The sequence below is a fragment of the Anguilla anguilla genome, chromosome 6 (genome assembly GCF_013347855.1).
Source record: "Anguilla anguilla isolate fAngAng1 chromosome 6, fAngAng1.pri, whole genome shotgun sequence".
NCBI classification, from domain to species: Eukaryota; Metazoa; Chordata; class Actinopteri; order Anguilliformes; family Anguillidae; genus Anguilla; species Anguilla anguilla.
In genome coordinates, this window is record NC_049206.1 from 11,266,827 (window position 1) to 11,376,660 (window position 109,834).

The window sequence follows — 109,834 nt, forward strand, 5'->3', positions numbered from 1 at the left end:
CAAACGAGGCCTCATTAAAACCCGAGACTAATTTAGAGCAGCTGCCGTCACACGGGTGCATCCGTTCCCATAATTGATTGAAGCAATAAATGAGGGCTGTTGGAAGATTAAAAAAAAAAATTTAAAAGGGGGACAATTACTGTCAGAATAATGAAACCGCTTGTGGTGCTAAGAAAAAAAAAACGGAAGTTCATATTGCGTCAAGGTTGACGGCAATTCTACCCCAATCCTAAGGCAGAAAAGAGGTCTGGGTCGAACCCCAGCTTTCACGCACCCTGTTTTTTCGGGTCTCTCCTGGAGTAGGCCCCTCTGTTTCCGGGTGAGAATGACCTTCTGCTGGAATCTATACCAGCAGCACAGCTGGACACTGCTTTGCTGTACCCTGTAATTCACTGACATCCCTTGAGCGGTTCTTTCCCCCCTCTGTGCCTGACCTCCCTTAAAAAATTAATATGATGCACAGGAGGAGGATAGAGCACCGCAGTGCTGGAGAGCGGAGGGTGGTAACATCTTAGCTGCATCTAGATGACTGATATGCCAGACACAGTATACAGCTGCTCATTTATTTAAAGAAAATTTCCCTGAAAATAAAGTCTGCTATTTACTTTAGCTGATCCGAACAAGATCCTAGACGCAATGCCTTAGGGACTCCTGTTATTTAGATTTTGGCAAATTTCTCATACGTTTATTCAGTATCATGTCGAGCTTTAAATATACAGTTTGCATCAAAAGAAGCATTACTTAATTCATGTACATTTTTTTTAAGTACAAGGGATTTTTTTTGCATTTGTGACTAAGAATTCCTCTTTTGTCTTGTCGCTGCTTAAGTGTGACATCATCTCAGAAGCCTGAGAGCTGGGTGGGCACAGAAGATTGAACCTGTTGAATGTTCAGCCTGGTGAAAATACACATGAAAAGAAACAACCTATAAAGGTAGAGAACAAATATATTTATGCCACGAATACAACTGAGGCCAATCATCATACACGCTCCATTTTTTTCCGACCAGCTGTGCTCACGGAAGAGGGGTGTGTGAGACCTGTGGGATTAAAATCTCCCGGAGGAGATCAGCAGCCTGGGTGGGCATTGCGTTCTGCTCAGCTTGGTCCCGCGGGTATTTGGCTGTACTCTGCAAAATGGCACACCCTTATTCCAGCACACATCTCCGCTTTGTGCCTGTCCTGATTCCCACTTCCTGTGTCCTTGCCCATGGAACACCGCTGTGCTCTGAAGAGGCACTGAATTGAGCGAGCTGTGAGACACATATCAGTGAGCAGTCATTCCAGAAATATCTCTTACATTTATTACATTACATTACAGGCATTCTTATCCAGACCGACTTAGACAACTTTTTACATAACATTTACATTGTATCCATTTATACAGCTGGAAACTGAAGAAATGCAGGTTAAGTACCTTGCTCAAGGGTACAATGGCAGTGTCCTACCGGGGAATCGAACCTGTGACCTTCAGCTCACAAGACCAACTCCTTACCCAAAATAACAACATGAAAACGATAATGGCTACACTTGCAATTTAACATTTTCACTTTTGGAAAATAAATAAAACAATAAATGAATAAATAAAAATAAGTAATTCAATGAAGTCAATACTGCTGAGTCACACTTTTCAGGGTGAGATTAAGGCTTTCTTTCCTCTTGTGTATAAATCACCACTGCTGCCTCTGGTTAGCTGCTATTGGACTAGCCCCACTGAGCTATGTCATTTGCTGCCATCAATGTATATTGAATGGGGCAGTCATTCAAATGCTGATGACAGCTGTCTCCGTGGCCTTATAGTTAGATGAATGGTTTATTGATATAGATCTCATTGAGCAAGCAAAAGCACACATTACAATTTTCATTTCAAACTCAGCCTTGACACATTCATATATGGTTAGGATGTGAGACTGCACCTACATATAGAGTGTATGGGTTGTATTTACCTTGGGAGGGACATGGACTGGCTCCACAGAAGTTTTTTTTGACCCACTTAATACAGCCAAAATGATTTCTTTAGTGTAGTGTGGACAGAGCTACATTTCACCTTGGGTTAAATGGCAGAAGCAAATTTATTTAAATTGCAAAAAAAAAAAAAAATGCATATACTGTAGTACCACACAACAGTCTTGACTTGGAATACGTAACATTGTCTGTGCTCTCAGGCCACTTGGAGTAACGGTGATGTCCAGTAAAATCATTGTGCTTCTAGCCCAGATCCTTTCCCCTCAACAGTAGTCTATGGTTCTTAAACATCATAGTTGAGGGGTCTGAGTCTACAGTACCATTGCTGTGGGATGAAGCTAGCTGTCTGCTAAGTTATTTAGCAATGCAATGCACCTCTTTTAGTCTTTTAGTAAACAAACTGTGTCGCTTGGGGAGTGTGATTCCGGGTGAAGTTTCAGCAAAGGAATTGACTATTTTTGGTTTTAGCCAGGTTTAGCTAGGTTAAGTTCATCACTTTAGATTCATGAAATCACGAAAAGGCGGGTAGGTAGGTCATTATTTTAAAAAAAACTGAACAATGTAAGTTCATGAAAACTCATTGTGAACGTTCCTCCCCTGAGATCAAGTTGAAAAAATTGAAATTACAGATATGGGTGATTTTACAGCTTGAATTAATTTGATTTTGTTATGTAGGACTGCTGCTCAGACACGTGAGCAGCATTTTATGTGCCATTTGCAATGCAGGCCTAATGATAGGCTTATTCATTTAGAGGCTGTGTTCCGCCCCACCAACTAGTAACTTAGTTACCGACCCCCGGTATTTACTGTACAAGTGTGTTCACAGTTATAAAACAGAGTTGTTCTCTGACCCCATTTGTAGTGGAAAAGTCTGATTTGCTAATGGGCTTGATTGCTCTGACTCGTTAATGAACGGAAGGAGGCCCTGTGATTGCCAGTGCAAGGGAGAGAATTTCAGCCTTTAACAGGGACCTGGCAGCTGGCCACTATTCTGCAATCACTTGACCTCCCTCCAACCTCTTTGACGTGTTCCTGGAAGAGACTCCAGAAAGGGAGCCATCGGTCTCATATGGGTGTCATATTGCTGAATTACAATGAGTGACCAGTGCTCACTCCCCACGTCCTCTGCTGTAACTGTGGGGAAAACAAAATGCACCCGATTCCATTACAAGCAGAAGGTCACTGTGAGATGACCAGTTCTTTGGCGTCTACTGCCTTTTCCTATCCGCTGGTCAAAGCATGAATTGTGAGGGAACTAGAAAGACTAATTTAATATTATAATATTATTTAACCCCAACTACATTTCTCAAAAAAAAGAAAAAAAATTGTATAATTACATCATCAACTGAGATTTCAGTTGCGTAGTTGTGCGGTGCTTTCAAACTGGAAGAAAGAGACACCACATGAGAGATCATTTAAAATTCTCCCCTCAGTGATAATACTCCATTCTGCGCTGTACCTTTTAAGCCATTTGGTTTTCTGTTCACAGAGACTTCAAACCCGCAACATCAATAACCCTCCCTTAACGCAGATGTCCCAGAGGCCTTTGCTCTTTCAGCACACAATGGCCCGCTCGGCAATACTCTCTCCTTTTCCTGCAGCTCGCAGTACATTGAGAAATATCCTGTCCGGCGTAATGTACGCCTGACGCTCCTCGGTCGATGTGGAGAGACATTGTCAGCTTGAATTACCTTCCCTCAGGCGCTCACATATTCCAGCGCTGCTTCTGAAAGCTTCCCTCGGCTGGCTTTCTTCTCCTGATTATTGCCGAAGCAGGCTATTGAAGGTCCTGAAAGGTGCACAGCCTCATATTTGCTTGAGACTCTAGGTCCCAATTAAACCGTAAAATCCAAATGAATAATATTCCAGGCTGGAATTATGGTATTGTCATCCCTACGGTTAGATGTCAGCCTATTTACGCAAAAGGAGTGAGTCCATGTTGCTTTCTCCACTTTTCTAAGATGTTCTGACTGGCCACATTCACATAGTGGACAATGTACTGTACAGCCCTTACTTTTAGAGAATGCATGTAACTCTAGCCTGAGGAAATCAGGTCTGTAAGGGTTGACTTTGACACGTTATTTTAAAAATTTAATCACCAGCTCTAATACAAACCTGACCTCATTTCCTTCACGTCGATAGACTGACTATGATCTTTCCATAGCAACAGAGGGGTGAGACCAGGTTGGTGTGCACACACTGTGGGCGCTGTCACTCTCAGGTGAACTCCACAAGGTCCATCCGAGTCTAAATGGTATGGAGTGACAGGTGAGATCTCTGTCTCAAAGAGAAACAGACACGTCCAAGTCCTGGCAGCCCCTGGTGTTCCTGACTCAGTAAAATGTAACAATGGGCCGCTTCTGCCCAGAGAGGGTCAGGCGGCTGACATCGGATGCATTCGCACCCACAGCTGCTCCCCCATTTTCCATCCTAGCTTTTTGCTTCCTGAAAGCATTTCAAAATGGACTCCTACAAGAACTGCAAGACAATTACAAGAAATGGCCTGGATGGAAGATGGGACTGAAACATAAGCAAATGGTGGTGGTTATATGCCTGGTGGTTATATGGTGGTGGTTATACAGCACAAAATAGAGGACAGGTTTGATTCACATTTCTTGGTCTCCTTGAAATGTTCTGCTGGGGAAAATAATTTCACCTTGGAGAGGCACAGCTAATTACAAAAGTGACAGGACGACGTGGTGCCAGGGGGAGCGGATTTGTTTACATGGGGAGATTTGTTTGCTTCTGAGAAATACTGAAAAATGGAGAAATTATTTTTAAACAGATGTGAAAGAAAGACAGCGCTTGAATTCATAAACTGAAATCGCGTTTCTGTTGCCACATTTAATTCTCAAAGGAGCTGATTCTGTGCTGAGCTGAAATGCATTACATACACCTAAATCACAAGCAAAAAAGGCAGTACAATGTTATGCTATAACTTACATAACCAAGGCCATTTTTATTTTACAAAGAACATAAATAATGAGCTGCATAATCTTTCTTTCACTAGGATCAAAGAGGCCCTGGTCTTATTTTAACATGTATATTAAAATAGTTAATCACAGAATGATTATACAATGTACAATTAAAGTGTTTTTGGTTTATAAAGGGGGTAAGCTGTACCAATTTAGATTTTGAAAACACCAAATTCAAAGTTATATAAGATAGCACGACAAATGTTGAAGATTATTTAACTGAACTTTATTTATCTAATATCTTCATATATTTAGTGGCCTTGTATGGGTTATTTACTATCTCTTAACAATTATTTCTTGGTATCTTTCTAATTTCGAATTTAATTTCGAATTTATTTCTATGTAAAGACATACCAGAGAATATTTTTAAAGATTCTAAATTTCTACTATGCTGGAGTACAAAAAGCAGGAAATAAGGAAAGGCTGTAATTATGTTCATTTATTTATTCTATAAACATCACTGTAACAATAGTTAAATATGAATTTACAAAATGTACGTGTTGCCATGTACAAATGTTGCTGCCAAACAGGCAACCTGGAAATTAAAAACATAGTGTAAAGAAAAAAGGCTATGGCAAAAAAATGACAGTCAGCGTAAAGGACACAGTACACAAATATTTCAAGGTTAAAAACATAACTGAGGGCACATTTAAAAAGCAAGGGTTTCACATTAAAACAGCAGGAATGTAAACAATGCAAGAAACATACACAACAAAATGAATTTCTCTAACCTTTTAAAGGCAATATCCACAGTTTGGCAAAACATTTCAACTTTACATTTTTTGTCTTTACAGTACACATGGTATTGGAAAACACCAGGGCTGCTCCACAACAGGTTTTTGACCAACTCTTCTAATTTCTTCCATTTTGGGCCTCAGGAGTCACCACTGTGGATCGCCTGAGGCCGCTAAGTTAAGGAACAGGCTGACTTAATCACCCTCGATCCCTTACAGAAGATAATTTTATCCCGCTGCTATGAAACAAATGACATAACCCAGGCTTAAACCTGGAACTGACTACAGGGCCCACCTTGCACTCATAGTAAGTGCTTTTACCGATCACATTAATAAAGACATTAATTTCGACTGCAAACTCCATTCCACTCGATGAATGCCTATATACAGTATGCTTGAAGCTGGCCACATACCACCAACACTTCAACAAAGTTCAGTTCAGACAGTTTTACCATATCATTTTATAATGCACAATTGTGCATTAGTCTGTACGAACACAAGCTGTCCCAACACACTGCACTGTATAGATTCACGCATGGAGATCCTGTGCGTATTAAAAATCGCAGGGATTTGTAACTTTTTGATTAGTTAAGAATACACACCCAACCAAATACAATGAATAACTGCATTTCAAAATCCAAAATGGAGAAGACAAGTATAGTATCAATAAACCATTTCTCTACTGGAGGGAACACTAGGGTGTAAATAAAATTAATGAATAATGAATAAAGTAGATGCGTATAAGATAATGGGAGAGGCATTTTACAAAATCTCATTTTACCCCCTACTACTGTGAAGTTCATTAGCATGTTAATGAGAAACAAACAAAATTAGCACAATGGCTATCAATCACATAATGTTTTAGATACATTCCATATTGCAGAAAACATATTCACCCAGACTTGGAAGTCGTTTGCTTGAAAAAGTGAGGTTATCGGTTTAATACACTGGTGCTATTGTTCATTTTACAGGCATGCAAAAAAACACAGGGCCAGTCATATTTGTCAGAGTGTGACACACTTACATATGCACTAACTACAAGGCCAAGGTGGACTTTTGTAAAGGTGATACAATGAAATAAATTTTAAAAAATTATAAAAACGGAATTTTCTTCTGACATAAATTATTTTCTGGATTAACATTTTTTCCCCCGATTTGATGACAGAGAACACTTTACTGTTACTGCCACTGCATTTCAAAATGAAAAAGTAAGCAAAAAAGCACTCAAACAACAAGTGGTAGTAATAAATATTAATGGTTCCCACACACTGATATGCCATACATTATTAATTTATTATGTCTGTAGAAAGAGGTTGCTCATAATGCTGGTAATTCTGCCATAGACTCTATCATGCATATACACACCAGGGTTGAGGTCAGTTTCATTTCAATTCATTAATTGAAAAATCGCTATAGGATATGGATATCTTCCTATTTATAACATAAATGGAACTGACCTCCAACCCTGAAAAAAACACTGTGCATTCATACACTTACATGTTCATTGAAGGGTAACTAGCAACCTCCTTGGTTTCATTGCATGACTGATTGGTTTTTGCAAATACTGTACTAGAAAGTGACAGAAGTAATAAAATAATGTATAAAACTAATTATTGATAATTTGTTCGTCATTACACTCGTGGTAAAAACACTGACATGAGATGCAAACCTGACAAATAAAGTGACCAAAAGTGCATTCACTTTAAGTGGAGGGAATGATTAATGATGTGTATTTAACATGCCATGCCCTTGAAAACAAAACATATATATATATATATTTGCACAGCTTTTAATGTTATTTTAGCAAACTCTCACTAATGACGAGTTCAGGAAGTGGCTAATACAGTACAGCAGAGAAAGGAGTGTGGTGTGTTTTCTGTACATAGGCTGGTCCGCAATCTTCAGAAAGCTAGAGAGACATCTTCAAACCTGTAAATGCATATTTATGGTACAAATGTACGCTAGCCCCACGACACGTAACACAGAAGAGAATTCACAATAACCACTCAAGACAGGAAGGCCACGTTATGTGAGAAAGCAATGAAGGCCTACCTCCGTGTATACTCTGAGCATGCGAGCCTACCTCTACATAATGTTTTCTAAGAATTTTGAGAGCACTTCAAAGCATGCGTTTGCTACGAGAAGTCACAATGAGGTAAGACTTCATTATTTCCGCAAGAAACAAAATCACGACAATGAACATCACCACAATTAATATTTTTATGGTAAATTACCAAAAAAAAAAAAAAAGTGACAATGTGACCCCCTACTTCTACGTCTGGCATGGATGCCAAGAGCCATCTCCAGGTGTGGCAGGACAGATTAACCCTTCTCATGCCAGGCCTTGGCCATGTACATAGGAATCCCACAGAAAGAAAAGGATGTGGCCGTGCCACTGGAGTGACTGTCCACGGAGGCAAAATCACGGAGGCAAAGTGATTGGTTGGTTAATGTGACATCGTAGCGCTCCTAATGAAGCCTTTCTTGCAGTTTCACTTTGGAGGTAGCGAAAGTAAGGAAAGGGGGCGGGGACTGTATGTAGGCTTCTGCCATAGGCCCGTGCTACACAGTGGCTCAATCAAAACGCGCCCCACGGAGCTTCCTCTCAGAGGTCCTTTGAGAACGTCAATAAAGCCGCGTCTGCAATTCCAGGTGGGCGGGCCCGATCGCCACTTATTCACTCTTTGTCGACTGCGGAATGACTGATTGTCAAAAATTCTCTCGTGCGCTCACAAACAAAGAGCCAGGCAAAAAAAACCAACGAGACGGAGGGTTCTGGACGGAGCGCACGCACACGCGCACGCACACGCGTGTGGGGGTGAAGCCCCCGCTGCCTCGGCTGTCAGTGCGCAGAAAGCCCGCGGTGATGAGAATGGCCCATCTCCACATCTGGCTGGAGCGGCCTCCAGAACGGGCCAAGCGCACGTACTGTACCCAGCTGCACACTGCTAGCCCAGGTACGCGCCGTTCAGCACAAACCAGGCCTCTGCAACGCACACCTGCCACTCACTGCTACAGGCCACGCCTCAAACTGCACCCTCATCCTCACTCTGTGCGAACGGATTCATTTCAACTTCGAAAGATGAGCTCACGTATTTGCATGGAAGCAAAACTAGCACCCGTGGTACCTCAACTTCTCTTCTTTTTACCAGTGTTATTTTTTTTTTTTTGATTGACAGGTCTACTCTGCTGCTCTGCTGGTGCACATAGATAGAAATCCCTACAGCTGGTTAAGAATAGTTATTTTAAGAAACAGTATAGACATGTATATTACATGAGCATTCAAGTTCAGGTTCTGGGCTGGATGGAGGAGTGTTATTGATGGTAATGCAAAATAATGGAATATTAATGCGAATATAATGCAATATTAATGTTACGGAGTGATTCAAGGGACACCAGAAGGCAACAGTGAAAGGATGAGCTGCAGAGCTGCCAGACAATGTCACAATCACAGGTTCGTTCAAAAGTTACAAAATACACCTATCATGACACATGCAGTATTTATTACATGTAAGTGGTGTACAGGAGACATAGATCTAGGCGTGAAAAAGACATACTGCTGAAAAAAGGAAGTCAGAACGTAAGGTTTGAAACACTGCGAATTTGCGAATACTGTTGGTTTCAAATAGGCTTGTGAAGGCGTAATCATTTCAGCAACTGTCTGTGATCCAACGCAAAAAATGAACATCTAAGGAAGGAAAAAGGGTTTTTTAAAAAAGTTAGGCACAAAAAAATAAAGTTTAAATAAGTGAGGTTATTAGAATGCATTTCACTGTGTTAATGTACAACCTAGCGCAGGCACGACATTTGAAAATTCACTTTCAGATAATTTTATGTCATACATCAGCCTGCCCACAGCAAACGTGAGTGCGTTCTCGCTCCTCTCCACAGCCGAGATGACATTAACAGTACTGCCAGTTTTACAGCTACTCCCCTCTTAGGGGCGTCACGCGAAAAAACACGTTACAGAGTCGTGCTAATAAACTACCGGGAGTGTGTCGGTCTGCTAGGGATAAAACACGACATAGCATACGGACGCTTTCATTTCGTGGTGCTGAAGTAGCCTAACTGTCGAACTTTCACAGTCCAGGACGTGAGGATGATATTTTGAACGCGAATGGGGCTGGGGAAGCGCCAACTTTGATGTTGGACTGCGGTGTGAGTCTGGGTAGCACTGGCAGGAACCCTGGATGTCAGCCCTACTCCCCCCTGGATTACGAGATGTGAGGACGGCAAAAAAAGGCCAATACAGAGTCTCCGCTGTTGAAGCTATGCCCTCCACAGAGGATAGGGGAAGATTGAATTTGGTGTACGAGCACAGACTGGGGAAAATAACTGCAGAGATGTCTATCAGAAGTCAGTTTTGTTAGCCTGGGTGAGACAGGATGGACTTTTTTTGAATCTGAGTCTGGGGCTGGGTAATTTTAAAGATGGCCACAGTTGAGATTCAAGCTTTTGCTCAGCTGCTTGAATGCTCCAGTCAAATCATCTGTTTATTAGAATTAATAAAACAAAATACAACCGCAGCCTATATTAAGTGGTGGGCATGAAGCAGGATTTTCCTAGTTGAGCGAGGAGTTCACAACCCTCCCATTGCATTCACCTGTGTACTAGCAGTGCTATATCGAATGCTATATTTTTTCACCATGATGTTTACAGCAGCAAACACTACAATAAAATCCCACTTAAGATAATTCTAGTTGGTTTGATTAAATACCAGGACCCACTTCCGATGAGTAGCCTTCACTTCAGTTATGTTGTTCATTCAGAGCTCAGAATTCCACAGCTGAAAAAACATTCACAAGGTGCATTTTTCTGTTGACGAGACAAGTTCATCAAAACACTCCCACGCAGTGTCCATTTTATAATTTGCTGTTTCTTGAACAAGTGCAATAATGTCAACCACTGTGCCAAGCAGGTTTCCAATCCCACAACAATAGCACTATTCTCTAGTTCCCTCGAACTGAGAAAACATTTTGGTGGTTTCACACAGGTGGTAGTGGATGGATTTGGGTAGATGCTGTATAGCTGGTGTGTGTGTGTGTCCATGTGCACGTGTGTGTGAGTGTTTGTGTGTGTGAGAGAGACCTCACATAAACTGAAGCTTGTACGTTGCAGGTTTTGAGTTGTTCTGGAGCGTGGTACAGTTGGTCTCAGACGGTCCGGGTCATGATACCAACCAGACCGGGTGGAGGAATTTGATGGCGTGTGTTTTGGCCCACTTGGCGAAGACGGATTTCTCCGTGATGAAGCGGTGGCCTCCGTACGGCGCGCTCTCGTGCAGGAGGTACTCGGCGCATTCGTCTCTGCTTCCTGCCTCGTAGTAGTGGTACGGCACCTTCTTATAGCCTTCCGTCCTGCGACAGAGAGACAGAGAGAGGCAGAGCCCTCTGCAGTTATCAGTTCTGGATCTGTTTTTAAACATAAAATTAAATATTCAATATTACTTAAAATACCATGTACTGAGCCTGCTGTAGAAAATAATATTTTATTTTATTGATATATACAAAAAAAAGACTACATGAAGCATTTGAATGACATTTTAGAGACATAAAGATGTTTTTGCTCTACCTGCACAGTCTGTTTCATTGCATATTTAACTCGAGAAATAGACTGTTAGGTAGCAGTTCAGCCTTAAATGGGTTAAATCGCTAAATTAACGATTTTATTTTCCTTAACCGGTTCCAGGAACTATGACATTGCTCCACCAAAAACAAATCAATTCCATTTCACATTCAGCGCACCACCTGTTGAATTTCAATTATGAGGGGGAGCCGGTGGGGTCAGCTGGCTGTTCAGCTCCATGCATTACATTACGACAGACACTTCCCCGACACGTTTCCGCGTGTCGCTGTGCTCACGGTCACGACCGCGAGTGCCACTTTCTTCAAGCCTAAATTACCTACAAGAAATCCGTCTAGATTAAAATGACCCATTGTTTCAGAAAATAAAAGGGTGAGGTGACAACAGACTCAACTAGAGAGAAGGTAAAACACCCACCTTAAATAACTAATCACGTTGTTTCGTTTGGCATGCAGGCTACTACATTATACACGCAGAGGGACTGATGGTTTTTGCTCTACACTGGACACAATTCAGAGAGCTGATAGCTCTCTTGGCTATGCCATCCGATTTGTGAAAGAACGGCAATCTGCCAACTGTAATTTAAAGACCGCCAGGCACGTGCCACCCACCTGTGAGGTCGCAGTGGACGAAATCTTTACGTGCTTGTTGACAAAATGCACCAGCGTGCACAAGCACATTACAGTCTACAACAAGCTGGGGGTTCACTTCACCAAGAATGCGACGTGCGGGCTGATATCCACGAGATACCTTCACTTTGCCTCCCTCTTTTTCGCGCATTTCACAAAGAAATGCTATTTCGTTCCGCTAACACATCCTGCAATGTGCGTGCATGGTGCTTTGGAGGCCGACTAATCATTTCTATTCCCCTGCCTCAGTCTGTTTCAATGGCAATAAGTAGACAAGAAAGAACTTGATTAATTACTTTAATGGGGAATAGGTGCCAGCAGGTTAATGCAGCTTATTTTATGCTAAAAACAAAACAATGCAGTTGGCAATAATTAAAATCCCTACCCATACAGACTAACACAATATTATGAAATACATATTAATTATATGGCATTTGCAATTGGTAAACAAATACTCTTTTCAAAGAAAAGAAAGGTAGATATTAACTTACCTTAATTTAAGTGCTAACTCAATTAAAAAAGAAAAACAAAAAAAAAAACAAAAAAAAAAAACATTTTGTCCTGGGTGCTGAATTATTCCAGCCTAAACAATGCAAATAAATCATTAATGCAGTTTAACAAAAACAACCTTTTTTTCTTGAGCCATAATGCACTGAACCGTGCGCATCATTACTGACAAAGGATACATATAAAAAACTGTAAAATAACAATTTGCATGAAAGGCTAACAATTCCATCACAAGGCATTTAACTGCTCTTACTTTTCTGTACAAGCAACACAAATAACAGCTGTGAAACAAAGATTAGTTTGAGATAACTGAAGTGGTAGCAAATTTATTTGCAAATAGAGCATGGCAAAATATAATCACACAAGTTCTGGCAAATCTTTGTGGTCTGAGAGACAACATGGTTACATATCGCTTTTGCGAAAATGAGACAACGGTGTCATTCAACACAAATGGTGGCTGCATTGAGCTCAACCAAGCCACAACAGGCTCTATCGAGGCACAGCACGACTGGTGTACGTAGTGTCACAAGGTAGAAATAGGTGTGAGCCCAGGCTTGTCCGGAAGTGTCCCTCTGTGAGAAACAGAGGGTATCCTGCGAAGATGTCACAGCAGTCAGCTGCACCATGGCTAGCATGATTTCAAAAGAGTGATACAGTTCTGTCCTCAGTAAATTTTCACACAGCATTTTCTGCAAGAAAATCCAAATCATCCGCTAATGCTCTCTGTATCCTCAAAAGATTCTAGAGCGCCATAATTGCGAAGGAGCCTGAGAAATCTCTCACATCTGAGATATATTTACACATCAAAAAGCTGACTGCAGCTTACCCGGGCTCTGTGCACCTTAGAAAAAGCGAAAGAAATAATAAAGTTGCTAAGATCTAAAAGCTCTAGGGCATCGCGGTGCCGGCTCACTGCAAACCGAGCACAGGAACGGCGCAAGAAATACTAACAAGAGAGAGAGAGAGCTTTGAAACCGGCAGCACCATCGGCCTCCACACTCCATCACTTTCATCTGAAAACCAACTGGTAATTAGAATTAACCACGGCTATATCCCCTCTTCCCGGAGAATAACTACTCCCCCCCCCTTCTTTCAAGCAGGTGCAAATGTGCAGTCACGGGCTGAGATTTGCACGGCACTTTTCCAGTCTGTGGGGACGGGAAGAACAAGCCGTGTGTTGGACATCAAGAGCTTTCATTCCAGACTCTGCTAACAACTGGCAAGCAGTTATGGAAAACAGCAAATCCAGAGTCACAATCTAGATCACTGGCAGAGTTTCCTGACACTAAATTATGCACAAAACTCATGTACAACAAAATGTACTTACAAGAAGCAGAACGGGGTTAAATAAACAGCCATGCGAAAACCTACTCACTTGTTTTACCAATAAAACCCCTGCACGCTTTGTGATGAAGAGTATGGAAGGTTAATATAGACCAACATGACCTTTGAATTTAGTGGTCATGTTGATCTATATTATTATTATTATTATTATTATTATTATTATTAATATTATTATTATTATTATCAGATAATATCAGATCAGTCTTAGTGCCATTCATTCATTATCACATGTTTTTGTATCTTAATGGAATTTTTAATGCAATTACTTTTATTGGTGCTATGTTCATTGCTGTTTTCTGCCTGTTCCTTATCTCTTAAAATGCACTTCTCTCTAGGGTATGTGCTACCCAGCTTCTGCCTTTCTTTTACACATATAATTGAATTATATCTACATTTAATGCCTTGCAGTAAATTCTCTTTATTGTGGTGTAAATGCCCTGTGACAAATCTAACGTGAAGGGCACTATGCTAAATAGAATTTGATTGATTTTGTGATGGCCTCATTAATAATCCAGCAGCTCAACCTGGACTCCTTAGTGAAATACTCAGATTCAGAAAGAGGTGACACACACACATAAGAATACGATAAAGAACTTACTGAAAGGAAGTATTATGACATGAACAGGAAGTTTAGTTCACTTTAGCCTAGTTTAAGGGTTTCATGTCCTCTTCCACAAATCCTGGCAAATTATTCTATGCGTCTATATCTGTCTGTGCGAAGAAATATTTTCCTGTGTCACTTTGGAAATTTACTTTTAATTAACTTCCACCTGTGCTCCTTGGCTCTGTTAGCAGAAAGTAATTGCTTTTGTGGTCAAAATCTTAAACACATCAATCAAATCCCCCAGCCCCCCTCCCACCCAGTAACAGCTCCTGCTAAGACTACACTTGACTATGTGCAAATGAACAGCTCAATATTTGGATCTTATTTAAACTTTCCTGTATTCCTGTAATTGCTTCTGATAAGAGTGATTCTTGTCTGAGTGTGAAGTCATTGTTGAATTTAACTTTCTCCATTTACATATTTTAACAATTCACATTTTTTCCAATATCCTAGTTTATTTAATTTACAAGAAAAACCAGAGGTCCAAGCATAGGTCCTTGGCTGACTCCTACACGGCAAACAACAACTCGCTCAGATGCTACCACTCTTCTTTTGTTATTTTATGCAAAAGTGTAATCCAGTATTGAATCTGAACTCATATTGGTAAATGGCATGTCCTTGAATGGCTTCCATTTAAAACACAAGCGAATGCAGACAGAGGACGTTTGAGGGTGTGTGTTAGCCTCTGTCAGTGCCATGCGCTGTGGACTGCAAAAGGCTCCAGGCGCATTAGGTACCTGCAGTAGGTGTCGTTGATCATCCCGTAGACCCGGATCTCCTTGCACATGTCCATGGCCAGGATGAGCGTGAACCAGCCGGTGCTGAGGTAGGACCCCGACTGTATCCTGCCAACACACACAGACGGAGGGCAAAAACGGCCCATTCGTTACAAACGGAAGGGACAAACGCACCGGCCTCGTCGCAGGGAAAGCGCACATTATGCCACAGACGGGCAGCGTAGCTCCGGCTGTTAGGCCCGTCAGACCATCACAATTATTCTGAATTATTTATTAGGGATCTGCTGTTCTACAAGCTAGCAGCCTGTAGCCTGGAAAAGGGGGACAGGGTGGTGTTTTCAGCTGCGTGGGACCCAAGCGAATGCGCACTCACCCGAGCCAGTGTTACTCAAAGTCTAAAATGACATCACGGTGACAGGACGTCATTGCAGTGTCGGTAGAGCGTACACCCTCAGAAAAAAGGTACGAAAAGTGCCGACAACGATCCAAACGTTTGACACATAAAATTGTACCCCTAGCCAGCTACACGCAATTCATTTGTAGCGTGTAAAAAGGCAGTTATTCGTACCCAAATAGGAACATTATTGTATTCTCAGGGTACATTTGGCAAATTTGTTTCCAAAAAAGAACAAAAATATACCTCCACTATACCTTTATTTCTCAGAGCATGTGTTAGTGGGGTTTCTGCGGGCAGGGGAAGCTGATTGAATGGATGGGGTGGGGGTGGTGACGAGGGGCGGTAGGTGGCACAAAGGCAGCGGTCGGCAGGGGCTTTTCGTTGGGACAGCGTGATGGAGGGGGCGGCCGGAGCGGGCGATGGCGCGGCTCCCAGAATTACCGCCGCCGAAGGATCCATCATCCCGCCGCCAACACAAAGAGAGCCCGGCCCGGCGCAAAGGCCCCGCGCCTTCCACGGCCGCTAAAAAGCCGCGCGACGCTTTCACACCAGTCAGATGTTTAACGAAGATAAACTTGGGACTTTTACGGGAAGAGAGAAAATGGCTTTCTGATCGTTGTGACAAAGCAATTACGGAATGGCACTGTAATGCACCCCCCCCCCCCCCCCCCCCACCACAGGACTACAGGAATTACGTTTCCAAAGAATGATTTGTAAACGAACAAGTCATTTCACGCGATGAAGGACGAAAGGTCGGCCACGAAACCACATTTCAGCAAACTCTCTAATCGGCCGATCATAGTTATATATGTGCTACGCGAGAATTAAACGTACACCAAGCGTTTCTCCCCGGCCAACCTTCCCTGCACAAAAAAATATGTCCTTGACTCAGGAAAAAAACGAGATTATTCAAAGCTGGAACTGCGCGTGGCTGAAACCCAAGTCCGCAACGGCAGTGAGAATGCAGCCTCTGAAGATGCGGGATGAATGTGCCTATTTCTGTTTCCAAGGAGAAGCGCGGCGGAGCCAGGAAGCACGGCTCCACAGTCAGCGCCCGTCACGCTCCTCTGTGATGCAGAGGTGGCGTGCGAGAGTGATTACGGCCGACGCGGCGGCCGCTTCCACCGCCACAGCCGCCGCCGCCGCCGCCGCCAAGGCAACGGGAGCGAGCTGGAAGCGAGGCGGAGAATGAGCTCGGGTGGAAGGAGGCCCGAGCGGAGAGCCAGCCCGTCGCTCCTCTTCCAGACAGAACGCAGTCCCCGCGCGTCACTGTGCCCGCTCTGCACTGCCCAGCCACGCCACAGCTACGCCGAAACTCGCCGTGTCCTCGTCCTGTCATTTAAGCGCTCCCCCCTCCCCTCTCAGACAAGCTGTACCTTCAAACTCAGTTCCGCACGAAGCGCAGTCCCCTTTCGAGGACATGAAAACAATATTCCTACATCTTCACAGAACACGCAGCCGCTGTTTCCCAATGCCGCCTGAAATGACTGATGCTTCGAGCGAGAGGAGCTGCAGTATTGAGTTTCGCCATGAACAGCTGGGTATCCATCCGGCAATCTACTTCACACGGGCTGAGGTGTGCGGTACGAGATTGAAGTCCCACTGTCAGCGGAGCAGTTCTTGTCGTGACAGTTAGGTTTCCATTCTCTGTCCTGTTTTCATTATTCTTCAAACAGTTCTCAGCAGGGCGTCCCCTTGGCCTCGCTCTTCTCCAGATCCACTCTTATCTTTATTAACTTCATTTTATAAACGATAAGATGCATTACCTCACACCCTAAAACTATTAAAAACTCCCAAAGTTGCCTCCAAAGCAATTGAAATCATTTTAATAATTCTAACAGAACTATTCAACCAGTATTTAAGCATTTTTAAGCATTAAGCATTACATACTGTATTCAGTAGTACATTTGAATAGATAAAAAAGGAGAGGTCATGCACCTAGTTAAGATATAACCGTAAAGCCCAACGTAATTTAGAAGCATGATCCTCATTCCTAGAATCAACTGCTGCTACGCTGCAAAAAATAAAATCTTAATGGGTATTATAAACTTAAATTCAGAAAATAATCCATAATATATTTTTAAGAATAATTTTATTAAATAGCATTTTACCATTATTAGAATTTACCTTCATTTAATATTCCTTATTTTATAAAATAGTGTCAAGTAGATGTTTCCTTAACTCATAGATAACTATGTGCATTTCTTATTATTTATTATTTTGAAAGTTTTTTTAAAATGTGTAGTTATTTATGCATTTAGAACATGATCTATGAAGAACATGCTGGGCATTAGCTTCCATCAGTGATTGTCTTAAACCCATTATTCGATGACCGCAGAAGTAGGCTACTGTCTGTGCTCTGTGCCTTCTCTGCATGAAAAGACATTCTATACTTCAGAACCATTGCAATTAAATCAATGTGTGTTCTTCTGATGAAACTGCCATTGAAGTACACTTCAAGCAGCCACTGCTCAGGGAAAAACTACTGCATTATTAGCCTCAAGGAAGATAATGCTATTTTAATGAAAGCCCTCTGACAGCTCAAGTACTTAAATGGAATGCATCGATTTTAGCAGCATAGAAAACTCACTGCAAAGACTACTATAAAAAAAATCTGTCTCTTAGAGACTTCTGACTCTTAAGACTTTTAGACTTAATGCACATTAGACCTCATTATGAATTAATATGGGATCCATTTGATAGAGGCCACTGTTTGTGCCTGCACTTCGACCAGTGCTAATGGATCCTACATATTTTGGAGGATCAGGCTGACTTACATACAGAATAGCCAGTGAAAAAAATGAACAGAAGATTTAAGATACGTCTGTGCAGCCATGAGAAAATTGTATATTAGACTTTTTTTTTTTTTTTTTGGCAATGATCACATTCAGTAGAGGTCTTGCTGTCAGTCTGGACAGTGAAAGTTAAATGTGTCCCTGTGCCAGCAGAAGATGCCTCATCAACTTAAAAACTCAACCCTGGATTACTTGAGGGCTTGATACTGCAAAAGGTAAATTATGAGTAAGAGTAAATCCCAACCTGGTTATCAGTGCTAGGATTACAGCAGGTTCAACATGTTTTTATTCCAGAGCAGCATAACTTTAGAAAGAAACGAGATATGGTTAATAGGGATGAGTTAAATATCATATCATATTTTGAAACTTTTAAGAATGATTTATTCTTGTTTAATTTCTTTACAGAACGTAAGTTGATTCTTACATTAAGTTGAACTTATAAAGTGGCAATCTTTATTTTGTGTGGCATAGCACCGGCATGCGCAGAGTTAGCACAACTGACGCCATTGATTGATGGGTACACAGCGAAAAGGTCGCCGCAAAATCAACTCTGATAGAGTACTTTTAGCCGTAACGCGTGGTCTCTATCGGGGCCAACGTTGATTTAAAATTGAGAATTTTATTGCGTATGCTACTATAAAAAGGTCTCTATCGATCACATCTCGACCCGAACACAATTCTGAAATGAAACGTGCTTCAGGTTTTCGTGTCAGGTTAACCAACATTTACGAGCACAGCCTAAACTCGAAGAAACAGTTTTCCTTTGTGCCTTCAGCCCTGTACCACCAGCAAAGCAAACTGTGCAGAATAATAAATAAGAACTGCAGTGTTTGCCCCTCCACATCTCCTCAACAGCGCACAATGCATTTCGACAAAAGTCTTCTCGTTGCCTGAGGACTTTCCTTTAATTAGTGCCCATTATTAAGAGAAACAAAACAAAGCGAAACAAAACAAAACAAAACAATACCATTAGTTGTTTCTGCAGTCTGGACCAGACAAAGAAAACGCAATTACTTTATGGTTCCCTTAATGGCACCATAATGACGACACCTGTCGATATCTGCGGTGGCTTTACTTTATGCAAATTAAATTATGTCACTTTCCCATACCGTGCATCAGCCCATCCATTCGAACAGCCCTGAGCAAAAAAGTCTACCGCTAGTCTGCTGCACCTTTTTTTTTTTTTAGTTTAGCCAAATAAGCAAAAAAAATAGCCTCCCCCTGCTCAGGGAATTGTCTAGTCTTCCTCTCAGGTTAATAGGTTTATTGTCCTCCTAAAGTAAATGTCAATACGAGCTGAAGGGTGAGCGGGGGTGGAGGAAATGAAGCTCTTAACTCAGAGAGAGAGAGAGAGAGAGAGAGAGAGAGAGAGACGCACCATCGGACGGTGGGAGTGAGGCCTCAGCTGCGCGGCTAGTGCGCGCTAGCTCTGTAGCGCATGCAGCAGACAGGAAGTAGCCCTCAGGCAAGGGTGGACGCCCACCTCACTGACGACCACATCCACACCACTGAGCTTCTCACCATTCAGCACACGGTCTCTGACAACCTCTGTGTATTATCCTGACTACAAGCTAGAATCCCGTTTAAAAAAAAACAAAACAAAACTTGTCTTCTCTGGGTACATACTATCCAAATATAGTACAGCACATAGTACAGTGCAGTATAGTATAGTACACTAATGTTCACATGTTGCCACTGTGGCATTCTTTCCAGTAACTCAATATATTGCGGGTGCTGTCATTTTGCATGGTACTGTAATGTGCGGTGTGATGCTTCATTGTAGTTCTTTGTAGTTCTATTTAGTTAATTTGTGGGAAAAAAAGTTTGCTCCAATTTTTATGTCAATATTTCTAAACTCTGTTGTGGTAAATATGGTAATGAGCAGATCGTGAAGCAAAAACTTTTTATGCCAATCTGATTTGACAGACTAGAAAGTGTGGTTTAAAAAGTGAATGTCTGTGCCAAAGACACTCAGCCACATTTTAATTGAATGCTCCTGTCAGCTGAAAATATGTCGTCTGACGATTTTACTTACATTTGGCATATAATATTGCAAGTTAAATTACAACAACACCCACCTCCGAAATGTGCTTTATTTTTTAGTGCGATATTCAGCGCATAGAATAATGCTTCCAGTAGGTCATAGTATTCTCATTACAGCATCCTCCCACACTGCAATTCTCCCCAATGTCTGCGTGAAATGCAGTTCGTTTGAAACTATCTCCCTTAAACAGAAAAAAAAAACCACAACATTCTTTGTCAGTTTTAAACTTATAAACAAGCCAAACTGCTGGAACTGCGAGCAAGCATTTGATCTCCTTCCCTCAATCCAATTATAAAAGGTACTGTGAGGATCAACAGTCAGGCAAGGCAGGGTTGCAAAGCCACACTGAACGATTGCTCTGCAATCACGTGCTGCGGATGCGGGGAAAACAAGTCGGTGCTGACCAGTGATGCAAGCTTCATCAATCCCTTGCAAGATCTGACCGAGTCCGAGAAAAAGGCTGCGTGCGCTGGATGCTTCTCTGCTTAATTGCCCGGAAACAAAGTCCAATTCTGAAACATCTTCAAAACAATTTAGCCATTTAAATAAAGTGGCTTAAAATGCCGTAGTTACAGGACTCACAAATGTTCAGTGAGAAATCAACTCAGATACCGCACAGCACTAACACTAATAGACAACATCCAGTCCCTAATGGACTCATATAAAGTGTGTTAAAGTTGATTTAAAGCAGAGAATTGTGCTGCGTATTCACTTACGGCAGACTAACTGATCCCACGGATGCGCCACTGACCATAACCCGCACAGCTTTTGTTGACACAAATTGTTAGATTTGGGGATTCTCTGCTGTTGGCAATGCCGTCTAAGACGCCTCAGACAAAACGTAAATCACGTCAATTGAAAGCGGCGGTGGAACCGAAGTGCACCTCAGCGGACGTCTGTGTTTCTGAGCCTGAACTTGGCAACCCCCCGTCTTCCCGGGCTGTTCACATCACAGCGACTGACGGAGGAGGAACTGGCGTGGTGAGGCGCTATCAAATCTAGAATCGGCCCGTCTCGCGGAAACACGCTTTCCTGTCTGAGCAGCTGCCACATCCCTACTGAATTAGAGGCAAAAAAAAACAAAAAAAAAACTGTCGACAATACAGAGATTATTCTCTGTGCTCTGATTTAGTGAGGAAATATTGTATATTAGTAAACGAGGACAAGTCCCTCCCAGGGCCAGCTATAGGCGACACTCGTTAACGCTGCCACGTATGTGCGAGACGGCAGCGGCTTCCGTTCAGCCGTGAAGGGCCCTAATTTTGTCTTTTTTCGGATGCCGACACATTCTGCTCCGCCGTCTCTCGAACGCCCCCGGCGCAAATGTGCCGTGCGCTGCTGGGAGGGACACCCCACGGCTCATCGCTCTCCCAACCGCACTTTAAATATTTACTCCGGCCCGAGTCTTTGTGGAGACAAAAAACCCAGGGCTGAGCAGCCTGACCAGATGGTGTCAAGTGGACAAAATATTTTTTCCCCCGTCCTTACGCCACCATCTTTCTCCACAGGAAGGTTTAGAGAGCATCTGTTAACCGCCCCTGCATGCCGATGATGCTTATTTATGAAAAAGATTGGTTCAGAGTTGTTTTGCCTTCCTTCCGCACATGAATCCTGCCCCTTGGGCATATATTAGGCTTTGTTTCTTTATCTACACAGCAATAAAACATTGCAAATGCAAATCTAATATCTGCCATCTGTATTTATTTTTTGACATTGTATATCCGGCATCATTTTTTTTTTCATTTCTCTTTCCTAGCAGACTACTTTAAATGCCTCTGCGGAAATCATATATTGGAAATAAAAGACCTTTGAATGATCCACTCTCCTACACATCAAAGGCTTCTAGCAGGCGGAGGAACTATTGATCTACAGTAGAACAGTGAGAGGAGGGGCAAGCCTTGAAAAACCTTGGAAGAAACAACAAACACAAAACAAAACAACAGATTTTCTCTCTTTGCCAGACCTGAGTAACACAGTTGGAACACAAATGGAAATTTATAGGTGAACGGAACATTTATTTAAATCGCTGTTTGTTATTTTAGCCAACACTACGGGACACGGTTTTAGCCGTCCTAATGGTCAGTAAAAATAATACAATTTCACTGATATCCTATTGAATGTAAAAGGGAGCCTTAAACACACAGTCGTCCTTATTATTCCGCTTCAATTGTTAATGTCCTTCTGTGCCTATGCCACAGGAGAAAGCTCTTTAGCACCCAGGCAGGGCAGTATCCCATTACAAGTCTCTGAACTCTTTCTCTAATTAGGATAATTGGATTGCCTCGAAAATATTCCCCTAATAAAGAATGCAGATAACTCATTCTCATTCCCTGTAAATTAAAAATAAATGTGAAATCAATGTAGCAAGATGCTGGAACTAAGACTCGGCATATACCATTAAAATGGAAAAGAAATGGAATATATGAGTGTGAAATACTGTTACAGAGACTCATTTATCTTGAAATACTGTGTTTGGTTTGTAAGTAAAAGTCCCTGAACACTTGGCATAATACAATTTTGTGCACATAATAAAAACTGTAAACATTATATTTTGTGGTTTGTTTGGTTGGTAAAAGTAATCACTGTTGACTTTTAAAATAATGTTTTATTTTTACTGCGCTGTGGAATTCTCCTTTTTGTTATTTTGTTATTTTACTTAACTCTGCTGTGACCAGCATCCCCCTTCATGTGCATTCAAACCCACTGCTGTTAATAAGACCACTGTTCATTAGTTTTAACCAGGCTCGGGAAGCAATGATTGATGATATTTACTCATTGATCACTCGCTTGTAAAAAATAAACGATTGCTTTTCTTCAACTAGAAAAACTGCACAATGGGAATTCTTGCCAAATGATAAAGACCTAACCTTTTTTTTTTACAAAACACATTTTCAAATTGCAGGGGGAAAAAAACAAGTTCCTAAAACATTTAGCAGCTATTCACTTGAATGCAGATGTCATTTTCTAGCAACCCTCAATTAAAACTGTCAGTTCTAACATAGAGAATGCTACTTGTTTTTCTCTTCACCTTAAGGAGACACACTGGCACAATATCCCCAGGCCACACCCATTCCAGACGCGTGTCAATGTCCTCTCACCGCTGACTAAAAACACGCTGCGCAGGACCCGGTCCAAACCTTCAGCGCGTAGGTCACAACACACCATGCAGATGGAGAAATTACCCCTCCTAATTCTGTCTCCTAATGACGAAGGACTCCTTTCTAATTTTTGTAAAATGGAGAGCACCTTTCTGAGTTCATTTATTTCCCATTAGTGTGTTCTTGAGTGCTGTGCTTTAATAAACAGGCACCTTGGCAGAGTCTCTAGATGTTGGTGTTAATGGCAGCGGAGGAAACTAATGGCCGTGCTCCCAGAGATGTGGCCCTGTTTTTTCAGCCTGAGGCACCACATTACTCAATTCTGCTGTTCTGAGAACATGCTAATTTCAGGGAAAAAAAGTCCAGTACAGTAAAGGGCAGGACGAAGTCGAGGCACAAAACCAGTTAGATACAGATGGCTGAGGTGACTACGTGTTACTTCCAGTGTTTAGACCCAAGCCTCATCTCAACCAAAACTGGCTTTATTTTATTATTTTATTTGAGATGGAGATATCCATGCTGCAAATATAGTAGGCAAGGAATTTCAATACCACCATTATGTAATAAACAAATTGTTACTGTGTGTGATGTGCAATGAACAAATCTGACAGGTGAAGCCAAATGTTTCAAAGATGATTGCAATGTCTGTAGCCAGAAGCTAAAATGAGATAGAGTATGTGTTAGAGATACCAACTTTGATATTTACAGCCAATTTGGTGACCATTGCCTCTGCTTTCACATTGACTTGTGAGCAACAGGCAGCAGGCTCAAACATGGCTTGGGACTTGGGGCAGGCCTCCCATTGGTGGGAGAGGGAACAGTTCTATGAAGTGAACTGCAGGATAAAAATATTGGGGCAGGCAAATAGTTTGGTGTTGTCATCATTCCTTCATTCATTTGAACTCACGTGACACTCAAGTCACGTGCCTGTTTGTTTTCTCTTTATTTTTGCAATAAAAGCTCTCGTCGAGTACATGTTGTTTAAATTTTCACACATTTTAAACCCTTTTTAATGCGAGGAGCATTAGCGCTAGCTTCATTAAAATGAGCCTAGCCCACGATAAGCAATGATAAATATGCGGCTGTGTCTCTGCAGACTCCTGCCCCATGGTTAGAGCAAACATAAGATTTCAATAATTTCAACGTGGTCATTAATCACTCTGTAAAACCACCCTGAACTACGAGAGAATCAACAGGAGGGGGAATGAAAGCTCCCGCCGCCGTGCTGCTAAAGTGGAACGTGCAGCAGGGGATGGCCGTTAGAAAAAGATGCATCATCGCTGACTAACAGTGGCAGGGTTGCCAGGTTTGCCCTTCTCAGTGGGGCGAGCTGTGTGGGTTGGGGGAGAAGACTGTCGGCTGGGTCGTTTCGGAGGGGGACGGGGGAGAGGGGCTCTGTGGTTATTACCGAGATGAACCAGCTCACCCTGTCCCCTGGTACCCCCCCCCCCCCACGTCCCCCCCCCACGTTTACCGTGCCGAAATCTGTGTCTCACTGAAGCGTGCAACAAAAACAAGCACATCAACCTTGGTGCGTCAACAAGTGGGAGTAAGGACTATAGGCTATAGCTATGGTACATATAATGCCATACCGCCCATAAAATATTTTATGGAGCGGCACACAATAATGCAATCTGCTGCTGTACAAAAGGGAAAAAGTGCTTGCACAAAGCCTACAAATTCTCCTGTTGGAGAAAATATCCTGAGGAGAAAAAATTAAGCACATAATGAATCTAATCCTGGATAATGATTCTGTGTGGTTCCAGAATTAATTCGATCACTCTTTTTATAGATCAGTCAACATGAAAACACCTAAGAATTATAACCCAACACGACTGTAATTTAGTATATCTGAAACTGAGAAATGGCTCGAAAGGACTCTTAAAATGTGAATTGTTTTCTTTAATAATCACTATTTTCTATCTCCTTACTGTGGTTCTGTGCAGCACCATTAAAATAATTACTCCTGAAGCCCAATGTACCCAAGAATAGATTCTGCTAGCTCTTCCCAATCAATCAATTCCACTCCCAATTCAACCACCCAACATCACTTGGACATACTGTATACAATGGAACTTGCACTGCACTTGCACTGCAGCACATAATACACTGGATTCAAGGCCTGGATTCAATCAACATTTGTCCTTAACTTTGACTTTCCAATAAATGTGTGTTGCTTTTCAAACACAATGTAATTGTGCAGGTTTATAATGGTGATTGCTCAATGTGCCACACAGTAAAAAAAAAACCACCTGCGTTATTTGTAAATCAAACTGAAGGACAAATATTGATTGAGTATAGGACAATGTTAAGAACAAATCCAGGCCTAGAACCATTACTCTCAGCCTGGGGTTAAAAAGCTAATTGTGATAATTTTCTGAGAATGATTATGAAGTAACACTTCTTCAGCCTCAGTATAGCCACTGACCTAATTGTAATACATTACATTATAACTATTTTTAACATAGAATTTGCATTGCATCCATTTATACAGGATATTTATACTGAATCAATGCAGGTTAAGCATCTTGCTCAAGGGTATAACAGCAGTGTCCCACCAAGGAATTGAACCTGTGACCTATAGGTTACAAGACCAGCTCCTTACCGATTATACTACACTGCTACCCACACCACTCTCCACATAATGCCAGTGAAAAACTGGATTGTTTACAAGTTGCAAACATCATAGGAACTCTGGTAATACATGCTTGCTAAGTACAGGAATTCCTCATGTATTCTGGATCATTCACTCCAGGAGACATTTTGGCCATGTCATGAAATCAATGGCATATAAATATACAAAAACATTGTATTTTCCTTTCTACATCAGAACTAAGAGCTATTGACTCATTTGAAAAAATTATTATTCTCAGCTGTGCACAAAATCATCATTGCATAAAATAGCCAAAATCATAACTAAGCTATCAATTTGTCTGAAACAAGACATTAAAATAAAACCTCAAATTACACTGTAGAAAACCACCGAGGTGTCTCTTTTTTTGGCTGATTGTCACTCACATTTTAATAACACGAAGTTAAGGTTCAATATAAACCATAAACACATTTGAAAGGTGCCCGACTGCCGTGTAAAACAGAAGAAAAACCTGTGTTCGCTCAGGGATGATTAGCATTCTTTGCATCGGCTCTCTTGGCATGTGTCTGAGATACAAAGGAATTCAATGGACGATTGTTCACAGGCAGAAGCACAGATCGTGAGATAAGCATGTCATTTTCGTTTCCAGTTTTTAATGTCACTGCCAAATGACAAAATCTTCTCATTTCATTTTGCTTTGCAAACACAATACAATGCCGCAGTCAAATGTGCATTAATCATTTCCACTGAGATTATGTTCAATAGTATCACTCTGTACATTGCAATATGGCCTTTCTGTTTTCTCTCTACTTGATTAACCAGGGAAGAGACTAGGGGCCATATTTACTGGGCATGCCGCAAATTACCGCAAGTACCGCAAGTACCGCAAAATTCTGCATTGACAAATGTTTTCAATTTAGCTGGAAATTTGCTAAGATGGGTTATTTAAATGAGCACAGTTGCAGCAAGTTCATTTAAATGCATTGCTGCAAGTGTTTATGATGTGTCTTGCGCATGGCAAGAAAGCAACCCGTTTCAGGATCCATGGATGCAATGGATAGGCGCTGTCACCTTTAAATGTTGACACCTCTTATTTTTAAGAACTTAAGAACACAGTTTTAATATTTTGAGTTGTTAATTTCCCTAATTAATAGCCAACCATCTCCAGAGTCAACGTCTCTCAACTTCTCTAACAGACAACTGTTCCAAAAGATGGAGTCATGTGTTTCAAAAAGATTTTAAAAGATTCTCTTCCTTTGCAAATGTAGGGGAGTTGCCAGAAATGTAACACTTGTAAATGCAACACGGTCAATAACTTGGCTAGTAGTCATTTCAGGTTTGCACATGTGCAATTCAGTCCTCTACCACCTCCCAAAGGAACGGAGCAATGTGCAGGAAATACCTCAAAAAAACTGTTTTTGGGCGAGCTAAGTAAAAATGTGTAAAAAAGAAGTAGTATCCTGTAGTTCCTGTTCCAATATAGGGCTTTATTTTTATTTGCAATAAATCAAGTCACACATCATTTAAAAAAGTTACCAATCCTTGAAAAGTTTGCATTGTTTTCAGAGTGTATTCTTGCAGGAATTTTATGCTAGGTGACCAAAAAATGGTAATGTCCCCATCTGTATAAATGTAACAGCTGTTACAGCTACACCGCCTCTGAGTTGCTATAGCAAACAATGTGCTTTCTGCAGTTATATGTTCACAAAATGCCATCTAAAGAGAAAAGGAGTGGGCTGCTACCCACGGAGGTCACACTGCGAGAGTGAGTTTTGATTTTCGTTTCATTTAGTTTCGGTTTTGTCTGTCCCAGCACGACAAGGAAGTTAAACCCGCTGCTGAAAAGCTGGTGGAGCTGGTGAGCCGGAAAGCGGACCAGCTATGAACACTGAGCCGAAAGGCTGCTGCTCAGTTTCGCTTTCTTTTGTCTGTTCTGTTTTAGTCTGTTTTAGTTTATTGTTTTCGCCTGGAACTCGTCAGGGGGAAGGGTGCAGAGGTTCATTTATTTGATTATGTGCTGGCGTGGGTGCGCTCTCTCTCCATGCGGCAACCGACGGTCCACTCCCGAAACTGCCACTTCTCCCTCCCAGGGGGGTCAGGCTGGCATGCGACAGTCAGTTTAACAATTATTCTATTATCAATTTTCGCATAATAGCAATTTAACTATTTTAACATTTAGTATTGCATGATATATGTTGTTTAATTTGGAATTTCTTCCCAGTTTTTGGATGACTGAAGACGTTTGTTTTAATCAAATTATTATATGATGCACAATTGTGACAAGGAAAACAGCCTGGTGGTACTGGAGAATAAAGGTGGCTTTGGTTTATATGTGTCTGTATGGATTCGTCTGACTCCCTAAGGTTACAAGCCCTGTAGTAAGTGAATACGGGAGGACAATAAAAATGTCCTGTAGTTGCGGATTTGATGACAAGATGTGCCAATGTTGGCGTATAATAGATTTAATTGCTGAGCTTTGTAAACCAAATGTGGAAGGAAAAATAACTGCAAACTATTTCTTTTCTTCTGAGGACAGATTCTGGTACAGATTGTTCCTGTTCTCTGACACTGAAGGAGAGTTTCAGAAAATGTTTTCCCAATGATCGTTATTAAGGACAGAATTGTAGCTTTGCAGTCAGGTGTGCTTTTATCTGTCAGCTGATGGTAACACAAACATGCATTTTGTCACCTGCAGGCCTACGTTCAGAAATGTTGTGGGGTTAAGTCATGTGTTAAGCGGTGACATGGTCCTTAATTGAGGTCCTCATAAGATTGTATGTAAGGTTTAAGTCCGATGCTGTGAAATTATACGAGTACCAACGCCCATGAGATGTATTAAGTGCATAATTTCTTTTTGACTCCAGGCCCAGAAGATAAATGGGCTGATATGAATTGTGAATGCAGAGTTGTGTGCCCGACTGTGCTGAAGCATGAAAAAATTTTTGTGGTACATCATTCCAGCTTTCCTCCAAGCACACGCACTGCTAGAGATGTGGGGGGTTCTGGGGATTGCAATTTTTTGGCCAAGGAAGATATTTTGAAATGGTGGGATCATATTAAACAGACAACTCATCATTGATACTGTTGACATCTCGATGGCTGATATTCATGCAATGGCTCTTGGAATGTGTTAGATGCATCCGTGACTTAATTCCATATCAGTTACTGCATTCAGTATCACTGACTGTATTCAGTATCACTGACTGTATTCAGTATGGTTAAAATATATATGATGGCACAGAGCAGCAATAGGAGAGGGCACTCAGGAAATCCACGTCTGGTTTGACAGGTCAGAGTGAGTGGTTTCGATGTGAGGTTTGGATGCTGGTGATAACCGGTGTAGAAGACAAAGAGTATAGCATTTTCATTCAGTTAAGGAAGTTATTTCCAAGCAAACATACAGAGAAACAGAAGGCACATTTTATTCAGTCAAAAGCCTTGCTCTGCATCAAACAAAACAAGAAGTGCATGTAGAATTCAGAGAAAGACAGCCGAGAATATTAAGCAGCCGCTTCTCAGTTATACTGTACATTTTCCTGTTTTAATCTGTTATTACTGTTTTATAATAATATAATATAATAATATAATAATATAATAATATAATAATTATAATCTGTTTTGCTAGTTCAGGCCATTTCCCACCATTACTCCCTTATTTTTCCTCCATTTCCTTATGATGGCAGAACTGTGTGTTAATTGGGAGATGACAGCCAGGCTTCGGTTCCTTCTGATAAGACACTACTCAAAACACCTCTGGATTCAATCAACATTTTTTCCTGAAGGTTGACAACTAATAAGTCGAGGTGTTTCTTTTTAACCGCACAAAACCTATTTGTTCATTTAATTTAGTCATCAAGAAACGTGCTGAGTTGTGCTTATGAAGAAAAAAATGTAAACTTGAATTTAATTGATAGTTGATAACAAATGTTACCATTGAGGAGATTAATAAAATCATTTCATTATTGAAGTCACTGTTACAGGAGGTAGTTGTTTATCTAGTGTTTTGTTTCTATATGTTGGCTCTTAGACTTAGTTGTATCAAACATGCTTATGTTCTTACGAACAGCTGTTGTAATTTCGGCCATAAATTCAATGCTTTATCGTATTTTAGCTTTAAATGGTAAAATGTACCATCATTTATGGGAATTAACAATGGATTGACCACATTTTACATCTGGAGTGAGCAAGGTGAAAGGACAGAGTAGCCTCTAGTTCCTATTTCGAACAGCAGCGGCTGACATTTTATGCAGTTACCAATTGATACAGCATTTTTCATTGTCACTGAAAAGCCTATAATTAAATATTACATGCAAAATGACTCTTTTAAAAATTACAGTTGAAATATGTTGGTCAAGTTCATTGTTGATAGTCTACTGACTGAGTCCAAAGCAAATTGAACAGGCCGTGAGCTATTTGTCAGAACGTTAGAAAGGAAAGATGATGTTGCTAAGCAGTTCACACAGTTACTACACAGTGAACCGTATTGATTTCCTTTCAAAAGTTACTTTCTGCTTCAAAGAGACTGTTGGCACTGAACCCTCAACCCACATAGCACAACAGTTTCCTACAACTACAATTGAGTAACAGGAGTGATGTGGTACTGCAGTACTGAAGGCACCTTTAAAACAAACACGCCGTTTGGAATGGTCTCAAACAGCCCTGGGAAACATGCCCAAGTCAGACACCATGAGAACAGTCTTTTAGGCAGGAGAAAAAAAACTTTGATGTTCCACTTGGCTATATTTCTCATTTTCATCGTCCTCATGTCATCTCACACTATAAATAGGCCTGTTACCGATAACACTTGGGAGACAGGAAGAACATTAGAGCAATATAGCAATGCAAAAAAAAAAAAAGATATTAAAGACAAACAAAGCAATCATTCTGGGAAGTAATGAAGACAAATAACATTGCTATTGGCGTAGGGGATGATGGAAGCACAGTGGACAATAACGACACTGAACAGTAACAGTTAAAGTTTGCGGATAAAAACTTTCACAAGCAAATTCTCAAGATATCAAGATCAGCCAAAAATGGGGATCTAGTTTTTCCTAAGTATTTTGGTATTGCCCCAAGGGAAAGAAGCAACTTACACTTATGTATCATTCATTTCAGAGTTGTTTCATTATTTATCTTAGTTTTATTTGCTTATATATTCTGTCCTGCTTCTTGCCATCAGGCAAATGTGATTATGAATGCACAAAGTTAAATATATACAGAACGGGGCTATGATCGCACGTTACTTTTGTGTACTGTATGCTGCATATTTTTCAGGTAATCGGGGGTGAACTCTCACCAAAAAATACATTATATTTGGTTAAAATTCCAAATAAGGAATGAGGTTATTACTGCAGCCGACAGATTCTAATTGATGTGTGATTTCTACAGATTTTTGCATCTCTCAGTCAGGCAGAGAGAGAAAGTACTGGATGCTGTTGCTGGAGGTGTCATGAAAATTCCATATGATAGATTCTTAAAATTATTACTGGAATAGTGTTAGGATATTAGTAGGTAAAACAAGTCCGTTGACAGCTTGTTACAATGAACTGTCTGGAGGTCTTAGCTTGCTACTCATTGCGTTCCACTTGCTATAAAGGCCAGGTTTAGATGGGCAGAATGGCCTGTGCTCAACATTATACTATATATACGCACCCCCCCCCCCCACAGCCAGCCACACATTGTAATTGTGGCCATTGGTTAAAAAAAAAAAAAAAATGAACATGAATAGTATTGTATGAAATTATACCCTTAAACTATGCCAGATTTCAGAATTATTTTGCATTTTTCTGTAGATAAAACTGGGAGGAGAGAAAATGATGAAATTATGGTTTGAGGCAGTGCATTTTGTATTAGAAATGCAGCGATGCCTAGACTTTATGAAGGGCGTATTGTGAAATGTGGGTCCCAGTACATATTTGGCATCTAAAGTCTTCCTTTAATTGCAAACGCTGAAGGAAAGTGGCTGGGCAATTGCCATTCAAGAAATGTACCAGTGTGATCAGCAAGGCCTTTCTATTTCAAAGATAGGAATGAGGGCATTTCTTTATTGCTCATACTGTCAGTATCTGACCACACGGAGCACTGAAAAATAAATTCTGTATCCAGCTGAGAATGTTTTTTTTTGTGTTGGACACAAGTGTCTCAAGTACAGGAAAAATGAAAAGACAGATCCAATACCCCATACTTTAGGAATTTCACACATCAGGCACAATACCTCATTAAACTCCTGCATTTTTACCCCAGGGCAGACTGAAGGAGTAAACCAGACCTTAAAAGTTTGAGCACTGTGTGAACTAGCGAGGAAGAGCCTGAGGTAAACCTTTTTGTAGTGTGTACCCGTGATATATAACGCTCCCATCGGTCCCATCTGTCCCTCTCGTTACCCCAGACTCTGTCCTCCCGAGGGTGCGCTGTCCTCTGTTTCTAAACACATGGGTATTTAAGCAAATTATTCCAACCAAACAGCCAGTGGATCCAATTAGCAGTAATTGGGTTTGGGTCATTGCGCACTTCGCCAGTGCAGGTGTGTGATTTAATACTGTGGCCGATGTCCCTGATGAAACGCGATGGGAAAGAAATAGACCATAAAATGTATTTGTTTCCTCTCGCGGCTGCCTCGCAGCGAAGGCTATCTGCGTCAGTTCAGATGCAGACAAGCGCGGCCAAGGGTAATTGTAGTCTGCTCCTCCGTGCCATTTTGGGAGAAAATTAATTCTGAAATTATCCTTGTAAGTCTTTAAGAAGTGTACACGGCCAAGTAGAGTAGCGTCCTCTACCCCTCTGCTCACAACAAATATGACAAACTGAGCAGGATGTACTAAGATTTAATTGGAATAAGTTAAATCTCTGAAATACAAACACTAATTAACAGCTCAGGTGTTTATATCACAGCAACATCATTAGGTAAAATGTATTATATGGAGGGAGTGATAGGGTACATACTACAGAAAATATATTTAGCACCATGTTCCAAAATAAAACCAGCACAATTGGGATGGCAGATATGCCCCATAACTATATATACCCACAACATGCAACACTTATAAATACATTTCTACGACAGCTTATGAAACCATTAGTATACGTTTACTAGTAACACTGATTGAACTGCATTGTTATATTATATGCCAGCACCAATTTATTTATTTCTACAATGACAACAGTTAATAAATAACAGGTGTCAATAAAGTGTGCCAGATGAATATTTCATATTACTTATTTATCATAATCCATTTTTTTTCTTCACAGTGTCATATAAATTTCAGTTTTTTTCCATGGCTGACAGCTTCCAAATTGATATGTTTTCACAACCAAAGGCAGACTTGTTAACAGGGTCTTTAATACCCTCTCCCACGTAAATGTACAGAATTTCCATACCCACGGTTACAAATGCTGCCATGGGGGAGCACAAGTCGGTCACACAATCCTTTAATGATGGGTGGCAGGTAAGTTTGATCTTACTTTAGAGCGATGATTCCTCCTGTATTCCATGTAGCTAATTTTCAGTGCTATATGTTCTGCCACTGGGGTTTATTCACAGAGATGTTATTTACCCTGGACACACGATCTGAAATTGGATCTAGATATGCTAAAAGCTAGCACTGTAACTGAGACCAGTGCAACACAAACCCCGATACAGTAGAAGACACTGCACCTGCATAGCCATTTCAACTGGTCTCACACCCCACTGTGTACTCTTGAAAACTCCATGATTAATAACAGGCCCAGTTAGGGAACCAAGACCCAAAGAGAACTTTGTTCTCTTGGTCCACAAACTGAGTTTGGCTGGGGGGGGGGGGGGGGGGGGGGTGGTAGCTTCATAACGGCTGCGACAGAAGGTAAGCGATTCCACAGTTATTAATCAACTTCACGCTCAGCGATTAGGAGGTTTCACTGTAGCGTTCACAGCATATGGCTGATGGCTTTATAAACAGCGCTCCTGATTTGCTTGCACTGCCTCCTTGCCCCTGAATAATGGTTTATTTTTCACCCTTGCTCAGATAATCTTAATTACATTTAAAATGCCATGAGGAGGCAGTCGATTCAGTAAGACTGGGAGTCTATGTGAGAAATGTGACACTCCGAGAGAGACTGTGAAGCTTTTTTGTTAGCCGTCACACAAGAAGAGTACACAGAGGCAGTGAATCCTGGAGGACCTGAATTCAGCGAAAATGTCTGAGGGAATGTTTTGAAAACTACATCAGGATCAGTTGAACACCATTGGCTCAGCGGTCCTGATTCTTCTCAGATGATCATTTTCTGTTCATCTCTCCCATTTATGCTGTCTCATTCCCTATATCCTCCCTGTTTTCTCTCCTCGGAACGTTCTTCCGATCTTCTGCCAACACCATCGCTTTCTCCCCACCAGGCTCTTCTGGCCAGCTGGAGTCTTTATGTTTGGGCACTTCTTTAATCGTGATGGGCATCTGCTTCAACCCAGCCCCCCACCCCCCCTTATCCATCTATGGACAGCAGCATCATGGGTGCTAGCAGATCCTCTTGTCTCAATTCAAACCTCAAAATGTTCAAACAGAGGCATGGATCTTATGGAGACAGTCATAAAGATAGATCTCCTTTGCTTGTCCGTTGCCTAAAGTCTTCTTACACTTTATTAAACACATAAATGCTCTCATTCATCATGGCTTAGGTTTGCCACAGCAGATGAGGAGGAGTTGCCCTAATAATATAGATCGAACAGAAAAAAATTGAGTGGATGACCTGACAGTTACGCATGGCAGCATTTAAAACCTTAATAATTGGTTCTTACTTTGGAGTTTTAATTTTCTTCCTCTAAAGACAGCTTCACCACTAATTGTAGTGACTCAGACTATGCAAAGCACTTTTCAAAAACTCCCACTTGATTTTGGCCTATGGCTGGGACCTTTGAAAATTAACTGCTAGTTAACTGCTAACATGCTTCACCGTAACACTAAAATAGAACTACTGACTATAATGGCATGCTTTCACTCTCAACTGTACAAATATGCTTCAATCACAATACACTTTATGGGCCCTATTTTTAAGACATTCAGTCATATCAGTAGAATTTTTAACTGCTTACACATAAGTAGCCAAATCAAACAATAAAACAGGCAAGCCCTAAACTTGCAAGCCCTAAATCTTTAACGCCAACCAATATCCCTTGCATCAAAAAAGAAATTTAAACTCTGGTTGGGATAAGTATCTGTTGGTTTTCTTTTGCTGTCAGAAGGTAAACGAAGGATACTTTAAAAAGTTTGCACAGCAATAAAAAACATGTATATATTTTTAGTTCAGTTGTAATACATCATCGTGATGTACATTAAGCTATGCATTTCCCTTTGAAAAGCTAGCGGAAACACAGTATTCCTGATTAAGAGAGAGAATGTGTGCATCTATGCGTTACAAACCTGTTTGGAGAGGAGTGGAGGAATGATGTAGTGATTTTACTGTCAGAGGAAATCGTTTTCACACACAGTCACTGGCAGGGAGACACTGGGCTGCATTCAGTCGACATTTGTCCTTAACTTTCACAAACAAATGAAAACATGGAATGATGGTCTATGAATGTTGAATGATTTTTTTTTTCTTTCCTAACACAGTTTAGCGAGTTCAGCTATAACCAAAAACTAACTGGCTGCACTACGCTGAGTTTGTGAGGATAAAGTGTAACGCTTGCATTTACTTGTGAGTTAAGGACAAATGTTGGTTGAAAATAGGTCACAGCAAAATCTCCAACATTAGCTCAGCGGTTTTATCCATCTTAAAACACACTTTAACGAGTACATTCTCATAATGAAATTGAAAGAAGTAAAAAAAAAACCTCTCTTTGAAATAAGCTAATTAATCCAGCACCCAGAGAGTAATTGCTAGCCTTTTTATTACCACTAACAGCCATGGGCAGGTGTAAGCATTGTCATTACCCTGCAGTGCAATACATTTCCACAACACATAACCTTGAATTAAATAATCTGGAACAAGGTAGACCCAGAAAACAAAAACAATGGATGATGGATTAGTCGTTAATAGACTGGATGCCTTGAATTAGTTTTTTAAAAGGAATGCGATTTTTTTAATCAATGTTTTTTTTTTTTTTTACCAGCAATGTTAACGCTACATATTGCCTTTTTAAGTAGAAGATGATATAAGTTCTGAAACCAGGTAGAAATCAGTGGCTTACCGTTCATCACAGATGCAATTTACACTCATACACGTAAATTTTGCATGAAAAATGATGAGAGATAAGTTGACACTGTCTCAGTAATCGTTCATGATGTACAGCCATTGGGAATTTGTCCAAAAAAAAAAAAACAATCAGAAGTGATGCTATGACCCAGTCATAATGTCACATCATTGTAATTAATTTTTTGAACAAGGCTATTGTGGTGGATAAGAGAGCAGCTGGATATGGACTTGGCCAAATTGTCCACAACGCTGTCAGTTCCACATTCTGTGGGATCCTAAAAGACGTGTGCAGGGTGACTGTGGACAGCTCGGCGCACAGACACATCAGACTCACATCAAGCCGCCATCTGTCACTGGTCCCATAAGTCCATTCGGGCTGTCAGTGGGACCCAGATTCCCAGCGCAAGCACCAAAAAACCTGAACAAGGCTGACAGTTACAACATAAAAGCCCAGAACACCGCAGTTTTAGAGCGCCTCACTGACCATGACAACTGTTTAACTGTTGGGGGTGTGGGGTGTCCAAACTAAGCATGCGACGCGATGGCTTCTGCAAACCCCTGCCATTTACAAGTTTAATTAAACTCTAATGTCTCTAATTGCAGTGGCTCTGAGTTTTTGCCATGTTTCAGCTGGTTCTACTAGGAAATTATTAGGAATTAAAACACGGCCCAAATATTGTTTCTGACTTAATCTTGCCTTAGGGGGAAAGCAGCAGGAAGGTCATATTTTATGAATATGCACATCATAGAGACTTCCCAATGCAGACTGAATGCACAAGTCTTTCAATTCATCACAACTCACCAAATGAGGCAAACGGCACAGCCTAACATATAATTACTCTCACTATTAAAAAACCCAGAGCCATTCTTTATCCAAATTCAGTCTCAACAATACCAGCCATCAGAATCTAAACTACTGGTAAACTACTGGGATGCAGTTTTGTGTTTAAATTACTTGTATAAGGGTCGGCTGGGGGGCTCGCCCTATTATGACATGGGCCCCATGGTGTGGTATGGAATCTGGACCGTGCCGATGCCGACTGTGGCTGGCAGGCCAGCAGGGCGGTGCACAATTAGCCCTAGCGTCTCCCAGGGACAGGAGGGTCCCAATTAGCCGGGGTGACAGCATCACTGCACACCAGCAACCCCCGCTGAAAGTTAACCTATAGAGCGGCACATTAAGCACCTTGCTCCAACTCATGTCTGTTTGAGGCCGGCTTGCAAAGCGCGATGTGATTAGAAGTGGCGGCTGTGACATTATGTGCTTTGGGGGAGAGGACCCGCTTGTCTTCACACTCCTAAATCAGCAATGAATGTTGCGATGAGCGATACAGTATGAGCATGCTTGGCCTTTCCAAATTGGGGGAAAACTCAGCATTTAAACAAGTGAATTTGCTACTAGTTTATGAAACCAACAAAGTAAGGAGCCCCGGTGACTTCATCAGAAACAGGCGCAGCGATGTGACGGTGCGTTTAATCTCACTGTCGGGTGCCTTCCCTGCACACAGTGTCCAGCTGAATAAAAGCTACCACCTGGCACCTCATGTTCCAGCAGCTCAGTGCCATGAGTGAGCGATGGCCAGGAGAATCTCCAGGACACACTGCGAACGCCTAGGCAACAGGACATTCCGGAAGGCTGTCTTCCTCAGCAAAAACACAGCGAATGCCTAGGCAACAGGACATTCCGGAAGGTTGTCTTCCTCACCTGGCACACAACAAACGCCTAGGCAACAGGACATTCCGGAAGGCTGTCTTCTTCTGCTGCCGTACCACATCATGTATAAAGCAACAGCACATTCACATTAACATAAATAAACTGCATATACACTGATGATTAATATGCCATATTGGCTCTAGGGCAGGTTCATTTCAGCTTGCTGCTGCTGCTGCTGCTGCAAAAAAAAAAATTTTCAATAAGACTTCCTTGTCACAAAGTTCCTTACAAACTGCAGTACATATTGATTTAGAAAATCCAGGACAGTTTACAAAAAGTCAGTTTATATTTTGCAAAGTAGCTGGATGGTTGGTACATATTGTGCATCTGGATGTTTACTGACGCATTTCAGCTTAAACACCTCGCTCAAGGGTAGAACAGCACTGAGCCACTGGGAATTCAGGCTTGCAGCTTGTGGTTACAATCCCAGTTCCCTAAATACTACACCTACCTGCACACTTATTAGCTCTGTCACAGACATAGCATAAAGTATTTTGGAAACAAATAATCATATGGGGCTTAACTTAATGCTACAGCATTAGGTTATGGATAGGCATTATGAATGGACCACACTGGATCTCAGTTGGCCTATGACTACAATACACTGAGAGCTATAATTTTATAACAGACAAATAACACTGAAAGCTTTTTTTTTACCAAGCCAGTCTTATGAATTTTTCAAATTAAACAACAGCTCCAGGACACACAGTGTTTGCATTAAAGGTGTGCAGGCAAACGTAAGTCTTCAATACCCTCAAACCAGTGTTTGATTGGATTAATTAAATCCACAGTTCAATGAATCTTTAATAAGTGTGGTGCAACGGGGGGATTCGTTTAGAAAACAGCTCGTACTGTTTGTTGCAATTAATTTGCCAAGGATTTCTGACACTATGGCTGGAAAAAAAGAGACGAACAGAGAAGCTAGGGGGTATCATTAAAGCCACAAAGACCTCCAGCCTAAAAGCTTCCTCTGAGATTCACAGTTGTGGTGGGATACTGGCAGCAGTATTAAATTCCACTCAGAGAATCTCAAAGGTCACAGTCAGAGCTGTCTGTGCGGAGCTGAAGTGTGGGTGACTGAGACAAAGAGGCCTCGCTCACAACAGCTCAGGCTTCTGGTACTTTTTGTACTCCCAAAACCAGCCGCGACTGCGCAGGCCCGCACCATTTCAGACGGGCCGGGGCGGTGTGCTAGCATGGGACTTGTCTATACAACTGATTTGGGTAATTTGGGCTTCTTGGAGGTGTTAGTTTTTTTGTTTCAGTTCATCCTTTTAAAGTCTGACAACAAAGCCTCATTATAGCAAATTTTCTTCACCGTGCATTCAATCATTCTGCTTTACTGCAGAGAGCTCCTTAATTCATTCAGAGGAAATTTGTCATGCTGGGGGCAGCCCCACCACTGAATTCTAAATGTAGCCTGCTTAACTTGATAAGGTATAATTTAAAAATGCCAGGAATAAGCGCTCTATCAACTCTTCAACACAAAATGAATAATCAGAAACTTTGCACTAAATAAAAGCATTCTAATTAGGATCGTGAAGAGAATGGCTTGGGTGGACATATCTCAATTTTTTTCACTTGCTAAATTGCAAAAATAGTGTGCAACTTAAGTGAGAAATATCCTTGTGTGAAAGCTATAAGATCTACAGTGTGGCAGCAACTAATTAGATGCATGCATTTCCTTATAAATCTTACACTGACATTATGATGTCAGTTTGTTAATGTTCTTCCTATTTGCATGGACATAAATATACATTAAGTTGCATCAGAGTTGATTTGTCAGCAGTTCAGGGTGAACTGCAGATCTAGACAGGTTGTTTGTTCATCTCAAAAAATCATCTAAAAAATCAGCCTGGAATACTTTTGCTTAAGCATGTTTCTGGGGTTGTACACTGCCAGACATTGTGAAAATGGGATGAGGAATGGCATTTACCGTACTTACTTATATAATATGATCATAAAAAGAGTTCCTTGTTAAATTCATACCCATTGCATGTTTCATTTTGGACACAGCAAGCCAGTACTTTATAATAATATCAGCACCAGCATATCTTTCAGACAAAGTTAAATACTTCTACTGCCAATGAGCTGGCCTGGTCTCTGGAATATGCCATCGCTCCATACGATCCCAGGTTAGTAATAATGAATGGATTAACAGGTTAATCTAGCCATTTAGTTAGCATATAGAAATGTCTCTCCTGTGTGTGCAGCAAGGAGGACAGTGCAATAGAAGCACAGCCTCCAAACATCAAGTACCAGTGCACCAGTACTTCAGCTTGAATTAGCTTGAGCTAGTTTAAAATGTATGCACAGCTGAGCACTGCCAATAAACACACCATCAACTAGGAAATCAGTGTTGGGCCAAAAAAAAAAAAAAAAAATCAAAAGAATCAACAATGAGAATGATACTTCTGGATTTTTCCATTATGTCCCAGACACTTCACTCCAGGGAGAGTGCCAGACTCTCATATTAACGCGACCGTGCAGATGCTGCGCTACAGTTCTGAAGACCATTCGTCATGTGCTTGATTAAAGCCCGGCGCTAAAGATCCATAATGCTTCCCCCCTACCAATCAGGAATACGGCGTTTTAAAATTAAGGAATATTTCCAGCGATATTCGCGCCCGCTAATGAGTATGCTGCCAGCCTACTAATGATGACACCAGAAATGACAGGCAGGGACGAGGCCTGTACAGCTCTCCTTTTTTCCCCAAGAGAGAATTAATGCTGTGCGCTAACAAGGAATTGTAATGGTGTATTAAAAACCCATTGGCATTACAGGAACATGTCATTAATACAACCGCTACTGTATGTTCTGAGCGAGACTGAGTGAGTGGCTCATTTTTTAGAGCACTGCTAGTGTTCCGTCCCGGACACAGGGTACACAAAGGAGAGGCTCAGCAGGCACCTCACGCACGGGCTGTATGTTCATCTTAAACGAACTGCGGCTCACACCGACAAACGCGCTAACCGTCACGTCCGTTTTCAGCAAAAATCGTAATCAAAATCATGATCGTCACCAAGGAACACTTACTCCCTTACTGCCCTGGGAGCACTGCGAGTCGGATGAGTGTCTCATCGCGTGATTGGACGGGAACGCGTCTACGTGTACCGGGTCGTACCTGCAGAAACGGGCTCCGTGCTGACGTGATTCACTCGCTCGTTCGCGATCTGCTCACTGCATACAAATGCCACGGTTCCCCTGTAGTCAGGGTCATCTGGCAGAGGACTCATTTCAAGGTACACGATTCTCAAATACTACACCCCATCTGGTTTATGAGCCAGTATGCAAAGGCCTGATTCCTGCACACCTCTGATAATACACTGATAACACAAAGAGGGCAATATGAATAGAGGAGCCATTCTTCTGGTTCAGGCAGCGATATATCAACCCCCTCTAAAATTTAAGCCGAACCTGAAGCCGATCCTCCAGCAAATTGGAGACTATATAAACAGTGAAAACAGTGCTGTAAATTTAGCACATTCATTTTCTTGAACCAGCCTTTAGTGTAATAAGCAGTGCCAGATTTAAAAAGAGAAACTTTTTTTAACGGGTTCTTTTAGCTCCAGGCACTATTTTAAAAAAGTTGTCTCTCTGGCTTTAAGAACCCTGCAGGCGCTTCTCACCAGTACCCGTCAGACTGCTGATGGTTGAAGACTGAAAGGTACAAGGAGCCATCAGACTAATTAAGCCTCGACGAATTTGAGCTTGTTGATTTATACGTGCGTGTAAGTGAAATAGCTCTGACGCAGATAAATCGGTGGGAGGCAATTTCATCTGCTCATCTCCAGCCCCCCTGCGTTCGCAAATTCGTCGGACCGGCAGCACGCAGACACGCCGCGCTGCAGAAGCTCGGATCCTGACAGTCCATTGATCAGAACGGATCCGCATCGACTGTGAAGAAAGCCTGCTCTCTACAAGGAGTGGAAACGATCTAGCGGGGCCATCGAAGCCACCGTCCTGCTATTAGAGATTGCTCTCTTGCACTGTGTACTGAGGAAATGCCTCCCTGACACGCTGCAGCAGAAAGAAAAGGGTGATATGAATCACGGAAATCTGCAATTCCCAGTTGTTTCCCCGAACAACTAATCATGACAATTACCTTTATGCAAATGTGCAGGCATACAGCAGATTACGGTGGCTAGTTAGCAGAGCAAACACACTCGGTGCCAAAACTCACAAATGTTCCCCAGAATATAACACCTTCTGTGCATAGCAGTTTGAATAGCAGCTTTATTCAAACTGCTATTTGTGAGTTGTGATTTCTGCAGTCCAGACAAGTGTATTCACAATAGCATGACTGGTTTATTCTTAAAGGGCACCATCATTTATTTGAGGTGAGAGAAATCTGTAAATCACAGTTTGTTCACAGATGCTTGTACAGGTACGTCCCTTGTGCATTCTCAGTTGTTAACCCCAGGAAAAATACATAAAGATTAAAATGGTAAAAAAATTGCTTACATGAATTCACAAAAATAAGAAACTAAAATGAAATCTTTGAAGCTAAATACTATACTTGCAAGATTGTTTTTAAATTATGGAGCTATTCAGGCCGCAGAGAACCCTATATTTGATATTCTGACAAAACATGGCTTCAATTCTTTATAAACATGAATTTTTTACAATCTCATCATTAAGTCATTGGTCACTTTCTAAACAGTACATGCAGTTCTTCTTGGTGCTTGACCAGTCCAAGTTAATAGGCATTCTCTGACTCATTGTGCTCTCAACGAATGCCTGGCTGAAGCAAAGCAGATGAAGTGGGCAGAGATTCACAGCCAAGTGTTCTCGCTAACAGAGAAGAGCTGTGTCTGAAGACGCATTAAAGAGTGTGGGGCGCATAACTTCGGAGTGAGAATGCTGGAGAATGCCGGCTTCTTGCCCACCTCCCCTAAGGAACAGACCATGGCCTCTAAGTTTCTGTTCTCAACCGAGCCTTTCAATTCCAGGCTTATCTAACTGCCCCTCTCCACAATTCTGCTGAACGTCCACCTCCTGCTGTCGAGAATCATAAACCATTTCATAAACCCAGTCCTAAAAAGTAATGAGTGCCCCCCTAGCTTAACTGGTGAAACATCCTTTAGCAGCAATAACTCAATTAGCTAAATGTTTCCTGTAATTGTTGATCAGCCACTCATATTGCCTGGGAAAAATTCAGGACCAGCCTGAATGAATGCTGAGCAGGCTCACAAATACAGATGCGTGTCTACCACTATGCATGGTCATGTTTCCACCAATGTTTGTGAGCAGCGGGGTTCATCAATGCTAATTCAATGGGAGAATTAGCTTGGAGGAACCCCATTGCTGAAGTACCCCTTTACAATACGAAACATTGTTGCAGGAAGGTGATGGTTTTGGGCTGCCTTGATGGCTCAGGCCCTGGACATTGAGGACATTGAGGAATCTACCATGTATTCCACACTGTACCAATGTATTATGGAGCACAATCTCCTACATGGCTAAAAAACTATTGAGATGGTACTTTAAGTTTATGGACATGTCTATAGAAACCAACTGTGAGCACTATTTCTTCCACAGAAATGTCGCTACTAACTTGTGAAGCTTTCTCTAGATGAGAACATATCCTCCAGGGACCCATACCATATATTCTGCTATGCTGAAACATACACTAGGGTCATTACACAAGGGATATTCAATAAATAGAAAATAACATTTAAAAATATTTTCACGGCAACATATTTTTGTCATCCAATACACTTATATTATGTCAAAGAATTTAAATACTTAAACTTTATTTTCCACTGGGTCTTAGGAGGGTATGAGTTTAATTGAACCAGCCAGATATTACAATGTAATACAACAAACTTCTGCATGTACACCACCCTACATGTAGTATATATAGTATGCATATTATACTGACAACTGATACAGTATGCATTGTGTCCTAACAATAAACACAAATATATCCAAACTGGAATATTGCTGACATTAGCGAGCAGATCATAAAATGTGGATTGCTCTAATCCCATTAGCACACAGCAAAATTTCTGTAAGACATTCCGTACAACCTTTACTCCAGGCTGAGTCACAACAACGCATTTTTTGTGGAAGCAGAGCAGTGCAGACAAATCTGTGCTGGCCGGACACACCAATCGCCGGACCCCGTAGTAGCGAACGCAACTGGAGTTGATCCAAATGAGCACCAGCAATCATCTGACTAAATGTGTACAATTACGAGATAAGCCAAGATTTGTCAATCAAGTCTCCCACATTTCCCTGAATGAGTATTCCCAAATAATGTTGCCAGCAAATTACTGTGGCTTAGTAAATCTAATTTCCCAATACTAACATTTGGCTGCTGCATCGATTGCCATCAGAAAAGATGTGATATGACTAGCAGGTATTTTTGCCAGAGCTTCATCTGTTAATTGCTTGGAAGTAATGGCTTAAGTCACCTCTGCCGGGGGTGAGTATTTATAGCTGAGTGCTCAGCACTTTAAACGGTTAATGAAGTGTAGGTCTGAGAGCTCATGATCCAGTCTCTGCACTGGCTACCGAAAATGTAGCATCAGCAAATAATTTGGGAAATACTTCCCAATACTGATACTTCCCTGATACTCCTTCAGATTTGGTAGGACACACTGTCAGTACACGTTAAACCAATTCCCCTGTTAAAGAAACGTTAAACGTGACCTACTATTGAATCAGGCCCTTTCTGAAAAAAGACTAAGCGGTCTCGGCGGTGCCGTTCAAAATTGTATCCTCAGTTGATAGGTAGTTAACTCAAACCCTCTCTCTGTAGACTCATAACCATTGTCCTGCAAGGACCAATGTGTTCTCAGTTTTCCTCTACTGCTCATTAATAACCTTGATAAATTAATTGCTTGGTGAGACAGGTTTAACCCCGTGCAGACCTTGAAGCCCTTCTAGACAGGAATCCCCGGCCTTGCTACATTAATGCAGGTGGAGGGCACGGGCCTGCAGCTAAATAAAATCTGATAGCAAGGTAGTGCACGAATGAAGAGGTAAGGTGTGCTCTGAGAAACAACGTTAGGTGAACTTTACAGTCATATCATCAGAACGCTAATATGCTTATTATGATTGTGTGCCTGTGATATTTATGAGTGTTAGGGTTCTGGCACACATGCTATGCCTGTAAAACAGTATGTTAGCGTACCGTGCCAGAGACTGGAAAGTTTCTGCACAGAGACCCTTTTTGCTCACACAGAGGGCATTTCAAAAACACCTAATTCATAATCAGGTTCAATGGGTTCAATTAACAATTAACTTTGATTTTTTAACAATGAACTATTTTCACAAATAGTTTGGCTGGTAATCTCAAGTGAGCTCATCCTACTGTGTTTGAAGAAAAAAATTAGAAGTTGCATTCAACTGTGAGTTAAAGTTAGACATAAATGTTTACTGGATCCAGGCCTCCTCCCAATGTCAGTGTCTCCCTCCCATTGTCATTTATCAATGAAGATTGTTGATGGTTTAAGACCAAACCTCCACCTTGTGTAATTTGTAATTAGCTGGCTGGTCATGACTTTTTAAAATTTTGCAAGCAGTAAACAAATTAATCAATCTTTTTTGGCCTTATTTGTCTGGCTCGGAAAAGATCAAGGTCAATGTTACAATGACAGAGTTGCAATTTGAATTTGAACACTGTAATTTCCACTGAGAGCCTAAACTAGACGTAATCATGGGTTCCTGTATACCACCCCATCGGGTGCTTTTGAAGGTCATTTCGGAACATGACCCAAGTGAAAGTCTATTCAACATGCCAAACAGATGATACTACAGCGCAGCAGTCAAAATAAATCTGGCTGACATGATTCTAGGATTAGTTCACCAAACAACCTATATTGTAATACTGTCCAGATGTATTCACTTCTACTGCGCACCTTCAGTGAACTTTTTGTAGAGGCCAGTGAACACTGTGAGGTTCTGTGTCTGTACAGATGATGTAATTTTGGCCGAATCTGATATAGATATGAGACAGACAAATGACACTAGTCAAGATTTTAGGAGTTTCTGGAATGGGACACACTTTGTACATCCCTATTATTTGGATAAAGCACAGCCTGAAGAATACAAAATATCTAAAAGAAATACCAACCATACTCATTGAGGCTCAATTACTTTGGTGATAACAGTCAGCAGGTCAGGCTCACCATTATAAGCGACACTTCAAATTACCTTACATTCTGACTAAAGTTGTACTAAAATGTACCGATCAACATAAAGGGATTATATAGAGCACATAGTAACATGTAGAGTGTAATACATTCTCCATCAGATTTTGCAGGACAAAGTACATAAGCAAGTCTTGTTAGTGGCTTCTCTTCAGGGTAAGTTCTACCACAGCTGGAACAGACCCAATTTAGTTTCTTTGTTACAGGTATTTGTCCCTACCCCTCTGCCTTTGTGACGTGTGACGATTTTTAAACTCCGTTTAAACTGTTATCCTGAAAACGGACTCCGGGCTATAAAAATATGGATACCTTTATGTAATTTCAAACTGGCCAACAAATGAGTAATGTAGAGACCAAGGAAAAGGTGCTGGAAAAATGCCCTACTGGCAAAGTGAAAAAAAAAAAAAAACAGAAGTCCAGGCAAGCAACCAAGAAATGCTTTACCACAGGTACAGAACATTGCCGCAGGGGAATCAGTGACAGAGATTGAAAGCTGATTTATAATAACATATGTAGGGTTCGCTTTGCTAAGGGCTTCACTCCTTATCTGATGTTACAGAATAAGCTGTGGCTGAACAAAGCTAGTTTTTTTATCGCCTGCCGATGCCATATGCAATGTTTCCTTTCATATGCATAAACAATGTTGAATGTGTAAGATTAGAAGGACACTCCTCTGCTTTTAAGAGTGCTGAGCTCAAAGATTCAGTGGGCAAAACTATGCCCGCAATGACGTGAGGACCAGAATGAATCTTATAATGTGTTACTGGTAAGTATCTCAATTGTGAATCCAGCTTTACCCATTAGCTTTGGGGTTTATATGACTAAAGTTACCAGGCTTTCATACAGAGGGGCTTGGATTCAGTCCACATTTGCACTTAACTCAGATCTACAGTTAAATACAAGTTTAGTGAGCTGCTCACCATTTCAGCAGCAGTCTAGCAATGAGCAAAGTCACTCATTTTGAAAGTCACTCATTGTGAAAAAATACAATTATTGCAGTTAATAGTGAGTTAGTACACTGAATCTAGGCCCTGGTCATTTACTGCTGTGTAGTCAGAATGGTGTCCTGGGAAGTTTGGTGGCCTGAATGGTACCTTGGGGGAGTGTGAGGTTCAGAATGTTTACCTATGGGGGTTTGATGTTCAGAATGGTACCTCAGGGAGTTTGGTGTTCAGAATGGTACCTTGGAGGAGTTTGATGTTTAGAATGGAGTCCTGGTAAGTTTGACGTTCAGAATGGTACCCTCAGGGAGTTTGATGTGCACAGAGCTTGCAGGGCCTCTCTCACCTGTCTTTCCCGGTCTCCTCCTTGAACACCCTGTCGCAGTAGTTCATGCGCTCCTCGGTGGTGACGTAGATGCGGGCCTGCGGGTAGCTGTCCATGACCTGCCGCAGCATGTTGTACACGATGCCCTTGCCGTCCTTGCGCATGTTGCGCAGGGGGCCCCAGATCACGTAGACGGTGTCGTTGTTCTGCCCGAAGAAGTACTGCTGCCTCTGCAGGAGGAGGGGCACGCTGGTGTGGGACACCACCCGCAGCGTGGTCCGCCGCCCCACGTCCCGCTCGAAGCCCTTGGTGGGGGCGTTGTTCATCCGCCACACGCAGGAGGCCTGGTCGATCTCGGCCCCCGCCTGCCGGCCCAGCATCTGGCCCGAGCTGGACACCACGCTGCACACGTCGCAGTTCAGCTTCAGCGGCTGCAGGAAGAGCACGGTAAGGATGACCTCACAAGTAAACATGACCTCACACTACAGCACTCGGTCAGCATTCAATCCACAGCTGTCTTTAACTCAAACTAAGTTTTAGTTAAGACACAATGATATTACATCGTTTCCAGATGGATTTCCTGGATTCAATCAACATTTTGTCTGTAACTTCAACAAATAAGTGTTCTCTTCACAAACATAGTTTGGAAAATAATTTTGGTGAACATTTGGGGGCAAATGTTGATTTAATCCAGGCCCTTATCTGGCAATCATATCTTATCGCGTTTATGAGATACTAACAATTGATTCTTATTCTTCTCATAAGTTGGTGAGAAAGAAAGCATGGCAAAGCTTCCCTCAGAGATTAGTGCTAGTGCCATTAGCCAGAAAAACACAAATTCCCAGACACCTAGCCATCTGTTAACCATGATGGCACCACTTAAAATACAACAATTATTTCTTTATTAAAAATGACTTTAACACTATTAATTATGCATTGACTAGTTATCAGTGCAAAGAGAACACTGCACTCACTGCTTAACTTCTGACAAGCCAAATGATCAAGTGACATTTTGACAGACCAAACTTTACAAATCAGAAATAATGAACTCATTCAGACGAGGCAGCTACAGACACCAGAACAGATGTGCCACCGTGTGCCATGAAGTCACAGGAATGAAAAGGTGCACTCAAAATAATGGAAACCCTGAAGAACACTATAACCGCGCGTGTGTAAAACAACAAAAGTGCAAAGGTGCTAAATTGGTAAAACCGCAGTTGCACAGCACGCCAATTGGCAAGATAAATGACAAAATAAACAGAGACTGAAAAAGGAGAATAGCTGCAGGCCGCTACAGCGCTGTGTGTCATTAGCGCCGCAGTAATTTCTTACATTAATCCCAATCACTTTGAGATTCATCAAACGTGGCACTGGCTTGACAGGAGATTTACATGGAAGGCAGACGGATAAAGCTGTCGGGCGAGTCTGCCTGGGATCCGGTGCGCGCGCTCGTGGTGCGGCGGATGCTGCAGTCGATCTCAGGGCTGGATGGGACGCGTGCCAAGCTAAAGGAGGTGGCAATTGAGTTATCTTACACCTGTCTCACTTAATCCTTGTTAAGAGTTACAGCTGCAATGATGAGAATGTCAGCCGAGACACTGTGCAGACCTGAGGCTTCTGCGGCCCATCCATCAGAAGAAGGCACCGAGATGTTCTCATCTCATAATATCACACAGACCTCCATTGACAGAAGTGAGAATTTCATATAAGCCTTTATCTGAAGGCTTTTTGGTCTGTTTTATTTTTTATTTTTTCACTTTCAACCAAGAACCAGGTTCCAGTTGGAACTGCCTTAATTAATTCCATCCAGCACCATGCATGGTTCAACGGTGTGAAAATAATTCATCTAAGCATATCAAATTGAGATGTACAGCATTAGACGGATTAGTTGAAAAAACCAGATGCTAGTACTTGCAAGATGTAATCTAAGATGCCTTTAATTACTCATTGAGCTTATAAATAAAGCTGATTTAATTCAAACAAGTGGGTTACACCGACTTGTTATTTTCCAAACTTGTTGCTCCTTTTCTCTTAATTTGCAGCGAAGGGTCTGTGAACACGTTTACAGTGCCGATTGCAAAACATGACATTTCGGGCTGCTGAATGTCATCACGTCCCCGCTATAAGCAAATTAAACATTATTATGTCATTCACTTAGGCAAGTTAATCGCCTCAAAACAAACCGAGCATATTAACCCCAATTAAAGCCACCTTCCGTTTCACAGGCCGAGGTGCCGACATGCATTGTGTCGGGGGATTTTCTCGTACTTAGCGCGGCTTAGCGGAAGGCAATTATTTTGGGTGCCGTCCAACTGAATGACACGCGCTGCCTTTTGCTCCCGCAATTCACAGCTCACTCCTGCCTCTCTCTTTTTTTTATTTTACAGGTTCTCCTGCCCCTCCTGCGACTCATTTTCAGATTCGGTGTAATTACCTTGTACGGAACAGACAAAGACAATGCAACGTACAGGCAGGGAAATATCTTGATGTGAAAAAAGGCTCGGGTGGGGGGGGGGAGGTGGGCGGGGGGGGGGGGGGGGGGGGGGGGCTTGTGAGGGGGGAGGGAGGCAGGTTGGGAGTTATGGACGAGTACCCATTGCGCCTGCACTAAACTCTGAATGGGTAACCGTAAATAAAAGCTAGGGCAATCTGCACTGGTGCCTGGCACAGATAATGCAGAGCTCAGGCCTGCAGGTAATCCTGCGGGCCACAGCAGCAGATCTCCCCTCAGCCAGAGCACTTACTCTCTCTGCGCCGTGGGTACGTATCGGCCTCCCACTTCAACAGGAATGAATGGCCAGGAAACTGGCTTTTAAAGAAACACAAACGAACCCAAATTCCGCTCAAGAGCATTACTGCAGGAGAAGTGTAGAGAATTTGGGACTGATCCCTGTGACACTGAATAAAATCTTTTTTTTTTAAAGAACCTGGCAATTTTGTACCCTCATATACTTCTCTACAGAACCCAGGAATTTTACCGTTAGCTACCGCCTTCTGCATGACTGATTTGTCGGACGTCAACCCAACAAGACATCTGACAGGTGTCTGACCTAACAATGTGATGGAATGACAAATTTAATGAATTCTACAGCAAATCAAATGTGCACGACTCCGTCTGCCATGTCCTATTAGAGATATCCAGCTGTCACCTCACGGACAAACCAAGAGCAATTTAATAATTTCCTTTATTTGAATTGCACTGGGAAAAGGCTATCAGTCACTGCTTGGCCTGTTCCCAGAGACCCCCTTTCCTAATCTGCGTTCCTATAATGGGTTTGGTGCAGGCTTAAAGATCAAACAGTGGTACTGTTCAGCACAGTCACGTGCACTTCAGTCTCTCTTTTTCACCACATTTTTGATGGTTAGAGCATGTAATCTACGCTAATTTAAATGTAGTGAATTCAAAAGATCAGCCATTGCGTTTTCCATAGCCACCAAAAATCCAGCCAGACCTGAAAACAAAGTAAAACCTGTGCATGTCGTTCAGCAAGCAAATATGAAAGGCCCGAAAATAACTGCAGCACTGATAGGTTCTCCAAACTCTTCACTTCTCAGAAACGCTGAGGCTCCAATTCTTCTGAAAGCAGCCAATGGCAAAGCACAATAACATTTAAGAACTCCACACGCTCATTGATCTTGTCAATCCCCCCCCGAAAATCTAGCTATGTTAAAATGACTGGCAAGATCACACTGATGTAAACAGAAAAACTATAGAGTGAATAAAGATATTGATGTTAAAAATGCCATGATTAAATACGTAAACAGGAAAAAATCATCAATCTCATTTTATTTCATTTAATATAATCAACATCGTTTATCATGGGATTTGAATTACAAATAAATAATGAAGTGTCACAATGCAAACAACCCAGCCAAACAGTTTTGTGAAGAACAGTAATAGTGAGTCAAAGACATGGGCAAAATTCCGAATGCAAGCATGCAGGTCTCCACCCTGTGGCTGCCTCAGACACAGCATTTGGGAGTAAGACCCATTTTGTCAGCTTTGTCCTTACTCTCCTACCCTCCTCACATACCGTACCGTACTTCCATCTTCAACTGCATTTCACACATATCAATTTGCTGCGGTCTCCAGTGACAAAATAGGTAAAATTAATGGTTTCTCCCTCTGCCAGACATACACGGTCTTTCTTTGTACTTACATTAATTATGTGTGAAATTAATTCATGAATTAAAATGATGGTTACCTGACTCTTCCACGCTCTCCATGTATTTTGCATTCTTTCTACTTCTGTTCCAGAACTTTATGCAAATACGTAGATGCAACTCAGACCCAAGTGTTTATCTGTCCCAATCCAAGTGGTACTTTACTGAATTCACATGAGGGTTTGTAGACTAGGGAAAAATACTCAAATTGAAGAAATTACTGTTGCCATGCTTTGGCCAAGGATCCATCAACTTTTGTTCTAAGCACTGACTCATGATTACAGTAAATATGTTATAGTACGTTTACCTGGGCTAGTGATATTCATCAACTTATTTTTGTTGAATCTGTAAAGTATAGCATATCTTTTTCATTAAGAAACATTAAGAAACACTATGGCCTGAATTGAATGAACATATGTCTTGAACTTCAACCCACGAATCAACACATGTGGTCAATTCAGTGATTACTTGAGTACTTAAATAAAAAAGAACACTTACATTTAATAGTGAGACAACGTTAAAGACAAATGTTGATTAAATTCTGTTCTTTGTTGTTCTATTGGAACAAACTTTTACCAATTCCCCCAATATGGAATCCCCGATTTTAACGGTGGACCTGTCCCGTCATTGCAAAGGTGCAGGAGGGCACACGTTAACATGTAGATTCTCCAAAGTGCACGCAGCCAGCTGGCACTGTAAACCTACAGCTTAGCTCTGCAAATGCGTAACTGCACCTGCTGCACCGTTGCTAAGGAATGATTAATCAGAAAATGCTTCCCCCCCTTGACAGCAATATGGCCTATTATTAATTGTCCCTTGGCACTGCCAACCACAACTGTCACTGATACTGCCAAGATTTGATCCAGACCAATTGGGCCATTTCTGAATTAAACACAACTGCCTCTGCTGGGTACACTGCTTTTGACCCTAAGATTCTAAATTCTTAACTGCCGACGATCAACTTTGAGGAAATGGCAGTTTCTCTGTTCCACAGCTCAGCATTAAATGGAGTCAGATGTACCAGCAGTCAAAGAGATCAGATAACTCGCTCTTGCTAATGGTAGCTTCCTTCTGTGGTTGACAGTACCTCCCAGTTTATCTGCTTATTTTCTTTTTTTAAAAAAGAGAGAACAGAAAGCTTTCAACAAAGCACAAAACCTCCAAGAGGTGCTCCACTGGAATGGAAACAAGATTTTGATAACAACAGTGCCTGAACCAGGGCTCTGAAGGTCACTTCAACCTTTTGCCTTTACCCGAGGTACTTCTGCATTGGCAATACGATGTGTCCAGTGTCTAAATGATGGGTTTGTTCGAAGAGGAGGATTGTTTTTCCCTCTCACTTGAAAATCACAGTGGTTTAGCTCTTTTGAAGTGAAGCTCATATTTACTTTGGTGCCACAGCATCATATATACTGCAAATTCCAGCCTGATAAAATGCTTTCCATCAGATTGTGTTTAATGGACTCCTCTTTCTGGAACTGTGGATAGTGTGTGCTTAATAAAGGTTACAAGAGCATACATACATACTGCACTGGGTGACGTTTAATAGATATTTGGTAAAGAGGCAAATAATTAAAGAAGGCAGACATAATGGGCTCTATTTTCTGGAATCGACGTTGTAATGGGCGTGGCTAGTGAATGCTGGTATTTTTGTGACCAGAGGCGAGAAGTGCACAACTTAAAGCATGCTACGCAGGTGGAAAATGGGCTGGATTGTGCTGAATAAATTATATGTTAGTGGGTGTGCTGCAGCTGGATTCTTTCATCGTCAATTAAACACAGAGAATGCATGTAGCTTGCAATATACTGATAGGGCGTACTGCCAATTTCCGTAGTTTATGACTGCAATGGAAGATGAGGAGAAGGATCTATTAATCAAATGTTTCTCCCAAGACTTTTACCAAAATGTACTAGCATCATACTCGTATTGAAGAGAGGGATTTATTCATTTTCTTTATTAAGCTATTTTAAAAAGGTTTTTGTATTAATAAGGTCAAATTGCTTGGTATAACAGAGGCCCTCGGCTCTCTGACTGAATGTAAATATTCTCTGCAACCTCGGCTATAAACATCTCCTTGCTGTTTACCATGATAAGCTGTGTTACTAATATCAAACTGTGATGCCGGGAAATATAACACCTATAACTCTCCTGCCAAGACTGAGCCATCGTATTAGACAGCCAAACATCAGTGATATGCACCAAGCACCATATTGCTTTTGTTGTGATGATTTCTCACTTTTTTTTTCCTTCTTTTTTTTCTCTTTTGAACAGACTTCGTGCTCAGCACTGGATGCAGAAAACCACTATCCGTAGCGCCAATGTTCTCTGTCGCTGATTCCAGACTGAAATCAAATTGCCCCATAGTACATCAGCAGAAATTCACACTCTAATTAAGTTTACTTGTCTGCGGTTGATACATGAATATTCATAGTCTCTAATTTCAGTAATGCTGGCCTGGTAAATAATCATTCACCAATGAATAATGTAGCTCTTTGGTTCTGAAATTAGTCACCTTAATGATTACTGTACTGAAGTCAATACAGAATACAGAAAAAACAAGTCCTGAAAATGAGAATTTACGCAAAAGTGAACATACATCTCTATGCACTAAATACTGTTCCCGTATTAAACGTAACACAGTCCATCAAGCCATACACAACAATGCAGTACAAACAATCATCATAACTTATTTTCCAAAGATGCTCTTAACTTCAAGCTTCATTTCAATCCAAGCATTACTGATTAATAAGTAATAACTGTTATTTGATTAAAAGCAATAACGGCCTGAGAGAAGGAAGAAAGCTCTCTGGAATTATAGCCATTTTTTGTTCAAGCCTTGCATCATCGAACTCTCATCTGCCGTTGTTGACTGGATTAAAAACGTGGATTTAATTTTCAACAGCAAAAACAAAACAAAATTGACCGTAAGAAAAACGTGTATATATATATGTGTGTGTGTGTGTGTATTTCCATACACATCTATATTTGCAATATGGAAATTATTCTGGTCTGGCTCACTGAAAAACACTCCAATATTGCAGTAACATTCATAAGTTTGACACCTGTGCCTTGTGTATGGGACACTGAGCCATAATGTTGACAGCCAGCACCTGACCTTTCTGCATAACGATGAGAGATAAGTACAGTCGTTGCTGCCACTACATTAACTCTTCCGCATGTCCTATTGGCTGGAAATGATGAGGTTCCTTTCTTATTCAGCCAAACTGCTATTCTATTTTCTCACTGTAGTAAAGACACAAACGTTAAAACCCATGTCTTTGGTTCTGAAAGCCTGGCATTCAGACTGCCCAATACTGCATTACCATCACTCAGAACTGCCTTAGCATTATTTCAAAACCACGAATGAGTAAAGTGACTAACTGGATTGGTAAGAGGCTGTACGCATCTACTGTATCTCCTTAGTTAATAAGTTACTCAATTAAAGTAAACTTCTGTATCTATGAATCTTATGTGTGAACCACTTTTTGGGCACTTTATCAATAAATGTTGACAACTAAATTTTGTGAACATGCCAAGCCCAGAAAATGTAGTTATCCTTCGTAGTGAATTCTTGGTGCACTTTTGTTGTCTTGTTGCTTGTCTGGTCAAAAGCAAATCATATAGCAGTGTTTAGATGGGTATAACAGAACTGACATCTTGGGAGCTGTATCAGTAGTTGAAGCCACGAACACGTACACAGGTCACAAACGATATTTGGTCAGTCTGGATTTTACCGTGAAATGCCATTCAGATAAATAAAGCAGCGCAGAGCCACATCCAAGCAAGCCCATGGAAAATGTTTCAAAAAGGCTGATCTTCATTTTTTACCCTGCTTGGATAAATCAATGCATCGACACTAAAGCACTGAAGTAGGCTCACGCTAATGGGTCTCACTATTATTCTGAGCATGGCGTGCTTCTCTTAAGCCATAACACAAGGTAAATAAACCTAATATTTCAGAATACTTTCCTAAAGTGGAGCCATACATCACCGCAGACATGCCAACTGGATTTAGCCTTGCTGGAGCAGCAAACAAGATTACAGCGCAGCAAGTAAACAGAAACAATGAAAAAAAAAACACACATAATTAATAAAACTACACCTGATGTGCAACACTTGAGTTTGGCAGGATTCACTCTTTTGGCTTCAGCTTTTAAAAATTAAACGAGTGCGAAATGAAGTAGGGAACAAAACGGTTAAGCGTTAAGTGTACCGAATGCTGTGACTCTAAAAGAGATGCAAATGAAATCAGAGCGGCCAGCGGTACAGGGAAAGGAGGAAGCACATTTTTTATTTCAACTGTTAACCTAATTTGTTTGAGCATCCATGGGGATTGGACACAAAATGATTTATTATCAAAGCAGGTTTGGGGGGAAAAGGCTTCTTTTTTTTTGCTGGCTGTGGGTGAAGGAATGTCAGGCCATTTGATTGCTCAGTGGCTGTCGTGGCAGAAACCCCACGGTGCCAATGTACGAGACACTATATTAATCCTGCAGTCCAGGGGAAAGAAGATTTTTCCTTCTCATTTAAGGTGATGGTTTCCAATGAAACGCTTGCTGCCCTGCATCCAGCAACGCAACAGCGCACAATCTAAATTTAAATGAAATGAAAATTACGCTTCGTGTGCACATGCATATATATATATATATATATATATATATATATATATCTGTTTGGACGATTCGATTTCTGGACCCTGTTCTGACAACAAATGCCTTTTGGGTTAGATGGGCTACACAGAGTTCATCGTTATTGCGATTGCTTTGATACTGCCATTTCCATAAATGGACCGGGGAATAAACATCACACAAAGCAGTTTGAAGTCTACAGAATGGTATCACGGGCCAAGTCCTTTGAAGAAATACAATATATGCCTTGGAAACATCAAACGTATATTCTCGGATACGTTACTGAGACCAAAACACTGCGAAAATGGAAATTCTATTACAGCACTGGTGACTGAGGGGGACAGTATATCTATATTGACCCACTATGCATTAAACATAGCCACCAAAGTAAGTTTGACATGCTATGTATTAAACCATACACAACAGGTCAGATGCATTTTGTGTATGATGTATTGAACTACTTATACATTAATCTTACGGAATCTGTATCTTACAGGATTCATTTTTACTTCCTAAGGTGATTGCATTAGTTGCTGTGCATGCTTCATATTATTTCATAACAATATGAAGAATATGGTTTGAATGTATGTCTTCTGCTGTTCGCAACATGTATTTTCCCACTGGGGATCAATAAAGTAATTTTATATTCTATTTCACACTAAAGGTGCAGATATCCATGAGGAAAAGACCCAGGAGCCTCTTCAGGGCTATATCGCCAGTAGCCCCTTCACCGCTATTCCTCTCCCGTCTGATTTACCTGATTACCAGTTATTGCTCATTTGTTCCCCTTCAGTTGCTGTGACAATGGGATTGATAGCAGGTCCAGGTTTTAGGCATGTGCGGAATGCGTTTAGAGCCAAACCGGGTGATGGCAAAATCAGGACCTGGTTCCCTGGTGCAAAAAAAAATAAAAAAAAAACAAAAAAACTGCATCCTAATGCGGTGGCTGTTGCAGCAGGGGGCCCTGGCTGCAGCAGACAGGGAAGCCGTTCTGCAGATTTATTCCTTCGGCTCGCTCCCGTTAACGACAACTGGCGGGAAAAAAAAAGGAAAGGTCCGTCTCGAGGTTTTTGCACGACTGGAGTCGTTAATTGGCCGGTCTGAGGGAATCAGCGTCGGCCGTTACCGGCTCACATTCACAAAGCAAACGAGTCGCTTGTGAACAATAAGCCTACGGAATACGAGATATATACATTGTAGGGTGTGGGCATGCAGGCTGGCTGTACTGCACTGTAGGGCTTTAGTCTATTGCCACTGCACTGCTGGGGCAATCAAGCGTCCTGAATGATTAATATGATTAATATTAACATTCCACTACATGCAGAGAAAGTAAGGCAGAAGTCAATTTCCCCTTCGACAATAAGCCGCTACAGAAAAACAGAAAGTTTTCCACCTCTTTAGTGACTCTTTAATGCTCTGGAGAGATGAAGCTACTTAGATTTATTGTGACTTAATTTTACTAGTGTATGTGCTATTATGAGGCGTACTATTCCATTCTTTTACTCTGATAATAATGACAATGATGATGATGATGATGATGATTATTATTATTATTATTATTATCGTTATTATTATTCACAAACATGTCGAATGGGAAAGGGCCACACTTGCTGGTCACAGTAAAAGCAGATATTATGTTCAATCTGTATCTGATCCATCAGATATTGCCCTTACCTGCCTGCTCCTTAAACTTTGTCACACTGGGCATGCCGTGCACAGCACAGTAATTACAACATTTATACCACAATTATCTTACCAAAAATCACGCTGTACATGACACAAACGTAAAAGGCTAAATCCAGATACAGTACTACTTAAAGAGTTATTTCAAAAGTAACGTGAGAACATGGGAAAATCTAGCTAGCCAATGAGGCCGTATGAACTCTAGTTAAGGTGGTTGATGTGCACTCCTGTAAAATGAGAGTAGACGGCTAAAAGGAAGACCCAGGGAGAACAGAAGGGTGACATTCGATCAGAGAACTTTAGGGGTAATGACTGCCCCGGAGCAGCATGGGAACACAGCAGCTGTTAGTGCTCATAACAGGAAGGAAAGCAGGTCAAACACAGTGGACAAAGAGCCTGACCTTTGACACATCTCACCTGTGTGAGCCCAGAAACTCAATAAGGTTTAGGATGGGACCCTGCAGCGAAACTGAACGGTCATAGCCCAGTTCCTCTAAAGCACCTTTTCTTTTATTTGGTTTAGGATACGACTTTGACCGGCCACCTGACACCTGCCATCCCGCGGTCCGATGCCTCGTCCTTCCTGCATGTCCCTAAACTACAACAGAAACACCACATATTCAACTGAGGAGCTTGACCTTTGTTGTAATCCATATCCAATGGAAGATTATTAGTTAAACTGGGGACTGGGGATGCATCTTATGTTGCTTTTTTCCAGTGCAAATGTAAAGAGACCCAGAACCTGAAGGTCAAAAGGTGGACCCCCCCCCCCCGTCCATTCAGAGACAGTCAGAGAATCCACTGTTTCTCAGTTATTCAATTATGTGTTTCATTAAGATTGTATTCATCTCTCTAAAAGCACTCAGCCCACCAAAGTCCTGTTCAATCTGTCTCATGCACACCAGACATTTGCCAAAAAACCAATTTCGAGAAATATGAAACAACCAAGCAATACCTGTCATAAGTAAAACGTTTGAAAAGTTTTAGCTTCGACATTTATATAACACTAACATAGGTGTTTCAGCAGGGGGGTCCATGGGGGTCTTTTGAGGTACTATAGGGGGGTCCCTGGCCAGACTTGAAGAATATATGACTTCGGCAAAATAGTTCAATCGTTCAAAATATAAGAACTTTAAAAATACATAACCCTTTTTAACCTGTGATGGGGGCCACCCGGATGCCTTTGAGCCTGGGTGGAGGTCCCTGGATCAAAAAAGATTGAAACCCCTGAGATACAGAACACTTTCCTTGAGTATGATGGGCCATCAGTTGCAAAAGAGCCTCTCAGTGCTGTGCTTAAGTGATTTTTTTTTATAACACGCTCATAAACCTAAATGGGCTTCTGCACATATGCAGACAATTCCTAAAGGTCCATGTTCTAACAGAATCTGCCCTGCTAACCTGTGCTGCAGGCTATTGGTTTAGCAGAAAGGAAGGGATGAGAGCAGGTCAAGTTGGGGTAATTATGCTAATCAAATCATATTACCATTGCACATTATTATTCTATTCAAAAGCAGAACATACTCACTCCTTTCAGCAACGCTATTGCCTGGATACTATCAGTATCTGTCCTTAACTTTGAGCTGACAAGTACATCAGGACAAATGTTGCTTGCATACAGGCCTATGGACAGATGTGTGAAGATGGCACAGACTGACGAGCTAGTGTTCACTGAGCCTGCGTTTAAAATAGAATCCTATTTTTAACCATCTGTCCATCACACCTAGTGCAGTTAGCTCTCACGTCCTCAACCTGTCCTTCCTCACGTCACCTTAGTCTTGGACGTTAATTGCATTTCCTCTATGGTTCCAAAAACGGAAATACTAGATTGAAGTAGACAGGGGCTGCAAAAACTACATTTGCTATTCCGTAAGCCTTCAAAAAGACGATCAGTTGCTTATTTACCTTTACAGCCAAGGGCTGGTAGGAGCAGGTAACAGGATGAGAGGCTGTTAAATGCAGACGGAGAGAAGGCTTTCGACAGAGGAGAGGAGAATGGAGGACGCGGGTCCCATTTGCATGAATTCTACAATGCAAATTCCCACCCGTCTCAGACAGATGGGGTCATTTGTAGGCAGGTCACTCCAGGACCTTTGCTTTAGAACGGGATTGAGAATTTTCTGCAGGCCTGGTGCTAAGAAGCTTTTATAAAGCCTCAACTAGGGAGGGCAGTGAGAGCAAGCGAGCAATGAGTCGCGAATGAAGCGTGTTATTGCTCACTATAAGGCTACGCTACAAATGCACACGTTTCTCTCGCAAACGTTTCCGAAGCGACAGCGCTTTATTTATTTATCGACGCCGCGCAGTAAAACGTCCTGTTCTACATCGACTGTGACAACGCTGTCTCTTCGACTCGTGTAACCTCTGCAAGAGTTAACAATGAGCAGTCCATTGTGCACATTCAGACAATCTGCAGATCTTGTGTGGTCACACAAGGTGGGTAATAGATATTTTAACATGAAAACCAAAAAAAAAAAAAAAAACTGTAAGGCGATATATATATTAAACGTGGATTGAAGCCTGGCCTTAGAAAGATACAGGTCAATGATGAGAGTGCGAGGAGGGCGTACAGCACCGCCAGCAGGAGTAATGGATGCGAGGCACAGAACTGCCTTCCATCTGCGCACGCAGTCATTTGTCAAGCCGTTGTTATCGCGGGTTCCACAGGTAGCCATCGCCACAAGGCGGCCTCGATCGGCGTCGCTCGGCTACCCCGCTGGTTAGCTTTTAACGGGCCGCCGGTCATCCATAACTCATCTCCCACGGCGCGCATCAACGGAATGGCATCTGTCACTGCGGCTAGGCCAAGGATTATGCCCCTGCTTTTATGCGGGGGAGGTATGAACATAATCACCATTATGAGCCGTGTCAGAACCTTAAATTTGGCCTCTCAATCAGGCGTAATCGCATTCCGCTTTGTTAAAGCGAAGTGCTCTCCGAGCGCAGTTCTCCGTAACAAATAGGTATTCCGACCCAAGTTGGCAGATAAATCATGGAAAGGGATCAACGACGCCCGCTTGCCGGGCAGCAGCGTGGCGCGGACGAGAAGCATCAATCCCGCCAAAAACACACGTATCAGAATGCAGAGAGCCGGGCCCTCCCGCAATAGAACTCCACGCGCGGAAACTGAGAACCTCCCAGCCGTTAATCAATCTGGCCTCGCTGTTACCATGCTCATTTTGGGCTGGAAATAGCATGGTTCAGAGCAGCAGGATATTTTCATACATTTCAGGGCGTCTGTGTATCTGATTTAGGACGTGTAAGGGCTAAGATGGTTGCCACGCAGCCAATTTCACATGAACACCATTATCTGATCTATTTGGTTCGGTTGTCACATGTATCTTCCTTTGGTCCGCCAGGGCAGCTGTTTATATCCGAATAAACAGACTGGTGAATCGAAATCATTGCATTATTAAAGTGGACTGTCTGAATCTATATCTGGAGAAATTTAGTCTAATCTTTCCCATTCGACTCAGCCCTGTGGTTGAATCTATTAATTTCCCTACTTTACAGCCCTAATATATTACAGCTCCACGTGTATGAGAAGAATTGAATGTAAATTGTGAAACTTTTCATTTTATTACCATGTCCTCTTTAATGCAGGAATAAAGGTTGACGACAACAAATGAGCAGGCTCAGATTCACTGAGCCCATGAGCCTTGCAATCAGGTGCACTTCCCACAGGGAGTGCTGAATAGGCTCAACCGGCATGCTACTGGAAAAGCAGTTTTGCATTGATGTGGAAGGCTGCAGAGACTGTCTGATAGGGGCCAATAAAGCAATGGTATCTGAACTGTACTGTACTGACTGCACTGTGCTGTGCTGCCGTGGGGGCCATTGTTATGGCTCTGGCTACAATGGATTGTGTGAGCACAAGAAGCATTTTATATGACTGGACTCCTGCAGGTAAACCTGTAAAATCCATCAAATCATTCAACAGGGCTCCGTTACACTGGCCTGAATTCAATCGACATCTGTTCTCTTCTTTGACTGACAAGTAAAGAACATGCTGTTATTTTTTTTCTTTTGTACAAAAAGTTTTTTTAGTGTATTTCAGTGATTGTTTACCAAAACATACCTACCTGATTTCGTGAAGAAACCTCAAATTCACCACACAGAGACAACCACAGACACGGACACACACAGACACACACACACACGCACATGCACACACACACACACACACACACACACACACACACACGCACACACAAACGCACATCCCCTCACCTCCTGTTTGGGGATGCTGATGTAGCCAGGGTGGGGTTTGAAGGTCTTGTGCGGCTGTCGTGAGAACACCCAGTGACTGCTGAAGGTTTCCCCGAACACGGGCTGCAGAAGGACGTAGGGCTTCTCAGCATAGTTAACCACCACCACAAAGAGGGAGACCGCCACAATCAGACTGGTGGCAATGACCGACTTCTTCTGAAAGAGAACAAAAAGGACAGGGTTAGGAGAGGCAGCGACTGTGAGAGACCCACAGCAACACTCAATGAAACACTCAGCTTTCTTCTCTCCGTGGAAATGGCGTAGACCGGTACTCAAACACAGAAGAGGAAATTGATTACATCAATGAATATAGGAGTGTATTTCTGTCGCACTTGAAGCTTTGTGTCCTCCTGGCTGGTCCGATACGGTGGAAAATCTGCATGTTTCAAAGCGAAGAGCCTATGAGGGTACAGCACGATCCTATTTTCTCATTTACGGGCAGACACACATTTCCTGGTGTTGAGAGGGAAATTAGAATTCCACATTCTAGGTGAGATAAAGCAATCAGCCTTTTTGGTTTCCGTATTTCCTGACATAAGAGATGGCCGCAGAATGGATTTATCCGTTTCTAAATGCAAAACCATCCGGGAGCGGGAAGAATTGCAATTCTGCAAAAAGGGGGGAGGGGATGTCTGAGATGAATAATGCCCACAAAATGCAGAAATAAAAAGATCTCTGGGAACAACATGCACAGGTGGAAAGGCGAGGCCTACTTCTCAATCAGCTCAACACACAATAAATCAAATGGACGCTACCCAAGAATGCAATTAATTCCACATCTAACAGCCGCAGGTTTAAGACTCTGCCTATGAGGAGCATTTTTATCTGCATTTCAATGTCCTCTGTGTAAACCTGAATCATGATTGACATTTCTGCACGGACACAGCATTGGTGGGATAATGAGGGAAATGTGCCGAGATTCCTCACTGCAGATACCACGCTTTTACTGCAGTGCGCGACATCTTTCGTTTCACTGGTTTCTCACTTCAAAGTAAATTAACACAATTTCCTCAAATATTGGCAACCCCTCCCAAGCACATCTGCCCTGCTGCCAGTTGATAGATTATTAGAATGCAGTCTCTTTCGTCTTGATTTGGCAAACTTTTCTCCATTTTAAAATGTGTGTGGGTGTGTCCTAAAATGTTTATAAAGCTGTGCAGTGTGTCATTATTCTAACTGAGTGTAAGGATATTATTGTGCCAATTCTACAGGACAGAGAAATGTTGTTAAGGCTCACGTGTCACTGTTGTATGATCCAGGATCAGATAACCCTGACCCTAGCATATTTGCTCCACCCATCATACAAGTAAAGAGAAGGGTCTTGGCTAGAGGGAGTATTTACCGAAACCCGAAGGTCTGCTCTTGAGTAAAGAGAATTGCGAAGGCTATGCTTTTTTTTACCGTAAAAGAACGGAAAAGCTGGAAGTAAAGAAAGAACAAGTGTGTTTTCTTAAACTTGGAGGTCACAAGGGTACGTGCTTCCTGCCAATGTGTTAACAGGGCGAAATGGAGATAACAGTATTGAACACATTTATCAATGTGACACCGATTCATGAGCGGTTGGATTACAATGATGTCAGCTGATGACTGACCACCAGCACGCCAAGCGCTAACGACTCGTCATTACTCATTGTACACGAGTGATTGACAGGGTGGAAAAGGTGCACATACAACACAACACACACAAACGGTCATCCATTCATCAAGCGCGTTCTCTGCTCTTTTTCAACACCTTTCCAGTTTCTGTGTGGCCTGGATGGTTGCTGCCCCCCCCCAGATTTGAATCATTTATGAACGCTTGGTCTTTCGCAGTGATGATTAAACAGCGAGTTTTCCCTCTTGCCTGTTTAAAGCATGAGTGGAAAAGTGGAGCATGGATGTTCTTGAAGAACAAATCCATTACTGTTCTTTTTGCTGAACCATAAAGGCCTTGAGGATAATAACCTAACCACTGTTCTCTAGACACAAATTGGAGGATATCCTAGATTGTGCTGTGGATTACAAGGGAATGAGAGAGACTGAAGGAGACTTAATGGTACCCTATTACACACACACACACATACACGCAAGCACACACATCTACTCTCTGGATGAACATGTTGACATTGAGCTACAGGTATAGAAACAATCCACTGGTAAAGTGTAAAGCAGGTTTTTAGCAGATTGCTCAAAGTGATTTCACAGAATGAAGTAGGTCATCCTGAGTTTTATCTGCTCTGGAATAACAGGGTGTCTATCAGCTAAAGTGTCCGGTGTCGAAGGAGGCTTGAATCTCCCACATCAAAGCCACTGGGAGTTTTTTTTAGGACTTTGTCATAAGACGATCAAACAAGCTGGACTGGCAGAAGAAAGAACCATTTAGATTGCAGGCAGACCTGCAGCACTTCACAAAATGCACAACGTCACATCTCAATCATCTGAAGTGCTATAATGCACATATAATAATAAATAATGTCCTATCTAACAGGAAGACAAGTGATTCTGCTGAAGAGTCATTCACAAGCCACAGTATACAGAAAATATAAAAAAACTGAAAACAGAGGGGCTTATCCAAGGAAAGTACCCAAGCTTTCAAACAGGCAATAATACAAAAAATCAGTCTAGCTGTTTAGAACAAAACACCTATTTCAATATTTCTGAGAGTGTGTTCTTCATTTATCAACTATGTTAGTCTGTACTTCAACAAGACTGCAATGATAATAAATTAAAGGACAAATAATATGGGAATTTCTTCACCTAGATTACATTTTTAATGAAGAAACAGGATTTTCCATTTTTTAATTGCATTGATGAACACTACAGAAAAAGAACACAGCTGAATGTATAATACAGTGGGTGAAATTTATTTTCATTCTTATAGTACTTACCAAGGCCTGTGTTTTCCTTCAATTTGATTTTCTCCTCAGACAAGAGGGCAGGGGTAAAGATAGCCGTTATGTCTGCAATTGATTGATTGCAATCAACCTCTTGATTGCAATGTACCAGGGATATTGCAAAATCCATTGTTCCCATCTACTGTGCACTAGCTGCATGTATATTGGCATTGCCAGAGGATGTAATGAGAACACCTGTGAATGCAATCTCTATACGATAAGGGAGTGAAAGACTCTGGAGACCAGAGAGTTCAGAACACACAGAATGACTTACAGGCCAACTCCAGAATCTAAAGAATTTCTGAAACCTCCCTTTTTCAGCTGGTATAAAACTTCCCAACTGTAAATTATTTTTTCCCCCCCCTTTGAATATATGGCAACAGATCATGGATAATTATGTGTCGAATAAACTAATGAAATTAGCATGCTGAATTGACAACGTGACATATTTCAATTTAATTTATATAACACATTTATAAAGTGTAAATATAAAGTGTAAATCAAGGCGCACCACACTAGGTACAAAAGTCATGCAGCAAACAGAAAGTAAACAGTGAAAGCAATACAAAATAATACAAGATAATAAAAAATTATAAAAGATAAAAGCAGCATTCTGATGTTCAAGTAGGTCACTAGCTGGCTGTTAGACAAAGGAGAACGATCAGAACAGCGTTCCCTTCTTACTCACCTTTGAGAGTTACATAATAATACATTTCACTGACTTTTCGAGGAAGGCCACGTTTCACAGCTTCAACGGGAGATTTCGGCATCGTCTGCATGGTCTGAAACTCCTGCTATTATCAGTCTAATAATGAATAAAACTGCTTGTAGCACATTCATTTTTCAGAAGCTGAAAGTTGAGAACAGAATGTACCTCCACAGTGAAATTACACCGGCGAACCTACATGATCCCTGAGTCATGCCTTCTAAAGTCTACTTTTAGCACGGCACAGCACCACTGTCCAGTCTCAATTCAATGCTCAGTTCAACTGTAATGAGCATATTTATGGGAGAAGGACAAATGAGACAGGGCCAGGCAGTGCTTCATTTTACCTTCCCGCTATGTGGAGATAATGGCCATACACTAAAATAGAATTCAACTCTTAATCATTGAAATCATCCAACACCAAAAATGAAGGAGGAGAGTCGTATTACAGTTAATGGTTTTAATCCCGGAAGGGAGGGGAATGGGATGTACCGTACATATACCATATTTTTTATTCTATTACTACATTCATCACAGGGGAGTGACCGACAGTTCCAAAACAGATCACATTTGCTCATCACCTCCCACTGCAATTACAACGCCTTTGCAGGTTCAAGGAAAAAGATTCCTTTCCAGCGAAGATCAAGGATCCGGCAGAGCAAATCAATCAATCAATCAAATTTTATTTGTATAGCGTATTTTACAGCAGTTGTCACAATACGCTTTACAGACAACCCTGGCCTAAACCCCCACACGAGCAAGCCTAAGGCAACAGTGGGAAGGAAAAACTCCCTGTGGAGAGCCTCTTCGGAAATCTATTTGTTGCATTCTGCGATTTTACGTGAGACTCTTCTCGTGACCCTGCTACCGTGGTTTGATGTCTGTATATCAACATGACGGAAGTTCTCAGAAGCCTTGCATACGCGCTTCTCCGTATCCTGTTCGCCGAGGGCTGTTTCTGCTCCGCCGATGCCAGGCCGAGCTTTATTTACACAGCCGTTCGATTGCCATTCAGGGGCCGAACAATTGCATCATGGTCAGACCCCCAAATACCGGAGCGTCATGATTCTGCCGGCCTCTCCGCCGGCCCAGGCTCCGGGCTCAGTGATTGAATTTGGGAAAATGTGGGGAAATATTGACGTCTGAGCACCGGGGCTGGAAATTGCTCGGCGAGATCTCAAATGAACGGGGCCGATATTAAAAGGGAAAAAGCCCCATTTTTCATACTTCGTTCAACGATGTCTGATTGAGATTTGCGCTGCTACGTGTCCCTGTTAAATGACTATCACAGAGATTTTAAAAGGGCAAAATACGTCTCCCTGCTCTGAATTCTGCATATTTACAGAGTCACAAAAGCATTTACAGCACCTATAAAATTGCCCAGGTGCTGACTGCACGTCAATAAACTTAATAATTCCAAAAACGATAAATAATCACAATGCTTATGTAATAAAAAAAAAATGCAGGGATTTGCAGCATTCCAACTGATGGTTGTGGTAGGTGAGCCCAGAGAGGGAGAAAAAGTGATCTGATTGGTTGCTTGTTAAAACCAAGCTTGCCGTGCAGAGTTCCATTAGCAGTCCAGCCCGAGCTTCTTCTGGCAGTCATGGATTGCCAGTTATCGGTCCCTCCCAAAGCCTGAGGCAGCGCGTGCGTTTCTGCCCAGTACATTATCTGCGCAGATCTGCTCACGTGCTGTTGACCTCTGACCCGCTCTCGCTCTAATCCCTTTCGCGTGTTTGCTGGGGATACACAAATACAGAGAGGTCACAGCGCACCTACACCACTGGCCCGTCGCAGACACTTCAGAGCTCTCCACTCTGCTGTCTGCAACCGCGGGAAAAATGACTCCCCTGAGTTAAATCGCTAAAGTCTTAAGCACAAATTCACTGGAGGTACAGGTTAGGGTGAACTTAATTCAGGTCAATTCTAGGAGTACAGTTTGAGACCATTGTAAGCTTACCATTGCCTTTTTTATCCATGAATGTTATGCAAGCATAATACCGGCATTACCGGAGGGAAGGATTTTCAATTAAACCGTGCTTTGAAGGACAGCTTTAGCCCACTCTGGTTTATTTTAAATGTGCGGTATTCACCGTGCAGCTCAGGAGCCACAAAGTTTGCTGAGGTAAAGCTTGCTAAAAGCTTTGCTGAGGAATTTTCCAAATTCCAAAGAGAGATTTGCTTGCAATTAAATATTTCTCTAAAAGTCTGTTCAAGGGAGATGGAACCTTTGAAACACAATGATATTCTGACCTTGAAAAAACTTTGCAATTGCAATTTTTGTCTTTTAAAACACTTGGTGTTCTTAGTCCTACCTTGTCTTACCCATTTAGACTCAGATCTGTACCACTTCCACAGGGCATCCATTTCACCAGAATTAAAAAAAGTAAATGAATGAAAAGTAAAGGTTTGCTGATCTATACATTGTCTGGAAGGCTCGTCTTATACTCTTTTCCTGCTCTGCCCATCCAGTGGTTATAACGATCAGTGGAAATACCCAGGGCCCTGCGCTGGCTACATCTGGAGGTCTCACTCCGCCCACTCAAGCTCAATTTCAAAGCATAAGTGGGCGGCGCAGAAAGAGGAATTAAAATAATAAGCTGTATAAAGTAATAGAAATGGCTCATAAAAAACATAACGCTTTAACTGTTCTCAGTTATCTCCCGGGCTGCATAAGACAGAAAATTACATTTGCATTGCAAAAACATTGCCTTCTTAGCACATTATTTCTACCACCACGGTCCAGTGAGCAGCTAAAAATCCAATTTTAATTAAGTCAGGATTCAAGCACTTAGCGGATACTCTTTCTGTTCATCTCGTGCTAATATTGCAATTGCCTCGGTTTCTCCAGAGAAATGCCGCAACATATTTTTCTCCAAAGCACATCAATAAAGCCATATCACACGATGATGCAGATACGGTTTTCCACATTTTGTTTTAATTCAAACGGCTACTCGCTGCGTACTATTCAAAGTAACTTTAGAGACGTATCCCTGTCGCACCTCATTGCCTGCACCAGTCGGAGGGCGTTCAGCATATTAATAACTTGTATAGGTTTTATAAGAAAGTTATTTAACCACCCACCCCTTAAACCAATGTCAAGGCAACTAAAAAACATGTTACCGCCCTTTAAGCCAAATTATAAAAAAGAAAAATCATTTTAGTTCATGAATAAATCAGAAGCCTTTATCAGGAGAAAGTCAAATGCTTCATTCACTCAGAGAAAGGGAATTGGCAGAGTTTTCTGTCTTTTGAGTCAGAAGGAGACAAATAAGCAATTTGATTCCACGACTATCGGGCTGAGATCAGAAAATGGGTTGAAAGAGAATGTGAAAATTCTGTAGGGTTTGTGGTCTGTCTGAAATAAATCTTTCTTTATTTTTTTGTGGTGTATATATACCACAAAAAGAACTGAAGAGATTCTGCGTTTCAGCCTTCCTTGAAGAGAAAGGTGCCCATGCATAAATAAAGTATGTGCTTATTTCACTAAGCTACTATACATACCTATGAATTCTTTAACTTCAACATTAATGATTACTTACATTTTCAGAGGAAGCCAAGTGACTATGGCTCCAAGATAGTATTACTAAATAGAAATCTTGATATGAAACAGAATGAGAATATTAGGTTTCAGTGTATAAAGCCATTGGACTGCTGAAATGTAATAACCACCATATCTGGATCACTGTAACCTTGGACACCTCAGTGCAATCACAGGTTGGCAATGACTGTAAATTGCTGATAATAGCATTCCTTTTCTGGAAGTCACATGCATCCTCACAGTGTGTGATATAACATTAATGCATTTCCCCACTGAATCAATTCCAACAAATCCTCAGAACACATCGCTTACCTTCACCATATTAATCCTGTAAACACAACCTTGATTTAGATGTAATATTTCTGAATAATATTTGAATGAAGTGATAACTACTGATAACTGTATATACAGCTATATTCGAATTTCGAAGGCAATTTCCACCTTTTAAATAAAACAGAATTTTCTTATTTGTGAAAACATCTGTTCATTCACATGATGCAACACATCACATGTGTGGTTAACAAACTCAGATTAAACCTTGAAAAAACAGAAGAGTGAGTGAGGTGCCATGTTATACACTCAGAGAAATCAATGAAGGATAAGATGAAACTTGTAATTCATTTTTTTAATTTCAGTAAAGCGTAATAAAATTTAAGATTGTTATCAGACTTACTGTATGTGAAAACTCAGATTTGAGTCAAATCAATGGTATTACGGTTTGGCGGGTAATGGTATGAATAACACCTTACTCTCAAATTAAACTTAATTTTTACTATTATATTTAAGAACCACAATTGCCTGGCTCAACAACATGTACGGGAGACTAATACAGAAAACTGAGATTGTGCAAAGTGCCGTTCGGAGCGAGGTCTGCCTTTCACGGCTGGTAGAAGTGGAGCTTTGTGCGCGCCACATGCTAATTTCAAACACCATCCGCTGAAGTGGCCTCCCACCAGCACATTCCGATAGCCGTCACGAAACTGTGTGCGCCAACAATCTGGGGCTACAGTATCACAGGCTTGAAATGACTCCACTCTTATTCCTTCACAGTCAGTGATGTAACTATTTACCCCGGGGAAAAAAAAAAAGATTACTCATTTGGTCTACCTTACTACAGAGGCAAAGGACTACATTTTTACAGCATGAGAGATCAGTTCACAACACTCACACCTCGCTCTTTTCCGTAAGCAATTATATTGTGACAAAAGCTAATTTTGTTGTTAACGGAAATCACCCTGCTACTGTCAAATACAGCACTGATAATTTTAAACACCCGTGATGCTCTAATGCTCTAGAACCCCAACAGAATTCATTTTGCTGAAACAACAGAAGAATCATAGGAAAAGTATATTCATAAATATAACATATTAAAAACACTGTTAGAAAACCTAGTGAGACCCAGGACTGGTCTCACTAGTACAACTCTACCTGATAAATATAAAATGGCAGCCACAGTGTGGGAACACCCTGAGCAGCTAAAGCTGGTCAGTTCCCAGAATGCTCGGTTACTCACTTTACAGACCAAACAGAAAAAACAGCTACTAGCCGGACACTTAATGATCTCTGACTGCCCTGCAAGGCTGCCATCCCAGTGGAAAACAATGAAAGTTCGATAAAGACTAAAAATAAAAGTGTGACTCCGCTACTCAAAAACACAATCACAGTACTTACCCCTGAAGGGCACTTCAGAGTTTTCCCAGAGCCTCAAGTGAATCAGTCTTGTTCATGCAAAACAACGACCTGAATTCAATCAACATTTGTCCTTACTCTGACTCATTTCTTTTTTAACAAACACGGCTGGGTGAGTTCAACCATCAAATTTAACTTGACAAAGTTTTAGTGAAAAATAAAGTTAATATATGAATTATTCGTAAATTAAAGTTAAGGACGAATGCTGGGTGAATCCAGGCCAATGAACACTTAACTCCTGGATTCAGTCAACATTTCACATCTATACAGAAATGCAAATTTTGGTTTGTTTCAATACGAACATTTTGTATTTCATTCATTTTCGCTAAACTCTTCACTAAACATTATTTTGAAAATAATAAATGCCTAAAACCTGTATTTATTTATGATTCAAAAGACAGATGCAGACTGAATCTAGAGGTTAGTCCTGGACCTAAAAGCTAAGCTTGTGTTGGTCTTCGGTGCTGATAATCATAAATGTGTTGGGTTAGTGTTTTGTTCTGATGCAATATCCCTCGCTTGACATTGGCGGTGGACTTAGGGGTCAGACATCTTATTTAAATGTATTTTTAAGGCTTTTTCAGCTTTAATGAACAGGACAGAGCACAGAGCCAGGAAGAATGGGGAGCGAGAGAGAGGGAGAGACACGCGACAAAAGGTCACGCCGAATTTCGAACCGCCGACATCGTAGCTCGTAATGAGCATGTGGTCAGCGCTCTGCAGGGTACGCCACGGGACAGCCAGCCATCTTGGCCGTGACCTCAAACGCAGATGGCTTCACCGCTTCTCGTTCCGTACCGGCGGCCCCTCCGAACGTCGCAGCAGGAACCTCCGAGGACTGGCCCTCCACACCTCCACACCCGCGCCCACTTCCTCCGCGGCCGTCTCTGTCGTTTTTAATCTCACTCCCGACTCCCACTTCCTGCCTACCAGGACCTGCCGCCTTTCATCGCCACGGACACGCTGTCAGGCGACGCCCGGCCTTCCTGGACCGGCGAGAAGGCTCACCTGAATACGCGCTCTGACAGCCTGGGAGACGGGCTGCCATAGCTTCAAAGGGCTCTCTGTACGTAATGAAACTATAAAGGCCGAAGCAACGGAGGTCCCGCTGAGACAGAGGACGCAACCTCGTTCCTTCCACCCCTTCCCCAGGCTTCGCGGGGTGAAAAACGACGGTCCGATTTAAACACGGCTCTGTTTATAGAGCAATGCGCAACCTAGGAAACCACCCTGGAGGCAGAGGTGCATTTGAATATTCATGGAACTCCATGAAAAATGACATCTAAATCTGTTCGCCAGTTCCGTGCCAGTATACGACACCGAGCCGACAGGGAGGCGCGTTAATTTGGTAGTAAAGATTTTTTACAACAGTTATTTTTATGCACACAATTATCATTCTGATAATGATGGCTTGGTACTGCAGCAGTGAATCCAGGGAATAGACCTGTGAGGGAAGCACTTCAGAGCACAAAGCCTTCTGGGTAACAGCTACTCTTTCTCATCAGAGGGGTCCCGCTGTTCTGTGTCCAGAGCGCGGCAGAATCTACAGTAAACGGTAATTAATCAGCAGGAGCAGGTCGTTTTTCTTTAGCAGTTAAACACAAAGAAGGGAAACGTGAATATATGCATACCGCCGTGGTTTAGTCACATTTCCGGAGGCACACTTCAGTACTTCTACTTCTTCTTCTTCACAAAAATGGTCTCTTAAGCTCACGACCTAGAATTCTCAGATTTTCTCTCATCTTCTGAATTAAATACATAAACCCAATTTGAACAGCACACTTCCATTTTGTTTCATTTAAGGAGACGCAGTTACAGGAGTGCAACTGAATTTATTTCAAACACTGACAGCTTGAAATAAGCAGGGGGTTAATGGTAAACAAAATCTGTACATGTGCAGAGAATAACTATTTTGGGCCAGTCAAATCAGTACCATTCCTTCTCTCTTCAAGCTGAGCTAAGATTGCTTGATTTACAAACTAGGCCTTCACGGCTAAAAAGAAATCAGTGAACATTGAACATATAATTTTCCCCATGACTAAGAATTCAAAATAAATTCAAGCACCAAAGAGTTTTCCACTACCAGGGTTGATCACTCTTTGATCAAGCTGAGGCAGTGATTGCTCTTCATGTCTAAAATAAGCAGGATATCAACTCAACTCCCAGGTGTACGTGTAATTTCATATTTATACTAATATTGCATTGATATTATAATTACATTGTAAACATCCCAATGCAACCTTAAATGAAATTGATTTGCCTTTGTCCCTACAGCAGGTTTTATGTGTTTTTTTGTGACTGAGTTCCGGGCCTTTCACATATCTGACAGCAGAGCTCCTTTAGGTTTTCTGTTTAAGGGCAAACAACTTCGACCGCATGACTCAAGGCTGTGGGTAAAAATTTCCGCAAATCTATCAACCACAGCTACACTAATGAAAGCAAACACTGAGAGGAAAGGCCTGCAAATACAGAGTGGCCTTTGAAGGGGCTCTCCCCCGGCTGACTGATGTGCAGTGACATTGCAGAGGTGGACTAGCCCCACAGTCCTTTCACAACACCAGCTCCAAGATGCAAGTAGATAACAAGCCCTGCAATCACTTAAGGGAGATATGATCCAGCCATAGACAGTCTTAAACCATTTTCACGTCATGTTTTTGAAAAGCCCGACGGTGAGAAATTTATGGCAAACACCGGCCTGTACAGCAGATATGTCTGCAGAGATTGCCACAGTGTTCTTCATCAAAACATATAAATCACCGTGAACAAGAAGAAAAGGACCTGTCTTGTGTCCTACAAACAAGGAGAAAGAGGAGCTGTCCAAAACAACAGGCACGGGACTGTTCGTGTGTGTTGTTAACCATTTCTTTCAGTAAATATGCCAGCCCTAAGGTTTCAGAAACCGAGCACATTTCCACCGCATAAAGGCACAATTTGTGGCCACAATGGATCTGAAAAAGGCAGAGTCAGCACTGGCAGCACAGGTTAGTGCCGTCAGCACAGTATGGGTCAAATAAGTAACTTCTGATGGGACTGCATAATCTTTTGACCAGTCAGCTACATTGAAAATACGAGACGACCAAAAGAGCAAGCAATATTGTAGCGGGGAGAAACAAGACAACTGTGTAATTACATCTGGTTAGTGTACAACGTAAGCGCCATTGATTCTTTAGATACGTCCCACTTGATTGCCTGGGCATCCATAAACACGGCAGTTCGATTAATGGTGAGGCAATTTTCCTTCCCGAAATAAAGAAACTGATTTTATGCAGGGCCTCAAAACTCAGTAGGTACCGGAGAGAGAATTGAAGAAATCCATCAAAGTGCCTCTTTACTGGCGAGTCACACTGTGCATGGGTTAGTGCGAGACGTGTTTGAAGGTTGTATAAAAGTCACCTATGTAGGCAGTGCTGAACCCACTGTGAAACCCAAAGGCTCTGACGTGCTTAACATATCTTTCTTTTACAGACGCAATTACAATCTCAAAGGGGTAAAAAAAAAAAAAAATCCCAGGATGTCTGAAAGTAAAACTAGATTTCTGCTCCAAGCTTGTGCACATGAAGGGAATTCATGTTCTTACATGGAGCGGTAATTAATAGTTATGTTTAAAAGCTTTGTGTCTGACTTTGCTATTATTATTATTTTGGATCCCTGAGTTTTTATTAAACGGCAGGCAAATTCACAATATCTACCAGCTAGCAGGATGAAAGAACATTATTTATCAAAGCAGGCTCTAACTTTAATGCATCCACATTGCTCGAACGCAGCCTTTGGTAGGAATGAAAGTTACATACGTGCATATGCATATGCTGTGCTGTGCTGTGCATATGCTTTTATTGAAAAATCTGCCAACAATTTCAACCAGAATTGTTTCTACATGCCAAACAATTGTACAAGTAAAAGTATTCGCTGTTATTGTGCCACAGTACTGTTCCTGAGTATGAACAAACAATGCTACTATTTCAGGAATATTACACTGTAGATGTATATACTGCAACGGCATACAAAAGCAATGAACTTCATATATTCAATACGGACTTCACCATTAAAGAACAATAGTAGCTGGATAACTGTTAATGTAGTTACACGTGTTAAAGAAACATGAGTTTCCTACAATTAAATGGCCTGCTATTTAACACGGTTATATTGTGCTCCAGCTCTTATTCCAACTTTCAAGTTTTGCTGTTCTTTCTGTTGAACATTACGTCACCAAAGCAAAGCCTTCATCTTCGCCACTCACGTGTGCTATATACTGTATGTGTGCTAGGCATAGGTCTGCTGTGCGGCAGCCAATCAACAGGAGCAATACCAGATAATACCCATTAAAATCTATTGCCTGGTAGGCAGTATTTATTTTCTTTGATATTTGTCCCCAGCTACAAAAAAGTGTGTTTGTAATAGCTGTGCTAACTTCGCCCCAAGGAAATCTGTTCTGTCTGGGCTTTTAAAGGCCTTGCAGAAAAAAAGAGCAAGATACTTTTTAGAAAATATGTTTGCATTTTATTTTATTTTGTTTTCTTTTGAGGGGCAGGGGGCAGTTTGATGCACAGGGAGGTATCACCGTAAGAAATTATCATGAGAGTGTAAAGGCTGTCAGACCAACTGCCGTTCCAGGTTTTTTAAAGGATCATACAATACTGTACAGGCAACAAAATTAGAGCAGATTATATCCAGCTTTAAATAGTCCACCTGCGTTTGCACTAAGCCTTAACTAACGAGCTCGGCTTGAGTTGACTTGAAACCAGCGCCTTGAAACAAACCAGTGAAGGAAAACCTTAATGCTACAGCGCACAATGACATTATAGACGATTCTGTGCTTCCCCAACAATTTGGGGAAGGCCTTGCCTGTTTTAGCATGACAATTCCCCGGGGCACACAGTTGGATAGCCAACTGCGAGCCAGACCTAATCGTTCAATCAGTGCCTGACCTCACTAATGCACTTCTGGCCAAATGGAAGCAAATCCATTTAGCAATGCTCAAAATCTAGTACAAAGCCTTCCCAGAAAAGTGGAGGTTGCTGTAGCAGTAAATGGTTGACCAACTCCATAATAATGGCCATAATTTTGCATGAGATGTTGGATGTCATGTGTCCACATACTTTTGACCATAACTGATCCTGAGTTAATGAATGCACGCGATAGGACCCTTACTGGAAGGTACATGCCTATCAGGCATTAAATTACCCATAACCCCTAGCAGTGGAAAGCGCAGTTTTAAATGAGCCAAGCACACAATTATACGGCAAGACTGGCAAACAGAATTTCTAATTATATGGAATCTATTATTATATTTATATTAAACATTAAGCTGCTTTCAACATTTTTATGTGAGTAATGTACCATGGTTTATGTGTGAAATATATCATAATCGCAGCCCCATGATTTAGATTTTTCTACACTATTTAATTGACTACATTGAGCCTACATTAGCATTCTTTTATGCTGTTCACGATGCAACTTTATTATAATTCTTTTTTCTATGTCTCTGCCTCATACAGGCACCTTTTTTAAAAACACCCCCCACCCCCTTATTGTCAAGTGAACTGAAAATTGTTTGTTTTGTGCTGCGGTTTGTTCTATAGATTTGGTTGTTTCATGTTTCATGTTTTCAGGTGTTAGGTGAGTAACGTCATCCTCTGGATGTACCATGAGCAAATGGAATCCAGAAAACACAGCCTAGCATCCGTCTTTTATGTTAGCCAGTGCGGCTTAATGGGGCATCTTTCTGAAGGCCTCAAATGGATCCTAACTATCTGGGAAATCTCCACCATTTTTGGAGGTACTCTGCAAAATTGGGGTGCTACTTCCTTCCATTCTCCCTCCTCCTATGTCACCCCTCTTTCTGGCATGAAAGAGGCAAAATGGCCCTGAGTGGGTAACATGACAAAGAAAAAAATGCATCTTAATAATCTGAAGGCTTCTCATCATCACAGCTACAGTATGTGACGGAATGACTCAAATCAAGAGGCTTTTTTTCCATTCCGCATCTGGTCAGCACATTAGCGGAACAACAGGAGAACAGCTTTTTCAGCACATCCAAATGCTATGCCATGTCCTTATCTAAGTACTATATGTAACCAGAGCATTTTGCTCCTGTCACCTGCATTTGCTAATTAGCACAATTCTTCAGCCAGGACGTAAAACTAATTAGTCTCATCAGCTGGCTGAGTTTTGGCTAGAATAAACAAATTGCAGGACTTTTACTTTCTGATACCTGGACGTTCCACCTCTGTATGTAACAGTGTACATTTCCTCTTATCCAAGGATATGAAAGCAAAAAAGGAACCAGTCATCATTTAAACTTTTTTTATTAAAAAAAAAAAAAAAAAAAAAAGATTTATAGAAAATTACATGGCTCGCCCAAGACTGTGGTGCACTTAAGTTAAGTTATCTGCGGTATCTACAGTTTCAAACGTGCCGCACTAATCCTGTAATAAAAAACAGACATAATTATTCTGTAGTTGCATCACACACAGGTTCTGCAACAGCGAGATGAGTATTAACTTTCGGTTCTCTGAAGCAGAAAATGATCAGAGCTGGATCGTGAGGCTCTAACGCGATTCAGTTCACAGCGTGTTCCAAAAGACAGATCAGAGGACTACCAAAACAATGTGCAGTGGCACACTGAGCCGTGATGAGCTGGAGAGAGCAAATGCTAAGCTTTCTGCAATCTTTCAAAAAAAAAAACTAAGGCACTACTTTTAGAAAGTAATGCTTTATGCAGCTCCCATGCCAGAATAATTTTTTTTTTTTAAAACAGTGAAAGACAGGTGCATGAGAAATCACTGTCATCTACCGTAACAATGACCATAAAAGGGACGTCTCTTCGGGCATTTAAAGTAACTTCTGTCAAGACACAGAAGCAAGCCAACATCCAAACAAAAACCTCCCCAGGGTTTTTCCTCATGGGAAATGCACTATAGAAGCAGTGGGCTGACCAACGGTGCTTGTCCTTATAGACTCAAACGGGCATGTCACAAATCATAAAGGGAATAACAACAGTATAAAAACACGTACTTTTAAAATGCACAGATGTTCCAGGCTCCAGGTTTGGCTTCATTAATAAAATTGCAAGATTGCCAAGGAAATGGAAGTCTTTTGCCCTTCACCCTAAAAATAAACCCTGAAGGTTATTGTCTGTAACATTAAAATTGTTTAAAAAACACTGTTGTTCATGTAATAACACAATATACAGAGCATATAAAAATTCCATCTGCTTAGTCTGAAGCTCGACAAGCTGCTTTTAAAAATCTCTTCTACCTGCTCTGGGATGATTTCTGCTAGGGTATTACCCTGAAATTGTGCTCTCAGAGCAATTGTGTTTCATCCAGGCAGTGAAGAGCCATCCTTTCATTCTCTAATGTCTGCTTCCAGATTTCTCTTTTAGAATGACCTAAAAATCCCATGCCATATTAGACCAACTTTATGTGTTGATTTAATCAGCACTTTTAAAAGCAACGTCGAGATCTGGGACACTTTGTACTGGAAATGACTCCTTCACCTCACCATCTGTCCAACACTCAGAGGTGCTGGATGAGGACAAAGACCACTGGTCACCCCAACACACAAAAAAAAACAGTTCTTAAAAGCAGTAGCCTACCTGTTCGTTCTTCTCCCAGGGGTCATTTCCCACTACCTGATGTTTAAATGACCCAACAACTCACTCTTGGGTTTTCACTTTTTGCTTCACTCGTCTGAATTGATCAAAGTTAGGTTATGTGAAACAGTCAAACCAACTGTTTTTTGAGGAACAGTTCAGTAGAATATCTAACCATGTGAATATCTGCTATTAAAGGTGATAGCAACCCCTGTAGCCATACCAAGGTTACAACTAGTTGCCTTCCTGGGGATCTTGGTCTTTAGCTTGGCAGGCAAATCGATCTTTTAGTGTACTGCGTGTCAGGCAAGGGCATCGGGTCAAAACCCTTAGCAGAAGTAGCCCCCATAAAATTTGCTGAGCGAAGAATTAAGCGGCTCGGGCCTCCTGCGCGATAAATTCCCAGGTTTAATGTCAGTCCAGACAGCCGAGCCCCGTGGGTTTCCTCAGGTAAAAATGAGAGGTGCCAGGAAAGCGAGCCGAGCGGAGCAGCGCTTGCTGAGTCAGGCGAAAGCAGGCCCTGTCGCTGTCCGCATGGCGGTGGAGGTGGCCGCAGTGGTTATGCTCTAATCCTTTGGTGGGGCGGAGGGCTTTTCCGGGGGGGGAGAAGCTAGTCTTGTAACCCAAAGAGGCCGATGGGGGAGCGGAGGGCCGGAGGGGACACAGCTGTGCGGTCTTATGCCGACCGCTGGGCCCTCAGCACTTCTCCTTGTGCATCGCTGCGAGCTAACTGCCAAATCCGGATTATGCCCTCACCACCCAGGAGTGCGGAAGTTTCGGCTCGCGAGGGGGGTGCAGTGGGAGCTAGGGCCACCTGCTCACCCGCTCCTCCTCTCAATGGGTCCTTCAAGGAGCCGAAGTCAATCGGCTTGCTCTCGCAACAGCACTAAAGTCCATTTAGCACAATGAAGGGAACTCACTTTCCAAAGAGAGCAGCACCCTTCAAAGCACCATACCTTTATTGCATCCACTGAGGCGCACAGTACAATCAAACAGGGGGGACTCACAGAATACCTAGACGTCCTGGGTAACCCACTTCCACACAACAGCCCAGAGGAATGAACAATGAAGGCCCTAGTTCTGCAGAGATGGCTAAGCACAGAAGGAAAGTTTTTTTGGCTGGATATTTATGAAAGGAACACTTGGAAACCTGCCCCTTCTCACACCCACCAACTGCAAAACAGGAAATCTGCTTCTGGTGAGGCCACTAAATCAACGCTTTCAGGATGCATGTGTGAGCCAGCTTCCTGGAACCTGACTCATTCTCTAGAGAGTCCAATAAGAATAGTTGCCACTGTAAGACTATGAGATTTCAGCTTGGTGGAACCCTCTAATAGCATGAACATTATCCATATCTCAAGCAATTAGCTCAAACAATTTTGGTTTTCATAGTCACTTTTAGACCACATTTAAACCATGGCCATTATTCCAATCAGTTTACATCATCACTGTCACACAGTGACCCATTGCATTAATTTATACAGAATGACTTGCAATGTAGGAGAAAAATTGCAGGAGAGAAGGGCATTCACCTGATTAATAATAGTGCCCGACCAGGCAAACAACATTCCCACACCAGCGAGTACTGATGCAGCATCTCAGAAGCACCACTGCAAGTTAACTACTCGCTACGGCACTTTAAATAGCCCACAGCCATATTTTTATTATGTAAAACAAGAGGGAAATTTGTCCCTTGAGGAAAGGATAGACTGATTCAAGCACATTCAAGCATTTACATAAATTAAAAGCAACGGTCCACCTTGAGATGTGAACACAGCGTGACATAAAGCACTATCGTGTAGCTCCTGCTGTGGAAGCAACACTAAAACCATCTCAGTTCCAGAGTCTTTAACCACATTTATTTAGTCATTCCACGGTCTACCTGTCTGACTACAGTGACTAAAATGACAAGGACAAATTCTTCTCCCTAAAATAATCTTTTAACATACAGTATTCTGCCGTACTTCCACTGTTTCAATCAGTTTGCTCCAGCAACTTTGTAGCTTACGTAGAGAGGATGCACAGGAAATACTGCTCATGGTGGTATACTGCTGCAGAAATGACTTCAACATGTACAGCAGTTTTCCTACACTGACAAATAAAGACCATATAACCCGTCATTTTTCACATACCATGAATACAACATTGTGACACATTTCCATTGAGCTGAATAAGAAATTTATTCACTCGCGCCACTTGTCAATGAATATTTAATGCAATAATGAATACTAATGAGATTGGGTTTATGCAGTGCCAAACCACGTTAAATGCATATTCAAATGCATATGGTTAGTGGTCCATGTAAATAAATCAACAACGGATAAATATAATTTTGCATTTCGGGCCAAGTAATGGATTAAATTCAAGTATTTATATTTACTTTCGTTTCCAATCCAAAGATTGATATCTTGATTTTACCAGATTGTAATGTGTGAAGTGTGTGCATAAATTAATTAACAATGATATAATAAAGCAATCCAAAAAATTGCCATTTCTTCACAGAGATGGATTGTTTTTTTTTGAAAACCCCCTCCTTCTTTTAATTAAGCCACAAAACGAATGCAAAACAGTTTAGGTTATCAAGAATCGTACATAACTAGCCTAGCTTTATGCACATTGTTGGTGATAACATGAGAAGGCTTTGTGGTCACAGAAAGTGAACTTTTTCCCAAATGTGCATGCAGTGCAGGAACTAAAGGTCTGTTAAGTCTCAGAAACGAATAACCCAGCTGGCCTAGTGTCGGCCATATATATTTTTATCGTGAGCCAAAAAAGAAATAATAAAACACAGCCATTTTCTTGGTTTGATCTTTAGTGAAAAACACTTAGTCATTGCCCATCTTCCACCGTGGTCTGAACACGCATCTCTTCAGACTGTATTTGAACTATCACTACTCTGCAGGGCACTCCCAATCTAGGATCACTCTTATCACTTATCAATTGAATCCTTTCAATTTGTTCTCGTAGCACTTCATGTTACACTTCCATCCAGTATTTCCATCCAGCACTTATACTGCACTTGTATCATTATATTTATGTTGCAGCTCATCGTCATGCCTCCTAGTTTGACTAACCATAACTTTCATTTCTTGTGGAGGCATAGTTTTGATGTGTATGTATTAGCTCCAATGTTGCCGTATAAAAAATACATTGTTCAAGCTCTATATGGCACAGTAACTATCTTGGCCACTATTTTCTACGAGAAAACGTACTTTCTTTCTCTGGGTGTTGCTTCACCATGTACATTCTCTAAAAGGCCAACAACAGGGCTATTGCTCTTTGTTTTCCCTGTTCGTTATACAGTATGTGTTGTCTCGTTTTGTTGTATCAGCTGATAAATTACATGTTGTCCTGGTGTTGTCTCGTATAAAACCTCTGAAATATACAGAGATATGGATATGGAAATGCTGTTGGCCTCAGGTTCTCCTTTCATAGTGGATAGTGTCCTTGTCCAAACAGGAATCGCTTTGTGCTTTGTGGGCAATTTCCCCAAACTTTTACACAGAAGTAGCAACCTCGGGTCTTTAGAACTATGTAATTCATTTTTCTTGAGGGTGACATCTTTTTAATTTGTGAATCTACAGGACACATCTGACTACAGGGAAACTCTGTCTTTCACTTTCAAAAACTCATTAGCAAACAGAATGTGTCTAACATTTGATTAAAAAAGAGACAGTCCAATCCAGCGGAATTAGTCTTTCATTAATAAACAGACAGTGCTATTTGGCAAAAATCTGTTTTCCTGAAAATGGAATTATATGAGTTTTATTGATCCGGAGTGGAATGGAGGATTTCAAAGCTTTCCTCCTAAGAGATGATTGCCAGATGCTTCTCAAAACAACACATTTCCTCAAAGTAAAATCTAATGGGCTTCAGTAATTGCTAACTTCTTTAAATGAAACACCTCTGGATTAAACCTGTGGTGTCAAAAAACATGGATAATGAGTAACTTTTTGCTCAATAGCAGGTTACCGGTAACCCTGAACAAATAAGGAACAGCAAATATTTCAAAAAAGGAAAACATATTTCATTTTAGGCATCAAAAATAAATAAGGCAAAATCAGTAGGACCTAAGGGGGCATAGCTTTATTTTTAGACATAAAATGGAAGGAAAGAAAGTTATTGCAACTCTCAAAACCAACTGAACACTGGCTACAAGCAGGCATGTAGTGAACTGCAGTAAGCACGATGCTGTGCAGAACCATGCACCATGCTACTTACGTGAGCCCAGCTTTCCCAAAACAGACAACATTTATCAGCATCAAATGACCCTTTTCTTATGCAATGTGTGTGGATGTCAGTCAAGAGATGGAAAATATAAAGCTCTTCAGAGTGAAAAACCTCATATCATTTTCCATTCTTCTAGTCATTCTGTAACACTAGAAGATTTTAATTGTCAAACCGTTGATGAACTACTTCAGTATTTTCCCAGACAGGCTATATATTACGTTCTAAATTAATTATGCCTGAAGCAGTGAAAACAAGTTTCATTGTTCAAATAATCATTTTTGGGAAAACGATAAGTCAAGATGATCTCCATGGCATGCTCGTTTGTTAAGGCTCTATTGTTCTACATGTTAGTTAACATTTTATATGGGTTAAACAAATGCATAAATGACCATCTACATTCCTCACTTAAACTTCAAAGCAGTGTTTTTAATTCAGATTATAAAGCCAGTATATATGACTATGGCAGACAGCCAAATTCCCCTAACGCCTTGGGGAGTCTCTGTGATTTGCATAACACACATGGATATGGGCAAATGATAAAATTTGTCCCAGGAAATGAAAACCATGAAAAATCTTGATCACTGAGACGAAAATAACTGCATTATTCATAAGACAACAGCAAACAATATATCCTACTGATGGAGAAGGTAGGAGAGCTCAAATTCGAAAAAGTGGATTTTCAAGGAGGTAATGAAACAGAATTTCCCCCTGGGGGGAAACTGGTGTGGCAATGCAGACCCAGTAAACAAACAGGCCCCTGTGAAGTCAAAACCGTGTCTGGAGTAGATTCTACCGCTCTGCTCCCAGCTCGGTGACCCCGAGACAACGACAGAAAGCCCGACGCCATTAACTCTCCAATAGGAATTTTCCATCATGGCACTGTCACCTCAATCGTAACCTCAATACCTTTAACTTTGAAGTTCAATTAGGTGATCGACCAGTGGCCACCGCACGGCACATACTGCAAAGTTTTATAGAGCCTGTAGAAAAACAAAGGGCTTGATGAAACAAGGCCACTGAAGAAGATTCAGCCTAACTGGAACCGCTAATACTAAGTGCGCCAGGCGGGATGAGGACACGCGGACTGGCTCGGTTTGCACTTATCCTGGGATCAAAAATCAGAGTGGGTTCAAAGAGATAACTCCAATAGCACCTTCATGTGATGACAAATAAGCAGCTGAGGAGCTGATCCAGCCACTCAATAGTGAATGATCTCACGCAGGGGGAAGAAGACAAACTGGATAAAATGCGTCAAGAAAATCCGCTGAATCCTCATTAACCCTTTGAAAGTAGGTTTTTGCTTTTTGGAATGTTTTTTCAAAATTCTAGATAGTCAGTGTTCTAGAACTCAACTGCTTTTAATTACCAGCAGTAATTGTAACATCAGCATTAGAATGTTCAGTTGTGAACATTATAATCACATATTTATCATCATACATCTTAAACGGTTAAATTCCTATAAACTTTTTCAAGATGGTCTGCTAAATTCTAAATTCTAGAAAAAGATTTTCCTCTAATATTAAAGAGTAAGTGACCTATTGCACAAGCTTTTAGCCTCACAACAATCCTCTTACATTGGTGTCTACATGCTCTGTCAAGCGAAAGGGCACAGAAAAGAAAAACATCTGCCACCGCCCCCAAGGTGGCGTACCTTCTGCTGTTTCCCGCTGAGAGAGCTGCCCAACTGGGACCCACGTCTGATCACAGCCGCTCACAACAGCCAGCGCCCCCCCCCCCCCCCCCCCCCCCCCCCCCCCAGCACTGAAACAGGCCGCCGCGGACGATCGCCGCTTCCAGCCGCGGGCGTGTGGGCCGAGCCCCTGACCCGTGGCAGACAGGGACAAAGAGGGGCCCAGTGCCCAGCGTCAGAGCTGCTAAGACCGAGAGCTCAGCTGCCCACCGCTGACAATCCTCCCTGAGCTTCGGAGCCACTGCCAGCGCGCCACTGGGTCGACACAGCTGTGCCAGGTACGCTGGAGTCGGGGGCGACAGGTGGAACCCAGCAACCAGTCTGCGGTTTGTACATTCTCATTTTACACCAATTACCATTTTGTGGGAAAACTAGTGATTCTATATGTGTGTGTATGTGCGTCTGTGTGTGTGCGTATGTGCATGTGTATATACTGAATTACAGTCAATGGTGCTTGAAGGAACCAGACTGGTGCTACGCTTGGTTCCTTCTCTGTCTCGCTGTTTCATGGTTTCTGCTCAAAGGGGCCTGAAAATGATCACTGCTCACTGGGCAACATACAGATCCACACTTGCATTGGTAAGGATACATAATGAGAAAACATAGCTACCATAAACCTTCACTTGCAAACTTTTCTCTGGGGACTACGCAGAAGACTACATTTATTAATTTAATAGGGTCCCGTTAACTGATGACATTCATGCTTGAATTTCATGAACATTTTACCGCAACTTCAAACACCCACTTAGGGGCTATTCTCGAGGACCAGCAATCATGGCAGGTGTAATTGAGGTCAGGAGGCATATTTGCCAGGTGGACTGCGGTCCACAAGCCACTTGCCTTTAATAGAGAAACTTCTGACTTGCAGGAGAGCGTAATGAGGTTGCACTTAATCCCGCACACCGCAACCTTTTAATCCTGCTAAACCAACAGAAGGCCGGTTGATTTTTATAGACTGCCGAAGGCTGAAATGTTACCATTTATATATGACTATATATGCATGTACATACCAATGAGCTTGCCCCCCATCCACCTCTTAATGCCATTTGGAGAAATGTGGCCAACCGCATTTACGCGCATATGCAAATCATGTCCTCTTTTTATGACACAAAATAAAATGTGTGGACAACCGGGCCAAATGCATCAGTACGAATTTCAGTAAGCGGCAATGAACCATAATAAAAGTGCAATGGGCTACCAAGAGAAGCCCATTAAACGCTGTAAAATACTGTTTTAAAAAAATAAAACACATTAAAATGATAGGATTTGCATTATGATAAAGCAGGAAAAGAATCAACCGGTCAATGGCGAATTAATTTTAAAATCGAGCCGGAGTAATTGGGGTTCATAGGGCATGAGTGTGACCAGTGAGAGAAGCCGGACAATCTTTCCTAACTGTCAGAGCAGCCTGTCCTTATATACACATGGCTGCTATATTAGCTCCTACATTAGCATTTCCAATGTCTGTTCTTCTTAATTTCCTATTACAATTCTTATTCTTCTTAAATTTCTTACTCTCATGGAGGTGAAGTTAAAATCATTACTACTAGTCAATGAAAATATGCACACATACGTACGTACACACATACAGTACGTATATACATACATATATGCATACGTACATACATTATTAATATCTCAGGACAAGCATAATGAAAAAGTGATGACCCAGTGAATGAAACTAAGGACGGCTCAATGGCCATCACGGACAGAGGTACCAGAGAGATAATGCCAGTCACTCTGAATCATTCATGTGAAATGCCCCCAGCACACGCAGAGACCACCTTACAATGAGGCAGAGTAGAGTGGAGACATATTCGCCGTTATTCTGTCTATGCATGCGGGTATTCCCCTCTTTTGTGGGGTGTTATCTTCAGCCTCTCTCAGATAAAAAAAAGAGCCTTATCTGTAAAGGCCACACAGTGAATAAATTAGACTCAGCATGAAACTGTCTAGCAGGCAGGAGCCCCGCACTGCCCTCCTGTAAATGGAATGGGAACGCTAAGTCAATACACCCAATTCAATCTATGACAACACAGACTTTCCAATAGACTCGAGGTTGTGTGCAAATATATTTCTGTTGAAATGCGTCAAAGAAAGTGATTTTTCTTATTGAAAAAGTTTCAGCGATGTAGAAAAAGGTGATACTTCCAATTATTGGACGTAAAGCTTTCTGCAAACACTTTCTTTAATACATTCGCTTTCTGGCTGCAAGGCATTTCAATTGTCAATTAAGGAGTGTTTATGGTCTGAGTGCACGGTCACAGGCATCAAAGTTTTGGAAGTTCAAGGGAAATTCACTGAAACTCATTCACCAAGTTAGCACATTCCTAAAGTGACACCACTAATATTTCTCTCCTTCACAATCTGCCGCAGAGCTTCAAAGCAACAAAACAAATGATACATTAATTCAGATGGAGGGTCTCAAGCACTTGTTTCCAGTGCCGACTGAAAGCAGGAGCAAGTGGCAACAATATTGGAAGGTCTTCCCCCACCGTCGACCTTCCACACCAAGCTACGTTTCATATCCGGCTTGGGAAAGTAGATCATTGTTCGGTGTATAATTACCAGTAATAGCAAGGGCCTGACTGTTTCGAACAATTTACAGAGGAAGCTGGCCTATGGCCTATCCTAGCATCACACTGCTTTTCGTGGATGGATTCATCCTAATTAAAATATAAACCGACATTAAAACACATCAAAGGTTTGTTTTCTTTATTGCCAATTAAGAGTACAACAGCTCACAGAATATTCTGGAGGAATTCTCTTGTTCCTTTAACACAGTACTGTTTGTTATTCTTGGATGCAAGTGCTGTAGATCTGCAGTTCAATACTACTACAAGTGATAATGATAATAATTTCTGCATTAATTATTTATTGCATGCTATTCACACACCCAAAGCACATGGCACAATAAAACAGAAATAGAAAAGGATAGTAAAAAGAAAATAAATTTTAAAAAAACAGACGAATCAGTTTGGATTCATTTCGATTTATATTTAAAATAACACCTTTGGGGCAAATCACTATCCATGGCAGCAGCTGGATGATAAATTTGCACCGTGCAGTAAATTTAGTTCATATTCCAGTTCACACCTAGACCTATATTTGCTTTGGCAAAAAAACATTTTGCTAATAAGTAGGACAACCAGAGTAAACACCACATTTGCACCTTCTAAATAAAGGCAAGGGCGTAGCTCCACTTTTAGATGGCACAGTGTTCTATAAAGTTTCACTCAAATCAGAAGAGGGAGAACTACATGTACCGACATATACCTTGGACTTTATTAAGGGTTGTTGATTAGGTGGTAAAGCCCCACTGACAACAACATTTTTAACAGAACAGTTGAGTTGCAGCTTTAAGAAATGCTCGCCACATATCATCCTTGGATACATAAAAAATATCCAAATGGATGACAAAAATGGATGACAAATTCCTATTCAAGAGAAAAGACGGTAAGGAAGATTGCCGGGTAACTGCTGCAGTGCACGTTGCATTGCATTAATTGATCAGATTGTGAATCCCTTGGACTGCAGCTCTGAGCTTTTATACCTGTGTCTGCCAATGCCAATACTCCGTCAGCACCGCAGACCTCGAGACAGAGCAATCAATAAAGACCCACCAGGTGGATATGGACAAAAAGCTTCTCAATAAACAAAAAGAAAAAACGCTCAAAGACACATCTCAGTGCTGTCAGCTGGCACGTCCAGCTATTAAAGCCCCAGCCCTTGGTGCAGTGATTTGCCCCGCAGTCTGGAATTGAATCTTGAAATGTGTCAGGCACATTGACACATTGCGGAGTGGGGCAGCACATAACCAGCTACGGCGCCACACAGGGAGGGAGAATTTCAGATGGCAGAGAACCCACTAACTCCCGCGGTTGATGGGCACCTTCAGCCGCCCTGTGTAATAAGTGCAGTCCTGTAATGCACAGCTGCTCGAAAACTGTAGGGTGAAAAAACTGACAGCCTGTGTTTAAACCACGCGCTCACTACTATGCAAATTGTTCAGTCACTGCTCATTTTCCATCATGGTCTGAAGACACACCTCTTCAGAGTTCAGACTCTACCTTGACAAACATTAACACTGCACTCCTCTTCAGGTCTGCCCCAGATCTAGTAGCACTTTCGTGTAACCGTTGCATCTCGTATCCTGATCGTCTTCAATTTGCAGGTAGCACTCGTATCACGATCCTGATGGTGTGATTCTTTCATCATATCTCTTGTAATCATGCCTCACTTCTAGCCTAGGACTTTAATGACTTAGCCTTAACCCTTCACTGCCGTGAACTACAGTAGATGTGATGTTCTTGGCTATGGATAGCTGCTACTGTATGACAGAATTTCAATTAATCTGACCTGTGTTTGTGTTCGCTCCAGTGACCTTCAGTATCCATTTACTGTATGTCACTTTGGATAAAAGCGTCTACCAAATGAAATGTATTAGACCCTGCTGTAGGAATTGGACAGGCCTACAATTGTGATCAGCATTTGTTTGGGGACAACACTAATAAGCCATTACATTTACACAACAAAGTATTTTATTGTTGTGCTTTATCTATTCACTATACACCCAGTTAACTGAACATTTCCTGTTCCGTCTCAAGACCCAGTGCATTACTTTGTTTATTTCATATAATGTTATGTTATTCAGATAAAATAAAATCCTGAATGTAAGAAATATGCCTTAAACATATTCCAACCTATACACTGCATTCAGGATGTTTTATTATAACCTTAAAATATGATCTTTTATGCATGAATAAGGCAATGCACTATAATGCACCATATATGCAGGCCGATATGTTTTACATACGATGCAAAATTATTTTCCTTTTATTTTCCTCTGTATTTTTATTTTTCATTATGTGTAAATTTGAAATAGACATCCATGACATTGCCTCTGCCAGCACAAACACACATTAATAACTTTTATGAGCTGATTGATTATGACGCAAAAAAAAAAAAATTCCAAAAGAGAAGGATATAAGGTGGGGTTCAATATCACTAATATTGGCATATTCAGTAAGGCAATGAACTGAAGGCAATATGCTGCACAGTTAGTATGTGCAGTGTGAGCAGAAAGTTAGAACCGAACTTCGATGAAAAGATCAACTTGTGGATTTTTGGTGAACAAAATGCACTGCATATGTAGTTCCCCTCCAAAGACATTAAAATAAACAAATGTCTAGCCTATTTAATAACACAATTCAAATTGTAATTGAAAATTAAACTTAATCTGAAAAGCTATGCATTGTTAGTGTGTTGATGTTGTATGTATACATAGTGACGTATACAAATCAACAAATACACTAGGCTATACTCACTAAGACGTAACACACACGAGTGAGTTTAGTAAATAAGTGATGAATGCATCTAATGAGATGATGTTAAAAGTAGGACACAATTCCTTGCACATCCTTGGTACATCGCGTTTAGAATTCGCACTCGCCTGTAACAACGCGAAACTACACCAAAGCAATGGGGCCCCATACACCCCCAATTCATTTTTTCCCGTTACATTGTTTCCGCAGCTGTTTCTCGATAAGCGGAGAACTGTAGGGTATGCTAAAAACAGCAGGGGACATAAGACTCATGCGTCAGCTCGTTGGGCTTCGCGTGATCTGTGTGAAATTAGAAAATGAGTCAACGTCATTACTCGACCAGTCATCCTTTCATATTATTTAGCATATCTAGAAAACAAATAATGCAGCGACAATGTGATAAGTACTGCTTCTGGTAGCATTCTCCGAGAAAGGCATATCACAGGCAAGACTTACCTTCCACATCCAGGCCATTTTCAGTTGCCAGTTCAGGCAATTGTAGAATTCCCGTATCGTCTAGAGACCCGGTACCACTTTCTCCTTTGTTTTTATTTTATTTATGCATAACCTCCACGCTTGTTCAGCGTTGTCACAGCACGCATTTCCATAAATCCTGTATCGTTCCGTTATTCGTGCTCTTTTCCCTTTTTTTATAGAGAGCTGCCTGGCCTTTGCAGCTACTGGCTACTAGGCACGCTAGTTCCGCCTCCTGCATCACGTGACAAGTTGTGATTCCTGATTCCTGCCTTGGGCTTTTGGAAGTCTACTCTCTACTTCTGGACGTTTGTCTTGGCTAGCAGCATGCATCACTGCCTTTGTTTTTCATCAGAGGGAACCCGGATTCGCGTATACGACAGATTGAATGAAATAGACCCAGATCGGCCGGTGTATTTTTTTTTTTTTTTTAAAGTAGGCCACACTATGTAGTCAGTGAGTTTCTGTTACGTGCCAATTTAACCATGTTATATTATTCATGTGTTATAACAGCAATTTAACAGTTTGGTCCCTGAAATGATCAAGTATGCTGGTTATAATTTTTAATTTGAACGGAAAATATGCATGAGATATATATGCTTGGGCAAACAAATATGCATGGGCGAACTAATTTGCGTACATAGTGCTGTACGTATAATGTACATATGTTCTTAAAATAACATTTTAGTTAGGTAATAGGAGAAGTATTATTTAAAATCAAAGCGTGTCTTTTGTATTTTAGCTTGTAATTCCTTCCAGTAAACGTAGTGTCTGTCATCTGCTTTTAAAAATATCCGTTTTGTCTGAGCAATTGATCCTAAATTATTAAGTAACAATATGACTAGATATGCCAACTTGTAAAATAGACTTGTTTACTTAAGTCAATTTTGTCCAAATTATTATCTAAATAATCTACATCAACTTGGTCGCATGAAACCATATGGTTACTATCAGCTTTTATTTTTTCAGCTAAAATGACTATTTGCTGGGTAGAATACCTGTTGTCATCAAACATTACAATGTGGTGGTTTATTCTAACAACACCAGATTTTGCGTCCAAATCGATTTATGTAGGCATTTAAGCCTACAGAAAGAAACTTAACAATAATATATTGTACAAAATATTCTTTAAATTCCTTTTAATTCTTTAAATTTCAGTGGCTCTGTATCTGCCAAAGCACAACTATTGATTCAGAACTCTCCTTGCAGGCCCACATTAATAACATCATAAGAGTGGCCTTCTTCCACCTGAGGACCATGTCTAAATTACGGAACATGTTCCTCCAGGACACTGAAAAGTGGTTCATGCATTTTGTGACCTCCCAGCTGGATTACTGTAATGTTTTTTTGTCTGGTTGTACAAATTCAGCCCTGAAATGTTTCCAACTGCAGCCGCTAGGGTTCTTGCTTGAACTAAGAAATGTGGCCGGAGTGTAACACAGTGGGTAAGGAACTGGGCTTGTAACCAAAAAGTCGCAGGTTCGATTCCCGGGTAGGACACTGCCGTTGTACCCTTGAGCAAGGTACTTAACCGAAATTGCTTCAGTATATGTATAAATGGTTACAATGTAAAAATGCTATGTAAAAAAGTTGTGTAAGTCACTCTGGATAAGAGCGTCTGCTAAATGCCTGTAATGTAATGTGGCCATATCAATCTGATGCTCAAAACTCTTCATTGGCTGCCTGTTAAATTTAGAATTGACTATAATATTCCACTGATAACTTATAAAGCTTTAAATGGTTTGGCTTCATAATATTTTAGTGAGTTACTTATTTATTACCCTCCAAGATTACTTTGCTTACAGGCTAATTGAAAATTCCAAGTATATCTAAAACCACAATGGGAGGTAGAGATCTTCTCTAACAGAGCTCCAATCTTATGGAACAATTTCCCTTGGTATGTTCAGGCTACAGACCAGGGGCGTCGTAGTGGGGGGAAAAGTGGGACTGACTACCCAGGGCCCGAATGGGGGGAGGGCCCTTGAAAAGCCTGGAATGATGCGTGAGAGACATGACTCAAGAGAGGAAGGGGGCCCACAGATACTGCTTACGTATAGGGCCCAGAATTTTGTGCTACACCCCTGCTACAGACTCTCTTTGTCTTCTGTGTTGTGTCGGCTCAAAGCGTAGCTCTTTAGTCAGTTCCTTAGATAAGGATGTCTGTGAGGGGTAAATCAGGACCACAGAGCTGTTATGTGAGCTGAGCTAGCTGTGCTGTTGCCTTGCCACTGCATGTGGACACTCAGATATGCTGCTCTGTGCCATGTTGGGGTGCGGTCAGTCCAGGGGTGCTCTCATGGTTGTACGCACCCCTCTCTTCACGTCTTTTAGTTATGCTGCCATAGTATAGTGCCCTGGGGCTTTCCATATTGCACCCTGGTCTCCTAATTTGCCAAGTGGCCAAGCTGAATCACGGAGACTGGGAACCTAGATCCGGGGAAAATACTAGCAGTGCTGCTCCTCAAGCCAGCAGGGCGAGAGGTACAATAGCAGCCTAACCCAGCTCAATGTTCTGGGCTGTGGCCCAGAGGGAGGAAGGCAGTTTAGCCTAGTTTCATCACTGCATGGTCCGAGCATTTCCCGTTTTATTGGGTAATTTTTATTTATTTTTTGTAATTAAAGAGTTGCTTATAAAGAAAAGGCATTATGTACTCTTAGAGTACATTAACTGAAAGGTGAAAATATGGGTGAGTGGGGGGATAAAGCTCATTCAACGGTTTAATACAGTCACATATCCAGATGGTTGGCAGCTCTGGAGAGGGGGGTGGGATGGGGGCATCATTGCGTGTTGGCAGAAGCAGAGGACAGCCTGCAGATCACCTCATTACAGCAAGCGAGTCATACCTCAACCCCAGTGTCCATATAACGCTATCCAGGGTTTGGAAAGCATGTAATTCAAACCTTCCATTTCCTATACAAGGGTGCTGCAGTCTTATATAATCTCTCGTGGTTATTTCGTTTTTCCTGCCTTATAAACCGCATGCTGTGCAATGCATTTTCTTCATCTTTGATCTTGCTATAATTTTGTTGTCATTATGCATGACTATAATGTATTGACTTGGTTTTTATTATAGGTATTGTCCATAGATTAAAAACACAGTTGCAGAATTATAAAAATGGTAGAGATGAAGCATTGCATTGTGCATAGTTATGCTTCATGTTTTTTTGCCGATGTGACTGCCCAGCTTTTTTATTTTATCTTATTCTTTGTCAAAGTCAGGCAGAATAAGATAGATAAGAAGAAAGGAAGAACTTGTTTATGTGTTTGGTCCATTGCAACATGGATGTGGGGACAATAAATTTAATAGAGAAAAGTGATTAGCCTGTAACAAAGGATGCCATGGCAGGTGCATTGCTGTGTTTTAATGTGAAACGATTAGCATAAATCAAGTTTCCCTTGTGTGTGCAATAATGTCTCAGGTATGTATGATCAAGGTGTGTAAAAAGTTTAGTAATATCTGTTAAAGAAAAGGAGAAGTTGTGTAATTTCTCGCACGGCAGTATGTACAGAAGGTCACAACCCCCTTCCCCCACCCCCTCTGGTAGGCCTAAACTGACCTTATACAGTTTATTTTAACCTCACAATTGTTTATTTTTTCATATTTTGCATGTTTACCGAGTAGGTGGAACACACCGCATGCTTTGTAATCCTGAATTCAGGCTGCGTTAATCAAACGCTTTTCCTGTTGTCTTTGATGCAGAACAAACTTTCCTTCCAGCTAGACAGATAATTGAGTTCAGTTGCTGTGTGGAAGCACGGCTGGCAGGACTGGGGAATGGCTTGGCAGCAGGATCGAATAGAAATCCACGGCAACGTCAGTCATGTTTAAAGGGAAAATGGAGTCTGCAGGGACAAGTGGTTGCCGCAGTGCAACATTTGCACTTGTATGTCCCTACATTTTGTCCATGTGTGATGGCAAGCAAAGATGTACTTGTCCGTGTGCCTCGAAACACCTTTTTCTGAGGTGACCTGTGATGTACAGTACGGCTTAAAGGTAGAAAGAGTACGTCAGCGGGTGGAGAGCCAGAATGGTTTATCAAAATAACATCAGAACGCTGCTGATTCAACAGTGTTTCATTATCATTTCTTAATTTTTATGGAGCCTGACACCAACATATGATAGGGGTCTGGCACTTTAACTGATAGCAAGTCACTGAACCTCTGATATCATACAGACTGGAATCTTCATTGAAATGAACTGTTCCCAGTGTATTTTCACACCACCAGGTACAGTACAATTTATTCTGAAATCAAAGCCTGGTGCACAGATTGGCATTTCTCACAGTTCACTGCATCCTCATGAAGGGCCATAGTCAGAGATTTGCTGCTTTGAAATGTACATGTTTAAAATAGAGATCCTTAAGAATAGAATAATATGCAGTAGCACTGAACTTTAGCTGAACCCTTTTCAGTATTCAGAATCCTTCAATACTGTAATTCCATCAGAATATTGATACTTGAAAAAAATATCATATGCATTTTTATTTTATTTTTAAATGCTAATTTCTTTCAAGGAATCTTTGCACTTCTAGCATGTGTAGTACAGTATGCATCTAAAGTTAAAAGGACAACACAGAAAGCTTTGTAAAATTGTGCATTACATTGGTCTAATCATATACCCATATACCGATACAGTCTAGTGTTAAGACCACTGTGAGGCATGTTTAATGCCTTTCTTTGTAACACAGATTACACTTTCTACCACTGTGTATGGTTTATTTGTGTTTTCCTGTAATTGAACACATTAGGCTATTCATGTAATATAATCTTAAAGCATGGTCACTCCGACACTGACATTTTGTACATATTGTAGAGTTACTGACCATAAATTGGGCCAGAGCTTTCAAAGCTTACACATAATAATCAATTATATATTACACAACATCTGCATTTTTATTCTTTCTTTTTTTTAGCTACACAATCCAGCTGCCCATTCTCTTATAAGCTTATTCATTGCTTACTGTCCAGAGTGCATTAAATTACAGAAATGCATGACATATTGTTCAGATGCAATTTATGAATTCATTTTCAAAGCACATCACGTACCGTACAAGGGTCTATTTTTAGACGAGGTGACGAACGGCAGCCCTAGAGAGAAGAGAGGGAGCGCGCAGTGATCAAACCGCTAACACTTCTGTGACACAGGCAATCAGAACCCAAGAGTGAACAGGCCAAAACAAGACACGGTTCAACAGATGACACCTCGCCTCCTTGCGACATCCTGAATAAAGAGGAAAATATAAGGAACTATTTATTATTTAATCCAAATAACACATAGTGAATGGAAATTTTAACTCTTTCAGTCACACAAGAAAAAAGACACACAGCATCAAGTCAGCATGAGCATCGCATTCGTGTATTTCTGGAGAAAAAGCGCGGGCATAACTTAAACTCAGCTTTAACTCAGCGTGTCTGGGTTAGTATGCGGCTTTTGTTGTTGTGTTGTCTCAACAACAAAAGCGCAAAAAAGTCGTTCTCGGTTCCCAGACTGCCTACACTGGGCTCCAGTGGCCTGTAACTCTCCACCCGAGCTGACAGACACAGACACAGGCGTCTGGGTCGTGATGTTCCTAACTCACTTCAGAAGTCGTCAACTTCCGCACAGCACTCTTGCACTTGCAAAGTCGCATCTCGCTTGTATCATTTTTTTCCGTTTTTTTTTTATATATATATATGTGTGTGTGTGTGTGTGTGTGCAACAATAAAATAAACAGTTTGAAAGTGAAGGGAAAACAAAACAAATACATTGGTCAAATTAAAAGCATTAGCAATGAAAACTGAATAATAAATAATTACATTGGTTTATAAAAACAGACTGTAGGCAACCCCTCATTTTAACGTTCTCCAGCACGTGTGCTAGGGGATTGATAGACCCAGCTCTCATAACATTGTCACAACATCACAGAAACACCGCGCCAACATTTCATTTTGGGCTAGCATTATGCTGTCCATAATGGTGGGAAAATGGCCAACTCTGTTGACAGCAGCTGTCTGATTAATAGCGAAGATGTCACACTGTGACGTTTTGATCTCCTGTTTTAACATATCACTGGCTTCAAGTGACATTCAAATCCTTTGACATTCAAAGGACATTGCAGGTACATTACTTTGTATAAGACCACTTACAATGTCCATCATCACAATTGATATCTTTGTATACATTTTTAGCAGGCATGGATGAATTTCGTATATATACACATATATTTGTGTGTGTGTATTTGCTGAAATATGGGGATAACATGCCAACCTTTTAAAAGGAATATCAGATACGGCCAACATGTATAGGTAGAACAGTATTGTGTCAAATCATATGTTCATAGATTATACAATTCGTTCCTCACCATGCAGTGTCATACCTCCTCCTATTGCTAATATTAAGTACCTTTCATCCTAGGATCGGATAACACTCTACAATGTGGGCGTGTTGACTCACCTTGACCAATACTAATAGTTAGCATGGATAGCACTAATTTATTATATCAAAAAGCTCACTGTTTGGGGAGGTTGAAAAAGAGTGATTTATTTTGTCAGTTATACCATGAGATGATTACATAGCTTGAATTGAGCAAGGCAAATTGGGAATTTAGCCAACACACTGAGGAGCTCCCTCCTCTTTTCCATAATCTTTCATGACCACTGTCTGGAGTCAAGGCTGAAAAATGTCCCCCCTCTGTGCCTCAGCGTCCCTCATCACAGTGTTCGTATTTTTCCATGCTCCAAAGTAAAGGTTGCCCCCTGCTGCTAAATTAGCAGAACTTTCAGCTGCAGCCTGCCATTCCCAGATTGTCCCCTTATTCAGCTGCAGCCCCACTGATCGCAGCCCAATTTAGCTTTAACCATCAGGCAGAGGAAAGATGCTTGTAGCTCCTGGCCATACATTTGCTGCTTTTTCACATATTCATCTGTAATAGAACTCTAAAAAGAAAAAAGCACTATTGTACTAAAAAAATAAAATCAAATAAAAAACTGAAAAAAGCAATGCATCACTGATCATAGCATTAGCACTGATGATCTATTGATAATAACACATGATCACACATGATCATTTAAGTGGTGCTTTAAAAAGCATTGGTTTTGGCACTCTGGTGACATTATCTGAATTTTCCATTTTAAAAATACTTATGGGAGTCTTTGAATATTCGAAATGCAGAAACACAGTTTCGCTGCTCTGCAGAAATAGGGCCGTAGCATCTTCTCCTGCTGCCTAATGCTAGAACTGCAACTCCAGTTCCAGTTGGTTACAAAGGCCATATTTTCAGCCGGAGAGCAACAACAAACTGGACACCCCAACAGGCACATTAATGCCTGCAATGAGTGGGACAATGCAAAGCATTATTCAAAGAGGCTAAAACAATTAAGCTCAGCTGAGTTAGGGAGCATGTGTAATAAAAGAACATTTATTGGTCTTATTTTTACAGTGTTTACTGTGGTTGGCCCTGTCCTTCAGGGGAAAAGGTCTGCGTTCTAAATGTAAATGAAACATTCATATTCATGTGCTTTTGTGGGCCATGTCTGGAGGAGGATCTCCCTTCCCATAAATCTCTGGGTGCTGCATTCTGATCACATGGCCGGGAAGCAACAGGAGAAATGAGCAGGGAGTGAAAGCAGCAAAGCAAAAACTAAACAACAACGCTATAACAAGTCAGGTTAATATTTTATCCTTAACTTTGGCATTTAAATATAAGTGTTATGTTTTAGTTCCTTCCTCGTGCATTTGCAAGTTCCAAGGTTGTTAAAGTAAATGGAAATGTGTTTGCATTGGGAAAAAAAGTTACACTTAAAATTTCTTTCCCAATCAATAAGGACAAGTGGTAATTGGATCCAGGCCTTAATTAGTGTAGCAAGGAAGCAGGGATATTTCAGTAAACTTAAACAAGTTGCCTTTTTAGATTTGCATATTGGAGAGCTATTGGTGGAGTTGTCCTTCATTAATGGAATGGAATGTTTTTTTTTCTATAATATTAATGGCCAGCCTCTTTTGGTGGCAGCTACTGTAGCTCAGAATGATGAAACTGGTTTTAACTGGAACAAAAAAAGAGAACACACATCACTCTTATCCTGGTTTCCCTACCCTACTTTTGACTAGACATGAATTTGAAATACTTTTGAATTTGAAATATCTTTAAGGCACTGCGAGGCTTACCCACCGAACATAATATCTTCGGGAACTATTGACCGTGTATAAACCAGAATAAATTCTTCCTGAGGTTTTTGACAAGTGCTCTGGTGTACGCCCAAAAACATGACGCCCAAAAATGACATGGCTGACACTGCTGCTAAAGCATAGGCCCCGACACTGTGGAATTGCAGTAAATGCTGAAAAGGTCATTCATTAGCGAATATTATTGTTGCATGGTGTTATGTTTTAGTTTGGCCAAACCTTTGTCAATTTTCTATCTTGTCTTTTCTGTTCTAATACCTTCTTACTGTGAAGCACTTTGAGCATAAGGCTTGAATAATAATAATAATAACAACAACAGCAATAATAATAATAACAACAACAACAATATTATTATTATTATTATTATTATTATTATTATTCAAACCTTATGCTCAAAGTGCTTTACAGTTAATTATTATTAATATTATTATTTCTCATGCATGAAAAGAAACCCTCTTACAGGGCTTCATTGTGGCGTTTGCCTCCGGTATTCCTCTCATTTATGGACAGCTGTGTCAAATGCACGTCACTCCACAAAGTGAAGTGCTTTCAGCGAAACCTCCTGGTGGGATGTCACCCCTGAGTCAGAGTCTGAATCTTACACGCAGACAGATCAAAGCACTTCCCATGCCTTATTAAAATATGTTCTCACTCTTAGCGGCACCGGGTGCACTTTTTTCCAGAGTCGTAAGTCCTCGCACCGTTTCCTCACTAGCTTCTTGCATTTGACTGCTGCGACGAAATGAATCATTTCCAAGCCAACGATGACTTGGGGCCTTTTCAGGACAAAGTTACTCTGTTGGTTGCAGCGTGATTGGATGTTCCCATCGAGCCTGGCAAAAGCTTAGCATGCCATACAAATGACAAAGCATGTTTCACTATGGATAGGCTACTTGGATTATTTCTCTCCCTTCTCACAAGCCTGTTAGTTGCAGTGAGGTAAATTTTGAGGATAGGCGTTTTTCTAGGTTCTGTGGTCTGTGGGATATAATTGCATTGCATAATTTGAGTCATTAAGTTATACTGTATATTCAGGATGAAGTTACAATGTCTATAGTTTTTTGAGGTTACCATACTGAACATAGAATTAATCTGAAGGATTATAAGGATTATATTATAAGGATTTGTGGATGCTATTTAGCCTGGTTCTTCTCATAACCAAATGAGGACTGTGTATTAGGGAGGGAATTCAGTCAGGTCTGTTGCTGCCACCAAGTGGAGTAAATTGAACTATCCTACAAACTAAAGTATTCCAGATAGTACCAGAATTAGATTCGCAAGTGACGAACGGATTCTCGAAAGCGATTTCGGCCGGATAATTTTTGGAATCAATAGGGGAATCCCAGAAATTGAAAATAAATTGAGAGAAATAAAAAACAATGAACTGGATTTTGCCACATAGCGAGGACCGCTCACTCGGGGACATTTAAGATACCCTGCAACCCATCTACCTGAATTTCCCTAAATTCCCTCCATTCCTGAGACTGATTTTGGAAGAACTGTTTACCTGTGGGAAAGGTGCATGCACATGGCGAAATAAAAGCATATCGCTTTCTGGTACTGAAGACTATTTTGAACCAAAATGAGTGAAGGAGAAATGCGTGTAAGTGGACGCGTTTTTAAAAAGGGATAATTGCCAAAGGATTTCAGCATCACAACTGGGCTACTTTCGAGTGTCTCATAGACACCTCTGAAGAAGAACTGACTTTGTTATCTAATCCTCTCCGCAACTGGAATGCATTTAGGAAACTTTGGAATAACATACCCAAGATCAGCATCTTTCAGCTTGTCCAAAAGTAGAGGTGTCCCTCTTTCATCCAACACTAAGCTCAAGAGTAGAAGCAATATGTGCGATCGAACCGCACAGAGGTGATCGGCCGTCCCGCTAGAAGCAATCGGACTGAGAAAACACATAGAGCGCGCAGTTTTTTCCCCAACAAATTCCAACCATGGCATACAGATACAAGCAACTGTCGAAATGTTCTTAACAAGGTGTTTTTTGTTTATCACACCACTAATGGAAAGACAAACGTTCGCTGCAAAGAAAATACGATATAAATCTGCCGTGACTGCGAGAAATAATCGAGGAGGGGCGACCGCTTCGGAATTTAAAATTGGGTCTTTGGCTAAGGACGCACACTTTGCGCAAACAGGCACCGAACTGTCCACAGCAGCGGACGACGATTCCAGAAGCAAAACCCCCTGCCAAAGTGGGCAGGTCAGAAGAGACTCAATCAAATTATTTTGGATTATAATAAGCCAAGAGACATAGCCCGGATACAAAAAGAAAAGGCAATACGTTAACGAGCAAGAGTAGGCTTTTATAAACATTCTGTAGAACATAGCAAAACAACCAGAACAACATTTCATTATTAACATAACATGCACTGTAGGCTACCTAAACGCACTTATTGTGCATATATAGTTCAGAGGTAAATCTAAGGCTGTGGCTGATGCTGGCGTGAGTTCTGAGGACACACTTTAAGCACATTTACTAACTCTTACATGTCCCATGACACAGACCCTTTCATAAAACCCATAATAAAAACGCTGATTTCAGAATCTTGTTATTCTGATTCTAGAACGTCCAACGGTTGCAAGACAAACTCCTTTTTAAACAAAACAGGGCTTTAGTGGCTTGCTTCTGCAGCCGGATCACAAATACCATGCTGAGGTTGGCAAGACTGCTCCAAAAAAAGGGGGCATGCTTCCTTCATTTTGTTGTTGGAAATGCATTTTAAATTGTGACTGCAGAAGTGCCAGCTCACTAAAGCTGCCGCATATAGTCTCATAACATGTTGAGTCATGCCCACCCTGATGAAAGAATGTTATATGCTAGAATGCTGACGCTGTGCCCCGTCTCATTTGACACAACCAGTACATTCTTAATCTGAAACCTATGAAGGAGGGACCATTCCATTCTAGAACAGTTGGGCCTGGACTGCACAGATGTAATAAAAATGAATCCTTAAAAAAAAAAAAAAAACATCAAACATTTATGAAAACAATCCACAGAAGGACTAAGCCTAGCAGAATAATGTTCACTAATGCTATGATTATCATTATTTTTTTAAGCCACTTTATATAAAATCTCATCCAGGAAAACTAACTTCCCTCTTAGAATTTCGTAGAAAATTCTATTGTGTGGCCAATTCCTGTAGGTTTTCTGGCCCTTCATTGAGGAAGGTCCCTATCAGTGTGTTGACAATGTTGGGCTAGTCTTGCTGCAGCCAGTGGCTGGCCCTGAGTATGAGGTTTAGGTGTACGCAGCCCTCTGTGATGAGACTGGACATCCTGGCCATTTCCTGACACTGAAAGACATCCCTTGCGCTCCACAGAATCTGTGCAAGGGTTTCAGGTCTTGCTCTTTCAAGGGACTTGCTCTTTCCTGAGGACACAATAAAAAAAGAGGATTGAGCCGTTTTCTGGCAGTGAAGAGATAATGGGCCAGGCTTCACCAGCAGATGATGAGGCCTGAACACCGCTATCTGACTCCTGAGGAAGAGATTACCAGGACTGACTCAGGTCAGCATAAAAAGGGGATTCAGTGAATGGGGCAGGCAGCCTTTTGTGGATAACATGCAACATACGAATGCTGAGTTACACTGCAATGAAGAAGGCTTGCACAGGAATGCGTGAGGGAAATACATTTCTCACCAGCAAACAATAGAAACTAGCAGTGACAAATAGGAGGTGATGTAGTTTTTTTGACAGGAAAACAATGGACAAATGGTTCAAAAAGGTTTATCATCGTGGCTAATTTAATAACTCACTTAAAACAATGCAGCTGCTCATCAGGTCTGCACTGGCTTAAACGTGAGACTGAAGTTGCAATCAAAGAATTTAAATGTGTGAGTGGCGCCCTCCAGTGGCAGATCTGGCACATTAATTTCAGTCGGAAAAATAAAGTGTACTGCAGCACTTAACAGGAATGATTCATCAATATGAAAAGCTGTGTAATACAATCTATCTGCAATGATTACAATAATTTGCATGACACATTGTAGTTTTAAGTTTTAAGTTTTATTTGCTCAGCAGTCAGCTACCTTTACCCATGTGACATGCATATAAAAGTTCTTCATATTAAACAGCTGTAAGGAAGCTGGAAGGTAGCTGGAGCAATTCAAATGCAATACCTTGCACAGGTACACAAGAGATCTGTCAGTCAGTCAGTCACCTGAAAACATTTCCAATGAGGACTCTGGGCTTAGAGAAGACATACAGGTATGCCTCCCCATCCTCTTTGGTCATCTGACTGCCTTTGACCTGATCTCTGTTCTGTGACTGATGAACAAGCCTCCCAGAGTCTGCAGAGAGGCAAGCATAATGATATTTTGCAAACAGGGTGGCAGAGGTAGACCAGACGGAGACCAGATCTAAGATGCTGTGTCCCTGTTTTCTGAGGGATTATGGGAATTATGGGTTCTGATACGTCATCGCCAATATAATGATTCATTAGGACCTGGACATGGTTTGAATGTACCTGAATAAAGACAGCAGATAAAGCAAAAACAAATCTGAACTTGCTGTAGGACTCTTACGCGTATGTACACTGTCATACTGTAAAAGGAGTCATGCCTTCATTTGTATACAGCATATAACTAGCAAGCAGTAATTTGTAATCCTGTATTAATCTGCATGGATTTTATGTCAGGCTTTATTTTATCCTTCTCTTAATATTAATATTGACAAAGATATTGCGAGGGGTTACAAAATACCTCTAAGCAATTAGCTAATGTTTGAAAATAATCAGTCAACATGCACAGCCTATAATGTAAATTTAGGTCTCAAAAGATCGTCTGCAGCATCATTGTTAGATTCCAAATTGGAATCCACTGGATCAAATCAGTTAATATGTTCCGTGGCAGGCATACCTTACCTGAAAATACTATGCAGAAATAGGTTTTACCATTTAGGTTTTACCAGATGGCAAGTGCAAAGCAACTATGCAATAACCCCAGTGTTGTAAACATCTTACCAGTTCCAGCCGCTGAAATTCATAGAAGTTCAACTGACTCACGAATGACAGTAGGTTTGATAGCTAGTTCCCACACTGATCATTGCAGTCAGGAGATAGTTCTGACTTTCCAAAATTGTTACTGTATGTTAAGCTAGCTAGCAGCTAGCAATACATCACATAGAGTAGCTCAACTGGGTGGGAGTGACTTCATAAAAGTAGCAAATGAAGAAGGCCAGGCATGGTTGTGGGGACATACCTGGGAAGGTGGAAGGATGGGGACAGTTGAGGATGAACGTCATTTACAACATTGTTGGAGAGATTGCTGTGTAATATTGCTGTGAAAACTACAGAAATCATCTACAGTGTGGATAAGAACCAATGTTGACTGGTGTAAATGTACCTCTTCAGCTTGATGGATGCTGAAGGATTTAATGTTTCTGTTCAGAATGTCTTGTACAGGGTCTCCTTATTGTCTCAAGTCACATATAAATAGAGAGAAGAATAAACAAGCCTGTTGCTCCTTGTTCTCGAGTGACTCAGGCTGGGACGTATAGATTAGATATCACAAGTTTGAATCGGGAGTATGACAGTGACTATGACCTAGAATCCACAGTAGTAGAACACAATTTATGGAACAGAAGTAAATTGTGTTTTCACAATGTTGTGCAGGTGTGATTTCTCTGACTTCAGACTGATAAGGAGCAGGAAAGAAGGAAGTGAAAATGTGAAAAAAAAAAAAAAATCCTAATACCAAATATGGAATGGAACTAAAATTGAGCAACAAAGTTAATATGAGGGCAAACAGAAGAAACATTAAAGCAAGCTCAAGGCATGGAATTGTGAAATTTCTCATCAAAGCTTTTGCAGTTATTTTGCATTCTAATGAACATTGGAAAAAAACATGACTACGTTACAGAATTGAGTTTTGTGCATTGACTGTGAGTTAATGATCATGACTTACTGTAGCAATGGTACATGAATGTTGTCTTTAAAAATATTACTGGTCTTCTGTAGTATTTTATGGTGCATGGGCTTTTCTGACAAACACAAAACATTATTACAGTATTACCATGATAGTGCATCATCATATCTCTATAATTTAACAATGCTGAAATAACATTGCATTTTGGCATTTGCCAGCCTGACTAGACATGATTTAAGGCATACTTCACATATAGGAGCAACAAGATACAAGGTACACATCAGACACATGGACAGGCCATTACAAGTAATTCTGAGCCCAGTTCATTGTCTTTGTGCATACTGCAGAACTAAAGTGCACATGTTACGTTGAATGGAAACAGAATAATAGGACCTTTGCTAAAAACGTAAGATCTGAAAAGGTAAATAAATCATAGGTGATATACATAAATATGCACTCAATACACCAATATAGGGGTTTGACTGAACTTAATATCTACTAAAATGCGGGGTGCAAATGTATTTCAGTCTACTTTTTATCAATAATTTTTTAATACGATTATCTGAAACCTGTCCGAATAAAAATGAAAGCCCTCATAAATGAAAAATAACAAGTGCTCTTTCAGCAGTCTATGAACAAGCAGTTTTTACTTTGGACCACTGGAGGACGCCAAACACCAAACCTCTCATGCAGAAAGAATGAACATAGAATTTGGCAGATGGCAGTAAACGGGGACCAGGTATTCGCTAAATTATTATTATTATTTTCTTTCCTAATTAGGTTACCATATGTCCTGGTGGAAGTTATTCATGACATTTCTGTTAATATGAGAGATTATATAAGAGTTATTCTCTTTGGGTTCCTCATTCATGCTGTGTTTTTAATAGCTTCTGGAATCGTGTGTATGTGTATATAAGTCAGTCAGAACAAGATGATGCTGAGTAACTGATGAGTCATGTAATAAACTGCCACAGTTAGCAGTGCCTATAAACTTCACAGTGAACCCAAGTCGGAATCTAGACTACTAGACGTACAGGGGTGGAAATCTAGGTCAAGAGATTTTAAATTATTTTAGAGCATAGGCCTACTGCCTACATTTTAAGAGCATTCTTGAGTTCACCCCAAGGAAGGTCTTCATTACTGACCATTATGGAAAGAGCCTTCCCTCAAAAATGATTTTGAGATGATATAATGTTTCATGTTGTTTAGTTTTGTTTACCTGCTGTGACTTTATCTTATGGGAAATAGCACTTAATTTTTTTTAATGAAAAGGATGTAAATAATGTATGTAGCCTATTTGTGTAAGAATATTTCACAGGAGAGGTGTTGAAAGTGGGACCTCGTTTCCGAATTAGTTCAAAGGAGTTAGCGGTAAGTAAAGTGTTCCACATGGTCATCTGGTCATGCAAAAATTTTCTCCTGTGTGTTTCCAGAGTATCTGATATTCAACTGCAGTGACCTCTTTTTTATGAAAGAAGATGAGGTAAAATTTGACTGTGCAGAGTGAGAGAACTTTCTCATAACCCTGCATTAATGGCAAGAACTATGCTTGAGGTCCATTGGCAGGCAAAATTATCCACTCATGAGTGAGATTGCATCACTACCAGCACTTGGAGAACAAACAAAAGATCTCCAAAGGGATCTGCATCATTATGTGACCATGTTATGTTTCCACTTACGTGCTGTCACTGCAGAGAATATCAACCACTTTTCATCAAACCAAGTGAGCTAATTCCAACAGCCACATCTTCACAGTGTGTGTAGCGGGGGTAGGTCCGCTGTTGTGAGTTTCAAAACTACTCCCCCACTAAGGGAACTGATCACGCTCTCCAGGGGTGACCTCATGCTCTGCAGCGGATGTTCGCATGCTAACTCATGGCTCCTGAGTGCACAACAGTACACCTGTCAGCACACAACAAAATGCAGCTACACTAATTTTGCCAAGTAATTACTGAGGGGAGACTGTCTATTGGTTTTAATGAAACGAGCCCCATGAAATATGAATATTGCACAATTTTGTTCTCAGCACTGTCTCTGCTGTTATTTTATTTCTTCCTGTTGCATAATTTTAGTTTATCTGGGTTATAGCGGTTTTGTCCTTTTTAGTTTTAGTGCCAAAATCTGCAAACAGTTCCTTTCCCACTGTTTGATTTATGCCTCTTTTATGAGGTTTAGTGCTTTTAGGGCTGTGAGTGAGGTTAAATCCTAGGATTAACCCTGGATTTAGCCTGGTTCATGCCCCTAAGCAAAGAGGGGTCTGAATCAGTTTAGAAATATGAAGGCGCTGGGCTCATTCCCTTATTTTCACTCCTTGCATCCTTTCCTCGCTCCTTTGTTCCACCCAATAGATGATGCAAGGGAAGGAGGCAAGGAAATGGGCTCTTTCCAATTGCTTATTTTATCCGTTCTCGTTTCCTTGGATGACCTGGAAATCAATTGAGGTCTGCCACCTTTAAATACATTCCAATCCGATAAAGGGACCAGGACAAAACATATTGATAAACATACCCTAAAACAAACAAACAGACATACACACACACACACACACACACACACACACACACACACACGCACGCATGCACGCGCACATGCATGCATGCACACACTCATGCACACACACAATGAGTTCCCATTCACTAGTACTATGCAATCTGTGTGATTTAAGCTAATACAAAAACTTCAAAAACATGTCACACCTCTTGACAAGAAACATGATTATCTTGCTGGCCAAAAGGCCCAGGTCCCTCATAAAAATTCTTATCATGATTCCAGGGAGGTAACTCAATTTCAATGTGCTCCCTTTCTAAACACACAATAAATTATCTGTTGAGCAATCGAGATTTTGTGCCTTTGACCACGGCTGTGTCCAGTTGTCTAAGCAACAATCCAACCTTGCAAAATTCACATCTTCGTAAGACTAGTAGGGGTAGCTTGTGGGTAACAGATAAAATACAAGGCCTCTGACCTGTGAGTTGCAATTCTGTGTGGGCCGATGTTATTAGGCTGCTGATTAAGGGCTTTTGCTTTAAAGTTTAAATTGCTCAAGTGGATTACTGAATGTGTGAGATGAAAAAGAGAACAAGTCATTGAATGGATCTGACTAATGTGAACAGTGAACTCTGTTGTATTGCTCTTCCTTGGAGTACAAGATTGCCCCCAGATAAAACCTCTGATTAGTCAGCACAACTGTGCTTCCAACTAAATAATCAAGCAGCCGGCACATTTTACTGTACCGTAATATCCTTCAGTTTTGCTTTATTGGCCCTGTCGGCGAAGAATTTAACAATGGGCAAAAAATTCAGCGTGTTACTGGAACTGAGGTCAGGACTGAGTTGATATATGCTTTCTGGAGGATGACTGTTGACTCATGGCCTGAGAAGCTGATATCGCTGTGAGCGATGGGGTGTGTTCGCTTTGGTTCCCCTAGAATGTGGTTTCTGGCCTGAATGCTGAGCTCAGTTTCCAACTGCCAATCCCCCAGGGGTGATCCAGCCAAACAATATAATTATTTGCAATACTTCACGATCACTTTGAAAGAAAAAAAATAATACAGACCGGCATCACTTTGTCAGGCTCTTAACTGCAGGCATGCAATGCGTTTTTCAAGCATTCAGTTTGTTATTGTTTGGAGAAACACTGTACATTCCTGGACTGATTGTAAACTGGCACTTGGTAAAATACGGCTCCTAATGCTTGTGAAATTAGCTGCTTTAAAAAGTTAATTGCAAGGCAATAAGTACATTTTAAAGAATCGTTTATTTGACTCTATTGATTGACTCAACGCTTAGTTCCTGAAAATGATTTTTTTGAAATGCAGCATTTTTCAAGGGAATTCCCACCACAAAATGCTTAAAGCACAATTTCATGTTATCATGAATGTACTCAGGAATTTAGTTTCATTTTCTCAAAATGATTTATTTTATATCACACCCTGTCATGCCTGTGAGATATGTATCCTCAGCAAAATCTCCTTGAATACTTTCAGAGAGGGAATAAAACAGGAATGTGTTCTCATCCCCAGTGGACAAAAAATGTCCATGAGGCATATTTTGAGTCAGGCCATCACAAAGAATGTGATAAAGATATGGAATTAACACTAACTGACTGAGAAATAATCTGCACCATGACTGACACCAAGATTCTGAAATTCAAAACTGATCATTCTGAATTACAACACTGATGTTCACCACAACCCTGAAATTCAGTCTCTGATCTCCTTCAAACTCATGCTTTTGTATTACTTAAAAAAACTTTACTTCTTGACAAAACTAGCAAGGACATAATTTGAAATAATCATAAAAACCATGGCCATGGCAACACAAAATAAAGTATTTGAGTATTCTTGCAAAATGTACCTTGGCAATAACAAGTAGTGGTATAACTAAACAGAAAGACTTGAGAAAAGAAACACATATGCTATTTTATATAAATATAGTTTTGTATCGCTTTACTAAACAGATGTGTTTTTACAAGCTAAGGTATATGTTTTTTTTTAACATATGCTCTATTTCCACAGTTGAACATTTACTGAAGCAGTTAAAGTTTGTTAAAGATACAGTATAACAGCAATGCCCCAATATGTAGTTTGAACCTACAATAATTGATCCAGAGTCCAGTTCCTGAAACAGCACTTCTCATTTTAATTTTCCAGGCCGGCATTAAACTATTTTCTATTATATGGTCCATTTATACAGCTGGAGTTTTATGGAGCAATTTAGATAAACAACTTCCTTCATGAGACAACTGCATGGTCTTCCTGGTCCTGCACTACATGGTCTAACATAAAAGGGGGGGGGGGGGCCCTGTCACTGGATAGGGCCCCCGAGAGGATAGCTGTCAGTGCTGCCCTGTCTTATATGCAAGATATGCACTGCATACAGGGCCCCTTCTTGGCTTATAACCGCTGTTCGAAATAGACCTCCCCCCCAGCCCCAATCCATGATAGCAGTCTCCACTCGGACCCCCCAGCCACCACCCCCCACTTAGTCTGCAGTCGCAAACCCTCCCTCAGCCTTCTGTGATCTCAGCGTAATAGACAGAAAGGGGGGGGGGGGGGGGGGGGTTATGCACATAACATTTTGCTTATTGGCCCCGAAAGCTCCGGGGCAGCCCTGGTCCTGTCTATGATTACATGCTATATATTTACCACAATAGAGGGCTCAAAGCCCTCTTTATTCCTTTATGAGACAGGTTTATTTCACACTGAACAATAAAATGTCAATTCAAAACACCTCATCAAATAACTGAATTGGCTTAAAATAGTGTTTGGCTTTGGCCTTCATGACACAAAGAGAATAATGTGGAAAAAAATAACAGCAATAACTAAATGAATGAATGAATAAACAAACAAACAAATAAATAAATAGTCAATCCATAAAATAATAACTAATTGTACACACAATATATAGGCAGTAATAGATGGGAGCATCTACACATAATAGACTATTATATCAGCTATCTTTTTACTATTTAAAATATTGTTTTTGTTAATACATTCATTCCTCAGAAATATTATAATTAGCCTGCTCAGCGTATCTAAATACACATAACGGATATTTGTGCTCTGAAAAGAAGAGGGCTTTCTTATATTTGTGCATAATTGCCCCAAAAGGC

At 41.2% G+C, this 109,834-nt stretch overlaps 1 protein-coding gene across 2 annotated transcripts; it reads right to left on the reverse strand.

The window, feature by feature from the left end:
• Window positions 1-5,363: 5,363 nt before the first annotated feature.
• On the reverse strand, window positions 5,364-90,418 carry st6galnac3 (ST6 (alpha-N-acetyl-neuraminyl-2,3-beta-galactosyl-1,3)-N-acetylgalactosaminide alpha-2,6-sialyltransferase 3). Of its 2 annotated transcripts, none has more exons than XM_035423090.1 (5): window positions 90,160-90,418; window positions 62,015-62,206; window positions 47,330-47,739; window positions 15,078-15,185; window positions 5,364-11,030 (listed from the first exon to the last, which is right to left on the reverse strand). In XM_035423090.1, exons 1-5 carry the CDS (start codon window positions 90,175-90,177, stop codon window positions 10,841-10,843), a joined length of 918 nt encoding a protein of 305 aa, XP_035278981.1. In that variant the 5' UTR covers window positions 90,178-90,418; the 3' UTR covers window positions 5,364-10,840. The 2 variants fall into 2 exon arrangements, with proteins under 2 accessions (XP_035278981.1, XP_035278980.1); XM_035423089.1 differs by having other exon boundaries at window positions 62,015-62,209; window positions 90,160-90,417.
• Between the last annotated feature and the right edge of the window lie 19,416 nt (window positions 90,419-109,834).

What these genes read in the sequence shown, in the direction of transcription:
- st6galnac3 (XM_035423089.1), bottom strand. An exon ending in GAGGAGACCGGGAAAGACAG is followed by an intron (nt 15,186 to 47,329) that starts GTGAGAGAGGCC and finishes GTGTGTTGGCAG; the next exon opens with GATACAGTCGGGGTCCTACC. An exon ending in ATCAACGACACCTACTGCAG is followed by an intron (nt 11,031 to 15,077) that starts GTACCTAATGCG and finishes TCTCTGTCGCAG; the next exon opens with GACGGAAGGCTATAAGAAGG.